Source organism: Episyrphus balteatus, chromosome 2, assembly GCF_945859705.1.
Source record: "Episyrphus balteatus chromosome 2, idEpiBalt1.1, whole genome shotgun sequence".
Lineage (NCBI taxonomy): Eukaryota > Metazoa > Arthropoda > Insecta > Diptera > Syrphidae > Episyrphus > Episyrphus balteatus.
This window is the reverse complement of record NC_079135.1, coordinates 61,669,206-61,780,211: the sequence shown is the minus strand read 5'-3', so window position 1 is coordinate 61,780,211 and position 111,006 is coordinate 61,669,206. Positions and strand designations below refer to the sequence as shown.

The 111,006-nt window shown below is 31.9% G+C and overlaps 1 protein-coding gene across 9 annotated transcripts; it reads left to right on the top strand.

Annotated features, from left to right (window-relative positions):
• Positions 1-234: 234 nt before the first annotated feature.
• LOC129911733 (transcriptional regulator ATRX homolog) lies at positions 235-89,792 on the top strand. 9 transcript variants are annotated; one of them, XM_055989627.1, is made up of 12 exons: positions 235-413; positions 634-836; positions 20,084-21,370; positions 28,527-28,964; positions 54,345-55,056; positions 55,110-55,534; positions 55,601-55,772; positions 55,843-56,387; positions 56,445-56,654; positions 75,530-75,886; positions 89,381-89,515; positions 89,572-89,792. In XM_055989627.1, exons 3-12 carry the CDS (start codon positions 20,084-20,086, stop codon positions 89,623-89,625), a joined length of 4,335 nt encoding a protein of 1,444 aa, XP_055845602.1. In that variant the 5' UTR covers positions 235-413; positions 634-836; the 3' UTR covers positions 89,626-89,792. The 9 variants fall into 9 exon arrangements, with proteins under 9 accessions (XP_055845602.1, XP_055845599.1, XP_055845601.1 ...); XM_055989624.1 differs by having other exon boundaries at positions 582-836; XM_055989626.1 differs by having other exon boundaries at positions 235-500.
• Positions 89,793-111,006: the final 21,214 nt, after the last annotated feature.

Sequence of the window (111,006 nt, the reverse complement as noted above, 5' to 3'; positions counted from 1 at the left end):
TATAGATTCAAGACATTCACCACACATCGGACACGAACACAACGATAAGTTCACGACATTTACCACACCTCGCAGCTTGTAGGGAAACGTCAGTTGACCGCCGAGTTTCCAGGCTTGGTATTTTTTGTTTATGAGGCAAACGTCAGTTGACCGCTCAGTTTCCAGTCTTGGTATAGTTTGTCGATGGATGGTACATTCAACGATTTTTCCAGTTTAGATTTTTCTTTGTTTTTTTAATCTTGCTTGATTCTTTTCTAGCCAACTGGAAAAAGCTATCCTTGTGTTTCCTGTGTTATTCGATGTTCCTGATATTCTGGAATACAGGAAAATCATCGCAGTAATAGCGAATAAACCATGTTATGTGTCGCTTTCATAATTAAACCTTAAGTTTATTGCACGAGTTTTTATTGAATGTAACGTTTTCATTAAAAATTAAGTGGATTTCTAATATAATAAAATGTGTTTTTTTTTCGTCCAATAAATACGAAAATCTTTAAACAGTAATTATTATTATTTGTCCCTCATTATTTATTTTTAACAATCATAATACATTTGAATTGACATCCGACTCTAAAATATAGGTATATATACACAAACAATTTGATTTTTATGTGTGCATTTATCTATATGTAGTCGGTCGGTCAGCTTGTTATGTAAAATAAACTGGAAAATAGCAATACAAACAACGGGGATCGTTGCCAAAATTGTTTTAGGATGTGTTTTTAGTTATACATTTCACTGTGTGTTAACGAAAGGCTATTGCAAAACAAACTCACAAAAGGGATAAAGAGAAAAAAAAGTAATCGCATCAAAGCGGTGGAAAGAAACATCAAGAGGTGAGTACACCACATAGAACACAGTTTTTCTGCAGTAGATACTTTGTTTATGTTTTTAAGAAATTGCAATTATTGATTCAGTTTATGTTGAAATAATATACATAATAACATTAAAATATAACTAAATAAAATTGAGTTAAAATTTTTGCGAGAAAGCCTCACTTCAAAAAGCACTTCTGTTCGCCTTGGAGTCGTTTTTCCATTTTTTCTTTGAAATTTTCAATCAGCTATCTACACGATTTCCGCAAGTTTTCTTCCTCGTCTTTCGTTGTAATTATTTTAGTTTTTGCTAAAACAGTTTGCAGTTTGTAATCAAGACGAATACATAATTTAAAAGTGATTATTGAAAAAAAAAAAAAATAAGAGTCGAAAAAAATCTAGAATTTAAATCTATTCAGTTTTTTGTAGGGCGTTGAATATTTTTTTTTAATGCGACATTGGACAACAAGATACAGAATTTTTAAAGTCATTTAAAATAGAGAAAAAATAAAGTCGGTAAAGTGCTAAAAGTGTGGAGAATTTTTTTTTATTTATTTTTTTTTTAACCAATAACGATTGGTTTTGCATTATATCGAAAATATTTGGTTTGCTTTTTAAACGTTAGGAAACTTGGAGACTATGAAAAATTTGCTGCCTAGTTTTTTCATGAAATAATACCCGTGGTAATAATACCAGCGGAGACTATCTCCCAAATCAAAAGGAAACACTACACCAATGGGCTTTTCTTTTTAAAGTGGCAATAACGTCCACTGAATGTGAATAAGAGGCGATAACAGCTGTAAACTTTGAATGTGAAAAAGAGGCGATAACAGCTATAAACTTTGAAGTACGTATTAGGGGCATGTTGCGCCCTCCATGGGCACACTAAACTGAGCTAAGCTGAGGGGTTGCAGGGGGCAGCATGACCCCATATGTTCCTCAATGTTTGTGGCGTAAATAATTTGCAAAATTGAAAAAGTAAAAGTGAAGACCATAAGATCCACGGAGTAATTTTAAAATGGAAAGAGAGCCGATAGAAGGATTTTTCTTGGTTCGGGAGATAAATCTCACACGGTTAATTGTCGCGAGGGTCATTGAACTGCACCTCACATTATGCATAATAAATAAATGGATGTGGGAAAGTTGCATTGCGACCTTTAAGGTCTATTGTGCCCCAATTAGGTGTATGTGTCGTTTGTACATCAGATTCTGCAATCTGCAAGTAGCTCTGTTTACCAGGCCAAGGTTATTAAGTTGTTTTCTCAATTAACATTAAATTTTTGGTTGTAATTGCCAGGTTATAATTTTGCCTGCCGAATTTTGAAGTATCATCTCAAATTGTTCTTCCTTTGGACTCCTTGTAATTTTTTATCAATTTTTTGATCATGTTTCCCCTAATTTCGCTGGAGCCACAAAAGGCGCTTAATAGTGCTATTTAGTTTCCCTTATATTTTTTGATTGTTTGATCATGTTATCTCCAATATCGCTTTATGGTTCTAGATCCATAAAGAGTGGTACTAAGTTTCCCTGAAATCCAAAATGTCCAGTGACCTATACTCTGTCCAACAAAAATTATAAGTGCAGGTAAGATAAGACGTTTGCATTTCACTCTGTATCATGTTTAATGAGTAGGTCTAACAACAAAAAGCTCACAAAGCGATGCCGCATTTTGCATACAAATGTTTAAAGTTTGATCGAAAAAGTACCAGCGTTACCGCGTTGTTGGTAGAATTTCACAATAAAAATTTTTTAAAAGAAATGAAAATAGATTTATCCTTTTCCACACCACTAAGGGCGATTTTGTTCACTATTGCTCAACTTGAAGCAAACTCTCAATTTGACAAACTTGAGAGTTGACCTCAACTCGAGAGTTAAAACAAAAGTTGAGAATCTATTTTGTTTACTGTTTTTTTCTCAACTCTCGAGTTTAAAAAACAAAAGTTGGCCAACTTCCAGTTTCAAAAATATCCATGGGATATTTGTGACAATGAAGAATTTCCAACGCTTGTCAATATAAGTAAATAGTCAAAAGAAAAAAAAAATTTACAGTTATAGCTGGGCTGGTGAAGACAAACAAACAATAGAAGGCGCGAATTGTGATTGAGTTTTAATATTTGAATTAAGGTTCGTGTTTTCCAAAATAAAATTAATGATATTGTTTAATTAATTCGAAATAACAACTTAAAATTTGAAAACAATCGCGAATTATACAAGTTTTTGTGGTTAAATGATTTCGAACACAAAGGGTGCGTTCACGTACCGATCCGAGGGTATCCGGATACCTTTGTGTTGTTGTAATCCCATTTAAAATCTCAGCTGATCGTAAACATGTGTTGACAAGCAAAAAAATCCAAAGGTATCCTAAAAATTTCTGGATTCTCGTGTATCTTATGGGAGATTTGAAGAACAGCTGATTCGTGTTCACAAACGTATCGGATACTTAGGTATCTTGGATAGGGTACCTGTGCGTACCTGAACGCTCCCATACAGTGTTTGTTTTAAGTGTGTGTGACCATATGTTTTTTGTTTACCTTTTCCCTGCCAAGAAAAGTCAAATTAGAAAAGGAAAAGGCAAAGATAGTTTTTGGAAATTCCCTATTAATACAAAATATGTCAACTTCAAGTCTAACCCCCTGAATACAATGGTGTAGCTGTGGCTGTAGGTTGTAGCGCAAGTTGAAGAATTCTCAAGTTTTTGCTCAGCTGCCGCCAACTTTTGTTGTTGTTTCCCTCAGTAAAATTTTGACAGTACTACAAGCTACAGCCATAGCCACAGCTACACCATTGTAGTCAGCCAGTAAAATGCAAACAAAATTTCATTTAGTCTAAGACCCCACAGCAAATTTTGGGAGTGGAGATATAACCAAAATATGAGTATGCAGTTTTATAGCCTTATGCGTTCTAATAAAGAATTAAAAAGTCTGGCAGCTTTAAATCGCGGCATTATATGGTTTTCGGGAGGTTAAATATCGCGAGTTTTCCAATTAATGTAAGTAAGCTAAATTAACATAAATTAACATTCTGAAGATAATAACTGATGCTCTGTCATTTTCCCTAAGTCTGAAGACATCAATCTTGACTTCCTCCCAATACTTACAGAGCATTTTTTGTGGTAGGAGGCGTGGTCCTGTTGAAAAATTCAGTACTGGTTCAAAAATACTAGAGAATTAAGGAAAATTTTCTCGAATATTCATTTACAAATAATTGTGACCATTCTTCACGTTTGAGATTTATTATTTGTACTATCGTAGTAGATTACTTTCTTCCATGCCTTAACACTTCTTTTTTAACAATGAAGTTGGTCTCAAAATGGTTTCTCCTTTCGCAGAATGTTAAACTGATAGTTTAACTAACCAGGGATTTTAAAAACCTTAAACGCATACAAATCTGTTTTTGGTTTACTGATGGTTTTTTACCACATGTACATGTACCACATGTAAAAATTTACTTGTCTAACTGACTGAACAGAATGGAAATTCGCTTGTGGCAAAGAAAAACGCCGTGGTACAAGATGTCAAATAAAATCGCTCAAAATGAAGAAAGGATGAACAGAATTATGTGGCGCACTAAAATGTCAATTGCCTTGAAAAATAAATAATTTCAAATGAGCAACCACATTAGAAACCTCAAAAGTCAATGCGCTTGTAGCTTGAAGTAAAAGTCGACTTGACTTGTACCACAGCGAATTTCCTTGCCACAGCCACAGCTACGTATTCTGGCACCAATATACTAATTTCATACTTTTTAACTTTGACAGCGCCACAAGACACAGCCACAGCTACATCATTTTGTTCCACCAGTAAGCGTGTTTTTTTTGCATATTTTACTTGCGATATACAGTAGCAAGCAAAAAATGCAAACGAAAGAGGTTCAAAAAGTTTTGAACCAGATCTAAGTTACCAATTTTGGAATATTGAAACTGTTTTATTTTCATTAAACAGAGTCAATTTCATCATTTTTCGTCATTTGCACTACCTCCCAATAATTTACAGAGCATTTTTTGTGGCAGAAGGCGTGGTCCTGTTGAAAAATAAAGTATAGTTCACAAATACTAGAGAATTAGGGAAAAGTTTCTTGAAAATTAATTTACAAATAATAGACTGACAGTCTGTCAGTCTGTCTGTATAAGGAGCTACAGTCTAAACGGATGGACCGATTGACTACAAACTTGGAATGTAGCAATTTTTGGAGACTCTTCAGAGGGGTTTTTGCAATTAATTTTTTTGGACCAAAAATAACGGTACTTGTCATATACCGATTTTAGTAATGTAGAAATTGCTCAAAAACGACTCCGACGGTTTTGTTTAAAAAATTCAAATGTAATGTAAAATGTTTTGAAAATCATTAATTAAATCAATCTGATATTCTCCAAAACGGCTTGTTCGATTTCAACGAAACTTTTTGTGAAGAAGCACTTATATAACTCAAATATAAGCCCAAAATAAAATTTCGAAAAAAAATAATATGTGGATTAAAAAAAAAAATTGAAATTTTTTTTTTTGAAAAATAAAATTTTCGAAAACGGTACAATGTATTTTTTTGAAATTTTGTTTTTAGATGTTGATTAGTGATTCCTACAAAATTTCATACCAATTTTATTTTAAAATTTTTTTTCGAAAAAAATAGTTTTTTAAAAAACGGCTCTTACGATTTTGAAATTTTTTTTAACCCTTAACCACCTACCTGCGGTCTCACAGACCGCAACGGAAAAATTGTGAATTTTGGTGCCTTGTAATTTTGTTGAAGATTTTTTTATATTACATTTTTTATTTTTATTTAATTCTTTGATATGTTAGTTTATAAGAATGAATACGAAGAATTCGAAATTTTAGGCTCCTACTGCAACAGAGCTCAATATATAAGCACAGTCAGTGCCCATATAGAGGGTAGGTGGTTAAGGGTTAATACATCTTAATATATCAACCAAAACTGCATACTTTTTTTGGATGGCAATTTGATTTTAGATGTTGTTTTATTTTTTTAAAAAACGAATTTTATGCTTTTTTTTTTGCACAAAATCATTAAAACAGTTCAAGTTTTTTAGGACAAAATAAATAGCACACTTCCTAAAAACAAAAACAAATAACAAAAATTTCAACACAATTAAAAGAAACCCTTATTATTAATCACTTCAACAGGTACTGAGTACCAAGCTCGTCGTAATTCCTGCCAAATTTAGTCCAAATTTGAGGTATCAGATCTATTTATCGCTTTTTCCACGTCACTCTACAAGTCCTCAATAGGATTCAGATCTAGGGACTGGCTTGGCAATTCCATAACACCGATTTTTTGAACGGATAGCCATTGTTTCACAGACTTAGTCTTGTTTTGGATCGTTCGAAATCCACAAAAACATTAAAGATAACAAGGGTGTACCTATAATAATAAAATTAAAACAAGTAAATTTTTCCTCAAAAAATACTTTACAAGAAAAACAATGGGAAAGTTATGGTCCATTTTTAAATAATTTTAGCCGTTGCTTTTCCTAACATTTTACACTATCAAAAAACAAAAAAACTTTTTAGGTCACGCACCACTATTGGGGACAAGCGATTAATGAACATTTGAAAAGTTGTGTACCTATTCTGATGAATAGGAGTGTATACAGGGTGTCCCACAGTCACCGCCCCAAATGAAAACCATGGATTCCTGAGGTCATTTTAAGTCGAAAAACTTAAGTGGTAATTTTCTCGTTTTCGTCCCGTTTTCGAGTTACCACGGTTTTTATGATTTTTACTCTCTTGTCCTTTAACTGGCCTTATCTTTGCCAAACTACGTTTGATTTGAAAGATTTTTTCGAAAACGACATTAGCAAGATTCACGCATACCAACACACGCACTTTCACACACACTCCTCTGTTTGACATTTGTCTGAACATTTGTTGTTGTTTTATTTTTGTTATACGCACAAATTTCGTACACAATTACAAAACTAGATTTCATATCCTATTTGCAGTGGAAAATCTGAAATTTTTACACAAAAATCTCAAAAGTCAATAGAAAACTACATTAGAAACAAAATACTTTTTGGCACAGCTCTTTGTAAACTCTAATAAAGTTTACACTTGCTTAGAAATTGGCACTAGATTTTGATTGGTTCACTACAGTTTTTAGCCCTCTTTATGTAAAATAAATTTTTCTTCTATGAATTGAATTTTTAAAGCAAACGTTTTTGAAAAGATTCAGAGAAAAAATGCACGGGAGTTTGTGAGTTTTGAATTTATATATTTACAAAAAGGACATACAAATTAAACGTGAAAACATGGAACGTGTTTACCATAGTAACCTTTTGTTATTAATTGTTTTTGTTTAAATTGTTCTAACTGAAGTTCAAGTTAATTGCATTTTTTTAACTCAAAGTGAAAAATTCGAGCAATTCAATCTCAAAGTCCAAACGCGAGGCGGAAAAAAAATTTGCCCACGGGAGAATCAATTTTGAGGTGTAAAAATAAAAAATTCGCCCGAATTTTTTATTTTCACACCTCAAAATTGATTCTCCCGTGGGCAAATTTTTTTTCCGCTTCGCGTTTGGACTTTGAGTTTAAATGGAGTTTATTATAGTTACCCCAGCACAATTTATTTTGAAGGTAAATGAATTCTTGTTGTTACTTAGTTCTAAAGAGTAAGCATCATGAAAAAAGTAGAAAAATTAAAACTTTAAATTAAATTTTAAATTTTAAAACTTTATTTCTCATTTTTATTTGTCAGTCCTCACAATTGTAAAAAAAATTTTATACCACAGTCCTCAAAAAATAAATTTTGTGGCTGCAATTTAATCTCGAAAGTAAATTACAACAGCCTATATTGTATTAAAAAGTGAAATTATTTCCAACACTCCGTGGGTAATAACTTAACGCAAAAGTGAATTTCGTTCCCACGAAAAAGTGAAATTGGTTCTCACATTCAGTGGGAATTAGCTTCACTAGAAAAATCTGAAATTATTTCCCACTAGAGGTGAAGTTATTTCCCATGTGAAGGTAGTTCCCGTGAAGTTAGTTCCCTGCACCAAATAATTTATCAATAATAAACCATAATTTTTTTTTATTATACCATCATTTTGGTTATTTTACCATCAACAAAGTCACTTTTTATTTAGTGCTCGACTTTCAACATGGATTTCCATGTATTAAATTTTGATGTTTTGCTAACGCATAAACTGGAAATTAAATTCATTATTGGAATGCGGATGTTCTAAAATCTTAAGGTTTTCTTTGAACCTTAGCGCTAAATTTGATTTTTAGTAAGGCCCATTTTGTCACAAAACCTTACTAATAAAACTAGCAGCCTTGGAATTTAATGAACGCTTTTAAATGTGCATAGCTTCTTATCAAGAAAATAGAAGTTATTCTGTTAATTTTCTGAAATTTTATGTAAATTCTGGTGTTCCGCAAGGAAGTCACTTAGGTAAAAACTTTTCTCTTCTAAGATAAAAAAATATCTTCAGTTAATGACTGCGTAGAACTTCAAGAAGATCTCCAAAACTTCAAGAAATCGTGCAATAAAAATTACTTATTTTTAAATGTTAACAAGTGATAAACAATGAATTTTACACGCAAAAAGAAAATAATGCCATATAATTACATGTTTGTCTCTTGTCCTTTAATAAGACCATCCGTTTTTTCTGACATGGGGATTATACTTGACTCAAAACTCACATTCAATGATCATTACATTATGTATGATTACATTATCAATAAGGCTTATAAAATTTTAGGATTCGTTAAGCGATTCTCTCGAGATTTCCACGATCCAAACGCCTTAAAAATTTTATATGTATCAATTTTTAGGCCTATGGTTGTATTGTATGGTCACCATACTACTCAACTCATATTGATAGAATAGAGAGTATTCAAAGAAGATTTATGCAATTTTCTCTTCGTTTTCTCCTGTGAACCCCGGTGTCTCTCTACCCCCCTATATACAAAGAGTTAAGCTTTTGAATCTCCCACTACTTTCAAAGCGTAGAGAATACTTACAACTCTGTTACGTTATTAAACTAATTAACGGTTCTATAACACCCATCAGCTTTGGGTCGTTTGCATTTAGGTTTTAGCCAAAACATAAGAAGAAAAATACCTTTATGTCCATCATTCAATAGAGTAAATTATGGTTTAAATAGTCCTCTAAATCAATTGATTTCAGTATTTAATAAGTTTTACTTTATGATTTCCTCAGTTAATGATAACTTTAAGAGTACTAAATTTAAGGAAATATTTTTTAATGCATTATTGTATTGAAAATTGTACTGTTTTAAGATAATATTATAATAAGTGATTAACGTTAGTCTTAAACGTATTAAATAAATAGAATGAGCTCTCCGATTTCAAACGTTTAAATCGAGGTAAAATAAATGTGGATGTTCTTTGCGAACTTGCAAAATCTAATCTGTTGTACAAGTAGTCAGGTTGTTTAGTGTGCTTTATATTATAAAAAAAGTATTCGAGTTCTGAACTTTATGAGAATGTCAAAACTAATGTCCAAGATCTGCATGGAGAAGGTTGATATATGGTCGCACAAGCGTTTTTTGAATATGTATCTGGCCAGATTATTATAGACAACGTTCAATTTCCTTCTAGATCTCACATCCGTATAACAAGATTGGCAATAATAAAGACTTTAAAAGTAACGTTTTGGTATTGATAGGCAAAGAACTTTGCGTGGACCATAAGAATGGAAGACCATTGTAGACCTTACCAATTGAAGCCGAAACATGATCAGTCCAGTCCAGTGAGAAAATTGTTAAAAATAAATTCCAAATTTACGAGCTTTAGATACGTATTCTATAGAAGACTGACCAAGTTTCATAGGCGGTAAAAGGGAAGTATCTAATTTTCGCTTAAATATGCATATGGTTTGCGACTTCTCTAGATTCAATGATAGATTATGTTTAATTGCCCACTGTTGAATTATCTCTAAATCTGCGTTGAACGTCGTCTGAAAACATATGGACGGTAAAATGCTTAGTGATTCGAGGAATCTCGTTTACATAAAGTGTAAAAATTAACGGCCCAAAAATGGATCCCTGTGGAACTACAGCCGGGACTCTAAGCAACGATGAAATATTGGTTCCTACAGGTGTATACTGCGGGCGACCATTCAGATATGAACTTATAAGTTGAACTGCCAGACAAGAAAAGCGAAAGATTTGTAGCAGCTTTTTACAGAGGAGGGAAATGGTTCACCGTATCAAAAGCTTTGGAGCAGTCTAATAAGGCTGGAAACGTAGGGCAGTTGTTGTCCAAGCTTTTGCGGATGTCGTCTACAATAAGCAAGAGGGCAGTTTTACAACTCCTTTGCGCTCTAAACCCGGATTGTGCTGGGTTTAACCCTCTGTAGGCACACCTCTTTTTTGTGACATGATAGGCACACGGGTGCGAATTTGGTTTTCACTTTTTCATGTCGCTATAACTTTTTTCGGTCTAAATACACATTTTATAGGGAACATATATTTGAAAATGATGTACAATTTTCCGAAGAATATTGTTTTCACAAAAAAAAATATACCATAATAAAGAAATTTTTTTGTGAACACTTTTTGGAAATATCGTATTTATATCCAATATTTATAACTTTTTTTCAATAAGAATATAAGGTAATGAAACTTATTGGAAAATGAAGGAAAATACTTATGAAAACATTAAAATAATTCCGTTATTTAATTAATTACGGTTAACTATTTTTAATCGCTGCTTGAAAAAGTGAATTTTTAGAAGCGTGATAACCCTTTACCATTTTTTTAATTTTTTAATTTATTTACATCAATCGAGTTACAATACTCTACAGACTACGAAATAATACAATAATAATACAATAAATAATACAATATAAAATTATCTATTTAAAAAATATAAATTTAACAAATTTTTAAAAGTTTCTCTACTATATTGAAAATTAAAATCAAAATCATTCCAAATAGCATTTTTTTATAGGCTCATTTAATGCATAATTCGTTCTATAATTTGCTTCCTGGAATAAATTACGATTTCTAAGGAAGCGACTTGGAGCATAAAAACTAATTAATTCAAGCAAAAAAAAAAAACAATTAATGCGATAAGATAATGTATCTTTTATAAAAGTTATTGAATATATTTTGCGTCGGTTCTCAAGAGTATGTATGCCAATAAGCTGACATCTAGTATTATAATGAGGCATACTATCTATGTATATTCCAATGCAGTTTATTTATTACAAATCGAGTAAATTTTTTTTGGACCTTCTCAATTCTTAGTGAATATGATTTATAAAACGGATTCCACACCACACTACAATATTCAAGAACTGATCTGACATATGCTACAAACAAAGATTTAAGTGCGAATGGATCTTTTAAGCCTTTGGAATTCCGAATAACGAAACCTAACATTGAATCGCCTTTACTGACTATAAAGTCAACATGCAGATTAAACTTTAAATTAGAGTCAAAGATAACTCCAAGATCCTTCTTTTCATAAACTCTTTCGAGAACAACGTTATCAATACAATAATTAGACAACAAGGGAGATGAGCGACAATTCAACCGTAATACTCGTACTTCAAGGAATGCCCATCAGTTCACATTTGAACCCAACTTCGGACGTACCGTCAAATACAGAGATTCTTTCTTTAGTCGTACTACTGGAATGCGGAATGCATTACCCGCCTCAGCTTTTCCCTCCCATTTTAATGTTCAGAACTTTAAAACCAATGTGCATCGGTATCTCCTTTTACATCCCTTCCTCTTTTCCTAAAGCTCGTACTGTGTATATATGCATATTAAGGGTACCCAAAACCCCTTTAGTGCGCGCTTATTATAAAAAAAAAAAAAAATTAAGAAACAATTTGTTTTTATTGCATCATACCCAAAGCCTATTAAGATCTTCTTGTAACAAAAAACAATCGTTAGGATTTGTTATACAAGAAAACATCTTCAGATCATCTGCAAACAATAGACATGACGAAGAAGAAAAAACATTAGGTAAGTCATTTATAAATATAAGAAAAAGAAGTGGACCAAGATGACTACCTTGTGGAACTCCAGACGTTACTATTATAGATTTAGAGGTTGTTGAATCAATTTTAACATATTGTGTGCGACCGATTAGATATGAATTTAACCAAACCAGCATTTTCGAATGAAAACCTATTTGATTAAGTTTATTTATTAGAATTTTATGATCCACTCGGTCAAAAGCTTTGGCAAAATAAAGATAACATCCACTTGATAACCCTTTACCATATTTTTCAAAAGAAAATTAGTGAAAATTGTTAAATTAGTACAAGTGGATCTACCAGATATCAATCCATGTTGGTATGGATATTATTTCTTTTAAAAGAAATGAAAACCGATCGCATAAAATTTTTTCAAACAATTTTAGAATCACAGATAATTTACTAATTGGTCTATAATTTGAAATGACTTGTTTTGAACCACTTTTAAATATTGGAGTAACGAAAGTTGTTTTGCATTCAGAAAGAAATTCGCCATTTTCCAACGAATTATTCAAAATAAAACATAAAGTTCTGGAAAAGGAAGGAGCACATTTCTTTAAAACAATTGAAGGAACTCCATCAGGACCCGCTGAGCTGAGACCCGATAAAGCTACTTCAATTTCATGTAAAGAAAGCTGTAAGCTGCCAATATTAACAAAATTTTCCGAAAACAACAAAACAAAAATTATTGGTATTATTATGACTTGTTTGGAAACCCATTATTATTTTTTTTTTCGATTTAAAGAAAGTCCAAACAAATTTACTATTAGTTTTCAATTTTGACTCTATGGATATATATGTAATTTTTATATTTTTATAAAGAAAACTATTTAAAAAATTGAAATTTTTCTCTAAAGAAACATATTCTGTCCGCAAATTGGCATTAACCTCAGACACTTTCAGCAATTTATAGATTTTATTCTTTTTATTTTTTAAATTAATTAATCTTTTGTTATACCAAGGTGGCATAGAGTTGTTTTTACTTAAAGTTTTGGAACAAAAATATCAATATAAAACAAAGATAACTCAGTTTTTGTGATTGCATTAGATGGTAACGATAACTGGTCCATATAACTCGCTATGCCAGAGAAATTTGCTTTATTATAATTATATTTAAAAATATTGGTTGTACTTCTTTTTAAATAATTCAAAATTTTACAATCAAACTTAGAGCAACATGGTGAACAGAATTAGAAAACATAGGAAAAATATATTCATTAACTGATATAATTAGATCTTTATTTACGAATATTAAGTCTAATATTCTATTAAGATTATTTTTACAATTATTAATTTGAACTAAATCAAATGTCGCAAAGGTATCTAGAACTTCAGAAACATATTCATTTGTAACATTATATGGTATGAGATGTAATTCACCTGGGTCAAAACCCAATTTACAGTTGGTAGATTGAAGTCGCCTAATATAATAATATTTTGACTCCCAGTAAGATTCGATAAATACATATAACAAATTGAAACATGTTCTTTATATAACTCCAAAGAGCTTCTTGGTAGAATATAACTTAAGATAATGTAAATTTTTTTATTTTCAAATAAAACTTTGATAATTAATTGATCTAAATCAAAAGAAGATGATGGAAGAAGATTTAAATGACTAGAAGCATACACAGACCAAACTGCAATCAACACACCTCCACCCCTGTTTAATCCAGTTGCGTGGGAACATCTGTCCTTTCGATAAATTGAATATTGAGAACTATTAAACATTTCACTATTATAATGATTTGGAGTAAACCAAGTTTCAGTGAGAGGTATGACATCGTATTGTTCCGTAGAAGATATGTAAGTAGAAGATGTTGCATTCTCGTGCGTATACCACCAACATTTTGATAATACCCAAGAAGATTGTGTGTTACTGTGTGTATTGTTGATGGGAGTAGTAAAAGCATTGCCACTGATAGTAGGTGTAGGCACAGATGATGATGTTGATGAAGTGGAGTTTGATGAAGAAAGAATTTGAGTTGACGTTACGTTTGATGGGTCGCAAGAGTTGCAAGTGGTGTTATTGTTCTCTTGCTTTTTTATAGGAAAAAAAATTTAATTTGGACATGCTGCGGCCATAATGAAGAATTTAAGATTATTGATAATTTATCATTTGGAACTCTTAATTTAAAAGTAACAAATTTTAATTCAGATATAATAGCATCTTTTTTCGTAAGCATAAAACATTTGAACATATTAGAAGGTAAATTCGACTTTTTAGATATGTGTTCAATGATATCATCGGGAGTGGTTTCATTAGAGAAACGTGACAAATGAAGCCAGTTATTTGTTGGAATAGAATTAAGAGAAGAAGTCATATCTGTACCAACAATTTTGATGTTATTTTTTGTGGTTAAAAGCATATTATCTTTCTTCTGTTGTTGAAAAATATTCGAGTTCATTTGATTTTGATTTATTGTTAAAGTTGGGTGATCAGAATTTATAGGCAATGGTAATGGTTGAGGGGCGTTTGGCGTAAAATTGTTTATTATATCACTCACAAACACTTCATTACCTACATCGACAGTAATTGATGGATTATTGATTTCATTTATTGGTTCTCTTAGAGATTCCGATATATTATTTTTGGTGGTTTTCCGAGGTGGAGGAGTTCATTTCTAAGAGCGCTCACATTTGTTTTTTATACAATTTATGGAGAATTATAACAATATGACTTAATATATAATGCGATGATATGTGTACCACACTAATCATACCGGTGCTCCATTTTTATAATTAAAAAAAGTTATTTGATTTTTTCAATATTCGAGCAGCTCATTCTACGTACTCGTGCACGATGTAATTTTTTTTAAGTTTACGGTTATATTTATTAAATTTAACCATGTGTAGTGTGACACCTATACTTACGTTTTCGATGATAAAACCGCATATCGTCGGTGAAACTAGAAAAGTGTGTAACTCCGTTTTAGCAAATTTTATAGGAGAGCAATAAAACCTCATCGTTTTGAAGGCGTTTGTATGAGTTTCCATTTTCTAATTTGCTAATAAAATACTATGAACTTTAAGGGGATTGCCAGTTTAAGGAACGGTAGACATCAGGTTTGGCTTTCAAATCTAGTTTTCAGAAAATTTGGAGTTACACACTTTTCTGGTTTCACCCACGATATATGTATGTATACTAGGGTGGTTCAAAAAATCGAAATTCTTTTTTTTTTTTTGATTTTGTACTCCGAAAAATCGATTGCTAGACACCTCTAGAATATACACACCAAATATGAGCTCATTATATTAATGGGAAGGTCCTCCGCTTCGCAATTTTCCATTTTTACATCAAAAAATATTTTTTTTATTAATTGGCTTTTTAGCAAATTTCTTTACATATTCTTGTAGGAAATTGACGCTCTACAAAAAAGGCCTTATACACTTTTTTCGTTTATCTAACCGTTTAATAGATATTTGAGATCCAAGAAAATCTTCAAAAATTCGTTTTTTGTTCTTAAATTTGTAAAAAATTGTAATCAAACGAGCATGGCATATTCTTGTAGAAAATATATTCAGCCCTATCGGCAATCTCACGTGAGAAATTTCCCCGGGAGTAGGTTTTCTCTCAAGGGAATTTTTCTCCTTATCGGCAATCTCCATCGGAATTTCGTTTTCGGGAAAGAAGTACAGCCAACTTAACAAAACAAAAAAACCTTCGAACACATGTCTTCGAAAATTTTGACAATTCTAATTTGATTGTATTTAGTGCACAAAAACAATTAAAATGTTTAATAGTCAATATTTATATAATTTTTTTCTTTGGTGTTGATTTGTGGATTTTTATTCAATATTTTTTTTTGCCCAACTTATTACTTTGTTTGTTTCTTCAGATGGACATGTAATTGGTTTTGTGTTTGTAATTTTAATTAAAGAATCAATCAATAAAGTTTCTTAAGCTTTGTTTTTTTTGACATGATAAACAAATAACTGTAATAAATTGAGGCATTCCACATAATTTGATCATTTCTTCGACCAAAGCAGCAAACTAATGCTCTCGGAATGGTCTCCTTTAGTTCCATGCTTTTTTTTAAGGTTTTCTTATATTTTATTTTTGTCTACTATTTTGCGTTATTCAGTTGCAATATCATTTGCTTTTTGTTGGATTAAGGAAGTAAATAATTTAATATTTTTAACAGAATATTTTGAAAGAAAAACACGTACATTTTGGCTTCAAAAAATCTGTTCCCCATAAAAAATATGATAGAAATACTTCGGGGGAGAAACTTCATTCCCGATAGGTATTTTTGTGTGGAAATTTTTCCATTCAAAAAGTATTGCCTATACCGATTTTTCGGAATAGAGAAATTTTTCCAGGGAAATTGTATTGCCGATAGGGCTGATTGTTCCAAAAAAAGTCTTTTTTGGAACTTTTTTCATTAATCTTACAATTCTTAAGATATTCGAGGTCAAAGTTAAAAAATTATAAAAACATTTTTTACCTTTAAAAATTTTCCAATTCACTGAAAATTCATTATATTCTTATATTCAAATAGGCAAAGTATATTCTTGTAGGGTCTTAAATTTTCTACAAATAATTCCTTGGCATCATATTGTTTAACCAATAGATTAGCTAGTGTCAGGTCGAAGTTCTTAAAATTGTTGATCAAATTGTCTGAAGAATGAGCATCGAGTAAATTATGATATTTTGTGCTGTAATCTCTAAATTACAATTGCTCAAATTTAGAAATTACAGTACCTTGCCATAAAAAATACAATTTTTTGGTTCATGTTGCTCAATTTTTAAAGTTTTTGTCGAAATATCTTTAGTTACCAGACCGGTCTAATACTTCAATTTTTGTACCGAGGAATAATGTGACATTCTTAACTTTATGGCAAGGACCCCATCTTGCATATAGGATTGAATTAAATCGCTTGGGCCTAATAATAATGGTACTATATAAGCCTTGTTTATTAACGAAATAATAAATTCATTCCATTTAATTATCTTTACAAATGTGAAAGTTATCCACCAATATCGACGGGGTGCTTATTAGGCTTGTGTAGTTCGCGAACGAACTAGTTCAATGAAGTTCATCTTGGTGAACTATTGAACTTAGTTCACTTTCTTAGTTCAATTTAGTTCGCGAATAGCGAAAAAGATTTTTTTCAACAAACTAAACAGCAACCTAGAGCAGTCGTAATATGACATTACAAAACAGCTTGCGCTCACCTTACGTTATGATTTTTTTTTATATATGTATTTTGGGTCCTTGTCTCCCATAGGGAATTTTCAAATTTGGTCCTTGTCTCCCTTTGTCTTATACGCCGACAGCGCCCTTTTAACCCGACAAACGTTTAAAGAATAGGGGTTCGGAAACCAAAGTACATAGAAAGCTCGACAAGTATATGAACGAAATTAAGAATATTTATATTATAAAAAAAGAAATATGTATCTGTTATTTTTAGGTTGTATTTGTTTTATTATGTAGAATGCGTCAATTTTACATTAATTTGGATACAGTTTGTACAAACTTATTTTGTTTTTTGATTCTAACAAAACCGGAGTGATTAAAATAAAATGAACTAGTTCAGAACTAGTTCAGTAGCGTGATTTGAACTAAAGTGATCGATCACTCAAATGAACTAAAGTGCCCAATTCTAGTGCTTATAGCCTCCGATGCTTGGATTTAATGAATATTCCACCAAACCGAACAAATTATGGCTTGCATGAACCTTTAACACGCATGTGCAAACTTTTAAATTTAAATTCAAACTTTAATAAAAATAAACTAAAAACTGTTTTGAAAACCAGTGTACCACGTTCATAAATGTTTGTGTTTATTTTTATGTCTTTTTTGTTGCTTAAGCAATTATTTTGTTTGTATTTCTTTAATGTATCTTTCATTTAATATTGAAATTTAGAATTTTTATATTAAAAATTCTCAAGTTATGTTCAACTCCGAGTGAAAAAAATGGCCCTTAGTCTTCTGATGTCAATAATTGTGTAGTTTCTGAAGCTCCCACACTCTCTCAACATTAGATAGCATCCACCCTCGAATAACTGTTTGTTTTTTTATGAAAATATGAACACATATGAAGAAGCAAATGGGTCTTAGCTGGAAACTAACAACAACACATGTTTAAATATAAAAAGGATATTTTTAGAAAAAATTGTGAAAAGCACATAACTATCATAACAGTTAAATAAAAGGTCTTAAGTTGGATTTAGTTTGACTGATCAGAATGAACTAATGTGTTGATTTTCCTAAACGGCTTTTCCGATTTCAACGATTAACACAAAATCTATATATTATATACCTTAATATAATTTAATATCAAAATTTTCTAGAAATATTTTCTTTATGGATTTAAAAAAAATTAAATTAGCTGAAATAAAGAAAATAAGTGAAAACCTCAAACCATGTTTTTTTTTTATAATTGGTGAAAAGATGTGGAAAATGTTTTTAACTTCCCAATAAGTATAAACACTATAGTTATCTAATACACACACAATTATCAGCCCGAACTTACGCGTAAAAATTATTTTAAAAATCACAAAGTAAATTTCCCTATCAAACAAAGTCTTATTTTCAACTGCCCTCCCTTCCCGGTGTTTGGGTTTACGTAATTTTTAAAAACAGTTTATGATATCTTAATTATTCAGGTAAAATAAAAAAAAATTATTATGATCCTGGACTTTACAGAAGTTTGTCTGCTGAGTTTTTTTTTTATTTATTTGTCTTAGCAAAAAAGTTATGGCCTAAAAATTATTTTAGAAAATTTTGAAATTTCGTCACCAATGTAATAACTAATAATGAACCGATTTTGATAAAATTAACGGCTTTTTTTTTTATCAAAGTCTGAGCGCGATAGTTTTTAGTTCTTTTTTATTTGTCTTACCAAAAAGTTATGGCCAAAAAGCGCAAAAAACTCCCAAAAAAATAACTTAAAAACTATTGGACTTTCGACACCACTGTAATAATGGACCGAATAGATTTTCATATAGTGAAGCGATTGTCGTTTAATTTTCCAAAATGGACGAGTTTTCCGACGTTGGTGGCTGTCCAAACCTCAGCAGACAAATTGGTTGAAAATTCAGGATCATAAATAATTACGTGGATTTTTTCGAAAATTTGTAGCTATGACTTTTGACCGGTTTTTGAGGTTAAAATGTTCCTTAGTGCGGCTGTTACAGGCCCAAAAGTACCCTTGAATATTTTTAAAAATATTTTTCGCTTAATGTGCTATTAAATACGCTAATGATGGGTCTTAAGCAAGGATAGGCCGCAAAAAAAATGAGGACATTCTGCTGTGCAGGGGTTTCGTTGTTCATATTGTAATCCAGTAAAACAGAGGCGGCACATCTGCTGGCTTTTTGTCACAGTTCTTGCTGCTGGCAGGGTGGGACTTCTTGAGACGTTATTCGAGACGCGAACGAAAAAAGACCTGGGGGTCATTCCGTAACCTGATTATCGATTTACGTTTGGACGATAGAGTTGCTTCACGTAAAACTGGAAACGTCAATCGCACATGACGGAAATCGTCTAAACGTTCACGCCAAAACGTTTACGTTTGGACGATAGCTAAATAGCTCACGTTTTCCATACGTTTATACTCATTCAATGTTTTTTTTATATTATTAGAAGTTTGTGATCAAATGTAATTTTAGGTTCGAATGTGTTTATTAAAAATAAACATGACATGATGGTTAATTTTTGGTTACTTTAAAAAAAAAATAAAATCACAAGTTTGTCCTAAAAAACGTATGTATTATATTTACATGTGCAGTGCATGCATAACACAATTTTTTACAAAAGAAATGCGCACAAGAAGTAAAAAAAAACATTGTTTATTCTAAATTTTCCTTGAGTTCATACCACCACCAGCATAGTATAATGAATTGTACCTTGATATAAAGTAGTTTGAGAATTTCTGAAACCCTTAAACCGCTCTCAAAATGCATCAAGAAATAAAAGATAGACGAAACGAATTTCGCGTTAAATAAAATTGAAAAATGTTTCTTTCGTTCAGAAAATATTCTTATTCTTCTCAAATGAAATAAATGTTTGAAATTTCAAATTTTTACTCGAATGTTCATCATCACCAATATGATTACAGTCTGAAATTTCGAAATATATACAAATAGTAGAGTATTCAATATTTTCGAAGGCAGTAAACAAAACAATTTTTTTCATCATATTTGAAAAAAAAAATAAGAAATGAATGTTTTATAAATTTTTTTAAATGCACCTAAAGCGTTTTTATCACAAAATATTTACTTTTCTCGATTTTCAATTTAAAATTGTTTGGTTTCTGTTTTCACTACATTTTTTTTCTTCTGTTATTTTCAGATGTCTAGCAAAAAAGTCGATCTTAATGATATTATCTCAAGTTTTAACAGAGATGTTCAAGAGTTTTCAAGACTTCTTAAAAGAATAGCTACTTTTAGACAAAAGTTTGAATCACATATCCGTGAATTTAAAAAAATCGATGATCTTAAATCCATTGTGCATAATACTGACGTGAATTTGACATTAGAATGGGACACAATGGAAAAATCCGCAAAAACATTAGAACAAGAACTTACTAAAATGGATAAAGATTCAGAAGTTAAAAAAAAACTTGCCGACACTGAAAACAAAGAATCCCCCGAACAAAATCTCAACAATATCGTTGAAAGAGACAAAGAATCAGGAATTAAATCTACCTATGATAAGGATGTTTTTGTAGAAAAGCAAATTAACGATGACGTTAATAAAGATAAAACACCCATGACGGAGAGTAATAATCAAGTGGAAAATAATGCTTGTGTTGAAAGTGAAACAGAACCCGAACAAGAAGAAAAGTCTTTGACTAAAACAGATACCAATTTAGTTGTTTTGAAAGATGCTGAGGAGAACACTGAAACCAATGTAAAAAAAGAGACTGTTGCTAATGATGCAGAAGGACCAAAACCTGGATTAATTCGCGTTGTTCCTTTACAAAATTTACTTTCATCTCCACAAAAAAGATCAAATAATTCTCCGAATTTTCCTTGGGTTATCAGTGACAGTGATGATGACACAAATACAGCTGTATCTAAAAACAAATCAAAAAATGAGAATATTTTTGAATTAAGTGATTCAGACGATGAAAGTTTGCAAAAAACGAAAAAAGAAAGTGTATTTTTAAACGAAATGAAAACAGGTCCACGAAAAAAGATTACACCCTTGCGAAACAAATCTGAAAAAATAGAAAAAAAAGACGGCAAAGAATCTAACTTTGTGAATAGTGAAAAATCAAAAGAAAACTCAGCAACTTGTAATCTTTCTGTAACACATTTGAAATATATTGTAAATTCTGATAGTGAAACAAGTTCTAAAAAAAATGATAATATCTCTCTGGGCTGTAAGCAAAGTACTGACAACATAAACATCAACGCAAGTTTTTGTGATGAGGCGCAAGATAATTCTCCTTATATAAAATCGTCAGTAAACAAAACAACACATTCTTTATCATTACTTTCAAAACTTTTACACAGCAAAGAAAAAGAGAATAGTGAAACATCTTCATCAACATTACTTCGACAAATCTTCAGGAAAAAATGTGTTGTTCGCATTAAGCGAATATCCTTAACTGCCAACAATGTTAAAATAGATGTATGTAACTTAGTTTTTTTTTAGAGTTATCGACTTAAACATTATTTCTCATTCCTTGACTCGTGCAACTATACCGAAAATGGGTCAAAGGATGCTATATATCAAATTATATATTAATTGAATTCTTAAATTGTAATTTGCAAAAACTTGTTTCCAGGAAAAAAAATTTTAATTTATAAATCTAAGAGTTATTTATTTGTTATGTATACGAAATCAATTAAAATTCTGAAAATCTACTTTTAGATTATCAAGCAATAGGTATTTATTGAGTATACATATTAATAAGTATTTATCAAAACATAAAACATTTGAATAACGTGAAAGCAGAAATCCAACGAAATGAAACATATTTTATTCATATTTTAAATAAAAAAATGTATGTATATTAAACACTATCAGCCATATCTATAAATGAATCTTGGTTAACTCTTAACAACTTCTAATAAGCTTTATAGTATAAAATTCATAAAAGAAATCGAACTTGAGAAAACAATCAGACGTGGTAGAATGCAATCACGATGAAATAGGGTGCGAACAAAAGTAGACCTCGCAATTCTGTCGAGTTACAGACTAAAAGAAAAGAGAAAATTCAAATTAATTTTTAGGATAAAAATTAACGGTACTTGCAATACGACCAAAATGGAAAAAGTTTTTTTTTCTCAAAAACGACTCTGCTTTTGAAATAAAAAAATATTTTTTTTTTATTACCATTAACATAACCTGTCATAGAACCGTAGAACAGGAAAATCTTTAAGCGGGAAAAAATGCGGAAAATAAAAGAAATTTGTGAATTAGGCCGCAACCAACGATGCATCGAAAAAAAAACAAGTTAAAATTTAGTAAGCAGTTATTTGCGCAATATCAAAGGGTCGCAATTACTCAGCCACAGTATGGGCCGATATACATATGATATACAGCATGACTTCCTGCTAAAAATAAAGCTAAAAACCGGTATTAAATGTAGTTTGGCGACGGTAAAACAGGTTGTCAGAAGTGGTTAACATTTGAGAAGAACAAAACTTCACAAAAACTACCACGAAAACCTCGAAATGAAACTCGCCTCCAATTAAAAAAAATACAAGTCGTGAGTGTCGGTTTATTTACCATCAAGTCCAGCCACGTAAGAACAAAAAAATTAATTTGTTTCCTAGAAAAAAAATTCCTTATTTTCTGATCCAAATATGAGCTCTTTATATTAATGGGAAGGTCCTCCTTCGCGGTTTTCCATTTACATCAAGCTTCTACTAAAAAAAATTATTTTTTTATAAATCAACTTTTTATCAAATTTCTTTACATGTTCTTTTAGGAAATTAAACGCTCTGGAAAATGCTTTATACACTTTTTTCGTTCATATAACCGTGTTATAGATATTTCAGTTCCGAAAATCAAGAAAATCTTTGAAAATTCGTTTTTTGTTCTTATTTTGTAAGAAACAGATTCCTCCACAAAAAAGGTCGTATACTTTTTTCATTAATATAACAATTCTAAGGGCCAGTTTGTTCACGATTATCTTTTAATCAAGGATTATTCCATAGAAAAATCCTCGATTAAAAGATAATCGATCGTGAATAAACCGGCCCTAAAGATATTAGAGGTCAAAGTCAAAAAAAAAATATAAAAACATTTTTTACTCTTCAAAATTTTCTAATTTACTGAAAAGCGGAGGAAGGTCCTCCCATTAATATAAAGGGCTCATGTTTGGTGTATATTCTAGAGGTGTCTAGCAATCGACCCATCCATGGGGGTAAGTAAGCCTTGTCGTGGCGGATGGGAGTACAAAATCAAAAAAAAAAATTTCGATTTTTTGACCCACTCTAATACATTCAAAAATTTTTCTAGAAATAATCTGTTTCAATAGTACACCTGTAGAAACAAAATCAGTTTTTTTTTTTTTAATTTAAATATGTTTTGATGATATTTTATGATAAAACTTCTGTCGTTTTCAATTGGTAATCCCGAAGAGCTCTTCGATCCCGAAGCAAAAAAACACCCAAATACAGTTCTTTTCAGTTTGAAGTTTCATGTCTATGTATGTACATGTGTGTTTTTTCACAATCTCCTTCAATATTTGGAGGGCTAAGAGCTGAAGTGAACCAAGTCACAAAAAGTTAATTCGGAGATATAACGAGTTAAAGTAAATACGTTTCCATTGAATCTTATGGTGAATTTTTTTCGAACAAATGACATTTTGAAACAAAACACTTTCGGATCAAACTAATAAAGGACGTTAGTAGAGTCAAACCTTGCGCAGATTTTGGCACTAGATTTGGACTCTTTTTGACTTGGTCCGTTTCAGCTGTAAAACCTCCATTTAATGACTATGAAAATGATAAAGAGGGAAATACCAAACCGTTTATGATTGTGGGAATATTCATAATCATTTTATTAATATTAATATTGATTTCAAAACCAGGAGAAAAATTCCCTTCTTTCCAGAAGAGGAACCGTCATCCGACGCCAATGGAAAACGACATTAGTTGGTGGGTTAGTTCAATACAATTTTGGTTGTAAGTTTAATGCTTAAGAGACATTTTTTAATACGTATTTTAAACTGTTTTGATTAATATCTAAAGAACCACTTCGCGTATAACATTTTTTAATAATAGTTTTGATTTAAATCCTAGTAATACGTAATCCTTTTTTACTCAATAGATGTGCATGTTTCAAACTTTCGAAGTTACAGTACATAAAAAAAGATTCTTATATCTTTTTGCCTTACTTGTCAAGACAGCTGATTTTTAGCTGTTTAGCTCGGAAAGAATGATTTTTTTAATTCTGTGGAAGATATTTCATAATCAATAGAGAAAATTTGCGTAAAGCGGGTATTTTGTGGACCACTGCCCTAAGCCTTTTTTCGAGAGATAGTTGAAATTGTTGTTATTAAACATAACACAGGGAAACAAGTCTATTCATTCTACATTCGTTCAACAGTTCAACAAATAATAAAAATACTCCACTCTTCCAATAAAAGCATTATTTCAATCCTGGAGGTGTTCCAAATTACCCGAACTTTCTTAGAAAAAAATATAAAATCAAAAGCACTTTAACATTTTTTGCTCGTTTTCTCTTGACTGAGTGCCAAAAATTTTCGAAATTTAATGTATACCACATGAAAGAAATTGTTTTGTTGGCAAATATCTCTTTTTATGAATAAAATATAATATCGTTATATTTTCGATTTTTTAAAAAAAGCGATATTTCTGGAACGATATTCGTAGAAATAAAAACATTGGTGTTTTTATATTGATCAGTGCGTGATCTAAGATATTTGTATAGTTTTTTTTTTTTATCATACTGATCCCTTAATAAAAAAAAGCAAAATAAATAGTCATGTTAAAGGCTTACGCTCGGTTGAATTTTATGGTTGAGAAAGCCAACTATAAAATTAAACCAAGCGTTAGCCTTTAACATCACTATTAAATTGTATATTGGTATTGTGAAGTATGTATGTATAATTCTGTTAAATATTAAAGTGAGGTTCAAATTTGATTATTGGCAAGGCCCAATGAGTTTATCTTAGTAGAGATGCATCTTAAAAGGTAGCGTGAGTGTGATCAAGACTCTTGCGTGTTTCATTTCTAAAAATCATAGTTTTCGATTTGTAAGTGCTTAATAATTAACCCTCTGTCGGGTGCGAATTTGGCAAGATAAAAATTTCAAATCTCCCTCACTCCTAGAGTTTGCATGGAGGAGCCATCTATTGTATACGGGAATTATGTGAAAGTATTGGTGTAATCATCGAGCACTACCCTGGATTCAGTCCCTGCACAGTAGCTGCACACTGAGCTTCGAAAAGTAGGCGTAAGCCAAATTCGCACACGTCTGCCTAAGGTGTGATTTAGGTGGAGAACGTTTCATCGCATATATTGATATACTATAAGTCATATTATATTATAGTTCTCCGTTAGTTTTATACAAAACGCCAGTAGAAGTATTTAACTACATTTTCAATAACTTTTATTGTCTGATGTTTTTATTTAAAAAAGTTATGTATTTTGGAAAAATAATTGATTTTTTTCAAAAAAGTGTTCGCAAAAAAGTGTCTTTGTTGTGGTGACGGTATACATATGTTTTTAGAATTTCGAATACAATATTCGAGTTCCTCGGAAAATTCATACAAACTTTTAAACAACTTTTTTGTTCATTATTGTTTTCTTCATAAGAATAAACTTATAAAACACAATGTTTATTATATATTTATCGAAGAAAATCGGCCCCAGAGTCAAAAATTGTCATGGGTAAGAAAACAATAATTCCCTTTAAAAATTAATATCTGAGCAATTAAAAAAAGTTATTAACATTTTTTTAATGCAGTTCCAAAGAATAGCATCTTCTTAAAATCAAGACATTAATGAAGTTTCTATCATAAGTATTAACGGAGTAATTAACATTAACATGAGTAAAGGCATACCAAAGAAAGCGTTTTTTAATCATCGCTAAAGGGTATCAACTTTGCAGATAGAGAGTTACTGTAGAACAATTTTTTTTCTTAGAATATACACAAGAATCATCCCTCAAAATGTACTTATCTCATTATATGAGCTTACATGCTTACATACACATTATATATCACGGTGATCTTGAAGACGCGGCAGGTTTTACAAGAATGGACCCCAAAAGTAATGATGCAGGACTGTTAGGACTAATTTCAGGATTCTAAATATGTAAACTTAGATATCGTACCTGATCTATCTTTTGAGTTATAAGTATTTTTGTATACACGGGAGGGCATTTTGACTTAGAATGGGGACAAAATTGTTAAAAAACATCGAAAATAGACATTTTGATTTTGTATATGTTTTTCGAAAGCTATAATATTGTTCTTGAACTTAGTTTTAATTAAAGTTGGTTGAGCAAATATGTTCTGAGAAATTTAATTTCAAAAACATCATCTTAGAAAAAAAAAATTTTTTTTCTTCAAGTTTATTTTTTTTTCAAAAAACCACATGCTTATAAGTATTTTAGTTTTTGAGATTGGAGGAAAAATGTATCGCATCCCCAGATTATGTCATTCAGAAAGGAACTAAGACGTTCACGGGTTTTTATTGCAGGAATCGTTCAATGGGTTATAAGAGAAGATAAAACCGTGGAGTGCTATTAAATGAGAGGGTGGTTTTTTCAATATATCTCGTAAGCCGAGCAAAATTTTGATATATTGGATTTAAAACTTTTTGTAGAGAATTAAATTCCCTATTAGAATAATGTTTTTTAAAAATTGAAAAAAAAAATTCCATACGTGGCTGCACTTGTTGGTAAATTAACTTCTGAAACATTAAGGTTTCTATGAGGATACAATAAAGTGATACAGTATTGAAATATGTAACCCTGAATTAATCCTTTTTGCATTAATAACGCCTGAAAACTGAACTGTGAATTTTTCGTACTATGTCATGGGCGCCCGTTGCCAATTTGCTTACCTATAACATTTTTTGAAGCTAAAAGAAAAGCATTTTTATTATTTTATTTTGAAATTTGTTTGTAGTAAAAGAATAATGCCGTTACTTCCTTCTCAGAAGGTAAGATTCTTTCGCTAAGATATGGTAAAAATAATTTTTGAACTATCAACCAAATCGGTTTTCCTGCTAGTTGTTACGTTTGCTGATTTTAAAATCTTTTCTAGATCAGAACTAAAACTAAATCGAGCCATTTCACAGTTTTATTTGAGCACCGAAACCGAACAACGATGAAATGAAAATCATACTTTTATTTAACGAACACAATAAAATATAAGCTGAAAAATCATTATCATAACCCCTTAGTTGCAAAAAGCTCTAAAATTATGTTCAATACTGTTCTAGAGCAGTTTATTAATGTAATTTTTTTTTTGGAGGGCGAGGGGAATTTTTTTTTCTAATCTTGGCAAATTTTGTTCAGGGAGAAAATTCTCCCATAAGATTTTTTCTTGTCTCGACCCAACCTACACGCACTAGCTTTTTGGCACATTATTCCTGAATCACCCTGTAAGAACAAAAAGCATACACAAATATGCCTATGTATGTATATGCTCTCATGGAATTATCCTATTGTTAATATGGTAAAAACAAATAGGGTCAATGTGGGTAAATGTAAACAATTTCATGTCTTTTTTTTCTTTTTACTTGAGATTTTAATATCTAGTCACGGAACAACTTGAATGGTATGTTCAAATACAAATATGAAATGATGGCAATTCTTCTTTATAAATATAAACAAATATTTTCCAAATTGTTTAAATTACTGTCAAATATGGCATGTTTACAAATACCCCACCATATTTGTGTTTTTTTACAAATTCGGGGTAAATGTAAACGGTGGTTTAAAATTTTGAATTTCCTCTTTATCATATGGATAATGACTTGAAAAACGTTCAAGAAGGTATTTTACAAAAACTTTTCCAAATTCCAATAAAAGTTTTTGTTTTCTTCCTTTGATTCTTTATATAGGCACCCAATATGCATCCTGAGCAGCTCTGAACGTCATATTTTTAATTTTTTTTACGTCAAAGACCGATTTTGCAACATCATTCACTGAAAACGATGTGTTGGCTACTTTAAAGTGTGACTCCGTGGCACTTTAGCAACAGTAATTGACTGAAACTACTTATTTTTATTAAAACTAATAATTTCAGCAAAAATATATGTTTACATTTACCCCCAGAATACGTTGTTTACATTTTCCCATCATGAAAAATATTCTGGGGTAAATGTAAACACATGCAAATCGACATAAATGTCCTGTATTTTAAAATTTGTTTGTTTCACATAGAATCTACATCAAAATTCGAAACTAAAAAGTATTTGCAAATTGTACTGACTCAATTGAATCTGCAAAAATTTTAAATATTTCTGAAAGACTAACGACTTGTTTGGCTTTTTAAAAAATTATCTTTCACGGAAAATACGCTCGTCGAATGAATTCTCTCTTGACAGCAATGAGCTTGACGTATAATATAAAAGATACATGCGTCCGCGATTTGTACTTATGTATGCATCAAAGAGATTTAACTGAAGCTTGTTATGAACCATGTTTTCATTTACCCCTGTTTACATTTACCCACATTGACCCTAAAGTTTCATATCATTTTGCATTTTATTTTACAATTGTTTTTTATTAAAAAAGTTTTATGGAGGAAGCAATTTTTATTTGATTAAATTTTGAAATTTTGTCTTAATTTTAGAATTTTGAACGCGATAGTAAACGCCTGCAACCCAGCAGTTCAAGCAAACGAAAAGTTAAATTAAAAGTCATGGATAGCGACTCAGATTCTGAGATAGAAACTAAACAAAATTTAAATAATAGCGAGGATGATAGTAGCTCGTCAAGTGAAAAAGAAATTGTACCAGTGCGAAAGAAGCGAATATTTCAGAAAAAAGACAGCGATTCTGATTGGGACACCAAAGGATCAATTCGAAAAGTTCAAACAACTCGAAAAAAACGAAAGGTTATACAAGCTTCAAGTGGATCTAGTAATGAAAGTGATAATGAAGATGGCGATAACAAACAAAGAAAAAAAATTCGAAAAGTTATCAATGAGAAGAACTTAGATGATGGCACAAAGAGAGCTACAAAGGAAGAAGAAGAGAGAAAGAAGCGTATTGAAGAGAGACAAAAAATGGTAAGGTAATATTTTATAAAATGTAATGAGATTATTAAATATAAAAATGGTCGACCTTTAAAAATAATGAAATAGAGCTAATTAGGAACATATTGATTTATTTATAAGCTGCGTTCCTTTGGGAATATTTATATAGTGCTTAGTAGTTAAAGCTGCTTTGAAAAACTTTTTCAATACTCAGTACTTAATTCAGTCAAATTTTGCACGGGAAACAACAATAAATGATTGCTAAGGATAAACAAAAGTTTTTTATTTGTTTGTTTAAAGAGAAAACTTATTTCTAAACTTATACATCTTTGACCCTTCAGAAATAAGGATTATTAATAAATAAATAAAAGTAATCAATTGTTATTGTTTACAGCATAAAATGTTTACTCAGTAAAATACTGAGTACCAATAAAACCCGGCTAAAATCTGTACTTGTTCTATAATCAGCCCTATCGGCAATCTCACGAGAGAAATTTCCCCGGGAGTAGGTTTTCTCTCCCGGGAATTTTTCTCCTTATCGGCAATCTCCATCGGAATTTCGTTTTCGGGAAACAAATGCAACCAACTTAATAAAAAAAAAAAAACTTCGAATATATTTCTTCGAAAATTTTGACAGCTCTAATTTGATTGTATTTGGTACAAAAAGTAAAAAGTAAAACAAATAAAATGTTTAGTAGTCAATATAATAATTAATTTCGTTGGTGTTGATTCATTAAATAAGTTTTTTTATTACTTTCCCAACCTTATCTTAAAGTTCCCAATGGAGTTGAAGTTCTCTTTCCAAAAATTGATCAGTGCTTTTTGTTTCTGTTTCTTCAGATGGACATGGAATAATATATATTTTAATGAAAGAATCACTTAGAGTTCCATTATTTGCCTGGAGTCGTCACCCACAGATATTAAAAATTCCAACTCTTCGTCTGTGGTTTCCTAAGTTTTTTGTTTTTAGGATAATAAATAAAATAAATTGACCCATTCTACATAATTTGATATTTTCTTCGTTCAGTTCCATGCTTTATTTTAGGAGTTTCATATGTTTTATTGTTGCTCTTTTTTCGATATCCAGTGGCAATACCCGCATTTTTTTACATCAAATCAAGCAAAGTTTACATTTGCTTTTTGTAATTAATAATTTAATATTTTTTACAGACTATTTTGAAAGAAAAACATTTAAATTTTTGCTTCAAAAAATCTGTTCCCTATAAAAACAAAGACGGAAATACTTCGGGGGAGAAACTTCATTGCCGATAGGTATTTTTTTAGGGGAAATTTTTCCTAGGAAGTTTTTTTATTAAAAAATTATTGCCGATACCGGTTTTTCGAACAAGAGAAATTTTTCCAGGGAAACTTTATTGCCGATAGGGCTGAATAACTGTTGTTTCGTGCAAAAAAATGAGAGCAGTCATTCAGTTTTTTCTCTCTGTATGCTATTCATTGAAGCGGTTTGCCTCAATATGGTATGTAAGGGTTTTAGGTGATTTTCTAGAAAGAAATTGAATTTTTTTCAATATGAAAAAAAAAAACTTTTCTCAAAAACAACACGTAACGATTCTGATTAGATAGATAGATAGATAGATAGATAAAATTTTATTCATGAAATCAATTTTTTTAAGTAATACAATGCATTGAGTAGTGAACATGAATAAATTAAGACATGACAAAATTTGTCGTGTGTCTGTAGCATACAATATTATTTCTATACATAATTCATTTTAATTTTTAAACATTAATTTGATTTAGACATTGATTGATACATTTTTGTAAATATTTGTAGTATTATAAATTTTAATACAATTTTGGTGGACTTTGAGTTTAGTTAAAACGGAATGACTTTTAGTTTAGTTAAAACAGAATGACTTTTAGTTTAGTTAAAACGGAATGACTTTTAGTTTAGTTAAAACGGAATGAACAAAGATTATAATTTTAATTAGGTTAGAGCTTAAACATACTTTATTAGATAGCTAACTAAAAACTTTCGGAGATAATCATTTTTCTATAAGCATAGGCCTTACTATAAAAGTTGAATAGAAGCTGCCAGTCGAAACCATTCAGATAAGTCTTCACTTCCTCAATGAGTAGAGCATTTTTACCAAAGTAGTGACGCCTTATTTCTTTGAGCACGGGACAAACTCCAATAAAATGAAGGATGTCTTCCCTTTCTTGTAGATTACATAAACTACAGTTACCTGCCATTCGATGTGGAGTAAAATTTAATTTGAGAAGTTCACCTCTTATTTTGAAGATGATCCCAATGTTGTAGCACGAGAAACAGCTTTTAAAATAGTTATTTTCATTAAGATTGTAATTGATTAATGAATAATACTTTCGCTCTGTTGAACTGCGAGCTTTTTCAATAAAAGCATATCTTTCATTTTCATCAGTCAACTGGATTATTTCATAAAAGATCTTCTTCCACTGGTTTGAGTTAGCTTCTGACAAGTTAATCGTTATTCCACAATTTCCGGCAAGTTTAACCCAATTTTTGACGAAGAGCGTTTTCTTTTGCAGTGCATACTGAAGAATCTTCTTCGGAAGTCTTGAATCTTCCATATTTACCACCCTTATTAAATAATCTGCATGAAGTTTAACAGCAGAAATATACATTGTTGGTAACCCCGATTCCAGGTGATACATATATTTTGGCGTGTTAAATGGAAGGTAAAAAATTTTCCTTAAGAAGAACCGCAGCAGGCTTTCCGTTTCCTCGTGTCGCTCTATTCCCCAAACTTGAGCACCATAAAACATAATAGATTTGGCTGTAGCATTAAATACATTATATTTGGAGCTGACTGTTATTAAGTTGTTGCTGAAGATTTTTTTCCAATTTTGGCATATTGCTGATTTCGCCTTATCTATTTTATTTTTTAGATGGTTCTCCATTTTTAAGTTGAACGACATTTCCATTCCCAGATAGTTATATTTTTTAACTACTTCTAGCTTCTGTTCGCCATATTTCCAATTTTCACAGCTTGCAATTCTACCGGATCCTTTTTGGAAAATCATAACTTTGGATTTTTCCACATTTACCTCCAGACCCCATATTAAGCAATACTGATAGAGCTTATTTATCATCAGTTGAAGCGAAGATGGTGAATCGGCAAGAATAGCTATGTCATCCGCGTACATGATAACCTTTACCTTTGTGTTGTCAATACTAACCCCACATGTAAGCCATTCCACCAGGTCATCGAGAAAGAGTGCGAACAGTAAGGGGCTAAGGTTGCAGCCTTGTTTGACACCTCGGTTTGCAATCAGTCTCTCCGATCGGTCTTTACCATTGCCTATATTTGCTTTTGTTTGCTGATAAAGTTTTATTAGTGCACGAACGAATTTTGTAGATATTCCCAAATTGTACAGCTTGTAGAACATGGCATTTCGATTTATCATGTCAAATGCAGCCCTAAAATCGACAAAGAAGGTATACAGCTTTCTATTTTGGTCTAATTTCATCTGCGCTATTGAAGTTAATATGAAGATGTTATCTACAGTAGAGTAACCAGAGCGGAAGCCAGCTTGATACTCGCTGAGTTTTTCGTTCACAGAAACCCACTTGTCCAGTCTTTTGTATAGTAATGTTGTATAAACTTTTAGCGCCGAGTTCAACAAAGTGATCCCCCTATAATTGGCTGGATTTGAGTTGTCACCTTTTTTGTATATTGGTAGTATCAAGGATTCATAAAACTGATCAGGTAGTGTACCAAAGTTAAATATAATGTCGAGTGCTTTGGCGAAGTTCTCTTTGAAAGTTTGAGAGCTATATTTGTAGAATTCAGCCGGAATGCCATCTGGTCCTGATGCTTTGCCATCCCTTAAAGAATGCAGTACCAAATCGACTTCTTCAAATCTAATTTCCTTATCTAAAAGATCGTCCACAATGTTAGGCTGTGCAAAACTCCAAGTAATTTGCTCCGGTTGGTATAGAAGAGATTCAAAATGAAGTCGTAATCTTTCCAAGGAGATCGAGACCAGTTCTTTTGATTGATAGTTACCAGACAGTTTTCTCGTTATATACCAAAATTCCTTTGCATCCTTGCTTTGACTTAGTTCACATGCCAATTTTTCTTCGTGAGCTCGCTTTTTTATTTTAACAGTCTCTTTATAGTGCTTATTTGCTTCCAAATAATCTATTCTGATCGACTGGGACTCGTTTTTTCTTAACTTGTTCAGCAAGTCTAAACACTTTTTTCTAAGTTTTTCGCATTCGCGATCATACCACGCTGATTTTTTATAGAGCGCACCTGATTTGGGAATCGATGTTGCTGATTTTATGATGATTGATTCGAGGTCACATACAGGCAAATAGTTTGCGATCGATCCATTTTGTTTTGTTTGAAGGAGGGCATCCATTGTTGTTTTATATTCTTCTTTTTTATTTTTGTTCCATTTCAGGCTTTTATAATCTAAATCGCGATCGCCTACTCGAGTATTGCAGGATTTGTTGTTTTGAATTTTTATTGTTATTGGCAGATGATCGGAAAATGTTTCCTTTCCTACCTTAAAAGATTCAAAAAATGTCCACCAGTCACCACCCATGAGTCCATAATCAATAACCGAACTACCCTGTTTCCCGACAAATGTAAATTCACCCACTAAGTCTCCTTCAGAAACACCATTTAATATGCTCAGACCAAATTCATTTGCTAATTCTATGATCTTTCGACCCTCTCCGTTCACTTTTTTATCTTTCGATTGACGTTTATGATCTGACATAGCTATTTCCGATTCTTCAGCCGCTGTCCTTGCATTTAGATCTCCAATGATCAATATGTTTTGTGATTTCAAACAGCAAAGACAGTCATACAGCGATTCAAAATCTCGTTCCCAATAGTTGCAATTGAGGTAGACAGGCAGAATGTAGAAAATATTACCATGATTTTTTACTTCTATGTACCTAATTTCTTCAATTTTGTTTATTTTAAAAGTTCTATACATATCTTTCTTTATTGCAATAAGAATACCACCGCTAGCTCTTCCCTTGCTTGAAGTTCGTTTTGCAGGAGTCCATGTACATTCGTAAGAGGGAAAGTAATTTCTGAAATCTTCTATTTTGTATTCCTCTACATGAGTTTCTAATAAACAGATAATATCAAAACTATACAGGTATTCAAAAAATCCCGGGAATATTAATTTATTGTTAAAACCACCAACATTATACGTTACAATGCTAAAACTACAAAAAGAATCAATATCTGTTTGTTGTTGATGTTGTTGTTGGAGTTGCTGTTTTTGTAGTTGATGTCGTACTGGTTGTTGTTGATGATTTTGTTGTTGTTGTTGCTGGTGTTGTTGTTGTTGCTGTTGTTGTTGATGCTGTTTTTGTTGGAGTTGTTGTTGTGTATGTTGTTTTTGGAGTTGTGTATGCTGTTGTTGGTGTTGTGTATGTTGTTGTTGGTGTTGTTTGATGTGCTGCTGCTGTTTTAGATAGTGTTGTTGTTCTTGTTGGAGTGTTTGTTTTTGTTGTTGGTGCTGCTGGTGTTGTTGTTGGTGATGTTGTTGTTTGTGATGTTGTTGTTGGTGGTGTTGTTGTTGGTGGTGTTGTTGTTGGTGATGTTGTTGTTGGTGATGTTGTCGGTGATGTTGTTGTTGGTGATGTTGTTGTTGGTGATGTTGTTGTTGGTGATGTTGTTGTTGGTGATGTTGTTGTTGGTGATGTTGTTGTTGGTGATGTTGTTGTTGGTGATGTTGTTGTTGGTGATGTTGTTGTTGGTGATGTTGTTGTTGGTGATGTTGGTGTTGGTGATGTTGTTGTTGGTGATGTAGCTGTTGGTGATGTTGTTGTTGGTGATGTTGTTGTTGGTGATGTTGTTGTTGGTGATGTTGTTGTTGGTGATGTTGTTGGTGATGTTGTTGGTGATGTTGTTGATGTTGTTGCTGTAGTTGTTGTTGTTGATGTTGTTGCTGTAGTTGTCGTTGTTGTTGACGTTGTTGTTGTACTAGTAGTTGTTGTTGTTGTTCGTGCCGTTGCTGTTGTTGGAGTGTTTGTTGGTTTTGTTTTTGTGAATGTTGTTGTTGGTTTTGTTGGTCTTGTTGATGATGTTTTCGCTGCTGCTGTTGTTGAAATTGTTTTTGCTGCTGTTGTTGCTGCATTTGTTGTTTTTGTTGATGTTGTTGCTGGTTTTGTTGTTGGTGTTGTTGTTTTTGTTGTAGGTGATGAGTTTTTTGTTGTTGTTGATCTACTTCTTCTTCTTGATTCTGAAGTTGTGTGTTTTTATTTTTTTGTATTGTTTTTAGTATACGCAGTTTTGAGACTTGTTTAGAGATATTATCGTTAACTATTATTTGCTATTCCAAGTTGTTAAATTTGCTATAGCTAGGGTCATTACTTTGACTAGTTGTTGGTGAAAGTGTTTTATTTAAGTATTCATTTGTGTTTTGTTGTGAAAGAAACTTTCTTATTGGGTTTTTCGGTTGTTTTGTTGGATTCAGTTCCGTAGATCCAATTATAGTTGTTTTTGTTTTGTTGTCATTGTTGTTTCTAGCTTTTATTTGTTGCGGTGGGGAATTCTCGTCAGAGCGACTTCTTTTTCTAGCATTTTCTGGTTCAGATACTGCATTTTCTTTCCAAACTTTCCCTTCTACTATTAATTCATCAAGCTTAAAATATGCTCTTTTGCCCTGCTTTTTGAATTCTAAAAGCTTAGGCACGAGTGGTTTTCTTGCCTCAAGGAGAGATTTAGGTAGATCCTCAGCAATGCTGTATTTAGAGTTTATTTTTTTTGACATGAGTATTTTGTGTTTTTTGTCAAAACTCTTAAACGTAACACGTATTGGTCTTATCTTGCCTTCGAAAGATTTCCCTAAACGAAAGCAGCTTTCAATATCGTTTGAAATTAGTTTAAAATCTTCATTGGTATTATTTAAGATTTTAATAACTAAATTTGTGAGTTCTTCCTCGTTTTTTTTCCGTTTCTTCTACCTTAAACACAATCACATTATTTTTCCTCAAACCTATTTCTAGCTGAGTGATTCTTTTTTCTTGATTCAAACACATAGCTTCTTGTTTTTGGATAACCTTTTCTTGCATTTCCACCACTTTTTCTAGCTTCTCAACCTTTTCAGAAATAATCCCTACTTTTTCATCGGTGTTTTTGATGACTTTTTTGGTGGCTTCGTTAATATTCTCGAATATTTCCTCTTTTTGCTCCTTTAAAAGTGACTTCAAGTCCTCTAATGTAATAGCCATTTTACTCTATTAATACTATTTAGTACTTTTTGCTTTTCAATGCGGACCCTGGATTGTGATTGAGATGCACGTGCTTGCCGCTAGGTGCCCTTTATTAGCAATCGGTTGGAAGTGCAAGCTTACAGCTGATTATTTTGACGTTTATAAAATCGTGGTTTGTTTGCCGGGATGAATTTATTTCATTTATGTATTAAATTAAAATTGGTTTGGTAAATAAATATAAGAAATACCCCTTTTTCACTCTCTTGAGTGTTTCAAAATAACGTTTTATTTCTTTTTTTTTTGTTTTTTATATACGAAATTTGATAATTTAAGTTTTAATTTCTTCCAAAAATACCTTAAAATTCATGTATGTTTCGGGTTTTTTCTTCGGTCGAGTCCTTCCTCTTCGAAATTCATACAACTCCGTACCCCTTTCCAAGGTTATTTATTGTTTATTCGTCTTTTAAAACGCGCACCAAAAAAAACTGTGTACACCACTCACAACAACCACTTACAATTCTGATTATAAATGTATGTACACAGATAATAAGTCAGTTTGGGTAGTGCCTAAAACAGAAATAATTTTATATATTGGTTTTTGATCATATATATTTAACTTTTGATAATTTATAATTGGGCTTGATGATCGATATGAAAAAATGCAATCAATTAAAAAACTAATTCATTCTTTTTCCCAACGTTTCTCCGGTTTTTTTCCGGCTTCATCAGGGGGTTTGGATTTATTAGTTCTTAAAGAAACAATTAACAATGAAATGTTTGATGAATGAAAAACTAATATTAATTTGTACATTTAAATAATTTAAACAATTTGATTACTATTGCACTTACTTTTGTTGTTAATAAATTACATTGAAGAACAATTTATATAAAATAAAATTAAAAATAAACTTTTAAAACTTTACAGAAAATAAAACACTTCTTATTGGCAAATGCAAACTTAAAGAATATAAATTAAGATTTGGTTATGATATGGCAACACTGTAGACAGCGCTTATGTCATCAATGTCCTCTTTGTGGTTCATCGTTACACTCATTTTTTGTTGGATACGAAGACTTTCTAGGGTGAACCTTGTGTTCATTCTTCTCTCTCTATCTAATATTTTGACGTTTTCAAAATCTGCATTGTGTTGATGATCTAGCATATGTTGTGAGATTGCTGTAGCTGTCTTCTTTTTCCTTATGTCAGCTTCATGTTCTGACAATCTCACTCCCAATGCGCGTTTTGTTGTTCCAATATATATTTGTTGACAAGTTTCATTAGAATTTCCTTTGCATGGGATTTCATACACGACGTCATGTTGCTCGGATATTTTGATGGGTGGTTTGGTATTGGTGAATATTGTGTGTAATGTGGAGTTAGGTTTGTGTGCGAATATTGTTTTCTCTCGATCAATTTCTATTGTTTGGTTGAGGGAGAGGTTATCAGTAAGGAGTGGGATGAATGTGAGGGAGAAGTATTTAGGATTGCCAGGTTTACTTTTTGTGATATTGTTTTTATTGTTTTTATTTTGTTTTTGATGTAATTTGTTGTCGATGAGATCGGTTATAATTTTGTTTGGAAAGTTGTTCATTTCCAGAATTTCTCTTATTATTTTTATGTTTTCATTATGAAAATTCGTGTCGCTGATGTCGATGACTTTATCTATAAGATTTTTTGCTGTGTTAACTTTATATTTCATTGGTTATGTAGACATAAAATTTATTATTCTACCCGATGACATGGGTTTGGTGTACCAATCAAAAATTATTCTGTTGTTTTGACGGATTAGTTTCACATCTAGGAATGGAATCATATTTTCATTTTCCATTTCAAGCGTGAAATTTAACTTGGTGTGGTACTCATTCAGTGTTTTGAGTATGATGTTCGTTTCTGAGTTTTTGACGACTGCTATTATATCATCTACGTACTTAGCTATGAACTTTATTTTTGTATTGCATTTTAGTAATTTGTCTATTGAATCGTTTAATAAATGGTCCAGTACGATATCTGCGATGGTTGGAGAAAGTGGGTTGCCCATAGGCATACCAAATGTCTGATTATAAAACGTATTTTCGTATCTGAAATAATTATTGTCTGTTAAACAAAACTGTAGTATTTTTAAAAAATCTTTTTTTGGTATTTTGGTGTGTTCTTTCAGAATTTCCCATTTTTGCATTATGATTTTAATGGCTGTGTACGTAGGTATGTTGGTAAAAAGTGACACTACGTCAAAAGAAACTAGTATTTCATCTTCTTCTAATGATATCTCTTTCATTTTGTCTTTAAGTTGAAAAGAGTTTTTTATGTTTAATTCTTCCGAGATTATATTTTTGAGTATTTTGCCGATATATTTTGATAATCCATAACAGGGAACATTAGTGGAAGCTGCTATTGGGCGAAGAGGTAAATTAGGTTTATGAATCTTAGGAAGACCATATAACACTGGTGCTGATGGTGCAGAGCATGATAGTTTTATCTTTTCGCTTAAGTTAATGTATTGTTGTTTATATAGATCATTGACTAATTTTTGATTCATAGTCTGAAGTTTTGATGTGGGATCTGTTCTTATTGTTTTATATGTTTTTTTATCATCAAGTAATTGGTTCATTTTTTGGTTGTAATCATCTCTATACATAACGACTGTTTTGTTACCTTTGTCTGAATTGGTAATTACAATGTCTTTTTTATGTTTTTTAAAATGTTTTTTAAAAATGTCTTTAGTGTTTTCAAAAGTTTTTAGAATGAATTTTTCTTTTGGGGTATTTTTGATTTTTCTTTTAAAAGTTGTAATTTTGTTTGAAAATTTAGATCTGGCAATCTCTTTTTGTTTTGTGTCTTCTATTGTTTGTATGTATTGTTCTAATTCTGCTATTACATGTATAGCGGAGAAATTAGCTTTGGTAATTGGGAGAGCAAATTTCTTACCAAGAGAGAGAAGCCATTGGCTTTCTCTTGGGAATTCAACTTTTGTTTTGTTTTCGAACCAACTCTCATTGAAGATGATACCGTAACTTATAATTTGTTTTATTTTAAGCTTCTCAAATTTAGCGAGTTGTGTTGTTTGTGTTAGTTTTCTAATGTGATTATAGGTTTGTATTTGTTTCGATGTGAAAGAATTGTATTCAGTATTATTGAGTATGGATTTCATTTCGATGTCTGTGTGAAATATTGTCTTTTCTGTTGTTTTGATGGTTATAAGTGTTTGTTTAATTTCCAGTTTTAAAAGTTTAAGCAAAAAAATGTGTTCTGTTTTTTGTAGTTGTTGTTTGATTGTCTCTGTAGTGAACTGTTTGTTTAATTTAGATGTTATGCTTTTTAGATGTGTTGGAATTATTTCATAATCTTTGCATGAAAGCAAAAACTTGAGTCTTTCTTTGTGTTTGGCTAGTACTTTCTTTTGTCTACAATAGTGTTTTAATGTAAGACAAGTGTTATTGTCATATTTGTATTTGATATGTTCAAAAAACCTTTCATTGTATTTGTTTTTAAGAAATAATATGTATGTTGTTAGGTATATGTTTCGGCAGGCCCACCGATTAACTATTATGTATATTGGTTTTTGATCATATATATTTAACTTTTGATAATTTATAATTGGGCTTGATGATCGATATGAAAAAATGCAATCAATTAAAAAACTAATTCATTCTTTTTCCCAACGTTTCTCCGGTTTTTTCCGGCTTCATCAGGGGGTTTGGATTTATTAGTTCTTAAAGAAACAATTAACAATGAAATGTTTGATGAATGAAAAACTAATATTAATTTGTACATTTAAATAATTTAAACAATTTGATTACTATTGCACTTACTTTTGTTGTTAATAAATTACATTGAAGAAAATTGTATGAAATCCCATGCAAAGGAAATTCTAATGAAACTTGTCAACAAATATATATTGGAACAACAAAACGCGCATTGGGAGTGAGATTGTCAGAACATGAAGCTGACATAAGGAAAAAGAAGACAGCTACAGCAATCTCACAACATATGCTAGATCATCAACACAATGCAGATTTTGAAAACGTCAAAATATTAGATAGAGAGAGAAGAATGAACACAAGGTTCACCCTAGAAAGTCTTCGTATCCAACAAAAAATGAGTGTAACGATGAACCACAAAGAGGACATTGATGACATAAGCGCTGTCTACAGTGTTGCCATATCATAACCAAATCTTAATTTATATTCTTTAAGTTTGCATTTGCCAATAAGAAGTGTTTTATTTTCTGTAAAGTTTTAAAAGTTTATTTTTAATTTTATTTTATATAAATTGTTCTTCAATGTAATTTATTAACAACAAAAGTAAGTGCAATAGTAATCAAATTGTTTAAATTATTTAAATGTACAAATTAATATTAGTTTTTCATTCATCAAACATTTCATTGTTAATTGTTTCTTTAAGAACTAATAAATCCAAACCCCCTGATGAAGCCGGAAAAAACCGGAGAAACGTTGGGAAAAAGAATGAATTAGTTTTTTAATTGATTGCATTTTTTCATATCGATCATCAAGCCCAATTATAAATTATCAAAAGTTAAATATATATGATCAAAAACCAATATACATAATAGTTAATCGGTGGGCCTGCCGAAACATATACCTAACAACATACATATTATTTCTTAAAAACAAATACAATGAAAGGTTTTTTTGAACATATCAAATACAAATATGACAATAACACTTGTCTTACATTAAAACACTATTGTAGACAAAAGAAAGTACTAGCCAAACACAAAGAAAGACTCAAGTTTTTGCTTTCATGCAAAGATTATGAAATAATTCCAACACATCTAAAAAGCATAACATCTAAATTAAACAAACAGTTCACTACAGAGACAATCAAACAACAACTACAAAAAACAGAACACATTTTTTTGCTTAAACTTTTAAAACTGGAAATTAAACAAACACTTATAACCATCAAAACAACAGAAAAGACAATATTTCACACAGACATCGAAATGAAATCCATACTCAATAATACTGAATACAATTCTTTCACATCGAAACAAATACAAACCTATAATCACATTAGAAAACTAACACAAACAACACAACTCGCTAAATTTGAGAAGCTTAAAATAAAACAAATTATAAGTTACGGTATCATCTTCAATGAGAGTTGGTTCGAAAACAAAACAAAAGTTGAATTCCCAAGAGAAAGCCAATGGCTTCTCTCTCTTGGTAAGAAATTTGCTCTCCCAATTACCAAAGCTAATTTCTCCGCTATACATGTAATAGCAGAATTAGAACAATACATACAAACAATAGAAGACACAAAACAAAAAGAGATTGCCAGATCTAAATTTTCAAACAAAATTACAACTTTTAAAAGAAAAATCAAAAATACCCCAAAAGAAAAATTCATTCTAAAAACTTTTGAAAACACTAAAGACATTTTTAAAAAACATAAAAAAGACATAGTAATTACCAATTCAGACAAAGGTAACAAAACAGTCGTTATGTATAGAGATGATTACAACCAAAAAATGAACCAATTACTTGATGATAAAAAAACATATAAAACAATAAGAACAGATCCCACATCAAAACTTCAGACTATGAATCAAAAATTAGTCAATGATCTATATAAACAACAATACATTAACTTAAGCGAAAAGATAAAACTATCATGCTCTGCACCATCAGCACCAGTGTTATATGGTCTTCCTAAGATTCATAAACCTAATTTACCTCTTCGCCCAATAGCAGCTTCCACTAATGTTCCCTGTTATGGATTATCAAAATATATCGGCAAAATACTCAAAAATATAATCTCGGAAGAATTAAACATAAAAAACTCTTTTCAACTTAAAGACAAAATGAAAGAGATATCATTAGAAGAAGATGAAATACTAGTTTCTTTTGACGTAGTGTCACTTTTTACCAACATACCTACGTACACAGCCATTAAAATCATAATGCAAAAATGGGAAATTCTGAAAGAACACACCAAAATACCAAAAAAAGATTTTTTAAAAATACTACAGTTTTGTTTAACAGACAATAATTATTTCAGATACGAAAATACGTTTTATAATCAGACATTTGGTATGCCTATGGGCAACCCACTTTCTCCAACCATCGCAGATATCGTACTGGACCATTTATTAAACGATTCAATAGACAAATTACTAAAATGCAATACAAAAATAAAGTTCATAGCTAAGTACGTAGATGATATAATAGCAGTCGTCAAAAACTCAGAAACGAACATCATACTCAAAACACTGAATGAGTACCACACCAAGTTAAATTTCACGCTTGAAATGGAAAATGAAAATATGATTCCATTCCTAGATGTGAAACTAATCCGTCAAAACAACAGAATAATTTTTGATTGGTACACCAAACCCATGTCATCGGGTAGAATAATAAATTTTATGTCTACACAACCAATGAAATATAAAGTTAACACAGCAAAAAATCTTATAGATAAAGTCATCGACATCAGCGACACGAATTTTCATAATGAAAACATAAAAATAATAAGAGAAATTCTGGAAATGAACAACTTTCCAAACAAAATTATAACCGATCTCATCGACAACAAATTACATCAAAAACAAAATAAAAACAATAAAAACAATATCACAAAAAGTAAACCTGGCAATCCTAAATACTTCTCCCTCACATTCATCCCACTCCTTACTGATAACCTCTCCCTCAACCAAACAATAGAAATTGATCGAGAGAAAACAATATTCGCACACAAACCTAACTCCACATTACACACAATATTCACCAATACCAAACCACCCATCAAAATATCCGAGCAACATGACGTCGTGTATGAAATCCCATGCAAAGGAAATTCTAATGAAACTTGTCAACAAATATATATTGGAACAACAAAACGCGCATTGGGAGTGAGATTGTCAGAACATGAAGCTGACATAAGGAAAAAGAAGACAGCTACAGCAATCTCACAACATATGCTAGATCATCAACACAATGCAGATTTTGAAAACGTCAAAATATTAGATAGAGAGAGAAGAATGAACACAAGGTTCACCCTAGAAAGTCTTCGTATCCAACAAAAAATGAGTGTAACGATGAACCACAAAGAGGACATTGATGACATAAGCGCTGTCTACAGTGTTGCCATATCATAACCAAATCTTAATTTATATTCTTTAAGTTTGCATTTGCCAATAAGAAGTGTTTTATTTTCTGTAAAGTTTTAAAAGTTTATTTTTAATTTTATTTTATATAAATTGTTCTTCAATGTAATTTATTAACAACAAAAGTAAGTGCAATAGTAATCAAATTGTTTAAATTATTTAAATGTACAAATTAATATTAGTTTTTCATTCATCAAACATTTCATTGTTAATTGTTTCTTTAAGAACTAATAAATCCAAACCCCCTGATGAAGCCGGAAAAAACCGGAGAAACGTTGGGAAAAAGAATGAATTAGTTTTTTAATTGATTGCATTTTTTCATATCGATCATCAAGCCCAATTATAAATTATCAGAAATAATTTTATTTTTTAAACTTTTTTTACTCAACTACACTCTGAAATTGTGTAGTTTTTCACAAAAAAAATGGCCGCGAGAGAGAAAACAATTTCCCCTTCTTTCGAATTTCTGCCCAAAATTTTTTTTCGAATGTTCTCGTAGCAACACATAAACAAAACAAACTACAAACATGGCGGTGTGGAATTGTTTTTTGTTTTTAATTTTATTTATTGGGTTTTAGTGAATATTTTATGAAAAAATAATAGTCGAGTAATTTGAGGTTTTATCTGCGGAAAAAATTCCTCGTTTGGTATACACTTTTATTACGGCGCACACAAAGCAAAATTACTACTTTAGGAGGCCAAAAATCATAGATATGGAAAAATGTTTTTATTTCTTTTGTTTAGGGGTTTTGACTCAAACGTTATGAAAAATAACCATCAAAAAGAATGAATCGACACTCTGTAAGCTTAAAAGAAGCTAATATATAAAACGCTAAACTTGATAGAAAAAAAATACATACATATCGTGGGCACAACGCCAAAACCACGAATCTGCAAAATTGTAGTTTTGAGAAAAACGGCTTCAAAGTTTTGGAAATACATGCAATCTTATGGGAACTCGTTCAACGGAAATGGATATTTTAGGCTTTTAGGCAACAGATGGATGATTGGGGTCGAAGCAGTGGACAGAGAGACCGATAACAAGTTAAATGACGCATTAAAGTGAAAATGTCCGGTTTTGGCTTTGTGCCGACGATATATAAACTGAAGAAAGCAAAAAAAGTAAACATATTTCAGTATAAATAATACAAATTATTTATTAGTGGTACTTATGGAGGTTTACATAGGTTACAAAAATTGATGTATCAGGGTGCTTCATCATTATCTTCATGTTAATGTTCATCATCTTCGTCGTCGTCCTCATAATTTCTATTCTATTCTATTTCTATTTTCTATTAAAGAATTTTCCAGCATTTCCAAAACCTCTTATGGCTTTGTTATTAACCGAGTATTTTATGCTCTATCTTTATGTTTTAAAAAGCTTTTTGGCCTCCTGAAGTAGTGATTTTGCCGTGTGTGCGTAATGAATATGTGATAAATCGACATTGATATCGTGCCGGCTTAAAAAGTTATAAGGGTCAAAGGTCACGAAAAGTTTTTCGCAATTATCTCGCGACCTACTGATCGGAGGTCATCAAAGGTCTATAAAAATTATTGGTCATGAAATTATCTACAACATATGCCCGTAACATTTTTCTGTAAAATGAACCGTTTCGGGAGTAGAGCGCAGAGAAGGTGACTAGATTGCACTCACATACGAAAAAATACATAGTATTTTTGGTTTATTTTGCTTAAAAGGAGGTTTTGCATTGGAAAAGGAGGTGAACATGATGAAAATTAAAGGAAAAATAAATTACGGGCGAGCCGAGTTCGGGAAGTGGGTGGGTTGAGTTTTTAATGGTAAAAAATGGTATATCTCGATTTCCGGCAAAACTACAAATCCTATAGAAATAAAATACACGACTGGGGTCGCACGTACTTGCTCTTATGCTTAAAGTTACTCTAATGTTAAAGCTTTTTATTCAAGAAAATTAAGAAAATTTGATATTTTCAAGAAATTAAAAAAAATAAAATCTGTTTTTATAATTAATTAAATACCGTATAAGATGATCTTTCACAAAAAACGAAGTATGGCAGTTTACTTCTTGTATAAAAAGGAATTTTTAGAAAAAAAATTTCGAAAATCGTTAGAGCGGTTTTTTAAAAAAATAATTTTTTATATATAAAAATTTTCTACCATTTTTCAAAAAAAAAATTTTGAAATATTTTTTAAAAATCCAAAAATGAGTTTTTTGAAAATTTTCTAAAATTTTAATATTACCTTTACTTAAACGCTTTTGTATAAAAATTTTCGTTGAAATTGGGGTATTCTTGAACGAGATATTCATAAATTAAAAAAACCGTTCTATGACAGGTACCGTTAATAACGGTAAAAAAAAATAATTTTTTTATTTCGAAAGTTGGCTCTTATGTGCGATACTACATTCAAAAATTTTAATCAAAATCGTTAGAGCCGTTTTTGAAAAAAATTAACTTTTCTATTTCCGTTATATGACAGGTACCGTTAGTTTTGGTCCTAAAAAAAAAAATTTCAATTTGTCCTCTAGGGAATCACCCAAAACTGTTAACTACCACGTTTGAACAAAATCACTCGAGTAGTTTAGGCTGTAGCTCGAGGTACATACAGACAGACAGACAGACAGACAGACAGACGGACAGACGGACAGACAGACAGAATTGCCGGACCCACTTTTTTGGCATTCTCCATCATCGTAATGTCATGTAAAATTGTTATCTCGAGTTCGATTTTTTTTACGAATCCTAAACTTGCCCTATAGTACCTATATCGCAAGTAAAAAGTTGTATGGCAAAGTTGTAGGTAATAAAAAGATCTACAACTTTTGTATCAACAATTTTTTCACATAACCTCAAAATTTATGTGAAAAATTCAAAAAACCGAGTTTTTGGTTTTTTATTTTTATCTTTTTCAAAAAAATGTTTTTTTCTACGAAATTTGGTGAAAACTTACCTTATTATGTCCCAAATACACTGTAATTTATTTGATTTAAAATATTAATTTGTTCACCTTATTTTGACTTAATACCAAAAAAACACCCTAATTTTCAATCGAAAATTCACGTGTCAAAATATGAGCTTTTTTCAAAAAGTCGCACAGTGTGTCGAGCCCATACAAAAGTTTATCATAAATACTTGCAGCTAAGTTTTTGGAGTTTTAATATCTTTTTTTGTGTTTTTATGGCAGGAATAGAAAAAAAAATTACAAATTAACAAATTAAACAACCTATTACTTTTTTTTTAGTATAATTTATGATATTAACATTATTGAAGAAGCCACTTGTGAGCAAAATTAATTTTTTTTTTTTATATATAAACAAAAATATACTTTTCGTAAGGTTTTTGGTATGCTGAACTCGAATCCTAACTCAGAAAAATTCTATCATATCACGTTTTTGAAATATTCCCGTTAGAAAATCTGAAATGTCGTTTTTTAACAGTTTTTGAGGTTATGTTCTTGAACGTGGTGATTTATTTTAAATAAATTTGTGACAGTTTCTAAAAGAACTAAATGTTTTCTTTTAAAGCCCGTTTAAATCTTTTCAATATCTTTTTTCTACCTTGAGAAATCTTAAGTTGAAGTCAACTTGTTTTGTTTATCTTCTCTATACAAAAAAATCGTATGTTTATTTGCGTTTCATAGCAAATCTCGAGTAGTTTTTTGTCAATCGCTTTCAAATTTTGAAATAACGTTTTATTTGCATTTTCGTAAATTCTTATATCGGCGAGGTTGGTAAATACGCTATAATACACAGTAGAGCGTGGCCGGGTCAAGTAATTATATTAAAAATCTAGTATGCAGAAAAATATAATTTTTTTCTTGTTGAAAACAATATTTAAAATATTTTTAATTACATAAACAGCTTTTTGTTACTTGTGTATGGCTAAAAATTATTAAAAACATCGATTTTTTCATTTTTGTGATCCCCTTGAAGATGTTTCTCAAAAAATGAATTATTTTGAGTACTTGACTCGTAGCACATAAATGTGAATATCTCTGGTAATCGCAAACAGAAGCAGACCAAACTTTGCCAATATTAAGTATAGGCCTATGGCAAAATAATATAAAAAAATTATCGATATGATTTAATAAGTATTTTTTTAAATTAAGTTTAAAAATTAATTTTTTTTTTTTTTGGCCATTTATCAAAGAAATTTTAATAACTCATATATAATTTTATAAATTTAATTTTTTTTTGTTATACGTTTTACAACAACACTCAAATAAACAAAATAACATTAACAAAATTTTTCAAACAATTACCAAACGTGAAATATATACTCTCAAAGATTCCCATAAATTCCTCAAAATATTTTCGATTTCCGAGGTACTCATGTTTCGGAGCTTATTTTGAATACATAACCTGGGTTATTTTGTAAGATAAATATGTTTTCATATGAGTTGACACTTCTAAATTATATTTTAATAGCAAAAATATTAATTTTTAACAAAAAAAAAAGTGATTTATCATAAGGGGACGACACACTGTGAGTCGGTGGGCATTTCGTTCGTTAAAATGTCTATTTTCTGATGGTGTAAAAAAATTTTACATTAGTATACTATAGAACATGTTCTAGTAAAATTCAAAAAATGAAAAAAGCTTGAATTAATAAAAAAATTATCATTGTTTACAATTTTGGCCTATTTATTCAAATTTACATTTTAATTACTCAAAAAACGTAAGATTTCATGTAACATTGATTAATCTTACGTTTTTTGAGTAATTAAAGTGTAAATTTGAATAAATAGGCCAAAAATGTAAACAATGAAAACAAAGTTTTTTCGAATTCAAGCTTTTTTCATTTTTTGAATTTTACTAGAACATGTTCTATAGTATACTAATGTAAAATTTTTTTTACACCATCAGAAAATAGACATTTTAACGAACGAAATGCCCACCGACTTTTTGAAAAAAGCTCATATTTTGACACGTGAATTTTCGATTGAAAACACTGGTCTGCAAAATTTAACTTTTTTTTTCTCCTTCAAATAATTTTTTGATATTATGAAAGATTAGACTTTCCTGAATCTAAATCTGGTATCAGAAAAATTCTATCAGGTACCATTTTTGTAAAAATGATTTTTGAAAAATGTGAGTAGTTTCTAAAAAATCCCTCTTTTAGATTCATTTGAACTTGTATATAATTAAAACTATTTGTTGCATTGAGCTCAAATTTGGAGGACTTTTTGATATGCTGAGTTATAATCCGAAGTCAAAAAAATTCTATCACGTCAGGATTTTAAGATATTCGCATTAAAGTATCACAAAATCAAGTTTTTTCTAGAAAATCTCAAAAAAACTACTATATCTCAAAAACCAGAGCTGGCCGAAATCTTTTGAGCTCGGATTCAAAATCAGCACACTAAAGTCCATTAGAAAAGTATACTTTTGTTCTAGGGAGAAAGATATATTAATTTTTAGAGATCAGTTTCTTTATGGTAAGATATGCCAAAAATTCTAAACTTACTTAAATTAAGATATCTCGGAGAAGAAAAGAGATATTGAGAAGATTGAAATTGAATTTGAAAGAAAAAAATAAGTTCTTTCATAAACCGTATCAATTTCAATTGAAAAAGATTTCATTATGCCAAAATATTTCTTCGAAAACATCAAAAAAATGGGTTTTTGAGATTTTCTAACGGGAATATTTTAAAAACGTGACGTGCTAGGTCAATTCTGACTTCGGATTCGGAATCAGCATACAAGAATCCTTTAGAAAAGTATAGTTTTATTTAAAGGAGGATTTCCTTGCAGACCAGTGAAATTAGGGTGTTTTTTTGGTATTAAGTCAAAATAAGGTGAACAAATTAATATTTTAAATCAAATAAATTACAGTGTATTTGGGACATAAGAAGGTAAGTTTTCACAAAATTTCGTAGAAAAAAACATTTTTTTGAAAAAGATAAAAATAAAAAACCAAAAACTCGGTTTTTTGAATTTTTCACATAAATTTTGAGGTTATGTGAAAAAATTGTTGATACAAAAGTTGTAGATCTTTTTATTACCTACAACTTTGCCATACAACCTTTTACTTGCGATATAGGTACTATATATCAAGTTATGCATTCGTACAAAAAAAAAGTTGAGATAACATTTTTCCATGACATTACGATGGTAGACAATGCCAAAAAAGTGGGCCCCGGAAGTCCGTCTGTCTGTCTGTCAGTCTGTCAGTCTGTCAGTCTGTCAGTCTGTCAGTCTGTCAGTCTGTCAGTCTGTCAGTCTGTCAGTCTGTCAGTCTGTCAGTCTGTCAGTCTGTCAGTCTGTCAGTCTGTCAGTCTGTCAGTCTGTCAGTCTGTCTGTATAAGGAGCTACAGCCTAAACGGATGGACCGATTAATGTCAAACTTGGTATGTAGCGTTATTTGGCGACTCTCCAGAGGGGTTTTTGGAATTAATTTTTTTGGACGAAATATAACGGTACGTGTCATATACCGATTTTAGTAAAATTGAAATATCTGGAAAACGGCTCTAACGATTTTGTTTAAAAAATTCAAATGTTAGTTTTAAGCGAAGGTCTATCTTCCAATGAAAAAAAAAATTTTTGAAAATCATTATTAACGGTACCTGCCATTGAACAGTTTCCGATTATTTCGGAAACTGCTTATTCGATTTCAACGAAACTTTTTGTGAAGAAGCACTTATATAATTAAAATATAAGCCAAAAATAAAATTTTGAAAAAAATAATTTTTGGATTTTTAAAAAAATTTTGAAATTTTTTTTTGAAAAATCAAATTTTCGAAAACGGGACATTGAATTTTTTTGAAATTTTGTTTTTAGATGTTGATTAGTGATTTCTACAAAATGGAATACCAATTTTATTTTAAAACTTTTTTTCCAAAAAATTATTTATAAAAAATTAGTTTTTTAAAAACCTGCTCCAACGATTTTAAATTTTTTTTTTCTAAAAATGCATGTTAATATATAAATCAAAACTGCATAGGTACTTGTTTTGGAGGGCAATTTAATTTCAGATTTTATTTTATTTTTTTTTTTAAAGCGAATTTTTTTTTTTTTTTCCAAATTTCTATACATATAAAAAGTCTTTAAAATTTAAGAGATAATTGCGAAAAACGTTTTGTGACCTTTTGACCCTTATAACTTTTTAAGCCGGCACGATATCAATGTCGATTTTTCACATCTTCATTAAAGTTTTCACGTTTAATTTAAAAAAATCGAAAAAAATCAATATGGTGACCTTTAAATGCTTATAACATAAGAACACCGCAACTAATGTTAGTGTTTATGGTCTTATAATGTAATTTTTTTCCACCCATAATGCACACAATGGCGCTTACCATTATTAAATATTTGTTTCTCTTGCGTAAAACAAAAAATTGAACTTTAACAGATTCCTGAATCTGTCATTTCATTAATTTTCTTCACATTTGTAGTAGATTTTTTGTAATAGATTATATGGAAAACAAAAATTTAATGAATTTTTACTAAAACTGGTTAGATCAAGAAGCGTGGAGCGGCTTTTGGATTTGATTTGGGATGTTTCAATACCCAATTCTTCTCCCCTGAGACCGGGCTCAAAAATATTGTGTTGTGTTGATACGATAATTAGGAGTACTTAGACTAAAATGGTTTGGGGTGCTTGGACCTCTCAACACCCCTCCCCTGTTTCCGGACCACCAAAATATTGTGTTGTCATCTGAACTTCGTATGTGTAAAAGATTTCATTTTGATACGACTATTGGAACCGGGTCAAAATTGACTTCCCTGCTAGTTTATTAATAAGTTTTCCAGTAAGAAACAAAGCTAATAAAAGCGTATTAAAAATAAAAGAATTCCATTATTTTGCTAATTTTTTGTTTGGTACGAGTAACTTTTTTTTGGGTGCAAATTTCCCTAAAACATTCGAATTCACAATCAAAAGATTCTGTCAGCAAAAAAAATTGATTAAGGGAATGAATAATAGCAAATAACCCAACTGCGGGTTGAATAAGAAATTCCAATTAAATTTTGCGAGTAATGTCAGTCTGTAAATCAATCCAATAAACTCAACAAACCCGAACATTAACCTTTTTATTCAATATAATGAATTTTTTTTTAAATCACAACAAATTCTAGGTATTCGAACGCTATTCACACGTGTAAATATAAATACACTTGTATTCGCTAATTACACGTGTAAATATAGTACACGTGTAAATGTTTTATAGAAACACATGTACAAGTGTATCTTGTACACGTGTAATTAAATACACGCCTAAAATCGTAGGCTCTAGTCAACTATGTCCGGCCGTCCATTCGTGCCGCTAATCTTCTGTTTTTTTTTCAGTTTAGAGCTCTCGACGGTAGTCGTGACTCCTGCCGACTTTTGAACGTATTTCCCCGTTCGAATTGCTTACCTTTTTTTCAAGTTATCTAACATTGTGGTTAAGTTGAGTTATGTTTGTTTGAGGCTCCCTTGGCGAACTGAAGGGGTAAAAAAGAGACCATACTTACGATGCATTCCGAACATAAGCGCTTTTTAATAGATAAATATTACATTCCGGAACTTATGTTTTGGCTCGTAATGAGGTCGCCAGGTTACACAATCCACTATTAAAGATAAAAAATAAATTTGCACCACCTGACTATTGGCGGAACTATGCATACAAATTTATTATTTTGCAAACAGTGCAAATGGTTCTTGCGGAAGTAACATTGTATGTTATTTGGTTTCGATCTGATGTCTCTTTTGTAACCTGAAGAGCACTGCAAGAGGTCACAAGAGTTTTGCACTTCCATTCAATTGTTTTAACCCAATAAACATTTTTTTGTTAAATTGTTTGAAGTTTGAAGTTCTTGAAAAACATCAAAACAATAAATATGACGCATAATGTGCATTCGCGATAAGAGTTTTCAGAAAATCATTTTTAATTTATTTAGCGTAACTACATTTAAAATAAATTCGACATAATGAACACAAAATAAAACATAACATTTAAAAATATTCTGTTTGGTTGACGCACAAAATGAAAAATATGATTTGTATTGGGACAAATATCCCAGGGATATTTTTCAAATAGGAAGATAAAACGAATTTGAACTAAAGTGAATAAAATGACCCTAAATTCTCTACAATTTAAATTTTTTGAAAAAGTTCCAAATGAGTACCATTGTCAAATAACATGCGACAAATCCTCTAACTTGAAACCAGAATTGTAAAGATATAAGTTAAAAAAAAAATACTGCATTAAAAAAAAATATGCATTAAAAAAAAATTCAATGCAAAATGTGTGCATTAAATATTTTTACTTGCTCTATAGGGCAAGTATGGGTTTCGTGTCGAAAAAAAAATTGTGGTTTTAATGAATTACGATGATGGAGAACTCAGAAAAAGTGGGTCTCGCAATTCCTTCCGTGCGTCTGTGCTTCCATCTGTACACATTTCCATAGCCTAAACGCATGGACGGATTTTCTTCAAATTTGGTACAGACGATTTTTATAGAATTCTGAAAGTTGTTTTTTTTTTTATATATCTCACTTAGAATGTGTATTTCCCACACAAATTTTTCAAGTTATACCAAATAACTCAAAAATGGCTCTAACGATTTTGATTATTTTTTTTCATTCTACAAGTAAACTAACATAAAAGTGTTTTGAACTGCAAGAACAAGTACGTGCGACCCAGTCGTGCATTTTATTATTTTTTATATTCGCCGAACTTTTTAATTGATTACATTTTCTGATGGATTGATTCTTTTTTTTTTAATTAATTCTTCTTCTCTCGTTGATGACAGAAATTTTCTTGTTTTATTAAAACAAGAGTTTGAATGGAACTGACAGCCATTTTGAACTTACTTATTTAAATACGATTAAACTGTTGATAGAAAATATTAAAAGGGCCATATTGCATTTTAATTTTTTGCTGTACGACCTTCTAGAGCGTAGGTATTTGGTTAGAACCAAAATTCATAGCTCCCCTTATAAAAGTAGTTGGTGCAAAATTGGTTTTAAGCTTTTAAGATAAGCCCCTATCCATTCATGTAATTAAAAACAGACAGTGCTTACGCGTGCAGGGTCAAATGATGGTTTAACTGGAGTATAAATCTGGGGTGGAATCAGCTAATGTGATTTGCGATCGGTGACAGTCACAAATACCAAATTTGATCTGCGTAAGGTCATAGTCACAGTGATAATCACATTTTTGTGATCAGCCTAAGGAAAAAGAAGACAGATACAGCAATCTCAAAACATATGCTAGATCATCAACACAATGCAGATTTTGAAAACGTCAAAATATTAGATAGAGAAAGAAGAATTAACACATGGTTCACCCTAGAAAGTCTTCGTATCCAACAAAAAACGATGATGTAACGATGAACCACAAAGGGGACATTGATGAGGATGACATAAGCGCTGTCTACAGTGTTGCCATATCATAATCTAATCTAAATTAATATTCTTTAAGTTTGCATTTGCCAATAAGAAGTGTTTAATTTTCTGTAAAGTTTTTAAAAGTTTATTTTTAATTTTATTTTATATAAATTGTTCCTAAATGTAATTTATTAACAACAAAAGTAAGTGCAATAGTTATCAAATTGTTTAAATTATTTAAATGTACAAATTATTATTAGTTTTTTATTCATCAAACATTTCATTGTCCATTGTTTCTTTAAGAACTATTAAATCCAAACCCCCTGATGAAGCCCGAAAAAAACCGGAGAAACGTTGGGAAAAAGAATGAATTTGTTTTTTAATTGATTGCATTTTTTCATATCGATCATCAAGCCCAATTAGAAATTATCAAAAGTTAAATATATATGATCAAAAACCAATATACAGAAATATTTCTTTTCCTAATTTCTAATGCAAAACACAATTAGAAAAATATATGTATTTGAATTTATTTGAATTAATTTATTGTTGCATAAGGTAAAAGTTAATCAATACACATCAATTTTTACATTTATCTGCAGAAAATGATTTAAGTTTTTTTCAATTCTGGTCAATTCTGTGTATTCCAGCAGAGTGATGCCAATCTATCAAAAATTTTTGGTATTCACCTTTCACAGACGGAAAAATGTATGTGATCACATTTTATAATCACAAATGTGACTATCACCAATCACCTTATGAGATTCCATCCCTGCTATGTAATATGAAATATTATATTTTTTTTTTTCAGTACAATAAAATTTACATTAAACCGGAAAATGTGGAGGTTGACGAATTAGTTCTTGACTTCGATGAGGAAACGAAGAAACCTCTTCTTAAAGTGGACGACGGCTTGATGAAGAAACTCAAACCTCATCAAGTCAATGGGGTGAAGTTCATGTGGGATGCTTGCTTTGAAACCCTTAAAGATTGTAAAGAGAAACCAGGTTCTGGATGTATTTTAGCGCATTGCATGGGCCTGGGTAAAACAATGCAGATAGTAACTCTTTCCCATACGTTGCTAACAAATTTTGAAGCAACAAATATAGAACGAGTATTAGTAATTTCGCCCCTAAGTACACTCAATAATTGGGCTAGGGAATTCATTCAGTGGATGAATTTTGCCAAAAATAAAAACGTAGAGGTGTACGATATGTCGAAATATAAGGACAAAAACACTAGAGTATTTAAATTGGAAGAATGGTTTGAAGAAGGTGGAGTATGCATAATTGGTTACGATATGTATAGAATTTTGTCCAATGAGAAAACAAAAGGTTTACGAAAAAAACAAAAAGAGTCTCTCCAGAAAAGTTTGGTTAATCCAGGTCCAGATGTTGTAATATGCGACGAAGGTCATTTGCTTAAAAATGAAAAGACAAGTTTGAGTCAAGCCGTCACTAAGATGCACACAAAACGTCGTATTGTTTTGACTGGAACACCTTTGCAAAACAATTTGAAAGAATGTAATCATAATTAGTACTCCTTGATTATATCTTACTAATAATTTTTTTTACAGACTATTGCATGATTCAGTTTATAAAACCTAATCTTTTAGGAACTTATAAGGAATACTTGAATCGCTTTGTCAACCCAATTTCAAATGGTCAGTATACCGATTCAACGCCTCGAGACATTCGACTTATGAAACATCGGTCTCACATTCTTCACAAAATGCTGGAGGCTTGCATACAACGAAGAGATTATTCGGTGCTGGCTCCATATTTACCGCCTAAACATGAATACGTTGTATTTTGTACATTGTCTGAAAAGCAGAAAGAAATTTATGGATATTATATGACTAAACAGAGGGACACAATAAGTGAATCGAGTGGAGTTCCTGGCAAAGGAGCTAAACTGTTTCAGGATTTTCAAAATTTGCGTCGGATTTGGACACATCCAATGAATTTGAGGGTAAACAGTGATACTGTGATTAAGAAAAAGGTGCGTATTGTTTGAATAATAACTTGAAAATTATGTTTACAATTGACAACAATTGAATTGAATCAGATGGCACAATACGATTCAGAAGAATCGATGAAAGACTTTGTTGTAGAGGATTCCGAAGATTCGTCTTCTTCAGATTCTAACTCCTCGTCGTCTTTTGGCGAGGCCGAAGGAAATGAAAGTAAAACTGTAAGATCTCGCAATACTCGATCGCAGAGAGATGTTTCGGAAAATGGTGAGTGTTTGCTGAATTTATCTTTTCTTGGTTTTAATTTAATTGCTTAAATGTTTTTGTCATGCTTCAGACGACTGCCTTGAAATTTCACCTAAAGATGATCCATCAGAATGGTGGACACAATTTGTTGAGGATATGGATCTTAACAACATAAATCATTCGCCTAAGCTTGTCTTGCTCATGACACTCTTGCAGCGATGCGAAGAAATTGGTGATAAAGTATTGGTTTTTTCACAGTCCCTTCAATCCTTGGATGTTATTGAGCACTTTCTATCGCTGATAGACAAAAAAACGCGTGGTGAAGATGTCGAAGCTGATGTTGCTGATTTTAAAGGCCTTTGGCGACCAGGTGTAGATTATTTTAGGCTTGACGGATCACGAACAGTTGAAAATCGTGAGAGCATGTGCAAAAGTTTTAACAATGTTACAAATTTGAAGGCACGTCTCTTTCTTATATCAACTCGAGCTGGAGGCTTGGGTATAAATTTAGTGGCAGCTAATCGAGTTGTTATATTTGATGTTTCGTGGAATCCATCTCATGATACACAGAGCATTTTTCGTGTCTACAGATTTGGACAGACCAAACCATGTTACATATATAGGCTAATAGCTTTGGTAGGTTTAAATGTTTCTCTGTATTTTTTTAAATGATTTAATAAAACATTTTCATAGGGTACAATGGAGCAAAAAGTATATGAACGTCAGGTTGCTAAGCAAGCTACCGCTAAGCGTGTAATAGATGAGCAACAAATAAGTAGACACTACAACCAAAGTGACTTGCAGGAATTGTATTCATATGAACTGGAGCCCAGTATACCAAGAGAGATTCCAATTCTGCCAAAAGATAGGTTATTTGCAGAACTTCTTAGTAACTATGAAAAGGTAGTTTTTTTTTATTTAATTATTTTTAACGAATGCTATTTTCAATTTATTGTTCCGTGTTCTTGGAAAGTAATGAGCAATTTCATAAAGCCCTTTTAATTATTTATCAACCTCTTACAAATATGAAGCTTGTTCATTTAAAAATTTAAATGTGTTAAATGTTTATGAAATGAGCCATAAGTAAGTTTATTTGGTTTTGTTAAGTTTTGATACGTCTTTATTAGATTTTGGACGAAGTTACCATTCGATCTGAAACAAAAATTTTATAATAACACTGTGTAACACTAAAAAAAAAAACTCTGATGAACCTATCACGTTGGGGTTGTCACACTGATTACGAAACGGTATGCAGAAATTTCACACCCCAAAATCTGGAACGAGTTTTTGGACACTGTCATAAACAAATTAGCGGTATCAATGCAATATTGTGCAAATTGACCTATTTGAATTTGATATTGTTAATAGAATCTCACAATCACTGTTAAAAAAAGCCAAGTTCTACTATTTTTAAGTTATGCTGGCATCAAAAATACTGAAATGTAAAAGTGTACCAAGTTCTAAAGCATGGTTTTAAATTTGAATCAATTAAATTTTGATTGTTCTCTTGACAACCAATTTAGTTATTTGAAAAATTTTCAAGTGAACAATCAAAATTTAGTTGATCCATATTTAAAACCAAACTTTATAGCTTGGTACACTTTTACATTTCAGTACTTTTTGTGCCAGCATAATTTAAACATAGGAGAATTCGGCTTTATTTAACAGTGATGTTAAATGAAGGGTACTGATTATGAAAACAACATTAGTTTTTTTCTAGCAGCTCTAGTTTTTAAATTATTCATACATGAATAGGCCTACAAACTCATACAATTTTTTTTTTTGTAAATTTTTTTGATTTAAAATTTTTGTTTTTGAATTTTTATTTTACTTACTGAACTGAAAGGGCATATAACCCTTCGAAGTAAATTTTTCCAGCAAAACTTCAAATACGCTTGTGATAAAAAAAAAACTAAATAAAGAATAGAAAAAAACTAACTTCAAGATGTGATAAATGAGAATGTCTTTGTTTGGTGTTTTTAAATTTTATAATTTTAATGTCGCAATTAAAAAAGGGAAATTTTAAAACTTGTATGCTATATGATAGATTTCTAATTTTTAATAGGGGCTTTAAATGTAATGGAGAGTTAAAAAAATTGCGCCTAAGTGACAAAAGTAGGATCCAATGCAAATAGAAATTTTTTAATGGATTTGAGTTTTCAATTTTGTAAGTATGCTTCCTGTTTTTAGACTCAAATGTCTGAAAAGTTGTTTTCAAGGCATTCTAAGGTAACGTGAGTTACACAAAGCGACAATTTCAATGTATTATCCAGTTTTTTTTACGTTTTGAATACAAAATAATTTTCTGTTAATATTCCTATATCTGAAAACATCAACGCTGATTAGTAAAACTTAAGGTATAAGCTACCATTATGAACCATTTTCATTCATTAGAGATTGGGTAGATAAATCAAACATGTGTAACAAAAAAAATGTGATCTTCTTTTCTATCTTGATTTATGAAAAAGAACAAATAAAGGGAAATCATACCTGGGTCAAAAACATGGAGGTGGAAAATTTGATATCCGGGCATTTTTTTTAATCAAAATAACTTTTATCTAAAGCTTTTTTCTCATTTATCAATTAAAATAGTAGACACGCATCCAAGAATATATTTGTTTCGGTTAGAAAACAAGAACTGAAATCAAATGGCTTAAAAACACATAAAAGTCAATTATTTTTGATTATTTCTTTTCTTAACACTACAAATACACAATACTCTTTATAAATTGGTACATCTCTTGTAAAAAAATTAAATGTTGTTATTTTTTAAACATTAATAAAAGTTGTCCCAAGAAAAATGACGCATCATACCAACATTACTTAAAGTGTCAATAATTTAATCTTCTAACGTATAAATGATGCTGCAAGCAGTTTTTTAAAGTTGATATTATATGGATTTATCATTCCACACCTATTTTTATGGATAAATATATGAAGTGCATGTTAGAAGCTAGTTTTAGTTTCATTTTTAAGTAGCGTACATCAATTAACCGTCATTCCGGGAACGCTTGTTTTGGGGTATAGTTAGATTGAAATTTTAATTTTTTGGTGATATTATGATTAAAAATCGAGGCCACTACAATATAATCTCAAAAATATTTCGTTTTACTTTGTGACATAAAAAATAAAAAAAAAATTAAGGTCAAAACGTCATTTCCTGGAACGTAATTTCCGGGAATGCTCTTTGAATCCGAATAAATGATGTAGTCTTACACTCATAATTTTGCATTTTTTTGGGTATTTTTACTCAGTATCCTATGTAAGTATGGATGTAATATACACTTTTATGAAAAAAGTTACAAAAAAACAAAAGAATAAAATACAATGGCGTAAATGTTTCGGACGTGCATAAAAGCATTTGTTTGAAGAAATCGGTCTCTGCCCCAAGAAATAAAGTTATATTTGATTTATTTAAGACCTACTGTCTTAATACCTAGACCTCTAAAATCGTTTTGAATAGATCACCACCATTTTGAGGAACAATTTTCTAGTACTAATTTTTGGGGTTTTGCGATAAATTGAAAAATGTACATCTTTGTGCTCTGCTCGTTCATGAACCGACAAATTATGGCTAAAGCTAATATTTGAGCATGAAATTTTTATCATAAAATAAAGTTGATTTTGTAAGAATTCGGTCATCGAAATTTCCCACCTCCATGATTTTGACCCACCTATTACCGATGTCGTGTCGTTTTTTCGACAGCTCTCGTTTCCTTTGTCGTGTCATTTTTCAAACGGTATTCCATAACTTTTTCGACGCGACAAATCTGTAGTAGATTTTTAAACGACAAAAAAGTAATAGGTATCTTTCAAACTCTAATGAAATTGAAAAAAAAAAAATGCAGAATATTGGTTATTATATTGGAGAATATTGGAGAGACGGACTAATGCAGAAATGTTTTGTTGGACAATAAATTAGTGACAAGGACAAAAAAAGTTTAGTTGCATTAACATACATAGTTCCATGTTTATTTATCGGTCTTTAAAAAAAAATTAATGTTTGTATTTTTTTAAAAAAGGTTTTTGTTAGAATCTCATTCCATTCAATTTTCATGTGAATTTATCCACATAAAACAAATTTTCCATCAGCTCGACAAGCGTATGCGACTGATTTCGATTTGAGAATTTCAGGAAATGTATGCAAACATTTTATTGCTTTGTGTATGATAAATTTGTATGATGAATTAAATAACAATAAATTGTATAAAAAACATAATTTTACAAGAAAAAATAGTACTTTGTAGTCTTTCAATTCTCTGTCATGACAGAAATTTTGAATGAGAGATGCTGTCGTTTTCCTTCATAGTCGTCGTTTATTTTCGACTTATGGAATGCAGAATGAAAAAAATGGCATTTGTTCACTACAGAAAACGAGTGAAAAAAATTGAAAACGACAAATGGAAAGCAGATTGAGTCGTGTCGTATATTTTGATGTCGTTTACGACATCGTTAATAAGGGTGAATTTATCATCTGAAGAAAATATTTTCAGTGGTTTACCAAAAAAACAAATAGTTAACTTAGAAGAAGAACGTATAAAATAAGAAGGCTGTTTGGTTTTTGTAACAAAAAATGAACAATATGTATAAAAAATTGTCGTATTTTTGAAAATTGCTTCCATTTTTCAATCGCTTAGACCTTAAAGGAACAAACCCTTAAAAATTTATTGAGGGCGTTTAATGCATTTTCGCCGAAAAAACTAATATACGTGAAAATACTCCGAAAATTTTGTATTTGCTTAGAGCAGTGTTTTTTAACTTTTTGGGTTCGGGACCCATTTGACAGGAAAAATATTTTGACCACCCCCTCAAACTATATTGTGCCAGCATTTTTAATTATCTGTATGCACTATACCCCTTCAAATCTCGGTTTAATTACATAAGATTTTACTTATTTGCGAAGATTTTTTCCCGTTTTGCTTAAAATTATTAACAATTTGTATAATAGTGCCTTGCAGTTATTTTCATTTTTTTGAATTCATAACTGTTCATCGGAATTGTCATTTAAAATTGCAGTAGGTCTTGCAAAAATGTACATTTTCTGAATTATTAAATGCAAATCACAATTGAGTTTTTTTTTTAACTCGGTAAATGCCAAAATTGAAGATTTTTGGTATGACCAGGAGCACAGGACGTTGAAATATATCTTATTCCTAAAAAAATAACAGTTTTTATATTTTTAACTCAAAATTCCTGAGAATCTCATTTTACCTACGGCGCGCGGCCCTAGATATGGTTGAAACTAGAGAGTCCGCGAACATTGATTTGGCCGAATACCGAATATTCGGCCACGCTCCTCGGCCGAATACCGAATGTACAGAAAAAAACGTTGGTAATTTCAAAAATTGTATACTTTGTCTCAAGAATAGATGTGGCTTAAAAAATTCCCAACAACATCGTATTGTAACGATGAATAACTGATCTACTTTTAAGATAAATGTCTGAACACACTACCTACTACTGCAAAGGTAGACATCTGAAATCGAATTATATATGAGGACTAATCGAACGGCGGACCCATACAAGTGGTGGTCAACACATACTACAAAATCTCCAATTTTGACAACATTTGCTAAAGTCTACCTTTCGTCTCCTGGGACAAGTGTTTACAGCGAAAGACTATTTTCCGAAGCAGGAATAGTCTAAGAAGATAAACGTAATCGTTTACTACGAACAAATGCGGAACAAATAGTTTTCATTCACCACAACTTGCCTAAGTAGATTATAAGTACTAAAATTACAATTTTTTAATAAAACACACATTTTGGTGTAATAATTTATGTCTTTTTCTTCTCCATTTGGTATTCGGTATTCGGCCGAATAGTTAAACTATTCGGCCGAATACCGAATACCAGAAAAATAGGCCGAATATCGAATAGTGGCCGAATGTTCGCGGCATCTCTAGTTGAAACATTTCTCGTCGGATAGAAATACCCAGAATAGTCCAAGAGCTAGTGGCACATTTGACTCTTGTAAGGCTAAAAATTCTTACAGTGATAATTTTTAGCCTACTAAGTAAAATAATCTTGGTCTGGCAGCGGTGCACATCATATACAGAGTGTCCCAAAAGTAATGGATCAAACGAAATATGCTGATTGGGGAACTTAAGGACTCTCAGAATTTGGTAACTTGTTCATCCCAAATCCTTACGGTTTTACGATTGAATGCAATTCTTGTGAAATTTCGAAAAATCCCTACTTTGCAACAGTATCTTGCTTCCTGCACCTATTATTGATTTTTGTTTTTACTTGCTCTATAGGGCAAGTATTGGTTTCGTGTAGAAAAAAAAATCGAGGTTTTAATCAAAACCAACATTACGATGATGGAGAAGATCAAAAAAGTGGTTTTCGTCATGCCGTCCGTCGGTCTGTGCGTCTGTGCGTCCATCTGTACATGGAGCTAGGGCCTAAACGGATGGATGGATTTGCTTGAAACTTGGTACAGATGATTTTTACGTAATTCCCTAGGACCGTTTTTTTTATTTTTTTAATATCTCCAATTTAACGCATATCTCCCATATAACGTTTTCGAGGTATTTCAAATTTCTCGAAAACGGCTCTAACGATTTCGTTTAAATTTGGTGTGCGCAGTACTCTTATTGATTCTAACAAAACTGCGTTTTTAGTTTTTCTCAAAAAATGCCGAGAGCGGAAATATGGCGTTGCCGTTTTTCAAAAATTGACATGTTTTTTAAGTTCATATATTTCATCAAAGCATAAGTCAATTTTTTCAAAATTCACAGACATCATAGGTATTGAAGTGTAAAATGTAAAAAAAAATTAAAAAAAAAAGGTTTTTCAAAAAATATTTAAAAAATTAAATTTTATTAACTTTCGATTTTTTCTTTGTTTTTATTTTTTTGTTCTCCACAAAATCTTAAATTTCCAATAGATATTTAAGATAAAGATGCTTTGAACTACAAGAGCAAGTACGTGCGACCCAGTCGTGCATTTTATTTTAAATTCTTTTACAAAAACATTGCCAAATAATTAGCAACAATAAATTAATCAAAATATTTTTTATTCCATACGCCATTTCGCTGCAAATTAACTAACAGTTGCAAGTTTTATGAAAACTAAATTTCCAACTTTTATTTGAGAGCAACACCGCAAAAAATAATTTGTACGGCGTCAGAATGGTTTATTATTTTAAAAAGTAGCCCTGTTATTGTAGTTTTCAAAAATGTATAAAAATTTAAGTAGTTGCAGTTAGATAGCAAAATATTACAATTTGAATCCAACAAAACAGGGTTTTTACGAGCAAAAATACAAACAAAAATAGAGGATTTTGTTCAAAGGAAAAATAAACAAATAACAGTTCGAGAAAATTTGTTTATTTTTGATTGTTTTTTGTTCTGAATAAACCCTGTTTTGTTGAATTCAAATTGTAACATTTTGCGATCTAACTGCAATAACAGGGCAACTTTTTTTTAAATAATAAACCATTCTCACACCTTACAAATTTTTTTTGTGGTTTTGCTCTCAAATTAAAGTTAGAAATAGATTTTTTATAAAACTTGAAACTGTTAGTTAATTTGCAGCGAAATGACGTATGGAATAAAAAATATGTTGATTAATTAATTGTTCCTAATTATTTGGCAGTGTTTTTGTAAAAGAATTTTTAAAAACAAAAATCAATAATGGGCGGAGGAAGCAAAATACTGTTGCAAAGTAGGGATTTTTCAAAATTTCACTAGAATTGCATTAAATCGAAAACCGTAAGGATTTGGGATGAACAAGTTACCAAATTCTGAGAGCCATTAAGTAGGCCTATCAGCATATTTCGTGTGATCCATTACTTTTGGGACACCCTGTATATATACAGCTCTGTGAAAAATAATAGCACCATGTAGCATTTTTACCTTTTTACAAATTGCGGTCTTCTCTATTGATGATAACACAACGCAATAATTTTTATTGCATTCAGTAGCATAATGAACAAAGAAATTTTAGACCAGAAAGTTTAAGCCAAAATATACTTTAAGCACGACGGCGGCGCAAAATAACACATGGGGATGCTTTTCATATAGTGGTGCTGGTCTCTAATTTTGGAGTTAACCCATGATGAAGGTTCAAATTTATTCTGATATTATGAGGGAAGTACGCTGAATGGAATATGCCTCTCAAGTTGGCTCTGCGGCAGGATAATGAGCTTAAGCAAACGAGCAAACTAACAAAAGATTTTTTCGCTTGAAATAGGGTTCAGGTTATGGAATGTCCGGCTGAGTCAACAGACCTGAATCCCATCGTAAATCTTTGGACAGAAAAAGCTGTATTTGAAGCCAAGCCGAAAAACACGCTGTAATTATGGGAAGCTGTGCAGGCTGCATGGAGAAATATTCCACTTCAGCGATGTCAACCATTAGTGGACTCTATACCACGACGTTGCACCGCTGCACTTGAAAATAAAGGTTGTAAGACCAGATATTAATCAATTGATATCATTCCAAATCAAAAACTTATTTATTTTACCAAGAAATTGTTTTTTTTTTTACGAATTTCGAATGCTGGTGCTATTATTTTTCACATCAAAAAAGTGGTATTTTTTTATTTTGATGAGCATAGCTTATTTAATTTTAATTATAAAGGATAAGTACTTACGTTTTTTGATTACTCTAAATTCACTTATGTTATTAAAATGTAACATAAAATTCTAATTATTCTTTGTTCAAAAAATCTTTCATTTAAAACTACAATAAGTGGTTGGTGCTATTTTTTTTCACAGAGCTGTATATATGACCTTGAGAGTGTAAAAAAAATTTAAAAAAAAAGTTGGCATTGTAAGGCTGAAAATTTTATAGAATTTAGTTTACCCATCGAGAAGTTAAAAAAAAATTTCCAGACTTTTTTGAGGTGTACAAGTGCCTGCCAGACCAACTTAAAGGTGTGTAGTTTACTTGGATTAAATTAAACTTTCTTCCGTAAAGTCGAAATTTATAAACATATGTATGTATTTGTCCAAGCAATTTCAAGAAGAACTGTGCATTTACAGCCGGTTCTGGCCAGTATACATAAGTCCTTGTTAGGTGAGTGGAAAGATGCAATTTTCTAAAAAAATTACTTAAAATAAAAAAAAATATTTAAAAACAACGGCAACACTTACAGTTATGAGTGATACTTTTTTAAAAGCTCAAATTGTACACTTAATTTTAAATTTTAAATCAAGATATTCTAATCAATCGTTTTTGAAATAATCGATTTTAAAATTAAAATTAGAGAAAAAAACTTTTAAAAAACACATTGAAAAATTAATTTGTCGAGACTGTGAATTTAAATGCAAAAATGAGTGATACAGAAAATTGCCCCAATTGATTTTCTATCAAACACTGACAACTATATTTTTCTATTACTTCTAGTTTTTGAGAAAAAACGACGGCAACACCTACAGTTATGAATGATACATTTTTCTAAAGGCAGAATATTAGACTTTTTTTTAATTTTTAAATCAAATTATTTTAATCAATATTTTTTGAAATAATCAATTTCAAAGTCAAATTTTGGGAAAAAAGTTAAAAAAAAAAATACATTTATTACAATTTTTTTGAGGACTATGGATTTCAATACAAAATTTTCTAACAAAATAAACTGCCTTAATTGATTTCTAATCAAATGCTGAAAACCATTTGTTCCTATGCCGTCTAGTTTTTAAGAAAATTGAAAAATTAAAAAAACTACTTTTTTTAAGAAGAAATTTTATTGCACTTGTTTTAACGATGTTATTGTTAATGGGGTTTTAGTTTTTTTTTTCTGGCGAAGGAGACCAGGCAAAATACTTTTAATTAAAACGATGTTGGCATTGGCACCTGCCTGGCGACTTTACATACCCTAAAAGCTATTGACATTGGCGCCTGCCAAAAGACAAAGCTCTCAACTTACTCTGTGTATAAAATATCAAAGACCTTTTTAATGGTGGCAATGTAATGCCAAATTTATTGAAAACAGTTAAAAAATTAAAATCTGATAAAAAAGTAGTTTTCGTGTTTTTCTATTTTCTCAAAAACTATAAGGCATAAAAACATATGGTTTTCGGTGTTTGATCAAGAATTTATTATGGCAGTTTACTTAATTAATCAATTTTGTTTTGAGGTGCACAGTCTTAAGAAAATTAGTATTCAGTGTTTTTTTCAGCTTTTTTCACAATTCCTTACTTTGAATTCGATTATTTTATAAAATATTGACTGAAAAACTTGATCTGAAATTTAAAACTAAGTTTAGAATTCTGGCTTTTGAAAAAGGTATTTTTTATAATTGTAGGGGTTGCCATTGTTTTTAAATTTTTTTTATCATTTTTATTTTTTTTTTTAGAAAATTGCCCCTCCCTCCTAAACGAGGGGAGCTAGCCCCCCCCCCCCCCCGTTTAGGAGGGAGGAAAAATTAAAGAAAAGTCTAAATTTCGCATTCCAACTAGATGAGTTTACAGATGTTTCAAACAGTGCCCAATTTGTGGTGTTTGTATGATTTGAAGCGGATGAAAACATTGAAAAAGATATTTTATTTTGTAAAGCTTTTCCTGCTTACACTACTGGCCAATGCCTGTACATGTTTTTAGAAAGCAATATATGTAAGCTCTCACATTCCTCTCATGGAACATAGTTTGTTAAATTTGAAGATGAAATTATTGAGATGTACTTTCCAGAAATGGATTCTGAAAGTGGAAATGGAATTAAAAAATTCACACTCTCTTCAATGTTAAACATCAAAACTATGAAGAGAAACAGACTTAACCTGGAAAACGATTAAGTCGTTAAAGTATCAAAGATCAATCCAAGATTTCAACATTTACATACAAACATATTTGTCACAAGTAGAAATTATCTGTTTTTTTTGTTTCTATTTAGCATTATTAATTATTTTTTATCAATATTTGGCTTGCGGCAGCGACGCCCTTAGGAACCCACACTTTGAAAAGCACTGGCTTAGAGCAGTGTTTTTCAAACTTTTTGAGTTCGCGACCCCCTTGAGAGGAGAAATATTTTTTGGCGGTCCCCTCACCGTATAATGTGTCAATATTTTTAAATAGTTTTAAACACTGTACCCCTTCAAAACTCGGTATGATAACATAAGATTTTACTTATTCGCGAAGAATTTTTTCCCGTGTTTCTTGAAATAAAAAAAATTGGTAGAGTGCCCTGCAGTTATTTACATTTTTTCAATTCATAACTTGTCATTTAAAAATAGGTCTTGCAGAACTTTTCATTTCTTGAATTCTTAAATACAAATCACAATTTAAGAGCGTATTTTTTTTTTCAAAACTCAGCAAATGCCAAGAATGCGAAAGTGAGATATGTATTGGTATCAGAATTTTTGGTGCAAAGACGGTGAAATACAAATATGTACTAAAAAAATAACAGTTTTAAGGTATTTAAAAAAATTTAAGATAAATAGTTTGCTAGTATACTAAAAAAATAACAGTTTTAAGGTATTTAAAAAATTTAAGATAAATAGTTTTTTTTCAAAAACTAAAAAAAAAACATGTAGGGAAAATCTCTGAGATTTTGAGAATCTCATTTTACCTGCGGCCCTGGATATGGTTAAAAACATTCTCGGAAAACAGGAGGCAGACAGCTAAGAAGTATTCCAATTTCTGACAGCACAATCAAGAGAAAAGAATAAGCGAAATGCCCGTCTAAAAAAATTAAAGAAAAATCCAAATTTCGGATTGCAACTAGATGAGTCTACAGATGTGTCAGGCTGTACCCAGTTTTTATGTTTTCAGCTGATGATAACATTGAAGAAGACATTTTATTTTGTAAAGCTTTTCCTTCGTACACTACTGACCAGTGTTTGTACCACATGTTTTTAGATAGCTTTCGCGTCCACGAATTGGATTGGACAAAATGTTTTACTTTTTGTACGGATGATGCAAAAGCTTGACCGGTAACAATAGTGGACTAAATTCACAATTGAAACTCATAATGCCAAACGTTTCATAACACACTGCGTTCTTCATGGACAAGTTCTTGCATCCAAGGTTCTTCCTCCAGAACTAAATGATGTGCTTAAATATGTAATCAGATCAGTGAACTTTATAAAAGGCAAAGGCTTGATAAGTCGACTGTTTAGGATTGTATGCGATGAAATGGGTTCACTTCAACAACACTGCCCAACACACAAAAATTTTCCAGACTGTTGTTTATCATTTCTTACTAAATTTAGGGTGCTGATTCCAAAAATAACATTGTTGTTTTCTAGCAACTCTAGCTTTTAAACTATCCATACATGAAAAGGCATAGAAATTCATACAATTTTTTTTTTTGTATTTTTATTTTACTTACTGAACCGAAATACATATCATTCGAAACAAATTTTTCAAACAAAACTTAAAAAACGCTTGTAATAATAAAATCTAAAAAAATAGTATGAAATTACCCCAAAAATGTGAAAAATGAAAATGTAATATAATAAAAAATAGAGCTCCTAGAAAGCAACCAGTGTGAATTCAAGGCTTAGTGAACCCAAACGCATTAGGTTCGATAAAAAAATTTCTTGAAAATGTTAACAAACAGTTATAAAAGCATAACTTTAAAATAAGTACGAAATTACCCCCAAAATGTGGAAAACTAAAATTTTTCAAAAATTAGAGCTCCCAGAAAAAAATGAATGTGACTGACCCGAAACACATTTTTGTCGCACCCGTTTAGGAGCCCCCCAGGGGGTCGCAACTCACTCAATGAGACTCAATGAGAAAAGTGGGCTTGGCAGTGGGCGGATTCTTCTGAAAGTTATTCCAAAATATTTGACTCGTCTAGAGAAACAAATCTTGAAAATTTCATGGAAATCTTTACAGTGAGCGTGGCAGTGGGCATATTCTTCTAAAAAATGTTCCAAAATTGTTTACTCGCTTAGAAGAACAAACCCTGATAGACCGAGAGCCTACAGCAGATTTTGGGAGTGGAGGTATAACCGAAATTGGGTCATATGTATGTGTAGGTAAAAGCGTCCTGATAAAGAATGCGAAAGTCTGACAGGTTTATTTCACGGCATTCTATGGTTTATGGGGAGTTGAAAAATGCATTTTCCCAATTTTTGTGTGTCGAGTATATAACCACTTTAATTCATATAGAGCCGATAGAGCGCGATACCTTGATTTCAAAAAGTTCGGTCCCAGACGTTTTCGTTTTATTCGCGGCATTGCCCTTGCCAGACGTTCCCGAAAATGGTAAAAAAATCAGTTTTAGGTGTCGGAGGTATAACCACAATATGTTATACCAAAAAATCAGGAAAAATACCACGATTATAAAATCTGGGTCCCAGACGTTTAATTCACTGCATTCACCTTACCAGACGCCATTGAAATTCTAAATAGCATTTTCAGAAAAGAGTTAAGCAAATTTGTTTTTCCCTTAAATATCACCATCTGGTGGTACCTCATAAAAAATTATAACTACCTCTTGACAGGAAATAAATTAAGTCCAGCCGTTTTAACTAAGGCATTATCCCTACCAGACGTCCCTGAAGAGTCCCGAAATAGCGATTTTCATACAAAAGTCAGAATATTATTTCTTGCTTGATGTATAACCGTCTGGTGGTAACTCTTTTAAAATCACTACTACCTCTTGATAGAAAATAAATTAGTTCCAGACGTTTTAACCACGGCATTACCCCCCCCCCCACACAGACGTCCCTGAAGAGTCCCGAAATAGCGATTTTCATACAAAAGTTGCTATGTCGTTACTCTTCAGGGACGTCGATAGATAGATAGATAGATAGATAGATAGATAGATAGATAGATAGATAGATAGATAGATAGATAGATAGATAGATAGATAGATAGATAGATAGATAGATAGATAGATAGATAGATAGATAGATAGATAGATAGATAGATAGATAGATAGATAGATAGATAGATAGATAGATAGATAGATAGATAGATAGATAGATAGATAGATTCCGAAGAGGAAAAGGTAATATTTATTACGGTTTTGAAAAAAATTAAAAATTACTTTAATTTCATTGGATTTTTTTGATAAAAACTGAATTTTTGCATTGAAATAATTGATTTTCCCAAAGACTTAGGCAAATAATAAGGGCTATTGAATTAAGAAAAAATAACTTTATAGGTATTTAAATGTTCAACTTAAAAAAAAAATAAGTTAATTTTTTTTTTCAAAACTTCTATTAAATACTTTTTAATTTTTTTCATAAACTTTAATACATTGACATTTCTTTTATAATTTTAAATCTTATAACTTTAAACGAGCTAAAATTGTTTATATATATATATATATATATATAAATATATATAAAATTGGGATCTCGGAAACGGCTCTAACGATTTCGATGAAATTTTCAGGGTTTGTTCATCTAAGCGAGTAAAAAGTTTTGGAAGTATTTTTGGAAAAATCCGCCCACTGCCACGCCCACTTTTTTAACATATAAGTTTTTTCGGGAACGGCTCTAACGATTTCGGTGAAATTTTCAGGGTTTGTTTATATAAGCGAGTAAAAAGTTTTGGAATTTTTTTTTTGAAAAATCCGCCCACTGCCACGCCCACTTTTTTAACATATAAGTTTTTTCGGAAACGGCTCTAACGATTTCGATGAAATTTTCAGGGTTTGTTTGTATAAGCGATTAAAAAGTTTTGGAAGTATTTTTGGAAAAATCCGCCCACTGCCACGCCCACTTTTTTAACATATAAGTTTTTTCGGGAACGGCTCTAACGATTTCGATGAAATTTTCAGGGTTTGTTTATCTAAGAAAGTAAAAAGTTTTGGAAGTTTTTTTTTGGAAAAATCCGCCCACTGCCAAGCCCACTTTTTAAACATAGAATTTTTTTTTGGTAACAACTTTAAAGATTTCGATGAAATTTTGAGGGTTTGGTCTTCTAGGTAAATACAACATTTTGGAAGTATTTTCTCTTATATTAGTTTTTTTTTTAGCGAAGACAGATTCAACGATTTCAATAAATTTTTGAGGGATGGTTCCATGTGTTACGCATTGTTCTTTTTCTTTTTGTTACAATAACTAAACAAAATTTTTTAGATCATGACTTTTTTGATCATGTATTGAAACTTTTAAGTAATTTGTTAATTTGGTATCACTAATTATCTTTGTTTTACGTTTTTTTTTTCATTTTAATGCGACTATTGTTAACGTATAAGAATAAAATAACTCACAAAAAGCAACACCGTTGACCTAATGTCAATCTTATAATATACAGGGTGTCCCAAAAGTAATGGATCAAACGAAATATGCTAATTGGTGAACTTAAGGGCTCTCATAATTTGGTAACTTGTTCATCCCAAATCCTTACGGTTTTCGATTTAATGCAATTCTTGTAAAATTTCGAAAAATGAAAAATCCCTACTTGGCAACAGTACTCTGCTTCTTGCGCCCATTATTGATTTTTGTTTTTTAAAATTCTTTTACGACATTGTCAAATAATTAGGAACAATTAATTAATCAAAATATTTTTTATTCCATAAGCCATTTCGCTGCAAATTAACTAACAGTTTCAAGTTTTATAAAAAAATCTATTTCTAACTTTTATTTGCGACCAACACCGCAAAAAAAATTTTTCGGTGTGAGAATGGTTTATTATTTTAAAAAGTTGCCCTCTTATTGTAGTTTTCAAAAAAGTATAAAAGTTTCCAAAGTTGCAGTTAGATCGCAAAATATTACACATTGAATTCAACAAAACAGGGTTTTTCAGTTGGTTGTTTTTTGTTCTGAAAAACCCTGTTTTCTTGAATTAAAATAATAATATTTTGCGATTATTGATTAATGGCCGCAGGAAGCAGAATATTGTTGCCAAGTAGGGATTTTTCGAAATTTCACAAGAATTGCATTTAATCGAAACCCGTAAGGATTCGGGATGAACAAGGTTCCAAATTCTGAGAGCCCTTAAGTTCCCCAATCAGCATATTTCGTTTGATCTATTACTTTTGGTACACCCTGTATACCTAAGTAAAAAAAAGAAAGGAGTAAAGCATCCACTGATACAGAAAAAAAACAGGGATAAAAATAGTATTTCTTCATACAAGGCTAAACTTGAAAAAAAGCATAACTTTATATTCACCATCCAAAACTTTCTGACCCGAAAACTAAAGTTTGAACAAAAAGAGATCTCATTGCTGTAAGCATTTTCGATAATGCAGATTCCTGTAACCCTTCTATTCATTGCTGATCGTATATTCAAACTTAAATAAACTGGATTATAAAGTGGGAATGTGGTGTTTTGTAACCCGCGAAAAAACTGGTCATTGCAAACTCAAACCCACTCCAAAAAATTGCTGTTTACATTTGAATTTTTTCACTGAAAGTTATAACATTTAAGGATACCGAGCAAAGCTCGGTCACCCAGGTACTCATAATTAATATGGCCAAAAAATTTGAAAAATAAATGCAGTTCATATTGCGAAAAAGTTTTAAAACGACATGTTAAATTTTTTTCGATAATTTTTTTTTTCAAAATCTGAGTTTAATTACCATTTTTGAAAAAAACCCTTTCTTCAATTTACTTAATTTTAATTTACAAATATGAAAAAGCTTCTAGCTTTTCAAAAATGTATATTTAAATATTGTATGTGTTGCCGTTGTGTTCAAATATTTTTTTTTTGTGCTTTAAGTCAATTTGTGACAAAATTACATTTATCGCATAAACGATGGACGATTGTTTTTCACTCCCAATCTTTTGGTATTAGTAAATTTATGAAATTGAAGCAAAATTTTTGAAAAAAAATTTTCAATTAAATTAAAAAAATCAAAATGTGCAACAGCGGCAATTTTTAATCTATATACTTTAAAGTGCTATAGCTCATTCTTGAAAAATTACCGAAACAAATCAAAAGTTCGTGAGATAATTGAAAAAATGTCATTTTGTACTCACTTTGCGATACAAACCCGGGCTTCGACCAACTGAATTTGAATTTAATTAACTCATGGAATTCGTTTGTATATTAAATGAATACGGTACCAAACCCTTTTCCAAGATACACTGCCGCTCATCTGAATAGGTTCACATTTTAGTTCATCTTACTTTTAGCCTGTCTTGGTATTTAATGCAATGGCACATCTTTTTTATATATGTAACGAGAGAACATCTTTATGCGCTTAGTTTAGGAGAAAAAAAATTGTCTTGGGGCCTACCGTTCTTCTCACACGGTAACTAGACCAAATCTAGTCAAAAAATCAAGCATATTTTTTGGCTCATCTGAATAGGTTCAAAAGCAAAAAATGTTAATAAATGATGAGTTGCATGGGTCTGTTGGACTCAAAATTGTGTCTGTAAATAAATCTGATTGTGTATAACCTGTAAGGATGAAAACGGGTCGTGAAAAAATCTTTAGGCGCAGAAAAAATGGGGAAAATAAAAGAAGTCTTTGAATCAGCCCGAAACCAACGATGCATTGGGACAAAAACAAACGCAAGTTAAAATTTAGTAAGCAGTTATTTGCGCAATATCCAAGGGTATATTGGGACAAAAACAAACGCAAGTTAAAATTTAGTAAGCAGTTATTTGCGCAATATCCAAGGGTATAGAAACAACATTAAAAGTCGATGCAACTCAGTCACAACATGGGCCGATAGATGTGCAATGATCACAACAGCATGACTTCGGTCTAAAAACTAAGCTGAAAACCGGTATAAAATGCAGTTTAACGACAACAAAACGGGTTGTTAGAAGTGGTAAACATTTGAGAAGAACAAATCCTCGCAAAAATTACCACTTTATAAACCACGAAAAGAAACTCGCCGACAATAGTAAAAAAAAAACTGTGTTACAAATTGCAGATCGAAAGTTTTGTCGAAGGAAATAGCTTTGCACTTAATGACACTGCCTTCACAGTTATCTAAACACATTAAAATAATGCTTCTCTCTACGAAGGTCATAAAAATAGGAATTTAGCCCTCAGCGCCCACTAAATTCATTTTTTTTTTCCTTTGAAAAATCACCGGTTGCAAATTCGACTTTCGCGACATATTTTTTTTTTTTTTATTGTAGGCGAGTTTCTTTTCGTGGTTTGTAAAGTGGTAATTTTTGCGAAGTATTGTTCTTCTTAAATGTTTCCCACTTCTGACAACCCGTTTTGCCGTCGTTAAACTGCATTTTATACCGGTTTTCGGCTTAATTTTTAGCGCAAAGTCATGCTGTTGTGATCATTGCACATCTATCGGGCCATGTTGTGACTAAGTTGCATTGACTTTTAATGTTGTTTTTATACCCTTGGATATTGCGCAAATAACTGCTTACTAAATTTTAACTTGCGTTTGTTTTTGTCCCAATGCATCGTTGGTTTCGGGCTGATTCAAAGACTTCTTTTATTTTCCCCATTTTTTCCGCGCCTAAAGATTTTTTCACGACCCGTTTTCATCCTTACAGGTTATACACAATCAGATTTATTTACAGACACAATTTTGAGTCCAACAGACCCATGCAACTCATCATTTATTAACATTTTTTGCTTTTGAACCTATTCAGATGAGCCAAAAATATGCTTGATTTTTTGACTAGATTTGGTCTAGCTGCCGTGTAAGAAGAGCGGTAGGCCCCAAGACAATTTTTTTTCTCCTAAACTAAGCGCATAAAGATGTTCTCTCTTTACATATATAAAAAAGATGTGCCATTGCATTAAATACCAAGACAGGCTAAGAGTAAGATGAACTAAAATGTGAACCTATTCAGATGAGCGGCAGTGTAGCTGCTGCTCCCGAAGTCCTATAATCTTTACAAATTGACTTTTATGTTAAGGACATATACCCGAACACATTCCATGAAAAAAAATGTTGTCCCGCGAAAAATGCGATTTGAAATACTAATTTGCCTGGGCAAATAAGAAAAACTTAAAAATTAATATGAAAATGAAAATGAACACTCTCCAAAATATGAAAAACTAAATATTTCAAAAACTAGAGCTACTAAAAAGAAACCAATAGTCCAGATAAAATAGACATAAAAAAAGTGCAAATTTTAATCGACATTTCAATGCTCTGTACCAATTTTCAGCTCTATGCAAATTATTTCTGGGTTGAATGTCTATTTTGACCGGACTACAGTATGATTTTTGAGATAACTGAACCCATTATCTATAAACTTTGATATAAATCATTCTGGAAATTTCAAAAATTCAGAGAAAATGGGCGTTTAATACGCCCCCTGAATGGAAAATCTAAAATTCTCGATTTTTTCCTTGTATTCATCACAAGACCATTCAAGTTCCTATGATAACTGGAAGTGCTCCATAATTTTGATGATCTGTCAGTGAGTGAGTTAGTCAGTCAGTTACGGTTTTTGCAATTTTTGAAGTCCTATATCTCCGAAACTACTCATCCTAATTAGCTGAAATTTTATGAGAAGTTTTGGACCAGCTCAAAAAAATGAAGCGATTTTGAAATTTCTGGCATTTATGGTAAAATGGGGATCAAAAATGGCCAGAGTTTTTTCTTGTAAATAAGGGTGTAGTGCCAAAATTGCATATCATGTCTTCATTTATTTTCTTTATTTTCGACGAAGGACCACAATCTTGGAAAAATCCACGGGAATGTTTTTCTTCACCACGAACTTACCATTGACCTAGAGGCAGCTTATAGTAAATATTCGAAAAATCGAATCCTCTAGGCATGCACTGAAGATAACTCAAACCCAAATCATTTGTCTTGGACCTGTCTTATCAACACTAAGTCTAAATAAATAAAAAAAGAAATAAAATTATTAAAATCCTTTGATTATTATTGTTATTGTTTTCAACTGGTTTCCGAAATTGCATTATAAATCACAATTTCCACCAAATAGAAATGTGAATTTTATTTAAACTTTTTTGTGTCACTTTTTTTTAGTTGGTCTACAAATATCACGAACATGATTCGCTGTTGGAGAATGAAGACAGTGAAAATCTTTCCGAAGAAGAGCGAAAAGCAGCTTGGGACGAGTATGAAGCAGAAAAAACGAGACCACCTCAAACAGCAATGCAATACATGCCTTATGAACGGCAAAACTTTTTAGGAAACTATGGCAACCCAGCGGGTACTGTAACGTCAAATAAAATATTTGGATTCAGATCTGATATACTTCTGCGATTGCTTAATATGAAAGGTTGTCAGGACCACCCTGAACTTACTAGCAATCAAGTTGTTCAGCTTGTTCCGGAGTACTTGCAACGGCTTTATCTTGAAATGAATAATGATGATCCAACTGTAAGTCTTACTTAGTTAAGTTCATATTTTATTTTTATAAAACACTTAAAACAAGTCAACAAATTTACATCGTGGCATATTTTTTTTAACATTAACGAAACATCTTCTAAATATTTTCATTTACATTGACTGATTTTAAGAAAAGACAATTTATATTTCGAGGAAAAAAAAAAATGTTCAAATGATTGTAGAATAGATTAACCGCGAGAAATCAATTTTCGAAACTGGGTCGGAGGATTTTTTTTGCAGATTTGTAGATAGCCTTAATTTCAGCTTGATCGAATAAGGCTAAATGGTGCCACAAATTTTTCACTGTTTTCCGAAGAAAATTAGCTCTAGCTCCCAAACAGATAGGACTATTTTCACTTTTTATATATTAAATTAAAGCTAGTATTTTTACACATAATTCAGATGCTAAATTTGTCTTTAGTCTTACTTAAAAAAACTATACTGTGTTCTATTTAAATTGTCAGTACTGACCATAAAAAAAAGCTGCGATAAAAGAGATAGATATTAGTAGATATTAGCTATGTTTTTTTGACATTGATATCCGTATCCGTAGTTAGATTTAACATGGATAGAATTTTGACAAAGGGTATTAGTTTCTTTTGTCCTTTATCTTAGTGCGTGCATAACAATCTTAGTTCAATGTTGAAATTTGGGAAATCCTAATGCGGATAGGTATCCCAAACAAACACAGCTGATTTGGACCCATCTCTAAACCAATTTTCTATAGAAAGAAGCTGCTTCTTACCTGTGTTATAACTTTAGACTCCAGCTTAAGTTAGACCTGGTTTTAAAATACGACTGTGAGTATGGCCCAATTGACACCTATTCTTTAAGCACTGTAATTGCTAAAAGGAGCTTGCAAAATTGTGCAACAAATGTTGTATAAGGAGTTGCTGTCTTGTTGAGAGGTATACATAATTTTGACTGTAAGTTGGTTTTAACCACTGGACCTAAACTAAATATTTTTGATACGCGGCTATCAGTGGAAAAATATTAATAAACAGTAGGGTGGGTCAAAAAAATCGAAATTCTTTTTTTTTGATTTGGTACTCCGAAAAATCGATTGCTAGACACCTCATGTTTCTAGCTCAAATGAACAGGCTAGACACCTAGAATATACACACCAAATATGAGCTCTTTATAATAATGGGAAGGTCCTCCGCTTTGCAATTTTCCAATTTTACATCAAGTTTCTACTAAAAAAAAATATTTTTTTTTTTATTGAAAATAATGAATTTTCAGTGAACTGGAAAATTTTTAAAAATATAAAATGTTTTTATAATTTTTTTTTAACTTTGACCTCGAATATCTTAAGAATGGTTAGATTAATGAAAAAAGTTAACAAAACCTTTTTTGTGGAGCAATCAATTTCCAACAAGAATATGTCTTGCGCGTTTGATTATTATAATTTTTCAATTTGTTACAAAATTAAGAACAAAAAACGAATTTTTAAAGATTTTCTCGATTTTTGGACCTCAAATATCTATACAACGGTTATATAAACGAAAAAAGTGTATAAGGCCTTTTTTGTAGAGCGTTTAATCCTACAAGAATATGAAAAGAAATTTGCTAAAAAGTCAATAAATAAAAAAAATATTTTTTTAGTAGAAGCTTGATGTAAAAATGGAAAATTGCATACAATATATATAATTGAATACAATATAGATTTTTTTAAGTTAGACTAAACAAACTAAAAATCTAAATTATGTAGGCGTGTAGGAGGCGTTTTTCTTTTTTCATTCAGATTGAAGCTCTGAACAGACTTTGAACATGTCGAATATGCTCTGAACTGTTCCAAACACTTAGATTTGTTTGTGAAATATATTTGAGAACCAACCCTTCAAGCAAGAAAACCGAGCTCAGAAAAGACACTCCGACCTCAAAACGCGAAATACTAGGAAAAACGCGGTTGCACTCACACATTTACAACTTTTTGTGTATGAACACAAAGTCGAACGAGACTTCGGCTTTATTCTCGGAATGGAGATTTTCACCACACCAATACATATGCAATCGGCTTCGCGGTGATTATAATTTCCATACTAATTTGAGTCGAGGTCGGACTCACTTCGGACCCGATTCGGATCGAGGTCGGACTCGTTTGCTTGAAGGGAATTGACCTTTTCATAACTGTAAAACTCATACAAATATAATTTTTAACTAATTATTTATTAAGTTCGGTGAATTTAAGCACTGCAGTGACTACTTACATTCACTACTTTTCATATTTTGTAAGATGTTGCATTCGCTCATTCTTTTGCTCATTCGTATGCTTAGTGATCTTATTCTGATAACTGAATAAGTCTGAATTCGAATTGCGTTGAAATTTTCTACCACAGGTAATATTTTGACATTTGGTTAGAATTGGTTAAATTTTTTAGTTTTTGGTGTCCGAACTGCGTTTAAATAAAATGGGTTCAATTTAATTTTTAATTAAAATTATTTGACAAAAAAAATATTTTATTACAAATTGATGGTTTCATCTCGTGCTATACCTTTTTGTAAAGCCAAGAACTTATCTTTTATAAAAAAATTAAGTTAAGCCATTTTATCGCATAGCTTTTGAAAAACTAATTCTCATTTTATTCACTACGCTAGTGCATGATTTAACCAACATTTTAACGCAATTCGGACACGACCTAAGTTCATAAAATGTTCAGAATGAAAAAAAGAACAAAATAATTTAAGTCTACCTAAAAATACGTGTGATGACGCATGGATCCAATTATCGAAGAGAAATAAGTTTTGCGACTTCATGTAAAAGAAGTCATTAACACTCAAAACGCAAGAAAGCAGACACAAAGTCTTCTTTTATTTTATATTCGGTAAATGCAAACATGTAATGTCGTTTTCCTTCACTCCACACTGAGATTACCCTTTTAGCACATATTTGTATACTTTTGAAGGTTCTGTTTTCTCTCACGCCACAAAAAGGTTAACGAAATTTTACTCCGGAGTAATTTTAGTACTACGGAGCACTCAGATTTACACAAATTTGCACACGGACTTGCACACACACCTATAAATTTGGAGTTTGACATTTTAAAATTTTGTTTGAAAAGTGAAAAATGCAAAATGTGTTTCTTTGAAAGTTTTTTTTTTTGTTATTAGAGGTATTCATGCAACAGTGTAAACTCTTGGTAAACCTTCATAATAATTATGAACGTATTTTCAATTATATTACATCCCGCCAGATTATTTTCTTCCATTGTTTTCGTTAATTCTGCATTTCACTTTTTCCAAATTCAAATTCTTCAAAAAACTCCCATTTTTTCTGCGCCGATGAGATATTTTTATTTTAAAAATTTTACTAGCGACCGCTGATAAGATAATCGGCCCTAGCGAGGTAATCCGTCAGAGCGGATTTTTTCCGATTTTCTACGAATCGGAGACTTTTTGCTTCGAGGTATTTCTCCGATCAGCTGATCGGAAATTTTCTCCGACAAATTTCAACGCATGTCATTGAATGCGTTGAAGTACTTTTAATTGTTGTATTCTTGACAGATACAAATTATTTTTTTTCCGAAGCCCTCCGACAAGTTTTTGTTGCGGAATAAATAATTTAAATGTAAGTAATAAAGAAAACCAAGTATTTTAGTAAACTTTTGTTATTTATTATGGATTTTTGTGTTTAGGCAAAACGAAAAAAAAAAAACAAAAGTATACAAAAAGATCACCAAAAATTGTGGCTGTATTGGGAAGATCTGCCCAATCAGTTAAAATGAATTGCACCATGACAAAGGGATGTAGGTGAACCAAAAAAAGGATGTTCATGGCTATACATAAGTCCAACATAAAATAAAAGTATTAATAAACAAACAAGAAATCGCGGCCATTCGCGGGTGGAGGGCCTTACAGGCAAAAGTCTTTCACAAATAAAAATTTCTTTCACTTTTAAAAATTCTCCTGTTTTCTCGAGGTTTTTTTGCCTTTATTTGTTTGGATTCCAAAATAACGCGACACTTGCCATGGACACTTTTTAATTGTCTTAAATGAAATAAGTTCAACTCCTTTGTTATTCTTTGAATTGTTTTTTTCTTTCATCTGTTGTTTTTTTCTGTCATCTGTAATAACTAAAGAGATGACCTTCTCAAAAAAATGTCGATACTTTTCGATTCGATATTTTTTTTGATAGAAATATCGCAATATCGATTCATTTTCTAATAACACAAGGGCCATTTGCGGGTGGAGGGCCTTACAGGCAAAAGTCTTTCACAAATAAAATTTCTTTCACTTTTAAAAATTCTCCTGTTTTCTCGAGGTTTTTTTGCATTTATTTGTTTGGATTCGGACTCCAAAAATAACGCGACACTTGCCATGGACACTTTTTAATTTTCTTAAATGAAATAAGTTCAACTCGTTTGTTATTCTTTGAATTGTTTTTTTCTTTCATCTGTTGTTTTTTTCTGTCATCTGTAATAACTAAAGATATTTTTTTAATAGAAATATCGCAATATCGATTCATTTTCTAATAACACAAGGGCGTAATTTACCGTACATTGACATTCTTACTTATAAGAAACTATGAATTGAAACTCTCTAGTTATATGACAGTTTAAATGTATTTAGGTGTTTTTATATAAAAATATCGGAAGATATACCAACTTATCGATATATCGATATACAGGGTGTCCCAAAAGTTAACGTCGAAACGAAAACGGTAGATAGAGTAGGTGGTGACAGTTATCAGAAAAATAATTAAAAAAAATGCAGCCATATATTTTGGGAGTTATGGGCATTTGAAAAAAAGTCGAAAAAATGGTCACCCTGTGACGTTTTTTCATGTACCGTGATTACAAATCTTAATTTTTCTAATTTTTTTTCTTTTGTTACGGAACCTTGAATAACCCTGCTATCAAATGCATTCAAAAATTTTAACTCAGCTGCATCAGTTTTAGAAAGAATATTACTTTTTTACCTAACTTAGTACTAAAAAATTTTACATGACTCTAATTCAATGAGCCGTAGTGTAAAAAAAATGCACTACGATGTTTCGGCAAGTTGCCTTAAAAGTTGGTTTGTTCAATTCTCTTTTCGAAATGGTACAACATTGTTGGGAATATTCCATAAATAACCGAGATAAATTTTTTTTTCTTAAGAAATCCGACTTTTTTATGAGGTAATTTTTCCATATTATTCAAGTTTTGTACTCTTTCAGAACCTTTCAGAATACAAAAACTTAAATAATATGGAAAAATTACCTAAAAAAAAGTCGGATTTCTTAAGAAAAAAAGTTATTCAAGGTTCCGTAACAAAAGAAAAAAATTAGAAAAGTTAAGTTTTGTAGTCACGGCACATGAAAAACCGTCACAGGGTGACCATTTTTTCGACTTTTTTTCAAATGCCCATAACTCCCAAAATATATGGCTGCGATTTTTTTTATTATTTTTCTGATAACTGTCACCACCTACCCTATCTACCGTTTTCGTTTCGACGTTAACTTTTGGAACACCCTGTATATTGTACATCTCTATTAAAATATTGAAAGTGACGCTTGTCAAATTATTGCGATGCGGTGCGTCGTCGTATTTGTCGTATTATATTTTCCGATGAAAGATACCTCGAATGCAATTTTAACCTCCGACGAAGTATGCGTTGCGGAAAATCTCCGCTCCCGACGGAATATCTCGCTGAAACTTCCTAACCTGAGACCTGAGACATTTAAAAAATAAAAAAAATGTTACACTCATGAAACTTGGCAAAAAGTTTGCTTTTGGAATAAGAACCAAGGATAAATAAAGTCTATAAAAAGTTGGGAGGGGATGATGCTCAAAAATATAGTGGAAAAAATTGTTTGTGAAATATCATCATATGACACATGCTTCTAAGGTATTTTTTGATGCTGAGTCTAATGACATTAAAATAAAGTCAATACGATTGCTCTAAAAAAATTATTGCCGATTAAAAACATGGTTGCTTGTTTTTTTACGTAAAATATAACCGAAACCCATGTGAAAAACATGCTACACTGATGAAATTCGGGATGAAGGTTTAAGATAAAGCAGGGACAAAGAATTAAAAAAATTCTTAAAAATATTTTTGGTGAAAGGGTATTTTTTTGATAGGTAGAGTTATGTGTGAGAAAGGTATCATAAAAGCCGACTTATATTTTATTAATTTTTAAAACTTGGTTAAAAAATTTTAGTTGGTATAAGAATTAAGAATCTATAAAGTGTACAAAATTATTTTGAGTGAAAGAAACTAAGAACCCAAAAAGTCTATGCAAATATTTTAGGTTAAAGGGTGTTTTTTTTTTTGGAAATAGGGAAAAACCGCGACAAGTCCGGTAAAATCAATAGCATAAAAGTTACCCTTACGAAATTTATTAAAAATTACCATGGGAATTACGAATAAAGTAAAACTATAAATTTTTTTCATGTGAAAGGGTGTTTTTTTAGGTGTAGAAAAAATATGGGTATATTTGAAAAAGTGTGTAATACTAGAGTAATATTAGTGTTACCCTATTGAAATTCAGCAATTATGTTACTTTTACGATTAGAAACAAGAATCTACGGTGTCTATAAAAATGTCATGGTTCAAAGGGTATTTTTTTGAGTGAAAACAAAAATGATGGGTCACCCTAATGAAATTTGGTGAAAACATTGAATTTGGGATAGAAAGCAAGAATAAAGAGTTTTCATAAAAAAAAATTTAGGTGAAAGGCTATTTTTTTTCCAAGAGACCGTAAAATCTGTAATTGGTGCCAAAAAAATTAATAATTCATTTTATTTTTGGTTTTGATGACAAATTAAGCGTTTATACTTAAGTTCTTAGACGTTTTACACGAATCATTCCGTTCTCATTTCATTTATGTACAGTGACGGACAAAACAATAAGACCACCTCTATCACTCTAAAAATATTCTCTCTATCTCTTTTTAAAATTATATAAAAAGGCTCTTTTTACTATATTCTGCTTAAAATAAGGGAACTATTATGAAATAAAAGAAAAAGAACATGCACTGATAATGTGATGCAAAAAATAAATGTATACATTAAAAAGAACTCTCAAATCGTGTGGACAAAACAATAGGACCAAGTGAAGTCATTTATTTTTGTATTACCTAGGATTCAAATTTTAAACAATATTTTAAATAGAATACTCTTGTGAGATCATTTAATATTAGTGGAGCAAACAAAAAATTGGGAAAACATTAAAATGGGTCGTGGAGTCCATTGTTCTTCAGCCATGAGAGAATTTATGCATTAACTGACAAGAGAAGGCAAATCAGAACGGGAAATTACCGAAACTATTGGATAATTAAAAAAGTTTGTATTAAACGCACTAGAGCCCCCAAAAGAAAATTTTAAAATAGGAACAAAGCGAAAAACTTCACAAAAACACGTCTTAGAAATAATGCGATTGTCATAAAAAGACACTTTCAGGTCATCTTTGGACATTAAATTAGAGCTTAACTTGCTAATAAGTGAGAAAACGCTCAGAAGAAGACCATAAGAAAAGTAACTCTTCCGAAGAATCCCCAGGGAAATTTCACTCCTCAGCAAGAGGCATCGCAAAAACCGAATCAATTTTGCAAAAAACCTTTTTAATTGGATTGGTCCAGATAATGAAGAAAAAATGGCGCAATGTTCTGTAGCCCGACGAAAGTAAAGTCAAATTAGTGGGATCAGATGGCAAAAGATGGATAAGGCGTCCAGAGTACGCAGAATTCAAACCGCAATACACAAGACAAACGCTTAAACACGGTGGTAGAAACATCATCGTTTAGATGTATTTTGCTTGGCACGTAGTAGGTATAATTTTTTGGATTAAAGAAAACATGGACCAGAATTTGTATCCCAATTTCTAAAAAGAAGATTTTTTTCCCTATACGGAATGGAAAAATGTCCCTAAAATGGCAGTTTATGCATTATAATGACCGTAAATATACATTAGATCCAGTTGAAATATGGCTTAAGGGGCATAGAATTAATGTTATGTCTTGGTTTGCCCGATCGCCTGACCCAAGTCCAATTGAAAATTTGTGGGCTATCGTTGAGAATGTAATCGAAAGAAGTGGAAAAGATTAAAATCTTGTATTCCTTTGGCTTTTTTGGTCGCAGTGGTTGTAGTAATGAAACAATTAAGTAACCATTAGCTTTTCCCGACGTTTCGACAGGGGTTGCTGTCTTCTTCAGGGGAACTTTATTTTATCAAAATAAAAACAAATAATTTATTAACAACTGTGCAACAAATTTAAACAATATTGTAAACTTACGTTACATAAAAATATAACAAAAATTGTAATCTACATTAAAAAGCAAAGATTAAAAAAATAAAAATGAGCAAAATACACTTCAAAGAGAAGTTTAGTCTTTAATTATTACAAAAAAAAAAAAAAAACAAATATTTTAGACATTTACTATGAGACAAGAGAACAATATACGGATGATATATTTTGTGTGTCGAGCTTTCGGTTCATGTTGTTTTTGTCATTAATTATGTGCAGTGTTTCCAGTGTATATCGTTTAGACGTATGTCGTTCAGTCTGGAGAACTTTAACATCTTCGAAGTCCGGAGTGTGGCCATACTCAATTGCATGGCTGGCTAATGCAGTTTTTCCAGGGTTGTTGGATTTGATGTCCGACTTGTGGTTGGACATGCGTTGGCGGAGAAATTGTTTTGTTGTGCCAATGTAGCACAAATTGCATGGTTCATTCGGTTTTCCTTTGCAGTTAATCTTGTAGATCACATCTGTAGCTTTGTCTTTCTCTGGTTTGTTTTTGAGTTTTGTGAAGAGATGGCTGAGCGTCATGTTGGGCTTATAAGCCATGAGAACATTTTTGGTTTTGTTGACGATAGATTTTTTGAAATTTTCCGTTAAGCCAGGTACAAAAATAACGCTGTTATAGTAGCCAGTTGGACGATCATCTTTTTTGGTTTGGGGAATTTTATTTTTATGTTTGAAGAGAAGACTGCGTATTAAGGTAGAAGGAAACTCATTGTCTCTCAACATTTTAATTATTTTTTCTTCGTTTGTTCTGTGGAAACAAGTGTCACTTATCGTGAAACAACAACAATTTCATAGACGATCGGGAAAAAAATAAAATGATAACGTACACAGCACAACTTCCATCCATCTACGGCTTGCCGAAAATACACAAGCCTAATATCCCTTTACGCCCCATTACATCGTCTATGAAAGTGCCATGCTATGAACTTTCTAAATATGTAGGAAGAATTTTACAGTGCGCGACAACAACATCAAGCTACTCTGTAAAAAATTCTTTTGAATTTATTGAAAAAGCGAAACTTGTGAAATTTCAAAATAATGATGTTTTAGTTTCATACGATGTTGTTTCACTTTTCACCAACATTCCTACACAATTAGCTATAACCATTGTTAAAAAAAGATGGGAAACAATAAAAGAAAACACAAAACTTAGCCAAAACAAGTTCCTTGAAATTCTTGATTTTTGTCTCAAGGATAACAATTATTTACAATATAAAGACGATATATACAAACAAATTTTCGGAATGCCCATGGGTAATCCACTGTCACCTACCATCGCCGATTTAGTACTCGATTATTTACTTGATGAGTGCTTTGAAAAAATGATTGAAAAACCAAGATTTGTTGCAAAGTATGTAGACGACATATTTGCTGTAATAAATAAAGATAAAATTGAAGACGTTCTTAGATCCCTCAACGGTTTTCATCCTAAAATACAATTCACCATCGAAATGGAGAAAAATTTTGAAATAGCGTTTCTTGATGTAAAAATTCGACGGCAAAACGATTCTCTTATGTTCAATTGGCACCAAAAAGACACGGCATCAGGAAGATTAATCAATTTTCGTTCCAACCATCCGAAACACATAATTCTAAATACAGCTTCCAACTTAATAAGTAAGATTTTCACGATAAGTGACACTTGTTTCCACAGAACAAACGAAGAAAAAATAATTAAAATGTTGAGAGACAATGGGTTTCCTTCTACCTTAATACGCAGTCTTCTCTTCAAACATAAAAATAAAATTCCCCAAACCAAAAAAGATGATCGTCCAACTGGCTACTATAACAGCGTTATTTTTGTACCTGGCTTAACGGAAAATTTCAAAAATTCTATCGTCAACAAAACCAAAAATGTTCTCATGGCTTATAAGCCCAACATGACGCTCAGCCATCTCTTCACAAAACTCAAAAACAAACCAGAGAAAGACAAAGCTACAGATGTGATCTACAAGATTAACTGCAAAGGAAAACCGAATGAACCATGCAATTTGTGCTACATTGGCACAACAAAACAATTTCTCCGCCAACGCATGTCCAACCACAAGTCGGACATCAAATCCAACAACCCTGGAAAAACTGCATTAGCCAGCCATGCAATTGAGTATGGCCACACTCCGGACTTCGAAGATGTTAAAGTTCTCCAGACTGAACGACATATCGTTTAATATACACTGGAAACACTGCACATCATTAATAACAAAAACAACATGAACCGAAAGCTCGACACACAAAATATATCATCCGTATATTGTTCTCTTGTCTCATAGTAAATGTCTAAAATATTTGTTTTTTTTTTTGTAATAATTAAAGACTAAACTTCTCTTTGAAGTGTATTTTGCTCATTTTTATTTTTTTAATCTTTGCTTTTTAATGTAGATTACAATTTTTGTTATATTTTTATGTAACGTAAGTTTACAATATTGTTTAAATTTGTTGCACAGTTGTTAATAAATTATTTGTTTTTATTTTGATAAAATAAAGTTCCCCTGAAGAAGACAGCAACCCCTGTCGAAACGTCGGGAAAAGCTAATGGTTACTTAATTGTTTCATTACTACAACCACTGCGACCAAAAAAGCCAAAGGAATACAAGATTTTAATCTTTTCCACTTCTTTCGATTATAAACTCTAAATTGGTCAATAAATCATCTTTAATATCGTTGAGAACTCATTGGGTGCAAAAAAGTCGAGAAATAAGGTTGAGTTGGCAAAAACTTCAAGAGACTTGGTATGTAATACCGAGACGAACTTCTCGCAAATTAGTGGAATTAAAGCCTCCAAAAGTATGTGCGGTGATGGTAAATAAGGGCTTGACGACAATTTATTGGTTTTGACCAGAAAAAGAATTGAAATATGAAATAATTTCCATTTTTTGAGTAGTGGTCTTGACCGCTTTAGAAATCAATTTATTTTCGTATTTATTTATTTTTTCTATTTAAACAAAAAATCTTGTTAGATAATGAATTGATTTAAGTTCCTGATACTGTAAATTTTATATTAATAATTTTTTTTCTTTTAAAAACAATAGGTGTGTTTTTTATTACCACCGGTCTTAACTGGACAAAAAAAAAACGCCTCGGGGCTTAACCTGAAATCTTGGCAGCACTGTATAATGAATGTTCCGAAAACAGCAGACACAACAAAAATTTAGAGTTGTCATATTTTTCGCTTTCGTCTTTTTCTTGTATTTTTCATGTACACTCCGCTTCAACTGAATAAGCACACAAATTTTCAAAGGTATTTTTTCCATTTTTTCCTAAGATTAAGCTTTCATGTATTATTTGATGATGTTTACAGTTAGTCTGCGATGTTGAGAAACCAAATCAGAAAGAATAATTCTCAAAGTACCGCTATTTTTTTTCGTGTTCTCTTACAAAGCGTCCCATATGGAAAAATGCAGTTTTTTTTTGCGTCAACTGAATAGACACACGGTCTTTCAAGGTCAATATCTTCGTTGTTTATGAGAGTTTTGAGGTGTTTGGCATACCAAATCAAAGGTTGAAATGTTCGCAGTGAGATTTTGTCATTTAATTAAAATTAAAAAAAAAGTAGTAGATTAAAAGCTTTGAATACTGTCGACAGAGCTATAAAATTAATTTGTTAACGGAACAAGTACTGACCGGGTCTGCTATAGCTACCAAAATTGATCGGAGTTTTAGTGTGTTGCCTATTCGTACCTCAAAAATGAAAGTTCGTACAGCAAAAATATGAATTAAGGTAAAAAACGGCAAAAATAGCAGTTAATCGACGAGAAATTTTGAGATCTGCCTCCAATTCATTTGACTCTGGGGCAAAAATCAAACAAAAAGCTGGTGTTTCTGCAAGTGTTTCAACACTCCGCAGAGTAATTAACAGCACGGATTATTTTAACCCATTAAAAGTCCAAAAGAAACCAACTTTAAACAAGCAACAAAAAGGTATTCGTTTAGAATTTTCTAGACTCCATATGAGCTGGAAAAATGAGTGACTCAAAGTGGTTTTTTTCGTTTGAAAAAGGTCAATTTTGATGGATTCATAATTGAAGTCATCGGGGCCATCAAAATTGACCTTTTTCAAACGAAAAAAACCACTTTGAGTCACTCATTTTTCCAGCTCATATGGAGTCTAGAAAATTCTAAACGAATACCTTTTTGTTGCTTGTTTAAAGTTGGTTTCTTTTGGACTTTTAATGGGTTAAAATAATCCGTGCTGTTAATTACTCTGCGGAGTGTTGAAACACTTGCAGAAACACCAGCTTTTTGTTTGATTTTTGCCCCAGAGTCAAATGAATTGGAGGCAGATCTCAAAATTTCTCGTCGATTAACTGCTATTTTTGCCGTTTTTTACCTTAATTCATATTTTTGCTGTACGAACTTTCATTTTTGAGGTACGAATAGGCAACACACTAAAACTCCGATCAATTTTGGTAGCTATAGCAGACCCGGTCAGTACTTGTTCCGTTAACAAATTAATTTTATAGCTCTGTCGACAGTATTCAAAGCTTTTAATCTACTACTTTTTTTTTAATTTGAATTAAATGACAAAATCTCACTGAGAACATTTCAACCTTTGATTTGGTAGCCAAACACCTCAAAACTCTCATAAACAACGAAGATATTGACCTTGAAAGACCGTGTGTCTATTCAGTTGACGCAAAAAAAAACTGCATTTTTCCATATGGGACGCTTTGTAAGAGAACACGAAAAAAAATAGCGGTACTTTGAGAATTATTCTTTCTGATTTGGTTTCTCAACATCGCAGGCTAACTGTAAACATCATCAAAAAATACATGAAAGCTCAATCTTAGGAAAAAATGGACAAAATACCTTTGAAAAATTGTGTGCTTATTCAGTTGAAGCGGAGTGTATGTTTTACAAACAGATATGAAAATGTATGCTAGCAAAACTAATTAAATACATTTTGTCCTTCCAAGCGTCAGTTTTCACGTTTGTTAACAAATTCTAAACAATTTATAAAAAAATTAGTTTGGTAGCACAGATTTAAAACTGTTCCAAAAGTTAAGCCCAGAGAAATCTCCGGGCTAAACAGCTAAGCCCAAGGGGCTAAGGTGTTGTTGTATTTAACATGTAAATTGCTTAGCCCAGACTGCGTTTTTTTTGTCCAGTTAAGACCGGTTGTAATAAAAAACACACCTAATGAAAAATGTGTGTTTTATGATTTGTTTTTAAAGTAAGACGAAATGGTCTTATTGTTTTGTCCATCCATAAAAACAATTGTTTTGAATTCTATCATATATGCATTTCTTTTTCAGTTATATATGGAACTTGTTGAATTACACAAAAGCTTAGAAGCCCCAGGTGGAATGTATATGAATCCACTGCTCTTTGCAAACCAAACTCCAGCCCCTGCTCCTTATATGGCTCCTTATAGTGCACCTTATGGTCAGGTAAGAGATTTCGTCGTTATAGTTTTTAGCTTCATTTTAATATCTTTTCTTTTTAGATGCACCCAAGTACATCAAATTTTAACAGCAGTGAGGTGTATGAAGTGGACTGATTACGTTTAATGGAACATAGTGGCAAATAAGCGAACTTATTACCGCTTCAATAATTATTATAATGAATAATATTTATTTAATTTTTTTTTATTATTTCGATAAGTTTATTTAGAAATAATAAACATTTCATATTATTTCCATGAGCATATAATATGTTCAAAAATTATACCGTTGTTTAAACAATAATTGATTCAACTTGTTAAGCCAATGCTCTCCTTACTTCGATTGTCGTCTAACATTACATTTAGGTCTCTATTGGTTAAAAAGAACAGTGCTGTAAATGAAAGTAAAGGTAGAATCCACTTTAAATCTTTTATTTTTTCTTTGGTAATAAAATCGCAACGCGTGCCATCAGTTTCTATTAGTTAAGAAGAACGGTGTTGTGAAGAAAGTACATATAAGGTTATCTTTACCTCATATGTACTTTCTTCACAACACCGTTCTTCTTAACTAATAGAAACTGAAGATTCTCCGATATGTCAATCGGAACGGATACCTTGATAGAAAATTCCCCGAGCGAGGCTTGAACCACGACCTAGGGGTTGGGAGGCCGACGCATTTTTTTTAATTTGGAATCGTTTTTTATACAATGTCCTAAAAGTAATCAGCCCTATCGAGGTATCCGTTTGGAGAAAGTTCCGAAACGATAGCCCGTTCCGATCTGAACTTACATTTCTTTCAAGGTATCCACTTCTGAACAAAAAAATAAAGTATACAATCGCATTCATTTGACACAGCGTGTCAGCGTGATTTATTCAATAAATAAAAAATCCTTGTGATGCTCAAGTCTTCTTAATTTCAACCAACCTCTCTTGCTGAGGCTTTGTCGCTGTTTTTTATTAATCTACACTAAAAATCAAAATTATATTTACATTTTTATATTTTTTTTTTCTGTAAAATTAAACTTTTCTGAAAATATTCCGCAACTATTTTGTGTCGGAGAATTTCCGATGAAATTCAAAGCACAACTGTCAAAAAGTCGGAAGATTCTCCGATATGTCAATCGGAACGGATACCTTGATAGAAAATTCTCCGATTTCGAACAAATCCGAAAAAAAATTCTCCGAACGTATACATCAATAGGGCTGAATATCTACATCAGGCATGTCAAACTCAATGGTTACAAGGGGCCAAAACAGAGAGACAAAAATTTGTGTGGGCCGCAGAACATTGAGCTACAATTTTTATAGGTTAAACAATTTTGTAAAAAAAACAGCAAGAATGATAAAAGTATTTATTTATTATGTTTTATTAGGCTCTTTTGGTCTTTTTGTTTTTGGAATGCGAATAAATAAAAAACTTTATTCCATTCTTTTACCCAAAAAGACCAAAAGAGCCTAATAAAACATAATAAATAAGTATTAAAAAAGAATTGGTCAAACACAACACGATAAAAGTATTTTTTTTTTTTCATTTACCATATTTTTTTTTCAGAGCAAAGTTAGTTATTCAGGATTTTATTCCTCTTAATGACTGAAATAACTGCTCGCATCGACAGATACCTACTGTGAAATTTGCAAACGATTTTATATGGCAGTTTTCAAGTGCACAAAAATACTTATAAAAAAGGGCATTTCAACGAATTTGGAATTCGGCATTAATTCTATGTTTATGGAAAAAATCGAAGAAAATCAAGAGAACTTGTCTTTCAAGAATTATTCTGCAAGCCTTTTTCGTATTCAATTTTAAAGTTTGCATTTTTGTACGTAGTATTTTTGATACGACCGACTGATGATGCCAATTTACCTAAGTTTAATATATTGCAAGTAGGAAAGTACGTCAAATCCTGGTTTATCTTCTGATGTTCCAAAAGAGCTAGGTTACAATTGAATGCACATTTGCATTTGAATGGTGCATTTGTTCACATTATATTCGTTATATTATGAATTTTCCTCGTAGTTTTAAGTTTAACTCAGATAAATGTTTTGCTACATCTAGGTAGGTATCATGAATTATAATCTCTGCAACCATTTTAGATAGAAAAACATGCTGGTTTAAAAACTTTTATCATTAAAAACTTAACAAAGTTCCCAAACCCCAGAATCGTGGCTAAGTTAACTCAGAATATTCGCTTCCTAGTTCACTTTAAGAAATCACATAACTTACCCTGATTCAAACCACGAGATCTTACAAAATTTGTTATTTTGTATGGTTTCGTCCCATATTTATTTGTTGATTAGGAAAAAAAGGAGGTGCATGTGTGTCGAAAGCTGTGAACATGAAATCTAAATTATAACCTAAAACTCAAAATTAATAAAAATGTGGACAGGGCCGCAAAGTTATTCGTTGTGGACCGCATGCGGCCCGCGGGCCGCAAGTTTGACATGCCTGATCTACATAGTTCCAAAAAAATATGCTGATAGGACAAGATAAGGGCTCCCGGAATTTGACAGCTTGGATGCACTCTCTGTTCAGAATTGATTTTTGTTTCACTGAAAAATTAGTCAATAAATTTGAAAAATTATTAATAAATTATTTAATTTCTTACTTTTATCTGGAGCAAAATCTTATTGTATTATTTTACAGTGGTTTTCTCGAAAATAGAGACTTTTGTTTAAAAAGAATTAAACGAACAACAAAAGTCTCCATTTTTGTACCGACTTGAAACTTGTACTCGCTTTGACACGCTTCGACATCTTGTCATCTGTAACTATACGACATCATCTGTTACTATACAAAATAAATAATTTTTGCTTTGGCATGTGACTATTATTATAGTTATTTCTAACTATAAGCATAATCAGCCCTATTGTGAGATTCACGTGGATGTTTTCCGCCCGGAATATTTTTGTTCGACCGGAATTTTAAAAGCTATCATGAGTTTCACCCGAAGGGAAATTACTAAACTAGTTTCTTGTTCGGCACCAAAATTTAAATGAGAGAAGAGCTGTCGAATACCTCACAAATGACCTGAAAAAAAGTTCAAAGTAACGGGAGATGTCAGAACGTGAACAACTTTTCGCCCGCAACTCACAATAGGGGAAAAGTGAAATTCAATTTTTCCGGGTGGAATCTTGTTCACCTGAAACTCACAATAGAGCTGAATAACTTCCTTATTTCGTGACCTTTTTGAGAAAGTAAAATAAATTTTACTATTTCGTGGGCTTTTTGTATTTTCTAATGCTTAAGCATTAGAAAATACTTAAATGCTTAAGCATTAACTAATTAGTTCGTACCAGTCGACGTGTAGTGTGTAGATGTAAATATCAATACAAATTTTATTTAAGTTTTATTACAAAAAATAACTTTTTATTGTTTGCTACAAGATTTTAAAAACAAGAATAAAAAAAATAACAAGAACAAAAATGAAAATAAAAATTTGAAAAATTAAATGTTACTAGATGAATAGTTTGGGAAGTTGTTTTTTAAACAAGTAAACTTAATCGAATATAAAACTTAATTGACTATCAGCCACATCCACTCCCCCCTCAGTTTCATCGTTAGATGAAGTTTGATAAGCGTTTGAGAAAATGAACCTTTCTGCCGCTGCGAGTCGTCTTAGGAATGTTTGAGTTTGTGGATTCATTTGGATTTGGCTTTAATTTGGTTGATGTCTTGAATTTAGTTTTTAATTTTTGATTATCGATGAAATTCTCAGGTTCGTTTACTATATGTGCCGCCTTAAGTCTGTCGATGCTTATTCTTTTGATTGTTGTTCCCATTTCGATGTCAAAATTTTTATCACTTCGATTAATGACCATCATATGATGATTTTAGAGGAGCACGAACAGAATCGTCTCTAACAAAGACTTTGTTTGAAGAATGATTTGATGTCGATACAGGGGTGGAATCGGCTAAGGTGATAGTTGTTTGTCACCTTTTTGATTGTCACTTTTGACCATCACCTAATTCTTTGCTCTGAGTAAAGTGATCACCAAAACCATACAAGTGCAGAAATTTTGATGAGTATTTGACTCATACGCTGGAGAACGAGGTTCGATTAAATATTTCTTAATAAATATTTAATTTTAATATTTTTAATATTTAATAATAATGTTTTTTCTTCACAAGGAACCATATTTCACTTAACGAACTCAAATTTTCGCATTAGTTTAGAATATAATGTAGTTCGCCGTTGAGGATTTCAATAAAAATAGAAAGTGAAAGTGACACCTAAATAGCTGTCACCCACAAACCATAACAAAAAGGTGATCGTCACTTTGATAATCACCTTACATTGAGCAAAAGTATTTATTGTGATGATCAACAATCACCTTAGCCGATTCCACCCCAGGTTTCAATTTTGACATGACATTCCGTAAATTATTGATGAAATCACTCTCTACGTACTCATCTGTTTGTGTAGTGAAAAATTCTCCTAGTAACTTTATTGTTTCTCCGAAAACTATTTCAGCCGGTTGTTGCGGTGTTGCTGATCCTCTTTAAAAGTAGTTCGAAGTCCCAGCAAGGCAATCGGCAGTGAATCGATCCAGTTGCTGTTGGTATGACATTTTATAGCAGTTTTAAGAGCACGATGCATCATTTCGATGATACCATTGGCTTGCGGATGGTATGCCGTAGTCCGAAAATGTTTTGAACCAATTAAGTTTGATAGCTTCTTAAAAAGCTTTGACTCAAATTGTGTGCCTTGATCTGTTGAAATTGCTTCCGGTACACCAAAATTTGCTATCCAATCGTGAACTGGCGCTCCTTCAACAGTTTCGGCTGTTATGTCTTGCAGAGGAATTGCCGTGTGCCAACGTTTAAATCGGTCAATGCATGTTAGGCAATATCTAAAACCTGCATGAAGTAGAAAAGGACCAATGTTTATGTGTCGAAAACGTCTGTTTGGCACTGGAAATTCTTTTAATGCCGATCGGTTTTGTTGGTTTACTTTAGCTTTTTGACATGTGTGTGAATTGCGTTAAATAGTTAAATTCGTGTTAAATTTTTGACACTATTGAGGTGAATAAAAAATTTTCAGCTGTTAAAAATTTATTGGGATCTGGGACCTGGTTAAATTTAAGTTAAATTTTTTTTGCAGATGGTTTTGTTTTGAAAGCAAACGTAAGTGGTTTGTGATCCGTTTAAATTGTTCAATCTCGACCATCAATGAGATACTGGAAATATTTGACTGATTTTTACATTGCTAGTAGTTCTCGGTCGAAAGTGCTTTGTATTTTTTGGAAATCAGACATTCTCTTGGAAAAAAATCCAAGTGGCTTTAGTTCTTTTTCGATCAACTCATGAATTGCTGCTCCAACGCAGAAATTACTTGCATCAACGTGCAGAACCAGCTTTGCATTTGGCGAAGGATGAGCTAGGAGCACAGCATTGGCGAGTTGTATTTTACATTCTTCAAATGCTTCTTCCGCCTCTGTGTTCCACCAGAAGTACTGTTTTGTCCTTTTTCTTGTTGCCTTTGATTAGCTTCTGGAGTTTTCCTTGCAAAAACGCGGGGAGCGATCGTCGGTAAAAATTGAACATGGCTATACATTTTCTAAGTTGGAATGAGAGTTTAGGCTTTGGAAAACTCATTACAGCTTCTACTTTTTCCGTGGTTGGAGCGATTCCAGCTTTTGTGATTTTATATCCAAGAAAATTAATTTCAGTTTGTATTTGTATTGTGAGGTTTTTTTCACGAAGACGTTGCAATACAACTTTCAAACATTGTTCGTGGTCTTTATTAGTTTTGATACAATGCAGATATTGTCTATGTACACGATGACATAATCAAGGTCTTGAAATATTTGATTCATATACGATATACCTCTGAAGAGTCTGACTAGCATTTCGAAGGCCGAATGTCATCACATTGAACTCGAAGAGTCCAAATGGAGTTATGATTGCTGTCTTGTCAGGATCCTCTTCTTCTATAGTGACTTGATGATATGCTCGTTCTAAATCAATCGTAGAAAAAATCGATTTGTTTGACATTTTTTAAGTAAAGTCGTGAAAATGCGGAATTGGATATCGATCTGGCTGAGTCTGTGCGTTTAGCCTGCGATAATCTCACATGGTCGCCACGAGTTTTATGAAGTGGACTCGCCCATTGGCTACTGCTTGGTCGACATATATTTTGCTTAAGCATATAATCATATTCCTTTTTCGCAATTTCAAACTTTTCAGAATTAAGTCTGCGAGCTTTGGAATGAATTGGAAGACCCGATGTAACTATATGATGGCGAACATTGGTGCTGGGATATGAAGCTAAAACTTTAAATGGCTTTGTAAGGTCTTGATACTCATCAAGTATTAACTTAATTGGGGTTAAATCTTGTGCAAATGTAAACATTTTTTCGCTTTCGCTTGTACATTCAATTGCACTTACCTCTAAATTTGTTGTCTTATCAAAAAGTTTCTTTCTTCTTAAGTAAACAAGCAGTCCAATTTCATGCAAAAAATCAGCTCCAATGTTTGGTTTTGTAACGTCAGCAACAACGAACATCCAGTCCATTTTTCTTCTTAAACCAAAGTCAACTGAAATAATTCGTGTTCCATAATTTTTTTTTTTTTTTTTTTTTTTTTTTTTGACGGGAGGAAATCTTCAAAAGACACTTGGAAGTATTCGACACCAAGTAGTGTGGGACTCTTAACCACTAAAACCACCTCTTTATCAGGACCAATCTTGAGAGATCGACATCAGATTTTTCTTTCTTAACCCTTAACTATAGTGGTGAAAATTTGTGGTGTTTTGAAATGATAAAATAAAATACAAAATTGAATTTTTTTATAAATTTTGTTTTTAAGCATCAAAAGATAACAATTTAAAAAAAAATAAAAAAATAAAAAAAAAAAAGAGAAAATTCATTTTCAACGGTTTTTATTAACTTTTTAAAAGTTGATGTGGGTCCCCTGGACCCACCACTATAGTTAAGGGTTAACTTTGTAAAATCACTTTGGGGGAAGTTTAAACTTTTAATACTTTCCCATGTTTTTTTAGACCATAAGCTCATGAGGCTTGGTTCTTCTTAATCTCCGAACATGGTTTCTAGTATTCAAGACGGACACCATTTCAGAATTGGTATGACATTGCAGTCTCTGATTATGGGATACAGCGTATTTTTTAACAACTTCTGTAACCGTTTCTATTTGTAAGTCACGATGTAGATCGCTATTTCTTATGTACCAAGGTGCATTAACTATTCCACGAAGGACTTTGTTTTGGAATTTTTGGATGATTTCGGTATTTGTTTTCTTTGTACAGCCCCATAATTGGATACCATAGGTCCAAACAGGCTTTAGTACTTGATTATACAGCATTATTTTGTTTTGGGTTGATAAATCAGAGTTGTTACCAAGTAACCAGTACATTTTTCTATATTTCAAGTTTAGTTCTTCTCTTTTCTTTTTGATGTGCTCTTTCCACTTTAGCTTTGCATCCAAAGTCATTCCAAGGTATTTGGCCGTATTGGCGTAAGGTACAGCTTGATTATTAATGAATATTGGAATATTGTTTATCTTTTTATTTGTAAAGTTTATATGTGAAGATTTTGTTTCATTGAGTTTGATACGCCATTTTTCGGTCCAATCTCTGACTGTGTCGACGGCATATTGCAGCTTTACTGCTCCCCTAGAGACACATTTGTCGGGTACCGAAATTGCGGTATCATCTGCAAAAGTAGCCATAGGACCGACCTCTAAAGAGAGTGGATTTACCAGTTTAACTGGATTGCCACCTGGGGTATTTAATCTATTCGTTTTGTTCATTGCCATAATTTTTTTTTTTAACTTTGTTTTCGTACCATAAATAGGTCAGTTACTTCTATCCATAGTTTATATTCAGCCGCCCCACAGGGTACAGACGCTGACCAGTGTGCCGCACAATATGTGTCAGACGCTCTTGGATTTAATTGTGAGCTGGTGCATTCAGAGCGATATTTCTGTTCTTTTGCTCCTAGTTCCTGAAAAGATAACTCAGGTGACTCAGCTCGTGGATCGAAAGGATCCAACGCTCGTCGTTAGTTGGATATCCAGCGGGCACCGCGAGGAGGTGACGATGCGATTTTGCCACGCAAAAAATCAGAAAAATCAGCTCTCGTATCAATGAGATATTTTTTGTTGTCGATGCTCTGTGCGTCGCTGGTGTTAACAGAGCTTCTTCTAGTTTTCCGAATTCATGTCAAGCTTCCTAAATTGACAAGGATCAACGCATTTTTTTAGCATTCTAGCCAAAACGCCAATGATATTTGCAGAACGGTAATCTTGGTCTTGATTTGCTTCCAACACGTTCTCTTTACCTGGAGTCATTTTTATTTAGGCGAGCTTGATTTCTTGACATACAAAGCTCTTCAATTTGTTTTTGTAGCTCATCAATCTTTTTTTCCAGGGGCGATTCGTTTTTGATTGCAGACACATTAGAGAAGCTTAGCATATCCATCATTGGTCTGCTTGCTGGGCCATTTCCATTGGATCACCACTTCCTATTGAGATAACAGCACGGACTTGCTCGGGTAAACGCTCAAGTCAAAATGATTTCAAAACATCATCGGGTAGGTAAGGCGAGGAGGTCTCGACATGTAGGAGGTTTCATCAAACTCAAATTTCTCCCTTTCTTTAAATTTTATTGAAACGATTACTTCTTATATTTAACGCCTCGAAGTATACCAATTTATTTTCCTTTATTCTGCTCAATTACTGTAATTGCGCAACAAGTTATTTCGTATTTTGTGAAGTGCAGATGTAATTTTTCTTGGTGAGTTCTTAAGCAATATTTTTCTTTTTTGTTTTAAGTTTTTTAATGCGATTTGTTGATAAATAAATAAGGTAAATAATAGTGTTCTAATAATTAGGGGTATTCACGATCCGGTGTAACAAAAAGGTGTAAAAATGCAAAATTTTGTTTTCTACTACTACAACTACAATAGACAAATTTTGCACCATTGTATTTTATTTTTGCAATAGGGTTGGGGTATAGCAAAAGTGTAAAAGTGTAAAAAAAATTTCAGTCTGTATATTTGGTTGTTTTATTTTAAGAAAATGTTACATTTTTGCACTTTTACAACGATACAAGACCATTTGCATCGAATCGTGAATACCCCTATTGTAATCATTTAACGTGAATATTTTGTAAATTTTCTAAGTAAATTTATAAATTTTCTTGTGTTGAAGGAGGTTTCGGCATGTTTTGCGTAGGAGGTTTAGTTAAAATGTAGGAACATCCTTATTTTATTCTTATAGTACATTTTAGCCTTTTTATATTAAAACCTTTTAAACCTTTCAGTGAAAATAACAAACAAATAAGAAAGTAGGTATCATGAGAAGACATTTGATAAGTTAGCCGTGCTAGAAGCAGAGACTACATATAGCTGTTGGGGTCCCGGAGCAAAACTAAATTTGGGCCCCATTGCTCTTTATTTTTCTTTATAAGAAAATGTAAGTTTCCTTTTATTTTTCTTTACCTTATGTATTCAACAATTTGTATCTTGTTTCGGTCAGTTTTTATTTCAATTTAAAGTTCAGCAAGTGCACTTCTGGTTCGTTTTACCAATGAAGAAAGATTTAAAACTGACTTTGTGGAGCGTTTTTTTCACCGGAGCCGTTTTTACAAAAGCTTGAATATTTTAAAAAACGTTCGAATGACAACGCAAATTAAAAAAAGATATTTTTTTTCTCAATGGGCTTAACCCTCTACCGCATACCAACTCATATATGGTTTATCGATTTCATATTGATTTATTTCCGTTATATTGCACCAAATGTCAAAAAGAAAAAACCATAATAAAACTACGTCTATTTTTTTTATAATAAATCGGTTTTTCTTATCAGTAAGGGGGTCGTGATTTTGAAATAAACTCATTGTTTCAAGAGCATGTGTAAAGTGCAAATCAGTGAATAAAAGTGTGTACTTCTCCGGTGTTTTTTTATAATAAAAAAGTAAGTTGCATCCAATTAAAAATAAGTTTCGTATGTATTTATTATTCTTTTATATGTTTACGAAGTTTGTTTTTTGTTTTTATAATAATTTTTGTCTTTTTTTGGCATTTTTTTCCAAAACACCATATATGGGTTATCATGCGTTTGCGACATACATTACTGATTTTTGTACTATTTTTATTTTTTTGTAAAATGAATTCGAAGACTTTCTATAGAAAAAATAAGTGTGTAAATGCTATAACTCGTGATGGCTTTCGAAGTGATGATGATCTAGCTTCAGGTTCTGGCTCTTTTTAACATCAAACAAGCCATCTCCGAGCACTTATATGCAAATCTTTAAAACCTATAATGTCACGAAAAAGACGACCTCCAATTTTGGCAGGTGATCAAAGCAGAGATGGAACAAAACAAAGGAGAGGGGGTTATACAAGTCACGGAAGTCCATCCCCATCTTACCCCGAAACTTCAATTCACTCACAACAACCAAGGGCAAAAGTCGTTGAATTCAGTGCCAACTGGAAACATCGACCATATCCCTGAATGGCAAAAAAAAACGCCAATATTTCAAATTTGCGGACTGAAGACGTACACAATAGCTGCGTTCCTTTGGAAATATTTATCTACTTTTTAGTACTTAAAGCTGCTTTGAACTACTTTTTCAGTATAGCAAAGTAGTTCAAAGTAGTTTTAAGTACTAAAAAGTAGATAAATATTTCCAAAGGAATGCAGCTAATGTGTAGAAAATTGAATGTGTTCTTCTGCTACAATGATAAAAGAAAGAGTTTGAATAGATTCCATGAATAAGAAAAGTCCATTGTAATAAAAAACTTGAAACGCACTTCCCGAACTTAAAATTGGAACAAAAATTTACTCGTAGGAGGTAAAAAATTAAATGCAAATGAGCATAACTAGTTAGAGTTCTTGAGATTGAATTTTTCTGATTCCTCATTTATTTTTTAGGACCCAATAAAGGTTACGGGCCCCACCTATTCTGTGGTTAGTCAAAAAAGCCCCTAATTTGCATTCCTATTGCATGATGAAACCTCCTACTTAAAAGTCGGAACCTCCAACAGAGTAGGATGTTTCGTCACTTTTTCTTTATTTATTAATTTATAATAAACTCTGATATGTGCCTACGTCCTGTAACTTAGTCGAGAACTTCTCGCATCGAAAAATTTTGAAACAAAAATTCCAAACGTTTCTCTATTTGGAAAAATATCCTGTGTCTGTATCTCGATGTGAGAAGCAACCCTGTAAATTTTGTATTCCATTGGAATATATTGGACACTGCCAAAAAAAGGGAAAATATTTTTACCTTTGGCCATCAAAGGTCATGTAGTCATAGTTTTACATTAAATATCTCAAGGCTCTGTAGTCCGAAGGTAGAGCAGTCGGTCAGCGGCGCGACTATTGACGCACTCCACAGACAAAAAAGCGGACTATTGACAAGACTTAAACGTTTATACCGGCGATTTACCGACCCACACGATCTGGAGATTAGAACACTGAAGTCGTCGATCAAAAACATCAACCAATTGATCAAAGAAAATTATAGGTTGTCTATTAATCTGTACTGGGACAAAAAAATTCGGGCCGTTAATTCTAGTGATCCGAGTATGTTTCCGCAGATTAATAAAATTTTTAGACGGAATGATCAAAACGAGCTTCCGTGTCTTAAGCTCCAGAGAACTGTGGAAAACAGAGACGTACTTCTGACCGCAGGCATAAATCCAGGGGAAGCCATCTTGGACGACGACCTCTTTATAATCGAAGATCCGCAAGAGAAAGTGGAGGCGGTGGGTGCTGCCTTCCAGCAAGTGTACAAGGTTAATGCTAGCATTAACCCGAACCATGACCTGGAAAACAGGGCCCTCCTTCATCACTTTTATCTACGTAATGATATTACGCAATGGCGATCTGAAAATCGCGGTTTTACCGGGTTTAATGAAGAGCAATTGGCAAACGCCATCATCGCCGAGCATGCTGGGGCTAACACCCTGTTAGTTACGAAGGTAGAGCTCAAGCTCATCTTCGATTCATTAAAGAAAAAGAAGTCAGCAGGAGTCGATGGTATATCCAATATTGTACTACGACATCTACCGCAAGAAGCTATTGACATTTTTGCCACTCTGTTCAACAACGCTCTGAATAATGCATATTATCCAAAGCGTTGGAAAACAGCAGTGGTACATCCTCTACCGAAAAAGGGAAAGGACAACTCCAATACGGCAAATCTCCGGTCGATAAGTCTCCTTCCAAGTATCAGCAAGGTATTTGAAAAAGTTATCAATAGGGCTCTCTGAGGACAACAATATCATACCGGATAATCAATTTGGGTTTAAGGCAGGACATGACACTATTCATGCCGCGTCTAAACTTGTATCTGATATTCAGTGGAACAAATCTAAAAAACAGTGCACGGGTGCCTGTCTTGTTGATTTGGAAAAAGCTTTCGACACCGTTTGGTTAGAAGGTCTCTATCTTAAATTAACAAGACTTGGTATAAACAAACCACTTTTATATATGCTTTATGACATGCTCAATGGTAGAACGTTTGTTGTCAAAAGTGGCAATGTAACTTCTACTGGAGTTTTTAATATTAAAAATGGTCTTCAACAGGGAGCGGTGAACTCACCGATTCTCTTTAGTATTTACACCAGCGATCTGATAGGAAGTCTAACTCAGGCAATTGCGTATGCCGACGATCTAATTGCGTACAGAACAGCTCCAAAAGTTGAGGTCATCAGAATTCTCTTGCAACGTGACTTTGACAAAATTCAGCGATATTGTGATGACTGGAAGTTGAAAATTAACTTTCAGAAATCAGAAACGATTCTATTTAGGACTCCCTTGACTAGGGCCTCAGGGGATACGCGAAGGAACTGGCGGAAGCTGGCGATCGCTGGACCACACGGACAGCCACTGCCGAGTAAAAGTGTAGTAAAGTACCTTGGCATCTGGTTAGATCAATATCTATATTTCAATAGACATATGGATGCTGCTCTGGCCAGGGCTAGGGGAGCTTTTGCCCTGACGAAACGGCTGTTTTATAGCAGTCGGCTTGACACCAGGGTTAAGGTGATTTGCTACATGGCCCTCATACGGCCGATGATTGTCTATGGATGCCCTGTGTGGTTCAACGTTGCTCCATCTCAAATGGAAAAGTTTCGGGTGTTTGAGAGGCAGTGTCTTAGACGTTGCCTTGGTTTGCACAGAACACCCGAATCTGATTACACGCATTACTATTCCAATGAGGTCTTATACAATAGGGCCAACATAAATAGAATTGATAACTTTATGCTGAAGCTTGTCCGTGGCCACGTTTCAAGAGCGATGGCCTCTTCAAATAGCTACATTTTTGGGGCTTACTACCCTAACGACGAATACTTCAAGAGTGTGTGTTTAAGCGGCTATATTCCGCCTGAGGCATTCCTCTATTTAGATAGTCGGGGGCTTGTACAGGATAGATTGGCAGTTCCGCTAATCTACCACGTCGGGCGAAGAACCGTGGACAGGCGACTGCTGTATGACGGGGACATCCTCGCACTAGGTGGAGAAGGGCGTCTTCGGTTCAGTAGGACTGTGTCCGATCGGGACCGAAGAGATAGGGTAAGGCAGGAGAACCAGTTTTGGTGGCTTCATAATAGTGTAAATAGTTAAAGTGGTCTTTGTTTTTATGCCTTGGCCGGCTTACATAGTTTTAGGTGTTTAGTTTTAAGTAGGGACAGTCGGGGTGGCACAAAAAAAAAATACAAAAAATACAAAAAAATACAAAAAAATACAAAAAAATACAAAAAAAAAAAAAATAAATAAAAAAAAAAAAAAAATACAAAAAAAAACACAAAAAAAAAAAAAAAAAAAAAAAAAAAAAAATACAAAATTGCTTGCTGTGGCTGTTCTAGTTTTTAAGTAGTTTTAAGTAGTTTAAGTAGTTTTAATTAGTTCCTAAGTAGTTTTAATTAGTTTTTAAGTTTTAAAATAAACAAAAAAAAATGATCAGAATCCAAGTTTTTTTTAGAAATTATTTCTTGGAAAAAATAAAACCTTGAAATACTATTTGAATTAAATTAGTTTTAAGGCCGAAAGGCATTAGTATTAAGAAAAATGAAGAATAACTTAGAGTGCCCGTATAGGGCCAGTAAGTTAGTTGTAAGTAATTGATAAGTAGGCTAGTTTTTATGAATTTTTGTCTAGCTTTAAGATAGTTTTAAGATGATGAAAAATAAAAATGAATTTAAAATTGAAATTGAAAAATTGCAGTCGGTCAGCGAGTGGAGGGTACCGAGTTCAAGTCACGGTTAGGGCATGAAATTTTTTCTTTTTTTTTTCTTTAATATTGTTTTTTTTTAATTTAAAAATTTAAGTGATACAAAAATAAATAACAGTGAACACTTTTTCAGAAGTAACATCTCACACTTAATGCAAGATTATCAAATTTTTTTCAAATATCTTACTTTCTCGCATCCTTTTTGCTTGTGAGTAATTTTGGCAGTTCAATTGAGAAATTATCTCGATAATTTTCTTACAGACACAGTTTTATTCACATTTTTCCAGTCTGTCAAGCATTTTCATTCAGAAATGTTTCAAGACGAGAAAATTTTGTTTATAGAAACAAACGAATATGAGAAAATGATTTTTGTGTCGATTCACATAATTTTTGTTCCGATTTGCGTGTTTCATGCGAGAAATTTCTCGATGCCAGAGTTACAGAACGTAGGCAATGGTTAGTAATTTACTTACTAAAATTTGTTTTTGTATGAGCTTAAAACTCAATAAAAAGCATTTTATGTAAATAGATGGTTATTTATAAAAGGAAGTTCTTAATTTTTAACAATATCCGTTAACGTGTCGAAACCTATTCGCCATATCACATAAAAAGGTAATACCTTCCAGACTGACATTGGTCAGCCAAATTGTCATGTTTTGACAATTTGGCGACCAATGTCAGCTACCGTAATTCCTAATTGTTTTAAATTACCGACGAAAAACGCAAAAAAAAACGAAAAACCACGCACACCACTAATTTTTTAACAATTATTGACCATTTGAGCCTGGCTACACAGTGTTGTATCGCTGGACCACACGGACAGCCACTGCCGAGTAAAAGTGTAGTAAAGTACCTTGGCATCTGGTTAGATCAATATCTATATTTCAATAGACATATGGATGCTGCTCTGGCCAGGGCTAGGGGAGCTTTTGCCCTGACGAAACGGCTGTTTTATAGCAGTCGGCTTGACACCAGGGTTAAGGTGATTTGCTACATGGCCCTCATACGGCCGATGATTGTCTATGGATGCCCTGTGTGGTTCAACGTTGCTCCATCTCAAATGGAAAAGTTTCGGGTGTTTGAGAGGCAGTGTCTTAGACGTTGCCTTGGTTTGCACAGAACACCCGAATCTGATTACACGCATTACTATTCCAATGAGGTCTTATACAATAGGGCCAACATAAATAGAATTGATAACTTTATGCTGAAGCTTGTCCGTGGCCACGTTTCAAGAGCGATGGCCTCTTCAAATAGCTACATTTTTGGGGCTTACTACCCTAACGACGAATACTTCAAGAGTGTGTGTTTAAGCGGCTATATTCCGCCTGAGGCATTCCTCTATTTAGATAGTCGGGGGCTTGTACAGGATAGATTGGCAGTTCCGCTAATCTACCACGTCGGGCGAAGAACCGTGGACAGGCGACTGCTGTATGACGGGGACATCCTCGCACTAGGTGGAGAAGGGCGTCTTCGGTTCAGTAGGACTGTGTCCGATCGGGACCGAAGAGATAGGGTAAGGCAGGAGAACCAGTTTTGGTGGCTTCATAATAGTGTAAATAGTTAAAGTGGTCTTTGTTTTTATGCCTTGGCCGGCTTACATAGTTTTAGGTGTTTAGTTTTAAGTAGGGACAGTCGGGGTGGCACAAAAAAAAAATACAAAAAATACAAAAAAATACAAAAAAATACAAAAAAAAAAAAAAAAAATAAATAAAAAAAAAAAAAAAAATACAAAAAAAAACACAAAAAAAAAAAAAAAAAAAAAAAAAAAATACAAAATTGCTTGCTGTGGCTGTTCTAGTTTTTAAGTAGTTTTAAGTAGTTTAAGTAGTTTTAATTAGTTCCTAAGTAGTTTTAATTAGTTTTTAAGTTTTAAAATAAACAAAAAAAAATGATCAGAATCCAAGTTTTTTTTAGAAATTATTTCTTGGAAAAAATAAAACCTTGAAATACTATTTGAATTAAATTAGTTTTAAGGCCGAAAGGCATTAGTATTAAGAAAAATGAAGAATAACTTAGAGTGCCCGTATAGGGCCAGTAAGTTAGTTGTAAGTAATTGATAAGTAGGCTAGTTTTTATGAATTTTTGTCTAGCTTTAAGATAGTTTTAAGATGATGAAAAATAAAAATGAATTTAAAATTGAAATTGAAAAATTGCAGTCGGTCAGCGAGTGGAGGGTACCGAGTTCAAGTCACGGTTAGGGCATGAAATTTTTTCTTTTTTTTTTCTTTAATATTGTTTTTTTTTAATTTAAAAATTTAAGTGATACAAAAATAAATAACAGTGAACACTTTTTCAGAAGTAACATCTCACACTTAATGCAAGATTATCAAATTTTTTTCAAATATCTTACTTTCTCGCATCCTTTTTGCTTGTGAGTAATTTTGGCAGTTCAATTGAGAAATTATCTCGATAATTTTCTTACAGACACAGTTTTATTCACATTTTTCCAGTCTGTCAAGCATTTTCATTCAGAAATGTTTCAAGACGAGAAAATTTTGTTTATAGAAACAAACGAATATGAGAAAATGATTTTTGTGTCGATTCACATAATTTTTGTTCCGATTTGCGTGTTTCATGCGAGAAATTTCTCGATGCCAGAGTTACAGAACGTAGGCAATGGTTAGTAATTTACTTACTAAAATTTGTTTTTGTATGAGCTTAAAACTCAATAAAAAGCATTTTATGTAAATAGATGGTTATTTATAAAAGGAAGTTCTTAATTTTTAACAATATCCGTTAACGTGTCGAAACCTCCTCGCCATATCACATAAAAAGGTAATACCTTCCAGACTGACATTGGTCAGCCAAATTGTCATGTTTTGACAATTTGGCGACCAATGTCAGCTACCGTAATTCCTAATTGTTTTAAATTACCGACGAAAAACGCAAAAAAAAACGAAAAACCACGCACACCACTAATTTTTTAACAATTATTGACCATTTGAGCCTGGCTACACAGTGTTGTGCCCAATCACGTTCCGATTCACTTTTTCTAGGAACAAACGTCAAAAAGAGGAAAATCCTCACCCCTCTTGCCTACAACCTGTATGGTTAGGCGATTGAAAAATCACCGTGTAGCCAGGCACTTTTCCGCGAAGAAACATGAAGAAAATTTGTTATTTTTCAATTTATAAATTTTTTCAAATGACATTTTATAAATCAAAACAAAAACAAATTTCCCAGAGCCCAATAAGTTTTTAACAGCTGAAAATTTTTTATTCACCTCAATAGTGTCAAAAAATTAACACGGATTTAACTATTTAACGCAATTCAGCTGTATGGATTATTGCTTAAAATTTTTTCTGCCTTTTTTTCTGCCATGATACACGATGGTAGAGAATATATTACCTTATTATGTGTACTGTGATTTACCACAGCTTGTAGCAATTTGACAGCTCAGTTCCCCTTCCCAGTCTTGTACCACAGTACACATAATAAGGTAATATATTCCGAACGTTGTCAAAATTTGTTTGTCAAAAATGGGCACCAATCTGTCAGCTCGGCCATTAATTTTTATATTTCAATCGCAGTAAACAGGAAATTTGTTTTTGTTTTAATTTATAAAATGTCATTTAAGGGCCAGTTGTACAAATGTGGTTCAGCCTCGGATCAGGAATTTAACTCACCGATTTCGGCGGATTAGCAGTGGATCAACTTTGGTTCAAGGATAGATTTAGCTATTTCAACCTATATGGACCTAGAACCAGTACTAAAAATCCATTTTACTACTGAATTCAGCAAATAAAAGTTACTGATCCACGGATCAAATATTTGTACAACTGGCCCTAAAAATATTATAAATTGAAAAATAACAAATTTTTTTCGTGTTTCATCGCGGAAAATGGTAAATAATTGTTTAAAAATTATTGGTGTGCGTAGTTTATCGGTTTTTGTGCGTTTTTCGTCGGTATTTTAAACAATTAAGAATTCGGTAGCTGACATTGGTCGCCAAAGTGTCATGTTTTGACAATCTGGCGACCAATGTCAGTTCGGAATATATTACCTTTTTATGTGTACTGTGGTCTTGTACTACGTTTCCACCTACCCTAAATCCGAGATTTAGCTAAGTAGATTAAGCATAAATCTCGAGTTTTATTCTAAATCTCGGATTGAAAGTAGGGAAAATCTTAGATTTAGGGTAGCTGAACCTAAGTCTGAGATTTAGCGAAGTAGAATTAAAATAAATTTCGAGATTTATTCTAAATCTACTTAGCTAACGGCCATATTATTCACTCTGGATTTAGTTTGGATTAAAGTTAATTTTAAATCCAATCCATTAAATCTGAATTTCATGAATCCAAGGATTTAATTTTTTGTTCATATTATTCACTCAAAAAAATTTATTTCATTATTCAATAAATGTTGTATGATTTGCATTAATCTTTATTTTTCCTTCACAAAATACTTGAAAAAACAACTGAACACTGTGAAAATGAATTTTACATCTGGATTTATAAAGTTAAACAGACCTCCAGAGAGCAGTTTAAATTTTTTTGGATTTAACGAGATTGGATTTAAAAAATTGGATTTAAGATTGGATTTAAGTAGTGAATATTATGGAATTGGATTTATTTTTGACATCTGACATTGTTTACATCCAGATGTATTTTTTTAAACTAGTGAATAATATGGCCGTAAATCTCGGATTTAGCGTAGGTGGAAACTAGTATTGGGATTGGGATAGTTTGTCGATGACGTATACATTTGTTTTTGTTGTTTTTTGCTCTTTTGATTTTGAAGTAGCGCATATTGCTCTCAAAAGGGGGGTTCTCATTAGGGGGTTCACATTGACCAACTCACCGGACAGACCAGCCGCCATTTGGTCTGATCTGATGCTGTTTTGATAGTGTGAACACCAATCCGACGGCCTTTCCGGTTTGCCGGATGGTGGTCGGACAGACATGTTAGTCAATTGAACGACATCTCTGTCCGGCAGACAGTGATAAGGTGTGTTTTTTATTACCACCGGTCTTAACTGGACAAAAAAAAACGCATCGGGGCTTAACCTGAAATCTTGGCAGCACTGTATATTGAATGTTCCGAAAACAGCAGACACAACAAAAATTTAGAGTTGTCATATTTTTCGCTTTCGTCATTTTCTTGTATTTTTCATATATGTTTTACAAAGAGATACAAAAATGTATGCTAGCAAAACTATTTTAATACATTTTGTCCTTCCAAACGTGAGTTTTCACCTTTTTAAACAAATTCTAAACAATTTATGAAAAAATTAGTTTGGTAGCACAGATTTAAAACTCTTCAAAAAGTTAAGCCCAGAGAAATCTCCGGGCTAAACAACTAAGCCCAAGGGGCTAAGGTGTTGTTGTATTTAACATGTAAATTGCTTAGCCCAGACTGCGTTTTTTTGTCAAGTTAAGACCGGTTGTAATAAAAAACACACCTATAATCTCTTTAATTTGAGAGCAGAATAGACAAAAGATATATTAAAAATAAGCTGAAAAATGGGTATTAGCCGTTTTTTATTATCACTTGATCCATATAGATCATTAATTAAAATGTATTACAACAACTAAATGAGATCTTGCAAGATTTCGATTCGTGATCCAGATGAAAAGCAAAATCACGATTCGTGATCCTGATGAAAAGCAAGATCTCATGTTCTTGTTGTAATGCATTTTAAGTAATGATCTATATGGATCAAGTGATAATAAAAAACGGCTATTGATGAAAATATTCTGATGAGTGTGAACGAAAAATATAATTCCGCCATCAGGCCAAATGACAATCAGTCTGTCCGGTAAGTTAGTCAATGTGAACCCCCCTATATTGAATAATTTACCGGATAGACCGATTGTCATTTGGCCTGATGGGTGGATGATATTTTGCGTTCACACACTCATCAGACAATTTTCATTTTCCAGCTTATTTTTAATGTTTCCATTGCACCTTCTATTCTCAAATTAAAGAAAATGAAATATCACTGTTTGCCGGACAGATATGTCTTTAAATTGACCAACCAAAAAATCGAAATTTTTTGAAAACCATGTCAGCTATTACACGAAGCCTCAAGAGGCTTGACTCTTTTTTCGAATTTGCTTTTGATAATCTTTCTGTGAGGCGCGTACTATTACACGATGCCTCTTGAGTCAAGGACTCAAATTTGACATTTCTCTTTTGATTTAAAATTTGTTGTTGTTGTATTGCACCAAGAAGCCAAAAGAAATGAGAGGGAATATTGAAAAAAGAAAAAGTGGAAAAAAGAAACGTCAAAAAAGAGTCTTGGACTCACGACCCACAACTCTCCGGTCGGATATTTTTTCTTTAATCTTTTTTCTCTTTTGCACTCATTATGTTTAAAAAGAGTCGCGCTTCTTGAGGTTTCATGTAATAGCTGACCATCCGGCAAACCGGACAGACTGTCGGATGGGTGTTCACATTATCAAAACAGCATCAGATCAGACCAAATGGCGGCTGGTCTGTCCGGTAAGATGGTCAATGTGAACCCCCCTAAACGTTTTGTAATGAGCACCCTTCAAGCAAGAAAACGGAGTTCAGAAAAGACACTCCGACCTCTGACCGAGAAAAACGGGGTTGCACTCACACACTTGCAACTTTTTGTGTATGAACACTAAAGGCTTAACTACATTGGCTCAAAAAGTGAAAAAGTAGAAAAGTGAAAATTTTCAAACGCATTTTTTAATAGTTTTTCGGGCTAGAAAATTAAAACAAATGATGCAGAAAGCTTAGTTTTTGGTCTTAAAAACAATTTGTATACTCTTTTTCACAAAAAAATTGAGCTAGCCAGAAAAAAAATATTTTCACTTTTGTACTTTTTCAAAAAGTGGTGTATGTAGTTAAGCCTTAAGTCGAAGGAGAAATCGTGGTGAAAAAACCAATACATATAAAATCGGCTCCGCGGTGATTATAATTTCCATACTAATTTGAGCCGCCTTCGGACCCGTTTCGGAGCCGAAGCAGGACTCAGCTTCGCCTGAGGCGGAGCGGATTCAGACCGAGGTCGGACTTGTTTGCTTGAAGGGCAATCATTCCGGTCTGTCCGGTAAGTTGGTCAATGTGAACCCCCTAATACCAAGACTGGAAACTCGGCGGTCAACTGACGTTTGCCCATAAACAAAAAATACCAAGACTGGAAACTCGGCGGTCAACTGACGTTTGCCCATAAACAAAAAATACCAAGACTGGAAACTTTCGTACGTCTTTCCCCCCAAAACCCTGTTGTGTACAGTGTTGTCTGTGAATATATGTGAAAGCCACCACGTTGGTAAATGACGTTAACACGCACACATTTATAGATTCACGACATTCACCACACATC

Coding starts and splice junctions, on each gene's coding strand:
- LOC129911733 (XM_055989627.1), top strand. CDS start 20,084: ATGTCTAGCAAAAAAGTCGATCTTAATGATATTATCTCAAGTTTTAAC. Junction 55,057..55,109: donor GCAAAACAATTTGAAAGAAT/GTAATCATAATT, acceptor TTTTTTTTACAG/ACTATTGCATGATTCAGTTT. Junction 89,516..89,571: donor ATAGTGCACCTTATGGTCAG/GTAAGAGATTTC, acceptor TTTTCTTTTTAG/ATGCACCCAAGTACATCAAA.